The sequence below is a fragment of the Lichenostomus cassidix genome, chromosome 4 (genome assembly GCF_008360975.1).
Source record: "Lichenostomus cassidix isolate B80296 chromosome 4, HeHo_3.0, whole genome shotgun sequence".
In the NCBI taxonomy this organism is placed as follows: domain Eukaryota; kingdom Metazoa; phylum Chordata; class Aves; order Passeriformes; family Meliphagidae; genus Lichenostomus; species Lichenostomus cassidix.
The window spans coordinates 35,881,356-36,025,534 of record NC_139484.1 but is presented as its reverse complement, the minus strand read 5'-3'; the positions used below and the strand labels follow the sequence as shown (position 1 = coordinate 36,025,534).

At 36.3% G+C, this 144,179-nt stretch overlaps 1 protein-coding gene and 1 long non-coding RNA gene across 4 annotated transcripts; one reads left to right on the top strand and one right to left on the bottom strand.

Annotated features, from left to right (window-relative positions):
* The first annotated feature begins 46,088 nt into the window (after positions 1 to 46,088).
* GLRA3 (glycine receptor alpha 3) lies at positions 46,089 to 137,416 on the top strand. Of its 3 annotated transcripts, XM_085058696.1 has the most exons (10): positions 46,089 to 46,331; positions 68,216 to 68,343; positions 73,545 to 73,612; positions 96,281 to 96,504; positions 99,355 to 99,437; positions 110,173 to 110,310; positions 122,227 to 122,441; positions 124,007 to 124,153; positions 129,254 to 129,373; positions 132,878 to 137,416. In XM_085058696.1, the coding sequence occupies exons 1-10, from the start codon at positions 46,213 to 46,215 to the stop codon at positions 133,145 to 133,147; spliced, it is 1,512 nt and encodes a 503-aa protein (XP_084914822.1). In that variant the 5' UTR covers positions 46,089 to 46,212; the 3' UTR covers positions 133,148 to 137,416. The 3 variants fall into 3 exon arrangements, with proteins under 3 accessions (XP_084914822.1, XP_084914823.1, XP_084914824.1); XM_085058697.1 differs by lacking the exon at positions 129,254 to 129,373 and having other exon boundaries at positions 46,090 to 46,331; XM_085058698.1 differs by lacking the exons at positions 46,089 to 46,331; positions 68,216 to 68,343; positions 73,545 to 73,612 and adding an exon at positions 86,919 to 87,025.
* On the bottom strand, positions 108,110 to 119,150 carry LOC146438257 (uncharacterized). Its single transcript, XR_014851720.1, has 3 exons — positions 118,914 to 119,150; positions 112,743 to 112,801; positions 108,110 to 110,258 (listed from the first exon to the last, which is right to left on the bottom strand). It is a non-coding gene; the product is annotated as an uncharacterized LOC146438257 (long non-coding RNA).
* Positions 137,417 to 144,179: the final 6,763 nt, after the last annotated feature.

The following is a 144,179-nucleotide window of genomic DNA, read 5'->3' as shown; positions in this document are numbered from 1 at the left end:
ATCTTGTTACCCCCACCTGCTTTTTATGTCCTATATCAACACCAGCCTACCAAGCTTATGGTAAAATCAACAACTAACAATTGTATAAAAAAGTTTTTATATTGTGACCAGGAATGCCTGTAATCCTTTCCCATCTCCTGGACTGCTTTAACTATGCTTCTGTGCTGGAAGACACCTATTTCATTTGAATCCCCTCAACTGAGCAGAAAATCCTGTTAAGTGTCTGCTGTAACTGAACTTTATGTACTGCATCCATCTCATCCAAATTCAATTATTTATAAACGGAGTGCCCACTGTAAGTTAGGCAAATAGTGGAAAAACAATGAAATTCCTCAGTTCAATTTTTCACAGCCTAATGCTCTTTATGGGAAGTTAGCCTTATGAAGGTGCTTGTCCTTCCCACAATTATCATCTAAAACAAAAGCTTTGCTAAAATATTTAACTTTTTTTGATGGTTACTGTTAGTGAAAATTAATTCTTATGCCTACTACTTATAGCAACTCTTCGCACACATATTTTTTCAGAGTGAAGAAGGGAAATTTTCAAGATGACATAGACGTTTGGAGCAACAACAGACATGTGGAAGGAATTCTATGAAAACAAGTATAATTAATATAGCAATTCAATTTTCCTAGCAAATCCCCCAAAATGAGGATTTTTGTTCAGCAGAAAGAAATCTAGCCAAGCATGCAATGAGAAATCTCTTAAATTAATTAATTTACCTGTTTAGGCGTGTTGTTTGTACCTAGAAAACAATGGCTTATTAAGAATTGTCATTTTTTACTGAACTTATTTCCAGTGTGAAATACTGAACACAAATAATTTGCAGTAGTCTTATTTTAAATGGTGGTAATAGGAAACTGGCCCTGAGACAGGCAGTGCTGGACAGTCTATGCTTCTTGTCAAGGTCACACTGAACTCACTGCCTCAGAGCAGTATTTTTCCCTACAGTTTTGTGATGAGTTACCAATGTGTTACCACACAAGTCAGGGCATAAAACGGAAGAACTGAAGTGACTACAGTTCTGGTGACACCCCCTACTAATTTCAGGGATACCTCTCTATTTCTTTTCTAAAAATTATCTGTCCATTCTTCTTAGACTTGTCTCTTACACATAAAATGAAATGACATTTCTAAATAAGTAATGGCTGTTGAGACTGGAGATTGGAAATTTCTGGCGTGGGGACATATAAAATAGTTGTTAAAATAGAGGCAACCCTAGCAACATATTTAAAGTTTAGAGTCCAGCTTGCCTTAGTGCTCTGTTTCCCATTAAAAGATGTAGCCTGCCTTTGTACAGGATATACATAAGGCTTTGTCAGTAATACTGGGCTGGTCATTTCAATGCTAAGCAGAGACAGAATATATTTCAGGGGAGTTACTTGCTGGGTGAACAGGTGTCCTAGGTTGCAATATTGATGTAGTTAAGTATTCTATTACCACCAGCTGTGGGCCATTAGCTGCTATCACCCACTCCGGATGACAGGCAATGGGCCATCCGTTAGCTATTATCACTTGCTAATGACCCACCCCCGCATGACAGGCAATGGGCCATCAGGGACCCACCGTGTGACTCATGGACTTATCTCATCCCATTGTGAGATGCTCTGCCGAGGAGGGAGGAGCCAGGTGTTCCCAACTGGATATAACCTGGCCTTGGAACTGCCTGAGCTAGCCCTGTCTACTGGGTTCCCAGAGGACCAGAGCTACTACTGGATCTTCAGCTGGAGACTAGACCTTCACAGGATCACCGCTTCAACTGGACTACTTCAGTTGGACTGCTACTACCACCCTAACAGGGTGTTAGGTTGTATCTGACTTTGTCAGTGCTTTTCCTTGTATTATTTCCCTTATTTTTAATTTCAATCTTGACTTGTGATCTCCCACTGGTTTGTTTTCAAACCAAGACAACAGGCCTAACCCATGCCCATCACTGCTAATAAGACTGTGTGGGATGAGGTCATGGGCTCGGCATACCTGATGTGCCATGAAAACCTTTTGTTCCCTGGTGCAATCAGCAGACGCAGCATCCATTCTCAGGCTGCAATAGCCCAGCAACAGCAGGATGTGCCCTCATGACCAAAATGTGCAATTAACTACCACTTCACAAGGTTTACAGCTCAGAAGCTCCTCTACCTGTGGCTTCTTTCAAATATCACAACCTGTTTTCCAAGTGATTTGAGCAACTGATTTGCTATGCCAACCTACACACTTTTTTTTTCTTTTAATATAAAGCATTTCAGCAAGATTAATCAGCTCTCACTCTATGAGTAGTTGCCATAAATAGGTTCAATTTTTTTAATGAATAAGCTGAGTAATTTTTTATTTTAAGAGTCTTCATTATCTCGGATCATTACCTGTTTTTATGTTCTACTTGAAGTGCACAATCATACCTATCCTCAAAGGTAAAATTGCTGGCTATTCCGTACTGTTTGCAAGCTGGTGCATTTTTCATGACACGACAGGGAAAAGGGCAAATCAGCCACTGAGGGGCAGAACTTGAAGTGGCTAAATTTATCTCACAGAAGGTGTAAAAACCGACTTTTTACATCATAAGCCATCCACAGCTCCCCATAGGATGCTCCCCCTATTCTACCTGCCAAATGTAGTCCCACACGTCCCTAAGCAAGTCAGTCTTTGTGTCTGCAGTCCTGTGCTATTCCTGGCCAGATTACTCATGTGCCCTAACAGAGGGCAAAGACAACTCTCGAACTCCTTGTGACTCATGCTGAACCAGGAAAGGAGTTTAACCATGATAAATTAAGCGTTTCTCAATTTTGAGCCCAAGACAGAAGCTGAAGATTCAGGATAGGTTCAACTCTGATTTTTGAGGAGGGGAGGAAGGCTATACTAACAAAGCGATTGAGAACAATTAACAGCAAAGAGAGAAATAAAAAATGTTAAGTCTTTACTTATTCTAATGCAACAAGATAAATGAGTAAACATTTTTCTCTGCCTGAGATGATAATTACATTTTCCAACAGAGTTTTTGAAACAATAGCATTTGTGTGCCTGGTAAAGAAACCCAATAACTAATTGTGAAAAATTAGTCATGAGCAAGAGTGAGATAAACATGTTTACATTCAATTTAGCATTTATAAATAGCAAACCATTTTAACTGCCACAGCATATTACAGATGGATGACAAACAAGTGATTCCCATAGCAGATGAAGTGAAAACCATTTGTCCTGTGTCTGGAGCCCAAAAGTAATATACTGTAAAGATAATTCCAGCAGGGGGAGATTGCTGCCACCAGCTCACAGCCCACCGACCCAAGAAAGCCACTGACTCAAAGAGAAAGACTGAGCATGCAGACTAATTAGCATTTGAGAGCTGTGCAGACAATGAGCATTAATTCCTTTGTTTGATAAAATGTATAAATAGTGAAAAGTTTTGAACAACATTGGGCTCCTCACTACTGAGAAGCCCAGGGCAAAGAAGGAACAGCAGGATGCTACTGGATCCATGGATGTTAACTATCTTCTGCCTGATCTCTCTCTTTTCTATTTCTTTCTGTTTCTCAAATGAATTTTTTAATAAATTCTGTATTATTTACTTTGGCATGTGGTCTCATTTGCACTTTAATTTGGATGGAAACATCTCTCACTAACCAGATCTTAACATGGGCTCATAACCACCTGCTGCTGTTAATATTAACCAACTTCTTTTTCTCTAATAAAATTAATTAAAATAGGAGATTTAAAAAAAAAAAAGATCTTAAAATTATTACTTTTAGACTAAATCTAAGAGTTTTCAAGATTTTTTTTCAGAGTCTTTGGAAAATAAAAGAACATTTTCAAGACCCACCACCCGCAAAAAAAAAAAAAAAAAAAAAAAAGAAAGAAAGAAAAAGAATAAGTAATATTAGTTTTGTTTTGGATTTTTTGCAACACATGATCTCTACATCAAAAAATGCCACTAGACTGGTGGCTGTAGTACTAGCTTGGCACAAACAGACTTGTTTCCAGATTCTGGCCTAGCATAAGCAGGGTGGAACTTCTATGAGCATTGTCACATCTCTTAAAAGTGCTCTGGTTTTCAGACTACAGATTGCTCTTGATATAGTTATCTAGCCCATTTTTATAAATCAACTTCTCACCTGTCTTTTAGGACGTGGTTTCTGGCATACTTTGTTTTACATTCTTTGCCAGATGAAAATCAGTTCTAGAGTATTAAAAAAACGTTTGTAGGAAATTAAAAAAGTGCCAAGTTTTAAACTATAGAATAAATTGTTACCTTAACTTTGTGAAAATTAAATTACATTCTAATTGTGGTCTCTTTCATATTTATGGCATTCTAACCAATTATTCAGTATTGGCATTTCCCAACCACAACTGCCAAGTTTCAAAACTAGTGAACTATAGGCATATATCAGCAGTGTTTAACCTCTCTGTTGTATTTTTTTCCAAACGTAGCTCCTTTTAGTCTCAAGGGAACATAACTATTATTTTTTTTCTTTAGTCATTCTCACTTTTCTCTCTTCACACCCGTTGGACCATTATTATTTTTTTCCTCCCTATAAGAAAATTTGATCAAAAAGCCACCCAAGGCATTCCAAATGAGAGCCTAATCAAGAGGCCTGTTTATAGGCCAGAGAGTGAGAAGAAGACAAATAATGCAACCAAACCAGCCTACTTTGAAAGACAGAAGGATCAACTACACCCCCAGTGAAGAAATGTGAGGTTACAAGCAAGAAATAAATTTACTGTCTTGATTCAGAGATCCGTGTTTCTTTCAGAAACACAATTTCAAAAGGCAGCTAGTTGTCTTAAGATGCTATGGATTCCCCGCCTCTCCAATTTCTTTTTCTTCTGTCTTTAGAGTGAAAGGAAATTTTAATCTTATCATTTAAAATACAGTACTCCTCTTTGGTTTTCCTCCTCTAAATATGAAATTAGTATAGATTTGAAAGAAAATAGCAATTTGGCATTGCAGCATGGTTTCGACCCTATTTGGGCTCCAAATTACTTAATAAAATGCTGATTTGAAGGGCAAGATGGTTTAGATCCTACTGTTCATTTTCAACTTACTGAAATGCTTTTGAATTTATGAACTTTATGTGTAGAGTCAACTTACTTTTTTTTATTTTCACACATCAACAAAGTCTTTTTTAGAGTATGGCAGCTGCTGTGGTTTTAGCATTGAGCAAATCTGATAAACATATTCAGTGATATTCACGTAATTACTAGCTATAGTAACCGCAAAGGAACACTTTTAAGTATTTATACAGCCTACTCAACCCAATCTGGATCAAGTTATTCACATTGGTCAGTAACATTAGCACAGATGCATGTTTCTCCGAGATTATAGTCAATACATCTGAACATGAGAGATATAGAAATTTTACAATTTATGTGTAGCATCATAGAAATTTAATACTTGTTAAAGCAGTTTTAACATTTCTACTAGACTGAAGATTCCCTATTCAAAACCCAGTCACAAAATTTTAAATAGCAAAGTAAGTGTTCCCTTTTAGCTTCTTTTTAAACAATTCCATTTTTGAAATGGGATATTTATTTTATTGAATTAAGTCATTTGTGACAAATATCTGGGGAAAGAAAGTTAAATGTTTTCTCTACTACCTGAATTTCTATGAAACTCTAACCTATAAAACACGAGTTGTCATTTCTGTGCTGGGACTGGCTGGCAAAGGCAAAGCAACTGTTCCACTGTCACTGAGTGACACTGCACCTATAGCCCCCAACTTTTTAGTATATTAATTTAAAGAAAAAAAATGCATTTTTTTCACTAGGAAGGCTTTTTCACCCAGGTAAGAAATGAAAATTCATGCTAAGGGATCTTAATTTATATTGCTACCTTGAATCCTGTTACCTTCAGTACATTTTCTTCCTGAAGATCAATTTCTTCATGCCATGAAACAAGCCAATAGCATTAATTTTACTTTATACATTTCCTGATATCCACTGAAATCACCTGAAATGAACTAAAGTCCTCAGAAATAATAACGACCATTATGTTCACTTGTTAGCTTCAGAGAAAGCAGTAATTGAAAACAGGCCATGCAGAGTTCCTTATTTACTATCAGTTAATTATAAATCTCTCATAATATCTTCTTCCCTAAGAAAGGAAGACTCATTAAGCCCTCCGTATCATCTCAACCACTTGCAGTCTAGCACATAAAAAATAAATTGGAAAAGATAAAAACTGTCAAGCAAACTATAGAATTTTTTAAGACTGAGAACTCATAGGGAAATTGAGATACTAGAAATGAAATTATTTTTTTCGTATAAAAAGTTATTCTGATTACAGAATTGTGTTATCTCAAATGATGAAAAAAACCCCCAAAACCAGAAGAGCAGTCTCTCTGATACTACAAGAAATTATTATATTCCCTGTGTTCTTCATGGTACAATTTATATTCTGGACACTGGTTTTGTGTTAATTTAGAGAACATTGGGGGTTGGAGTTTTTTTTCCCTTCACCTTTCTTGAGATTTTCGTGGTCCTTTAGCTGGTCTAATACATGAATTTTTTATGATAATAACTAAGAATGAACAAGGATTGAGACAGCTTATTAATACAGTAATTTTTGCAAAGAATATCATAGAATCACAGAAACACAGAATTAACTAGATTGAAAAATACCTTTGAGATCTTCAAGTCCAACCTATGACCTAACACCACCTTATCAACTAGACCATGACACAGAGTGCCACATCCAGTCTTTTTTAAATACCTCCAGGAACTGTGACTCCACCACCTCCCTGGGCAGCCCATTCCAATGTCCAATCACTCTTTCTGTCAGGAATTTTTTTCTAATATCCAGCCTAAACTTGCCCTGGCGCAGCTTAAGACTGTACTCTCATCCTGTCACTGGTTTCCTGGGAGAAGAGACTGACCCCCACCGGACTACAACCTCCTTTTGGGAGGACTTTGTAAATTCTTATGATTATTTTAAATTATCTGCCATTTCTTACCGTTGTTATTAGTAAAAACATGGGTTCTGTCCTTGTGTAAGTCAGCCTAAAATCAACAGAAGGGGTTTTTGTTAAAGTCTGTAGTATGCAACTAGCCTACACATTATCACAACTCACATTTGGCATCACATAATTTTAAAAAATTTATCAACTCATCTAATTTATACATGTTTTTTCATTTAAAAACTTGAAATGTTGCTCCTTAACTCCCATATGGAGTTGGATGTTTTACATCAATACTCTTAAAATTCTATTAACATATTTCTTTAGAAGCTTTTAACATCTCAGTTACAGAACAAAACAACCCAATTTAACCGAAAAATGTTTTTTCTCTAACAAAAATTCTTTGAATACAGTAGAAGATTCAATTGATATAAATACAGCCAGAATAAATGTTTGTGTATTTCCCCAAACTGGACTCAAAAAACATAATAAGAATTTTATATTTCCATTTTACTTTTTAATATAAAATTTATCCTCCAATTTCTGTAACAAATATTTTCACGTAATAGAAGATAAGTATTTGTTTTTCTTGCAAAACAAATCTGATAATTTATTATAAAGATTTCATTTTTTAACAAGTTCAAATAAGTAGTTAAATCATAATTAAAATGTTTTGTCACCTTAGTGAAATAATAGATAGAACAGATGGCACAAATTAACTTTCATTTTCCAAGCAAGGTGAAGAAATACAGACTATTTGTTTTGGAACCTGGATCTGTAAAAATAATTTTCCATAAGAGACAGCCTTCATGTAGGGTGTGGGAAATGCAGTGAAGAACTCACTTCTTTCCATCACGTGCTTTCCATCACACAACATTTGCAGTTCCTCATTACAACTCTTCTGCGATACCAGACGAGCAAAGTCAAATTCTAGAAAATCCCTGAAGTCATTTTATCTACAGCTGAACTATGGGGTATTTAACCAAATAAGTTCAGTTGTCATTGTTGACTTGACTTGTCAAATAAAGGGAGGCTTATTTGGTGAAGTAAGCTGACTTTGCCAAAAGCAAGATCAGAGAAGGGACATCAGAGAGGGGTTCAGTGTTTCTTTTTAAATAGCACTGATGCTCATAAAAATAGATTCTCAATGGCATTGCTATTTTATAAACTGTTTAATCAAAAGCAAAATATTATCCTATCTTCTAACATAGAATTTGGTCCAAATCACAGAATAGATAAGGTTGGAAGGGACCACAGTGGATCATTTGATCCAAATTCCCTGCCCAATAGTGAGGTCATCCTAGGGCAAATGGCACAGGATTTCATTCAGATGTTCTTGAATATCTCCTGTGAGGGAGAGTCCACAGCATCTCTGGACAATCTGTTCAAGCAAGGTCATCTGCACAATAAAGTTCTTCTTCATGTTCAGGTGGAACTTCCTGTGCATCAGGTTCTGCCCTTTGCCTCTTGTCCTATTTCTTGGCACCACTGAGCAGAGCCTGGATCCATCCTCTTGGCACCCTCCCTTCAGATACTGACAGACATTGATGATCACCTCTCAAGTGAGGCGTTGTCCCCTAGAACAGCCAAAGCCCCCAACGCTGCAAAGGCGACCAGCTGCATGTGACGCGCTGAGTGGGTGGCCCAGCACTGGCGCCGGGGAGTGCACGGAGGGGTATGTAACTCAGGCAACAGAAATTCGGCAGGAACCACGGTGAGGTGAAAAAACATACTGGACACAGTCTCTGGTCTCCCAGAGAGGTTTATTAGGGTCTTCAGGTACAGTTCCAGGGGAGGAGAAGGGGTAAGGAAAGCGGGGAAGAGGCAGGGGGGCTGGAAGCCCAGACACTGTGACCCCGGGCTCACTCTGGCAGGGGTTTATAAGGAAAGGGAAAAGGGGAGGGAGTTAGCTCTGAAGAGCCAACCTAGGAGAGTCTGAGGGAAGAAAGGCAGGGGTACACACCAATAGACCTGATAAGGCAGGGTGCATAATTCAAAACAGCCAATAACATACAGAGCAGGAGAACAAAGGCAAAACCTCATTGACGCTGCAGAAACACATTGCTACACTCAGTCATGACTTCTCGAGGCTGAACAGGCCCAGCTCCCTCAGCCTTTCCTTGGAAGAGAGATGCTCCAGTTCCTTAATCATCTTTGTTGCCCTCTCAACAGGAGTTCCAGGTCTCTCTTGTCCTGAGGAGCCCAGAACTGGACACAGCACTCCAGGTGTGCCTCATGAGAGGTGAGTAGAGGGTCAGGATCACCTCCCTTGACCTGCTGGAATGCTCTTCCTAATGCACCCCAGGCCACCATTGGTCTTCTTGGTCACAAGGACACTGCTGGCTCATGGACAGCTTGGTGTCCAGCAGGACCCCTTGCTCCTTGTTCACAATCTGCTTTCTGGCAGCTCAGCCCCCAGCCTCTGGGGAAGCATAGGATTATTCCCCCCAGTTGCAGGACCCTTCATTTGCCTTCGCTGAGCTTCTGTTATTGGTTTAATTGAACAAGCCCTTCTGGTTGTCTTTGACATTCTTGGACAGTTTTATTTCCAGGTGGGCCTTTGTCTTTTCCTTGTCTCATTTCTACTTACACTGAAAACATCCCTATATTTATTTCAACTGGTCTGAGTCTGCTTCCAGCTCCTGTGTATTTCCTATTTACAGGTATATTACATGTGCTTCCAAATAGAGATTAAGAAAAAAAATACAGCTTTGGGCTCTGATCAGTTTTTTTTATTTACACAGTAAACACAGGAAGGAGGTGTATTAGATATCACAAAATACATAATATGTATTATTAGTACTCAATAAAGTAACTTCCACCATACTAAGCTGCAATCATATATTCTTATCTAACCCTTTGAAACTTGAACAAAATTAGCATGGAAACAATGTTTTACAAATTTAGAGGATACTGCAGCATGCAGCAATATACATTTTAAATATTCTTCTAACAGGTATTAAAATTAGATGAGTTATTGTCTACAAGGACAATGTACAGAAAATATTCTACAGATTAGCAGATGGGAAATATATTAATATTTCTTGTAATTAGTGATATTTTAAATTATATAATAATAATAAAGGTATATTATTAATTTATTAGAAGAAATTTTTATAAGACTTCAATTTACTGATTTAATAACTTTTTCCCTTGTATTGGGAAGAAGTATAACTGAGGATAAAAATTATTCTACTTGAAATAGCATTTCAGGAATCTGGAATTGATTCTACTTTTCTGTAGAGGCTATTTGGTTACTACAAATGCTTAGAAGCTTTAAGAAGATGAAAATAGAGGACTCACACTATTCCAAATAACTACTCTTTTAAAGAGAGCACTAATTGATTTGTTTCTGTCCAAATTTAATTCTTTGTCAGTTATTAATCTTAACAGCATTTGTTTGTTTATCATGTCTAGCTGTGAAGAAAGAAATGAAAAGACAATAACTCCATGCCATTCAGAATTTTTCTGAACAGTAGACAGGATGTCTGACCTTGCTTCTAATCTCTTTGATATTTAGACAGACAGTAAATGGGTATTTTTACAGAAAAGTAATGAAGAACCCACTAGTAAAAAAATATCCAATAGGCACAACCACAATAATAGGTTTCTGGAATCAGAAATTCAAATTTTTTCCTCAAAAACATTACAGTTTGCTTTCTGAAAAAACATTTATTTAAAAAAAAAAAAGAATATTTAAAATTTATATATACACACCCACATCCACACCCACATATTGTTTTATTAAAAAATTAGTTTTGACAAACAAGATGACTTTCTTCTTCAAATTATACCTCCTGAGGTCTTTTATGAGATTCAGATTTTTCATGGTAGTCAGACTTTCAAACACTAGACTGTGAAGTTGACACTTCTTTTAAGCCTGGAACAAAACATCCCCAAGCCTCATTTATCATTGTTGGAGTCACTAGGTCTAGAAGGAACTATCAGGTTGTTTCCCAGAGTTTTTTTCAGAGACTTCAGCACTAGGAGTGATGGCAGAACACAAGAGTGAACTAAGTGAAATGAAGAAGAGAGTGCTTGTGAACTTGGAGAAACATTCTTTAAATTAAAAACTGGCTTGAAGGATCATTGATGTGTACAATTTCACAATGGAACTTTTGAAAAAAGAAAACTGCTAGGTTAAATTAATTTTAATGCTGCAGTGAGAATTTGACTTTGTGATGTGTTACCAAGTTTATATGAATGCTATTTAACTAATAAACCTGAGATTTATTCTTGCAATCAATCAAAAAAAAAAAAGTCCAATAAACTACAAAACTACAGTATTTTAAAATTATTAAGTACAGAGAGATCAAGGTCCTTGAGAGTAAGTAGTGAGATATTTTCATCTGACAGCAATATAGAAGGCATTAAGTTGTCCTAAGTACTATTATGAATATTGTTAACTTGTAGATCTATATTTTCATCCCTTTAACCCCTTTTATCTCTTGGGGCCATTATAATTTGAAGCTAAAATCTACATAATTAGCTGCTGCAAACATCTTCACAGCTGGAGTAATCTGTTTTCTGTCCTTTAAGCAGTATGCGATCTAATGGAATTTGTTGCAGCTGGAAAAACAGATGCCAGATGTGCTTAGGCAGTCCTATAAATATCAGTGGGTTTTCTTTTACTCAGTACATTAACCTATGGTCTGCAGGCAAGGGATATATACGTTACAAGCAAAATATTGTTTCATCAGCCTCATCTAAAGGAGAGCAAATAGAAGACTGCATTCCTTCACTGAAGCCTTTAAGCTCCGGAAAACATCAGTCGTTCAACTTTATCAGCAGGAGGTGCTACAGGAACAGAGCATGATCTCGAAATCCACTTGTTTTTCAGTGATGAGTTGAAAAGCATCTTCCATATTTGAAGTAGCTCTTTTGGTTTTTCCATGCAACATGAAAAAGCTACTTAAGCTGCATCGCCATGTATGATTCCTACAGTTTCTTTCTATAGATTTTGAAACATCAGTGGACTGAAAATATATTTTATCACAGACTCTATCTATGTTTTTGGCTCTTCAAACTTGTTTTTTAAAAATTAATTCCACTGGCACAATGCATTAGGCAGACATCAGAATGTCCACACTGTACACTACTCCTGCTGAGGTCAGAAATATTCTGTGTTGTTTTTAAAAGACAGGGAGCTGCCAAGATGCTTTATTGAATGGAGGCAGTCAATGGAGTCTCAAGAGAGCAGCAACAAGCTGTTGTAAACTAACAAAAATGGCAATCTTTTTAAACTGAAAGTCTGCATTGGGTTAAATGCAAATAGAGAAAGAACTTCTGATGTCTTAGTTCCAGGAAGAAGTTAGTGCAATCAGGGACTAAATGCAGATATTTTATAAAAGGAAAATTGCCTTCACTGTCTCCTTAGTAACAATAAAAATACTTTAACTCAAAGTTTCACGTCACCCTACTTACTGAGTTGAAAATTTTACTGCTTTATTAATTATAAAAAAAAATCATAGAGAATTAGGTAAAGTAATTCTTTGCATGAAAAAACAACAAAAAAAACCCCCCAAAAAATCAATATTTGGCCACAGCTGTAGTTCAGTCAGCCAGTGTATATTTTGAAATAATCACTGAACTGTGAAATTAACAATTGAAGCAGTAAATTGGACTTTTTATCTTCTTAGTTTCAAGAATATTTCTTGTAAAGCTTTATCAGTAGGACAATCCAAAGTGGCTAAGTGTAAAAGGAAACAAAAGTTCCTGTGGCAACATTCAAAAGCAATAATTACCAAGGAAAATAAATGATGTTAGATTTTATTTAATCTAGCAGCAATTGGCTTCTGTAAAATTGCTGAATGCAACTTTTTTTTTTTTTTTTAAAAAAAGCCTTCCTCATGATAGTAGTGCTTCTCCTAACAACCCTTTAAAAGAAATACTGTGAATTTATGGGCTGTATAAAGGAGAGATACAAGAGTGAAAAAAAAAACCAAACATGCAATCATTAACAGCATTCTTTTGCAGGTTTTTAAGAAGGAGTAAACTGATTAGTGTTGTTAGATACACTATACACCTGTTTTGATTAGGGGGTCAGTCTTTTTAGTATGATGGCAAGCATGTTCACAGCTGGCAAGCTTTCATTAAAAAAACAAAACAAAACAAAACAGCCACCCACAACTTCCTACCCACCAAAATCAACACCACAACTGTTACCTGTCTATAAGGAGGAGCTGTCACTAGAGCAGCTATTCTCCTCCTGTAGAGACGAATTAAAAACCTTTGTACTACCATAACTCTCTTCAACATTAGACTCCAATATAAGTAAAGCTATGATTTTAATCTTTGCCCAAATATAGAGACTGCTTTTTTACCTAGTCAGAAAAAAAAAAAGTCAAAATCTAATCCACCCAGATAGGACGTGTCAACTATCTGAAAACTGACCAGCAAGGCACAAGCAACACCAGAAAAAAATCTTACTTTCTTTGTAACCTGCAGCCTTACCAATTTTGCACCATACAAAAGCCCACTGCATCATTCTATTCCCACCATTCTGGGAATGGAGACCTATGCACCATGAATTACAGGGGGAAAAGTGATTCTCTCCTTCAGTGTAATATTTATTGGACTCTTGTCCCTGTAAGGTATTACTCATCCAGCTACACTAGAAATTACAAACACATGGTTCAAAACACATCAGAGCTTGCCTTGACTATTTGTTAGACTGTGATTGTCCTGTTTATATCTACAATCCATCGTTGGCCTTTTCATTTAACTCTGCCAGTGATCCTAACCATGATGTAAGAAAACTCTTCTTTTTCATTTCATTTATTTCATTTCATTTCATTTCATTATTTCATTTCATTTCATTTCATTTCATTTCATTTCATTTCATTATTTCATTTCATTTCATTTCATTTCAAATTTTATTTCATTTCATTTCATTCCAGATTATTAAAACAGAAGCCAAATTTAATTCCTTCTAACTGTTACTGTAATAGAGCTCTCTTTGTTAATGCTTAAAATCTTAAACTTTTTATTGTAGCGGGCAGTAAAAATTGGCAGTTCTTACATTGTAAAAGGCAACCTAGATGAGACAGACCTTTCATCTGACCTCTTCTGAATACAAGTGAGATATCTCATTATCAGACATCAAGTTAGGACTATCAATGTCACAGTCATCTTACCTTGACCAAGATTTTTGTGGGATTGTCAGAGCAATATCTTCTTGGTGCTTGGCTGGCCTATTTCAGTGGCATATGTGTTAGGTAACAGTGTGTTCTTTTAATAGCTGCTGTCATAGGATAGGAAATGCTCCTTTTATCACATCCACCTATTTTAAGACATTATTTCCACTTGAAATGCTATTGAGAAAGACTATACTAGCCTAAGGTAATACAAATGCATAATCTCACAGAAATATGAAGATAAATGTATGACACTTCAGAGCAATACTTCTTTGCAACCAGACCACATAAACAAGAACGGTGAGCTAATTTTCAAAAGCCCAGGAGCTGCTGTGGTATAAAAGAATTAGTGTGTGGAAAGTTCAAGTAAAGAGCTAAATATGTTGGGTTCGATGGGGAAGGAAACAGGAAGGCAGAGGGAAGAAAGGTGTGCAAATAGTAAGGTTTTTAGGGAGGATAAAGCTCAGTAAGATCTGAGTAAAAAGAAAAGTGTCCATGAATTGAAACTTTATAGAAAATCTGTTGTTTAGAGTGCTACCAAATGGAAGAGCACAAGCAGAGATTATTTCTTTCGGGTGCCATAAAATAGAAGACCCTCTCAATTTCTCACACATATGGTGACTTTAGGAAGACACAGCTACTTGCTTTGGAAAAGCAAAAGTAAGTTTTCAATCAGCCCTGAATGTTATAAACACAGGAGGAACGAAAATGTGGCCTGTGTACACAGCCATTTATAGTGAATTACTTGAGTTCAGAAACAGCCTAGAGAGCCCAGACTTCTCAAATCTTTGCAATGTTCATTACTTTCCTGGTCAGCAGGCCAAGAGTCCTTTCACTGCTCCACGGAGGCTCTGAGTGCTCTTGCAAACACGAGAGGTCTTTGGCTTCTCTGCAGGTCATGTTACCTCACCAGCTTGTTGGGATGACACTGCTCTGCATTTCTATCAGCTCTGACCAGCTGCAGGCCTACATAATTTTCCCACAATTGTTCTTCTGAAGCTCCCCATATCACTCAAGCCAGCAACATTTTCCTTCTTTTTCTCATGGATAAAAGCAGGAAAATATTTCTTTCACAGAGGTTTCTGTGATATTAAGGGATAAAATGCCAATTTTTCTCATCCTTGATAGGAAAAAAGACATTTGTTCTGGATCGTGGATGAAAGAACTCTTCTCTACACTTTCAATGCAGCTGGAAGAATATTTTATTTAAATATTCTTTTGTTTTCTTTAAAGATAACACAATTATAAATTTATTTTCCCCTTTTTTAACAATATAAGAAAAGAGAAGACTGTCTTCTGAGGTACTGAAGAAGGGGCAGAGGCCACAATTCAAAACTGGAAAGATCAAGATCTAAGGGTACTCTTTCCTGCAAGTGACTCCAAATGTCAGCCTAGAACTTCATTGCCTTTTTACAGTCTTTCAATTTTAAAGAGTTTAAAGGCTAGAATGTGCTGAAAGCTAGAGCAGAATCCTAGAAGCAAATAAACAAACAAACAAAAAAGAGTGGAAGAAATGCATCTTGGAAAGCCTGACAGCCTGATAATTGTAACACTTCCTCATAGAACTGGACAAAGTTGACTTGTTCAGTACAAAGATTTAAACCTCTAGGCCATTTCAACTTATATCCAAGAGTCAAGTGTTTGAAGACATCTTGAAAGTGTAACAGCTGAAACTGAGTTAAAAAAAAAACAAACCTGGCCATCATTTAAGTGTCTTATTTTTGATTTCCATATGATACAGTTCTGGGGGAGAGAAATAATTGTTTTGCTTCCTAAAAAATTCTGGTACAGAGCTAGAGTTTTTATTTGGTTTAGATTCAGCATCTAAAAAATCAATTATAGAATCACAGAATGCTTTATCTTGGGAAGGATCTTAAAGATCATCTTGTTCTAACAGTCCTGCCATGGGCAGAGACACATTCCAGGCTCAAGGCCTCACCCAAACTGGCCTTCACCACTTCCAGAGATGGGGAACACTCTTTTAGTCACACTCAATTTCCTGAATTAGTTGACTGTGATTTTAGTTAAAAGAGGTGTGTCATGGAAAAGGACTATCCAATATACAACTCTTATTGTTTTCCAAAACTTAAAACATTCAGCGAAAGATGCTAAACGACAGGCACTTATATAAAAAATAAAATAAAATTTAAAAAATGAAGACATAGAAAACAGAAGAATATTTATATCAGTGTCTCATTTACCCTCCAGCCCCTAAGAAATACATTCCTGGTGAAAATAATACAAGTAGTCATCTTGACTCTAACATGTTCTTGAGTCATTTTGAACTGCTGTAAGAGATCCTCCTATCTAGACTTTTCAATCCATGTTCAGCTCTGAAATATGACTTTCAAAGTACCTTAAATAAAATTAATCAGAAAATACAGAATTATATAATTCCCAATAAAAATATCAGCAATTTTCACTGCAAGGCAACAATGTTAGTAATAACACCAAATCATTGATGGGCATAGAGAATTTCTTTTTTTAAGGTTATATATATTTTTTTCTACTTTTAATTTGGTTTGCAGATCAGATCAATTTCTAGAATTCCTGTTCTGCAGGAGAACCAATTTCAGTCATATGTATTTGGTTGCAGTCTCTTCATTTGTGACTGAATCAAATCACATGTCTTTAATAAATCATGTCTTTAATAAAAGGAAAAAAAATCTTATATTGTGTCCACTAGCCTTTTGTCTTGTTTATATAAATTGATATTTTGTTTTGGCAATGTCCATTAATTTAAATATTAGAAGTCAATTGGAATGTTCTTGCCCAAGAATTCATTAAAATATCAGCTAACTGAAAAAAGAAAATTGATTTTAACAAACTTTTGATTAAACAGACAGGTTTCCATTATGAACAGCCTAATGGATTCCTGTCCAGGACCCAGGTAGGCACCAGAAAATCAAAGCAACAGAAGTTCACCGCTGCCCACTGGTGGAAAGAAGGAATCTCTTCCAGTTCATGTATGTAATTTTAAAACAAGCAAGTTATAGAGATGAGGACCAGCAAGCCTAGAACTTCCACAGAGAATATATGCTATTATTTGCAAAAACCTTCAATTAGCCAAAGCAGAACCAAAACATACATTAACCAAAACATTACATTACACTGTAAACAGTGTAAACAACACTGTTTACACCTACAATCCAAATATGTTAATTTAGCACTTCAAATGGTTGTCTAAGTGCTGTTGGAAGGAAGACAATTCTTTCTTGGGCACAAATATCAAGACATTGGAAGTGGAGGCTGAGGTAACAGGTATCATCCTGCTCAAGTCATATTTATTTGCATATACCCTGGATCCAGTTTAAGACTGTGTTTGAATGAAGGTCAGCCAAAACCTATAAGAATTCTGAGGCACAAATAAGTAGAATCAAGACAGTGTTTTGATTTCTGAAATATGTTCATAATTTCTTGATTTTCTTTAGTTTAAAAAATATTTTAAAATTAAAAATTCATGTGACAGCTATTCAGGTTTGAATTTTGAGATCTAGATGACTGTGGCTATACAGCCTGGGATGTAAAGCAGCTCTATTTCTCTTGAGAATATCATTTTTCAACACTAATGACTAAGGCAAAATTGTGAACTAGCAATGAAGTGTGATGTTTCTGCTAAAATAATGTGCAAAAAGAGGACAAAACCAATCTCATATTTCACTATAACAATATTTGCACTTGAAAACTCCAATTTGGTGGCATTAAAATTCATGTCTGAATACCCCAGGAACTAAGAATAATTACACATTTACTTTGCTGAATGTAAGATTATACTGGGCAATGAAGTTTATGAAGTATTTATCCTGTTACTGACAATGAGAGAGAAACACCTTAGGCAAAGTCTCATTTTATGCAAGTGTGGTATCAAAAGGAATATCTAAATTCAAACATTCTCTTCCAGATTTTTTTTAACTAAAGATGACGCAGAAAAGAATAGTTATAAAATAACTTAGGAGAAAAGGAGGAAGAGATCTGTCTGCATGTGTCATGGATGTTGCAACTAAATGAAGACAGCATTTAACTTTGGCAAAGTGTGCATATTTGAGTGAGCTTGGATTAAAACTCATCTTTAGAGTACAAGAGCGAGCAGTTTGGCTTTATGAGGTGGATGTATGATGAGGGTAGAAGCCCTTTTCTACTCAGTAATTCTGAGCACACTTTACATTTATGTTGATATGTCAGTGTTTTATTATCAAAGCGTTGTAGAAAACAGACAGTCATTGTTTAGTTTGACATCTTTGTAAACAGTCATATCAGCATGTTATTTTTTTCCATTAGTAAATAATATGAGAGAATTCCTGTCTATTTTCTAGAATACATATTTTATATTCAAAATTTCTGAAAGTATACTGAAGAAAATCTATTTACAAATGCATAATAGGATTTGAGGACCTGTTACTAAAACAATGTAGTATAATACAGTATGTCAATAATACCTGTGTCAACAAAATTTGGCAGAATTTACATTCTCAAATACAAGGAAAAAATGGCTTTGCTTTTAGCTTTGCACTGTGAAACACAGTCTCACAGCTGGACTAGCTAACAGCAAGGCAAGGAGTGCTGGTCTGTCTTTGCTCTAGGCATGCTCCAGATAGGGTAAGACAGTGCTGTTTGCACAAAGTCTACTGCTCCTTTGCCTTCAAAGCCTCAAAAATAAGTTAGACTAGGAAGGGAGAGACAAATCCTTACCTAGAAATAATGCTTTAATTTTAATTTAAGATTTGTGTAGACCGGATTTATGACACAAAAGGTCAGTTTAGAAGCAAAATATCCAAAAGTCAAAGGGTACTGATTATGTATTTTGTAATACAGACCACTGATTTTCACTTTATCACATGTATGACTGAAGTCTTTAAAACTTTTACTTTGCTTTTACTTATACTTCAGACTATTTTCTGTCATGTTTTACTGAGAGAGACTATGCCAACTGAAAGCTTCAAACCAGTGGGAAGGAAAAACAAAAACAAGTGTGACCATCCAGAGAATACCATAGCTGAAGTGAACCAGCTGAAAGAACAGAGTGAGCAAGCTAAAAGCCCAAGATGGGGTAGGAAGCAAACTCTTCTCTCCCTGAACAGTCAAATGATATGTGCAGTTGAAAAGTTTGTGATCTCTTTCTGAGGTCTATTCAGTTATTTCTTCAGTTCTGGTATCACACCCAGTACAGGTATGTAAATTTAAAGATGGAAGGTTAAAAAAAAAACAACTGAAGACATTCTTCCATTTACAGATTTGTAGACCTGAAGGTCATTATCCAAAAATGTCTGGAGAAAAAAAAGAAAATCAAATCTCCACAGAAACAGGAGAGTGGAAAGATTAATCTTAATAGGTCAGACCATTCAAAGCCTTCTAGAACAACCTTACCTAGTGTACATTGATACCAACCTTGTGATCTCACCCTCAGTTCAGAAGATTCTGACCTCTAGTAACCAGAAATCAGATCAAATTTCCAAGTACACACAGAGAGCTATTTGGGGGGCGGGGGGGAACCAAACAAAAAAGAAAAAGAAATAATAATAATAATAATAATAATAATAATAATAATTAATAATAAAACCCCCATATCATCCAGAGAATTCAGTTAAGCTAGAGTCAAATTTAGGGGTTTATTATTACCCTGGAGCAAAGGTCCAAGTTTTAACTCTGTAGCACTGTCTGCAAGCATTGGAGAACCCAGCCACTGCTATTGCATCAGTCTACACATGCTGCCAGGATGCAGAGCCTCCCATTAGTGTTATTTCAGGTTACTAATACTGTTGTCACTTGCAGTCATTCCATTCCTAAAATAATCCCTCTCACAGCACATAAGCAAACATGGGTACACTCCACAGCAGAAACAGAAATGGTGAATTGAGAGAAGACATGGTTAAAAGAAACACCATAAACCCAAGACGATGCACAACAGACTGCCATGCAAGTTCCAAATTATCAGTGAGAAGAAATTTCATAAAACTTACAAGGAATTCTTTCCAGGTAAAAGGACTGGCAAGAGCAAAAATACACCTCCTATTTACCCATATGGGTTTCTTTCCCTCTCCTATTTCACATATATGTTGATTTTTAGATAGGATATACATGTGCATACTTTCCATCAGATATTAAATGCACATTTTTTTTCTGCATTCTGAGTGTAAGAGTTCTCTTGGAGATAACCTTTTCATGTATTTTACACTGGTAAATTAGACATATTTTCTTTCAAACACCACCCCCATAAACAAGAATAAAAGGAAATAATTTTGAAATCTCAAAGTGTTCATGCTGAAACCTGCTCTACAAGCCAGAACACAAACAATATATTTTAATTTTGTTACATTGTAGTATTAATTAACTAAGAACCAAGTTCCATGGAATTATCTACTTTTAGCTCTTGCAAAATAGGAATGTAAAAATCACAGCAGACTTTGTAGCATAAAAGAATTGTATAGGTTCTTGACACAAATTTTAACCTTTTTAGTTACTATATTAGACTATGCATTTTCCAAATAATTACATTTTCATCATAAAAAACTATATAAAGTCAATAAAATTTTTGTCTGCTTCTCTTTCCCCTTACTACCTTATGAAATAACAGAATAAAACTCAGGTAGTATGTGTAAGCTTTACGTTTCCTTCCAGTTGGACCATTTCAACACTATTACTCAATTCACAGTTAGTTACACTTAACAGAACTCCCACTAGTTTTGAATTCTCCTTTTTTTGACACAAGATATCAAACTGCTACATTATTCCATAACAAAAAACACATTTCATCGTTGAATTTCAGTTTTTCCTTGACAGACCCTTACAGCTAGCAGAATAACTCATAATGCAAGTTTCTACTAGATGCAAATGCTTTGGGTAAATTTATGCTACAAATATGAAGTTTACTTAATGTTTGTATCTTTACTTTTGAAAAATATTCTTTTAAAAGACTGTGTTGGTAGCTTTTGAATCTAAAATATTTTTCTGGCCTGGATCATAATACAGAATTTTTTTTAAAGACCTATAAACACATCCATTTATGTCATATGCAAATTCTTGTGTTCTGGTGTTTTTTTATTCTCTATTGCCAATGCAAGTCTATCAAAAATTCCCATTTGTATTCTCCCTTCATTGCCCAACATCCAAAATGTCTATCATTTTCAGAGTAACTATTTCTTGCGATAAATAGTAATTCAGGAGGTTGGGAAAGATAAGAGTCAGAAGACTCCTTGACATCCCACAGTACTAATATTCCAGTTTCTAGCTGTCACCTGTGTCTGCAACCAGAGTGTCATTATGCAGAAATAATTGAGTAATCCTGGCTTCCTCATGTACATCTGAAAACCTGTTTCCCTTATTGCTGTCATACTTGCTTCTGGTAGTCTTACACAAAATTAGGTGACTCACATCAAATAAAAGTTGATACAAACAGGCAGAACTAAAACTAAAACAAATTTTCTATACCCCAGGTGATTGTAATCACTGGACAAAGGTGGAGGAAACTACTATCACTGAAAACTCCTATCACTGAAAACCAAAGAAACCTCAAAAAACCAACAGAAATTCCAAAAAGCCCACAACACTCTGCTCATCTCCGCAGAGATTAAGCATTTCTGGGTATTTTTAGAAAACCATAGGATAGTTTTATTGATAGATGCCAACATCACCAGGGGAATTTTTCAAGTCAAAACTTGGCCTGAAGAGGAACTTCAGACTCTAAATACTTTCTGTGTCTCATCTCATACTCCCATCATACTGAAAGTAGACATCCTCCCAAGCCCAGAGTATTGGAGTGTTTAACGTTAAACTCTCTAATGAAGCTTATTGTGTTTGATGAAAAACAGCAAAAGGCTTATAAAGAGTTTCAAATTGTCATTTAGAAGCACAGTGATGGATTCACAAACAATACATAGTATCATATTAATTTCAATTAAATCTAATATCACTCAGGAGAACAGTGAATAAACCTGAATCATTCTGAATTATTGTACCACAAGTAGCAATAAAACATGACAGATTCTGCAACTGCATTGTAAAAGGCTGTTATATTTTATGTAATACTGCAAGTCAAAGCTCTGAAATAATTGCAATAAAATCTTTCAAGCACAGATAAATTCAAGATTTTTATATCTCAATAGAAACTATACACAATTTGCATGTATCTGTAAGTGTAAATTTCAGTTTGTGAATTTTAGTAACCAAAAAGAGTGGCTAATGATTTATCAGTGTTTACAATGCTAGGTGAGATTGACTGGGAAACAGTGAAAGATTTTCTTATCAAGTATGTATTAAGAACAAAGGCAGAGTATAAAGAATTAAGTGAAACTTTATACACCTGAACTTATGAATTTTTATAACAGGTTGCCTGGATCCTGAAAATAACCTGGAAAAATATTTCCAGAAATGCTATATTCTCCTTTTCTCATCAATTCCTTAATGTTTAGGGTTGGAATCTTGCAGAGGGACAAAAAAAGTCTCGCTTAAGGGAGGGGAGAGAGAACATCTGTGAACAAGGTGAGTAAGTCAATGTATCTGACTGATTGCTGTCATATACATTCCAGTCTTCAATACCCTGTGGTGCCTAGAAAGCCAAATATTTATCTATCCATGTTATCACAAATTCTTACCATTTTACCCAGCCTTCAGTAGCAAAGTAAGTCATTTTTCTTTGACTACTTGAGGAAAAGGAGGCTTTCCTTGTTTGTTTCCAGGTTTAATTTAAGCCATTTTTAATGAGCCATAATTGCTAGATAATAACTTTAGTAGAAATATTACCCTGGAAACTATTTTCCCCCTGTTCATGAAGCCTATACACAGAAACTGATTGTCCTGTTTAATATTAAGCCACTCGTGAGTCATCTGCCTTAAAAGGCTCACTTCCAACTGATAGCTTCTCAAATGCTTCACTAGTCACTGAACATTGAGAAGACTGAGAAAGGGTTGATTGTGTAAGCATAAAAGTGCATTAAATCTTCATTTTACTATAGATGTTGTATTATTTTTCATAATAAAGTTTTGAAATTTGAGAGAACTAAATGTCAACAGATTTAACATCAGCTATTAAGATGGGATTAAGCCATGACTGATTATACCAATAAATGTGTCTGATCCATGCACATATTTATTGTTGAGTCTAGCTTTTGGAATAATGGACTCTACTGAAGGCAGAAAAATGAAAAGCAATAAATTGTTTTCAGCATCCTGTATATTTCTGCACTGCAACATCCAGGATACAGGACCAAAACTGGCCAAATAAAAATTCACCTAATCCAGGATTTATTCCAAAATGTGTTACATGATCTATGAAATTCAGTAAAAGCAAGTATAGGCCAGACTTCTGGTCAGAATGTTTAATTCTTCCTTAAAACACTTGAAAAAATTCTGCACAAAAATGCATTTTGAAAACAGAACTTTAAAAACCTAATTACTTGCAGAACACTGCTGCTCAGCACAGAGGTTTACAGTGCTTAAAGACTGCCTACATAATGTCAATATTCAGGCCTCAAACCCAGAAATACCTTGGCGCAATATATCTTTCTTAAAATTGAATCATACTAAATCTTTGTCAGGGGAAAGATCAAGGTGAAGAACTCCTCTTCAGAAAGTGTAGTTCAGAGGCCACATGTAGTTTCCCAAAGTATAACAGAGTAGGAAAAAAGATCTGTTTTTTGTGTAAAACATGAATGCTTTAGTAGAGATTTATCTCTTAGTAAGAGATTTGGCCTGGCCTTGTAACAAATGGAATCAGAGACAAGCAGAGAGAACATGACTAGGTCAGACTGACATGCAAGCTACATTTAATAGATTAAATAAATTTAATACCACAGAAGTTCACTGGACTGTTATTAGCCACTTGACATTATTTTGACAAATATGGATAAAAGTAAATAAAAATAAATTAATTGTTTTCCCCTTTACTGTAAGATATAACTTTCTTATTTTATAAATAGCTTCAGGGCCAATAACTAACAGTGGGTGATGAGGTTTCTAGCCAGAAATTTGTTCCCACAAGGAGTTATTGGTACCCTGAAACCATGCAAAAGTGAGGAAAAAAATCTGCCTGCTGTTTTTATAGTATTTGCAGTTTTTAAAGAGTATACCTAAAGATTCTGTTAAGATAAACACTCACTAATAAATATTTTGAATGCGCTATTAATATTTAATAGGAAAAAAAATACGTGATTAACTGTATTTCTGTTTTTTATTTTCCTGATGAATTTCATTGCAATGAGTACCATTTACTTGGGAGAAAAAAAAAAAACAACCAAAACACCCAGAACAAACAAACAAAACCAAAAAGCGCTCATCAAAAGGTCAGGTTGTAGTTGGCAAGACAAAGTTCTCTCAACCTTACTAACATTGAATATGGTAGCCACAAGACTTACTCTTGCATGATCACTGCTGCAAGCAATGACAGCCTGAAGGCTTTCAGCATGAATGAAGTTGTCTGTACATATACACTGGCAGAGCAAACTTTGATTTCAGGAACAAATATCCCTGAAGTTCCTTATTAATTTGTTTAGAAATATATTCTGTTTAAATCAAAGTAACAAATTTTATATCCAGATTATAATATAGATATTATTCTCTTTTCAACTCTTTTCAGTTCCATTAATTATGTTAAAACACCATGAAATTTTAAGTGTTCTATAAACATTTCTATCTTTGGGATCATTTATTATTCAATTCTTGGCTATTTCCAGAATACATTATGCTTTGTGTCTCTTTGGCACATCTCCTTGACTCAGCTGTAAGGCCGCTCTTGTCTAGATCTCAATCCCATAGGCACAGCACACATTGCCACCTCACAAACCCATGAAAATTCAAGAAAAATCTCTATTCAAATGTAACATGATTCAAAAAAGCAAGAAATATTTAAATAATCTTTTATTAAAAAAAAAAAAAATTGAACATAAAAGGCTTTTTATTCTAAGTGGAAGTTAATTACTGATATCTTGGCAGCAAGCATTTCATTGTAGGGCTGACGGAACTCCATATCAAGTTAGTGGTATAAACAAACAACTCATCTACACTAAGATATTGGTCTCATATACTCAGTTATGGGGTTTTTGTCTAAAAAAAAAAAAATGTGTGATTGCATACACTCATGCATGCTCCCTTCTGCATAAGCACCAAACCCACCAGTATCCAAACTACTACTACTACTACTACTACTACTACTACTACTACCACCTACTACTAGGTTTTGATTGAAAAATTAACACTGTCTAATTTTTTGTGTGTGAGCTCCTGCAGCCAAGTTAGATATTAAAATCCTTAGTCGGAATATCTTTTTCATTATCCAATTGTTGATTTTGTAGCCTTACTTACCAAAAGCAAATATTGATACCTACTAGCAGTAGAAATACCCGCAACATTGACAAATAAGGTTATCAAAAACCACTTATGTGTGTGCAAATTAACATGCAATTGAAATATTACTCCAAAGTAAAATACTCAGAATAAGGTGAATATTTGCCAAGGAACATTAACTGGGTACCACGTTCGATATAAAAGGACTTTCCAGAGACCCTTTACAGAGTAATGAAAACATAATCCAAACAGACAGCTGCATAAAAAGTTAACAACTCAGTAAGTTCTTAATATATTTGAATTGGGTAAGTTATTTGTCATTGTGCACTTAACAATTCTCAAGAGCCTGGAATAGTTTACAGAAGAAATACAAAAGATTTCAGCTACCTAGAAATAAGTGTTGCAATGCCAAGCCGCTATTGACATGAGATATTTCACTGCTGCCACCACAGAGGGGGTTCAGTTTTCAAACAAGGAGCAGAACTTGCATGATATTTGAGCTCCACCAGACTGAGCACAGTACTGACCTCATGGAATTCTGAAAACTCTGGGTGTTCTGAAACCACATTACTTTTACAGGTATATTTTTGATCACTCTGAATTGGTTTTTAAAGTGCATTCGCAGCTCTCTTACCTCCCTTCCTCCCCAGTCATTCCTTGTACAAAGGAGGCTTTTGGCACTTGAGCCATAATCCTGTAACTGGTACTAGGATTCACTCACAAATATATTACGTCAGAGCTTTATGCCTGAATTAAACCAGGAAAAAATTAATAGTCCCTGACAAAGTGAGTTTATTGGACTATTTCCTCAGGCTAAACCAACACAAATTCCACTGACATGGGAAGCCTGGAATATTAGTTCACTTAATACCAGCCTTCTATGTTTAATGTCCCTGCAAGAAAAAAAGTGGGTTTTTTCTCTTTCTCTTTGTATGCACAGATAACCATAGTCATAATAATCTTATTTTTATTTTTTGACAAATGAGTAAACTCAGATTCCCAAAAGAACAGAGAGGGAGAATCAACTTCCTTGAACATGACTCTTTGCCATGTCTCTTTTATACACCCAGGATGTGGCTGGCCTTCTGGGCTGCAAGTGCATATGGTCTAGTCATATTGAGTTTTTCATCAAAAATGCACCCCTCAAGTCTTTTTCCCTAGGGCTAGTCTTGATCCAATCTCTGCCCAGCCTGTACTTGAGCTCGGGATTGGCCTGACCCAGATGCAGGATCTTTCATTTGGCCTTATTGAACTCCATGAGGTTCACAGAGACCCATCTCTCAAGCCTGTAAAGGTCCCTCTGGATACCATCCCTCCCTCCAACCTGCTGATGGCACCACACAGCTCAGTGTTGTCAGTAAATGTTCTGACAGTGCACTCAGTCCCACTATCCATATCACCAGCAAAGATGTTAAAAAGCACCCATCTGTTGTGAGGAAAGGGTTAAAACTGGAAGAGTGGAGAGTAGGATGGTAGACTAACTCAAATGACCTTGCAGCTGGGAATATTGAGGCCGGGAGAATAAGAGTGTGGGAAACCACATATATTATGCCTACTGCTTATTATCCTCTGTGTGTTTTAAGAAATGGAATCTCTGTCTAGAGATAGCAGGTGATTACAGAGGCTTGGAGGCACTCTCATGGACATGCTTGAGCTCCCTGTCTTGAGAGACAGAGGATCAAAGCTCAGACATCATCAAGAGCACAGGAAAATCACAGCATGGTGGCAAACCGCGTGTGTGTGTGTGCTCTCAATAAAATGGTGCAAACAGCAGCCCCGCTGTGTGCTGGGATGGACTGAGCCTGACAGTGCCTCTGTTCCCACTTGTGTGTCTCCGTCTGGGTGCTGCTTTGGGATCCTCTGGTTAATGAGGTAATGAAATAAATTTACTCTTGGCATTTCAGCTGTGGCTTTGGGGTTATTCTGGCTGCCTGCCTGTGTTGACTCACACAATATCTCTGAGGAATGCCACTTGTCACTGCTTTTCACTTGGACCTTGAGCCACTGACCTCAAGTCTGAGTACAACCCTCTAGCCAATTCCTTATCCACCGAGTGTCTGTCCATCAAATCCATGTCTCCCCAATTAAGAGACAAGGATGGCATTTGGGACAGTGTCAAATGCTTTGTACAAGTCCAGATGGATGATATCTGTTGCACTTCCCTTGTCCATCACTGCTGTCATTCCATGGTAGAAGGCCACCAAATGTATTAGGCATGATTTGCCCTTAGAGAAACCATGTTGACTCTCACCAATCACCTTATTTCTCACATGCCTTAGCATAGTTTCTAGGAGGATTCACTTCATGATCTTGCCAGACAATGACCTGTATGTCCCTGGGTCTTCCCTATTTCCCTTTCTAAAAATGAGAGTTATGTTTTCCATTTTCCAGTCAGTGAGAACTTTGCCAGACTTTACTGCACTGACTCCCACTGAGAAAAAAGGATCCACCCTATAGTCAAAACTTGCATATATTTGACTACGCTTCTTAATACAGGTCAGACCATCCTGAGGCATATTTTTCCACAATCCTGATCCACCTCTCTAATATCACCTATTTTTAAGCCTCTCTAAAAATATAATTGCAGATCCTTAGTGCCCTGCCTTTCCCTCACAAGGTTCAAATAGCTGGAAAAAGGTGAGAAAAGAAGTCTGATATGAAGACAGTTTAGTATCAGTTTACTATCAGTTCAGTAGGTTTGCTGTTATAAACTTGTCCCTTTTCATGGCTTGTAAAAGAGAGCAATTTAAACACCTCACAAAGTACTTCTGAGAAATTACTATTAATGCATGTTTTCTAATTAATATTTTAAAAGTCAGGTCCAGCAAGCAAAATATCATAGTTCTGATCCAGCACCATTTAAAATATTCACATATTAAGCAAGTGTATAAGGAGCAGAAAAAGAATTAGTATTTATATCCGTTTAAAAAAGAATAATAATCTGTTTTCCATTGTGCTGTTCACATAATTTTGTGTGTAGAGGGAATGCTGGTCATTATGGTTCAAGTTTAAAGTCAGTGATAGATTGCATACTAGCAGTCAGTATCATCTCTGAAACAGCCTGTGGCTGAGTCTCCTCACTTCAGCAAGAAACAACCTTAGTTTAAGGCCACTTGCAAAGCTTGGTAGAGAGCTTGATAAACAAAGACTGTCTGTGGCTTAAAAAACCCCAAGCAAACAAATAAATCCCTAAATTATATATAGTATCATAAGTTCTACCAGGCAGATGTACTAAAAATAAGTACTTTCCCTTTATCAACTCCCACAGCCCTTGTTTTGAGTTAGGACTGGTTGCATTTATTACTTCCAAAAATGCCACCAGTTAGTTGCAAGGTAGCTCATATTAGGCTGCACATGCAGCAAGTTCTGTTGTCAAAGAAAATGGGGGACATCTAACATCAACACCCTCTTCCATACACACTTCTTCCCTTGTTTACAATGGACTCAAACTCCTTTCTTCTGAGCCTTCACCTTGCTAAATATCTGTGATTGTGAACCAATCTTCAGATGACTCAAATGTGTGTGTGGAGGGAGACTGTCTTTTTAAATTAAATAAGCCTTGCAGTTACCAAGCAGCAAAGCAAACTTCTACAGAAAAAGAAAAGAATTTGCACAACCTTTTTCAGTCCTACTACCAAAAATTTTTTAAAAATTAAAAAATTTTAAAAAATTTAAAGTAATTCACACATCTTACATTAGGATTTTTAAATGGTCTTCCATTAATCTTATTACTATCCTTGCAAGTAAAACACTCTGCTTATTTGTCAGACTAAGATTTCTCAGGGGAAAAAAAGCTTTAAAGAAAGATGAAAACAAAAGGAAAACAAAAACATAGTCACAAGATGCATTTTCACTGGCTGTGAAAGACACTCCAAAATGATTTGTCTGGTCATGAAATGAAATTTCCTCTTTGAAATTCATTAAGTCAGACACTATCAGCCCAATCCTGCAATTCTGATTCAGGCAAAACTGTCATTGACATCAGTGAAAGCTTTGCCTTTATGAAAAAGCGAGAACGGAGTTCAGGACTGGAACCTAGTTGTGTTTCATTTCATTACCATCTTATTTTACAAACAAAAACCCCATTAAAATCACAATGATATTCTAATCTAAAGGAAAAACTGTGCATCCCCAGAACACAAACCAAGCATGGTATGAATTGCAGTGGAATTTTATTGTGGCCTTTATTTTAACTTTCCGTTAGATGTCAGGACTGTGCAAAAATCAACATATATTTTCTTTATGAGTGTTGGCTTCTCTCAAAGTGATTTATGAAAACAGATCTGCTGCTAGAAGTGCTGTAGGGTAGACAGAAGGTTGTAGGGAAAATGCCAGCAACTAAAGAGACTAGAAAAATAGGCAAGAACAAAGCATAAAATAAAGCAATATAGGAATACTCAAGTATTTAATATTTTCTTAAGATATTACAAACACTAAAGAAGCTATCTGTTTATGCTATGGGAAAGGAAAAAAGCAAATATCTTTGCATCAGACAGACTTTCTTTCAGAACTCTGCTAAATTTGAGAGTAGAAGCCTTATTTTTCTCATTTTTCAAGAGTTCCTGTCTTGCATGTGAGTTGAACTAGCAGTTAAACCTAATAATCTTAAAATTAGCAACTCTGTGGAGATGAAAAAGCATACTCTTTAAAACCCTGGAAGAACTTTTTGTTAAAAGGATTTTGCAAAACTAACTGGTCAAAGACAAATATCAAGAGCTCAAGTTTCTGAAAGATATTTATTGCCAAGAAACTGTTGGATGTTTCAATTTCTATCTTTAAACTATTGAATCCTCTCTCAATCTTAATTCACCAAACACCTCTTTTGTTAAGAACAAATATGAAAATTTTAACATTACTTTTCAGCAGTAGACCACATACAAGACTAGAATTATAAACCCCCCCAGATTTGAAACATCTCATTGCCTAATCAGGAACAGTTATATTTCAGTTCATAAATTTATAGAATGTCTCAAGTCGGAAGTGACCCATAAAGATCATCAAGTCCAACTCCCTCATCCTCACATTTGGTGATATTTAGATAGGAATATAATAAATCATAGTCCAAAATCCAAAGAAAAAATGGCACAACTGACACTGGTGTAAGGACTCGTTAACTCTTGCAATCAAATGGATCAAGCACATTTATGTTTTCTACAACTCAGAGGGCATATTAAAGTTACTATGCTTAGATCTTGAAGATCTGGCCAAACACTGGGGAAACTATACTGGCATTGGAATGACACTTGGAAAAACCCTGTATTATTCACTCTGTTAAAAGATATCGTTACACAAGGAGACAGAGAATGTTGCTTGCAACTACAGGAGTCATCAGAGCTTATTATTACAGAATATCCTAGTATTACATATTTAAGATTCATGCCACAGTATACAAATCTGTTACTGAATGTGCAAGACAGTTTAAAATTTGAATACAACAAAATATGCAGTGCATATTAAAAAAATATAAGAAAGAAAATTTGAAAGAATTTTAGAATATAAAGACAAATTCTAAAGAAAATATCTGCATGTGTATCTTAGTTGTTTTGTATACAAAACCAGTTTTTCAGCAGGATTCTTTAAAAGAAAAAAGAAATTTAAATGAAAAAATGTCTGAGGGAATTAAGTTTAAAGCTTAGCAACTTTAGCAACCTGTCCAAACAGACAACCTGTTCAAAAAGTTAGCAACATTTTGCTAAATATGTCTGTTTGGAAATCGGCTAATTACAACAGAAAAGTTCATGAATTTAAAGAAAGCCTTCACTTGTTAATTTCAGAAAAAAAAAGAAAAAATTATCTCTTGGAGACAGTTCTCCTCTTTGGATAGTCTTCTAAGTAAATATTTCAGTCCTTCATAATGTTTGATGTTCAATATTTTTTTTTATTTTATTTTTTAGATGTATCTGTTTTCACCATGTATTTTTCAGCATTTGCTGGAGGAGGGGAAGGAATAGGGCTTAGAGCAGTCTGATATTTTCAGCAGTTGTTTCATCATGTCTAAGTGGATTAAATTAAGATTCACTACATGAAGACACCAAATAATGCTTTTTTAAAATTCTTAAATAATATCTTCTACATCAAACTCATTTTTTTGTGTATTGAAAGGTAAATGGAGGCAACTGACATCCTGGAGACATAGTTTCCCCTCATTTGTTTCATTGCTCAGATATGCAATGAAGGGAGTGCTCTCCCAGGCAATTCTTCTAAGGAAATTCTTCTTGCTAAGGAAACAGCATTGGAATAAACAACAAATCCTGACTTCTGTCAGTTCTAAACAAAGTTGTTACTGGCCAAGTAGAACCTTTAACAAAATGTTTTTCTGTGCAGCTCACAGAAGCCATCTCCACCTGGAACTGTGTGCCTTTCAGCACCTGTCCTGACAAGGAGTACCTAAAAAGCATCTGTTTGCTGCATTGTTTGACCTGAGAAATGGTGCAGCCACTTCTGATCCTTGGAGATACCCGAAGCCAGCTGGATATGGTCCTTCGTAGCCTACTCTACATGACACTGCTTGAGCAGGTGATGTGGACCTGACAACTTGCAGAGGACCTTCTGGGATTCTAAGATTCAATGATAAGTTTTTAATGTTATCAAAAAATTCCTGAGATTCCTGGATTTCTGATTTTTTCCCTATTGAAATAAACCACTGGGAATCAGGTTTTTACTGTTTCTAGCTTGATGCATACTGTTTTCCCATAATTTTTCAATATATATATATATATTTATCTCTACAAAATTATCCTGATGTTAAAGCACATGCCTCAAAACATGACCAAAGAAATCCTAATCATATGAAATCAGTTATACCAATTTTAGAAAAAAAGAAACCAGAACAAAACAATTCAAGCTACTCTTAGCTTATAAGGAATCCTTCACTCTAGGGTGGTGAAGCGCTGGAACAGGTTTGCCTAAGAATCTGTGGATGCCCCACTTCTGGAAGAGCTCAAGGCCAGGTGGGATGGGAATTGGAGCAACCTGGTCTATTGGAAAGTGTCCTGCCATGGCAAGTCAGTTGGGACTCTAGGATCTTTAAGGTCCCTTCCAATCCAAACAGTTCTATGACTCTGTGAACTGACCAGCACAACAGTATTAGTTCTTGAAGTAGTGGTCAGCCAGTTTCTATTTGGCCTGTTCAGAAAAATTAAAACCTTCCTTTGTGTATTATTTTAAAAATTGCAAAAAATTTCTTCTTATGGGGAAGCATAAATGCAGGAAAACAGACATTCTTACTAACCAACCCAATACATTACAATTGTTAAACTGTTACAATTAGATCCAATAATGCTGAATCCCACTAACTTGTTTTCAGTATGTTTCACATCCCTAGGAATTGAGTTTTTGCAAGGCTGCAGTGCATCTCTCCTATTCTGGAAGCAGGAAGGCAGAGATTTCACCCCACCCAGATGAGAATTTGCTTTATCACCATTACAGCCTCGGAACTAGGAACTGCAGTACCACCTGCAGCAGGTGAAGATCTGGTCTTGGTCATTTTGCAAGTCTGACACCATTTGTTTGTCAGTGATAAGCTACGACTTCATCGTTATGTATTGATACAAAGCTTATTTCTATTCAGACAGCTTAGACACTACTCAACCAACAGCTTTGACCAAGCCTCCCACTAAACACTTCAGAGAAGTCACTTGAAACCCTATTCTTTTAAAAGGATTTTGCAAATTCATAGCACATTAACAGCTTTCCCTGTTACATACTACTTGGAAATTGGCAGTTAGGCAACACAGTGACAGTAATCTCAAGTGCAACACCATATGTCAGATCTGTTAGAATTAGCAATAACAACAGATAAACACTTACAATCTCCAACATGCACAAGCTTCTGCTCACACAGGGAGTCAGTACATATGAATTTTTACAGGCTGTGAAGAAGACTCTACAAGACCTTAGTGAAATAGTACATTAAAACTCATTTATAGTATCCATGGGGGAAAAAAGTGAGATCATTTAGGGTTGCTTGCATTTCCCTCCCTGTATCCCTCCACTGAAAGCCCAATGTATCTCGGAACTCTCTTCATAAGATCTTATAAGCCATGAAAAATTGCAGCATTTTTTCCTCCTTAGGTAAGAAAGTTTTGTGAATCTGGTAGATTTTTTGTTACATTGACAAATTTCAGTATTGAGAGGGTATCAACAAAGAAAAGAAGAACTAAGTTTGCTAAAAAGCAGTCTTCCTAGATTAAATAGAGCACATTCAGCAGCTTTCAGTTGCTCTTCAGCTTTTCCATTAGACTTTTTTCTCTTGTTTGCTGCATGCTAGGTAGAGCTAAGAAGTGACCTGGCCTACATTTATGCAAAATACATTCATATCTCTTTTTTCTGAACATTCAATTAGAAACATATGCAAATTGTTAAGTTTCTTGAACAGACTAGGTGGTACTATCTTTGTGCTTATCATAAATGTGTATGTATGTGTATTTGTATATGTATGTGTATATGTATATGTATTTGTATACACACCCATCCCCTAAAATAGGAAGCTTAAAAGAAGTCATTACTTATTCAACTTCTTTTTTTCCAGTGAAGAAATACATCTTAGATGAGAAAAACTACAGAAAAAGCAAAATATTTTCCTGGTCAGCTCACCTTGGCAAATGCAGGGACAATTTTTTCATGGCTATTCAGTGTCCTTCAGAGTTTGGTGAAAGAACAACACAGCATAAATTAATTTTCATGAAGTAAAAGATACAAAAATAATCTGGTACTGAAGGCTAAACTGAGTCTACGCTTGTGCATATTTTTTAATTTCACAGGCTGTTTTTGTATGCTACTTTTGGGATTTATCTGTATGCATTTCAACTCAAGAATATTTTTTTGAAATCTCAATTATTTTTATGACCTGGCAAGGTCTAGACAGCATTATCCTGTCAGAATGGCCCTGTCTTAGAGCTGATCAGTTAAGGATAATAGTACAAGCTTTTCCATAAACAAGTAGATCCAACTTACAATGGGCAGTTTGTTGTTTGTTTCACTATCTGGAAAACAAATGGTCTCAGATAAGGTATATCAGTCTCTACTGGTCATAAATTACTGTTGACTTTGATAAGTTGTCAGTGAAAAAACAAAAAGCCGTATTTCAAAATTGTTATCTTAAGACAAGGATAAATTGCTTTAGCCCCTGCAGTAAATACAAACAATTCAAAAGTCTCAGACAAGCATCTACACCTGAAAATGATCAGCATGAGACCCAACCCAACCCAAACCTTGTAAAAGCTACCTATTCCATAGGAATAAGAGTAGCCCAGGTTGGAAGGCACTTTGATAGATCATCTAGTCCAGACTTCCACGGGAAAGGGAGTCTAGATGAGATTATTTAACAATATTGAATTACACCTTGAAAACCTTCAGTTGTGAGGAAAGATCATGATCACATCCCTGGGGAACATCCTAGTATTTTGTAAGATATTTACACCATTCTGAAATTCCTCCCGTTTGCCTTCATTCAATAAATAATAGATTTTAAAAAGACATTCACAGTTTGTAACCCATCTACAGAAAATAGTTGTATCTTAAAAACTTTTCTGAATGCTATGCTGAAAAAGGAAAACTGGGGTACACTAAGCCATGTTCCTTTGCATTCTAATGTCTCTTGAGATAAGCTCCTCACACATATCTCATTTTCAGAGAAAAAGTTTCAAATAACTGAATTTTGCCTTTCTTGTATCTGGAAAGAAATTCTGGTTCACTGTAATGCCAGGCTCCAAATGCCTCATTGCCCAGGGAAATTTATTTCCTGCCCACTGGCTTTGCAAGATGCCTGCACTGTATTTAACTTCAGAAATTCATTTATATGTGCAACCTTATAATAAAGGATATTAGGTCTCAGTACTGCCAATAGACATGAAGTAGCTTTGTTATTAACTCTGGTAACTCAACAATTTTTCCATTTTACATTTGTTTCACCTAATGGCCTTCAGTTATTCAAAGCAGATTCCCACAGGTATCTAGGCATGCATAATAATGAGAAAACATTTTTCTGAAGTAATAGTCCATAATATACTACCTTTAAGAAAGAGCACTGTGAAAGAGGGGTCATGCTGGTTATATTGAATTGAAGTTTCTTTCAAAGCACACTCCTTGATCTCAGTTTTAAATGCAATCATTTAAATGAAACATAACAGCAAAACATAACCACCAAGATAAGCTTAAATACATTTAGATTCTAAAGCCTTCCTCCTCACACTGCATGGGCTACATCCTTATAACAAAAATGCTCTGTTTCATTTTAACATTGAAAGAAAAATTACCACCCTAGTTAAAGTCTGGCTTCTTGATAAACACTGTTCAGATATTTGAAATAAAATGTTTCATCTTTCTCACTGACGTCAGAGTTTACTCCAGTCACTGCTAATCTTTGTAAAATACTGAAACGTTGCAAAACAAGGAAACAATTTACTATTGCCTGAGGAAGCAGAGAATTGAGATTCATTCAAGAATCCATATGAATTAGCTTGGATTTGCTTTATACAGATTTTGTATTACCACTTTTTTAAGAATGCAGGATATAGCTCTATTTTTTTAGTGCAAAGAGAGCTTCTGAACTATGTCAAAATTTGTCTGTTACTGTTGCTGCTGAATCTCATTCAAACTTAGTGGAGGTAGCAGTCATCTTTTTCCTAAATGTGTTCTGTTTTTTGTTGCCTTATCTGCTGACAAGGATGTCTTAAAAGCTTAAACATTTCTGCCTTTATTTAAAGCTTCTGATGAATGAGAGATTTTTGTGAAGATGCTTTTATGCAGCAAAAATATTTTGGACCTTCCTGTAGCAGAAGTATCTTGATGTTCATGAAAAAAATGGTAATATTTCCAGCAGGTCAGGTCTGCTTGAAAATCCTATATATTAGTAAGGTTTCACACATGAGAGCTCTTTACATTCGTTGTTGGGTGGTACTCAATCAGCTGGGTGGACCTCAAATCTGCATTCTGCTATACCAAAAGGCAGATAAGAAAGAATTTTTACCTACCCCCATTTTAGAGTCTGGAAAGAAAAAAGAAATAGCACTACTGTAGAACAGATTTCAAAAATAACTATACACGTTCTCAAGACTGGACAACATTACAATCTCCAAAGCATTTGGGGGATTCTTCAGTTTGTCAGAGAAATAGCAAAAATAATTCTATTTCCCTAAAAGGGGTATGAAGCAGTGCCACAGAGACAAGAACAGAATTGTTGACAACATCAGTTTTCTCTGTACTCCTGAAGACTGTATCCTAACCCTACTGAGGCCAAGAAAATGCACAGCAGCTTAATTTGCTTTTTGCCATTACTGCATTCCTGCTCCCTTGGTAATAGGCCTCATATTGTTAGATATCCTAATTACTGAACTGACACTCTACATTTGTAATGCTAGGCTATTTACATTTGTATTGCAGTTTTTCATCCAATTTCTTTCATTCCAAGGAAGAGGTCACAAATATCCACCATAGAATTACTCATCAGCCAGAGACTATTTGAGTTCTGCACATTTATGTCTCCAGATTGAAAGTATGAATCATTCTTGAACATCATTTCTGCATGTAGACCATGGCTCCCTAGCAGGAAATATGAATGAATTTGAATTTGATCCACCAGGGCCTCATCTGTTGCAAAATCTCACACCCAAAAGAACTGACATATTTCTCATCTGTGTCTCTGATCTCCTCAGCTGACATACAGGACCATTTGTTTAAAAAACCCCAAAACATAGTTTGATGACAATTTCAGGAAGAAGCGTCCTTATTGAAAATTAAGAATGAAAAATACCATTTATGTAAAATAGAAACAGTGAAGATAAATTGACCTTGTTAATTCTCCCAATATCTCTGGAGTTGTTCAGGGCTCTAACTGAAACTTCAGTATGCCACTTTCACCACAGTCTTATGATATCAGTTGAATCTGAATTTTCTTGTCTACATCTGTGACTGAAACAGATTTGCTTCAAGTTCTGTCTCTCAGGAAAAAAATTAAGGTGTGAAAACATAGAAGGAACATAAAAGTTTCGTCATTCAGAATGAAGAAAACTGATGCTCCAGGTGAGATTGCAGTTAGTATATCAGCAGAACCAAGATATTTTCCAATGAAAGAAGCTTCTTTATTTAGCAAAACCCCTTCTTCATTAATGACTTCAATGCAGGACTCGAAGGAACACTAAGCAAGTTTGTTGATGATACTAAATTGGGAGGAGTTCTCAACTCCCTTGAAGGCAGAGAGGCCCTGCAGAGAGACCTCAGCAAACTAGAGGGCTCAGCAATCACCAACCTTATGAAGTTTAACAAAGGAATGTGCTGGATTCTGCACCTGGGAGGGGGTAACCCTGGATGTACAGTACAGACTGGGGAATGAGAGGCTGGAAAGCAGTGCCCCAGAAAGGGACCCAGGGGTCCTGGTCAGTGTCAAGTTTAACCTGAGTCATTGTGTCCTGCAACCCAGGAGGGCCAACCACATCCTGGGAAGAATCAGGCACAGCATCACCAGACAGACAAGTGAGGGGATTGTCTCACTCTGCTCTGCTCTGGGGCAGCCTCACCTTGAATACCGTGAGCAATTTTGGGCATCACAATTATAAGAAAGATATTAAGCTAGTATAGATTGTCCAAAGGAAGGCAATAAAAATGGTGAAGGGCCTTGAGGGGAAGCTGTTTGAGGAGCATCTGTCACTTGGTCTGTTTAGCCTGGAGAAGAGGAGACTGAGGAGACTGAAGGAAGTTCTCACTGTAGTCTTTAACAGGGAAATGAGAAGCTCAGACACTGGTCTCTTTACTCTAGTAACCACCAACAAGATGCAAGGAAATGGCTTGAAGTTTTGTCAGGGGAGGTTTAGGTTGGTGTAGCAACGTGATTTCTAGATCTCCAAGTGGCTTCCCTTTTTTCCCCTGCCCTGTATGTTATTGGTTCTTTTTGAAATATGCATCCTGCTGTACCTGGAATCTATTGGTGTGTTTCCCTTGCCCGTCTTCCCTTCAGACCTTCCAGGACTGGCTCCGGGAGAGCCAGCCCTGCCCCCTTCTCTTCCCTTATAAGCCGATGCCGGCAGGACTTTGAGCCTGCCAGCACCTCTGACCTTCCCCTGCTTTCCTCCCCCTCTTCCCGTCCCTACAACCCCTACCTAAGAACCCCGAATAAACCTCCCTAGCAGAATGGAGATGGGTCCAGTTCGTTCTTTTGTCCCACTACGTTTCCTGCAGAATTTACATGACCGGAGACTCACGCCATGCTGAGCGCACCCCGGGGGCTGCCTGCCCCAAACTCGGTGGAGATACGCACCTCAGGGACCTCGTTTTGGGGGGCTGCCGGCTCCTGCCTTCCTCCCGCAGCCTGTTACATCAAGTCGGATATGAGGAAAAGGCTCCTCACCCAGAGGGTGGTTGGGCACTGAACAGGCTCTCCAGGGAAGTGGTCACAGCACCAGCCTGGCAGAGTTCAAGGAGTGTTTGGTCAATGCTCTCAGGCATAAGGTGTGACTCTTGGCATGTCCTGTGCAGGGCCAGGAGCTGCACTGAATGATCCTGATGGGTCCCTTCCAACACAAAACATTCTATGATCCTATGATTGACAAGCTTCAATAAGGCCAAAACTATTAGATAGCTGGGAACTTGCCATCCCACCAACACGCACAGAACTCCCCTTCACTTGTTCTGTTTTGAATGTGCACAAAGACTTTTCCCTCTGAAGTAACTAGACTTTTTGATGCTACAATTGCTGCAACATGGGCATGTAAAGCTACAGATTTCCATTTGCATTGATCTCCTCCATCTTGGTGTCTTAAAGCATCCTCAAGGGTATTGCCATCCACAAATTTACAAAAATTGAAAACTTTTAGAAACTGCTAGCTTCCAACTCATTAACTAAAGTATTAAAGCTACAGTAAAATGCAGCCTATGGAGTCTCACTCTTGTAACTGTGCCATGTGAAAACAGCCTCTGAAATACCACTCTGAAAAAATAAACACCTGTTTGCTTATAGAGCAGGACACATTCTCATCTCTGTGGGGCAGCACCACAGGGCCCTTCATGCGCCTTTGCTTTGCAAGCACCTATTTAAGGACAAAGCAGATATTTTATGAGCACAGTGAGTGGGAGTCTCTGAGTATCACATGTCTCCCATTTCCCAGCAGCTATGCTCTTGAAGTGGTTACATTAAGTCCCCAAAATAGTTTTATCCACTAATGTAAAACCCGTATGAGGGCACTGTCTTTCTTCACATTAAGAAAATACTTGTTTAAGTAAAGCTTTGAAAAAAAATCTCAATTCTGCTGTGTTTTTATATTATTCAGAGTTTACAGTAGGTGAAGAAAGGAGTGCACTTCTACAGCTTTTGCATGAAGTGCCTGCTCTTGCCTGAAATTCTTTATTTTAGTTCATATGTTTTCTTTATTATTAAATGAAATAAAGCCTTAGGTTCCATATCAGGTTTATATCTAAACCTGAAGTAAAATCCATGTTATATTGAACTAAAAATACAGCCAAGGATGCTCCAGTTAATATGAGAAACATATATGTCACTAAAATATAACATTTTTATGATTCATTAGCACTTATACCTCTGAAGAGTATAGAATATAGACTTCATGTTGTAGTTATGTCAAAAAATAGACTTAAAAATTTCAACATTTTCTCCACCCGATGATAACGTAACAGAGATAATAGAAAATAAATACTTGAAATTAAGGCATAAATGTTTTCAATCATTAATTCAAGGTGAAGTTTTAGTATGTCTTTTGAACCATATTTCAGACAAACCTTGAGGTTGTGTTGTATTTAAGTGAAATAATACATTTTACAGCAAATTAATTAGCTGAAATAGGTCAAGAAATGTAAAAATGTGTTTAAGAAAAGCTACTGAGGAAAAAATGGGCAAAAATAATTTGGTTTTCATTCACAACTCTGAGAGTCAGTTTTGAGTAACAATGTTTGTAAAGAAACCCCTTCTTTAAGAACAAAAAATGATACAGACTAAAATACAAAGCATCGAGGTGTTCTCATAATAATTCTGCTCATCAGAAGACCCACAGATTTTCAACTATATTAAAAAATGGTCTCAACCCATACTACATTTTACAAATGCAAGCAATCATATTTCTAGCATCAAAATCCATGGGAGTTAATTTGCACAGGTACAATTTGCTTCTCTGTTATTTTTTTGCGTGCAAAACTATCCCAGGGGCAAATTAAAAAGTAAACACTCAAGCAAATAGAAAAAACTGAAAGTTTCACACTGGGAAAATGGCAGGCTACTCTGGATATTTAAGAATTGTTCAGGTATGATTACATGGAGTAATTAAATTTAAAAAAAAGAGGAGCACTCACTAACTAGCAGAATGGTCTCCCTTGATGCTTGATCCAGTGAAACATTCACAGGGCCGCTGACTCCAGCAGAACAGCTCGCTTGCTTTGAGCTAAGCAGAGTTAAATGGATTGAACCCATGATTAATAACAAAGCTAATAACAAAGTAAGAAATTAACTTGCAGATCTTTCTGCTTTTGATTGAACTGTGCACAAAATGGTTCATAGACATTTCTGCCTGCTTTATAGACCGCTATTGTTTCTGATCGCTTTTGTAAAACAGAGAGAAAATATTAAGTTCCAATTGACTTTTATTTTCCAACAGAAATTATAGGCACATAAAGAAAAGATCAGATCTTACTCCAAGGCAGTCAAGACAACACAGTGAATTGATCAGGTACACTTCAGAACTTCTTTTCAGTGATGACTGAAAAATTTGTGCTTTTGTAGCAAAAATTTATACTGTATTTACATACTTGTTCAGTTGTATTCTTATAGAGTGAATATGTACGGACACTTTTCTGTAATCATAATGACTAATATTTAACAATAATTTTATATTTAGATATCGGACAACTTGGTGGTATTTTTATGTATATACCTGTTATTTACAGCACAGGGGGTGGGGGTTTCATGTGATATATTATTACTCTGAAATAACATTTACATATTACACTGAAATAATTCTTCCTAACATTGAATGAGATCTTATACTGAGAGTAAAATGTAGACCGTTTATCTGCATTTTAATTTCTGTTACTACTATTAGTCACCTCCCCAGAGACTGATGCCTCGTATAGATTAGCACAGATCTAAACATCATGATGGATAAAACAGTTGCCACTGGAACTTGGGAACTCCATCTGATTTATGAGAATAAAGGCTTAAGATAGAATGTATTTGAGAAGAAAAAATACCTGAAAAAAATTACATGCAATCTGCTGTTTCACAGTTAGTTAAAAGACTGAAAAATTAATTAACCATGAATTAGAAACAATTTCTTTGTATGCATCTGAAAATTAAATGCAATGACCAATAGTTCAGCAAACCAAACTACATTTTTCTTTTTAGTGAAGTTACTCTCATATTTTAAAATTGGCCTTTCTATTTCAGGACTGTGTTTATCGAAACACATTTATTCTATTTGTAGTGTTGTGTTTAGTAATAGGTCAAAGCCTCTGGGCTTTCACACTTGAATGAATTACATCCTGGGGAATCCTGTGTACTGAGAACGCCAGACTAATTAACATAATGAAACATGTCTCAGAAAAAACAGTATTTAAAACTACAGTGATGTCATATCCCATCACAACACCCTCTTAAAATGCTGGAATGTTCGAACTGGCAATAAAAGTGTGGTAAGGACTACAGACATGAGCTTTTTATTCCTTACCATTATGACATATGTGGTTTTCAACTGTCACTTTGGAAGCCAATCTAGCGCTTGTAAGAAAGTAAATAACTTTAACTTTGTAGCTGAATATATAACTACAAAACATTTTGGGTTTATAGATTCACATGTTTTATCACTGGAGCCATTGCTAACTTTAACTGAATCTCAAGGATCATCAGATTTTACCCAGTGGCTTCTAGACCAAACCCAGAACATACAGCTGACCTAGATTTAAAGACTTTAAAGATGATAGTTCTGCTCCCTCTTTAGAAATTTCAATCATTTAATTGCTTCAAAGCAGTGTCTAAAGACCTTTCAGTCTTTTACAAGATGGACATAAGCTTATATTAAAAAAGTATTCCAAACAGTAACATTCTTTTAGTTCTTTTCAGAAACCTTATAAATTATCAGCTGACTTCTTACAGAATCATTAAACATATTGAACCATAATGTGTTTATGATTGGGCATACTAAAATGATAATAATAACTTCTCATGACTACAAGTATGATTAGTTTGTCTTAATATTCCAGAATAATTCTATCACATCAAAAAGCACATTAATTAATCCTTCTGTCTCTACATGCATTTTGGTTCCTCTGTATGAATAATTTTGAGTAGCTGCATTATCTTGCATTCAATTGTATAAATTGTGTGTTAATAAACTGAGGTAGTCTATAACATTGACCCATCTTGTCTCTTGCTGTCCAAATATACAAAGTTTTTTGAGTATCCCCCTTTTTGGAACCAAAGAAAAAAAATATACTGCTATGATCCACCTTAGGACCATCTCCTTCCAGTAACCTTAAAGCATTTTTGCCTCCCAGGCTACTCCTGGTGAACATCTCTCAAGATCATAAATACAAGTGATTTACTTTCATACATACCTAAATCATGGCTGGACCAGAGAAACAGTAGCTATCCAGCCTGCTGGTTATAAGGAGAATTGGAGATTGACATTAGAATATTTTGGTGGAATATATTATTTCAACATACTAATGTTTTCCATTTGTAAAGAATCTATTTCAATTAGCCTCCAATACTACCAAAAGTAAACAATGCAGCTCAGTTTTGTGTGCATATGGCACACACGTACCACCTGTCATGTTTTGAATGATGAGCAATATTATTTGACTTTTTTATCCAGGTATATGAGGCATATATCAATAACCAACATTAATATTTGAGACAGAAGCTCTGTGGATTCTGGTTTTAAAATGAATGTTCAAAGAAATCTCACCTTTTGATCTACTGTAACTGTCAGAAGTATCAAGAGATACCATAAAGATCTTCTAAAGATGGGATATTGCCACTTGTTTAGACCTGTATAATAAGCAGTTAAGTCCACCAGTAATGCTATGGAAAGACTAAAAGAATAGTAATTAAAACAACAATGAATTGAAACATTCTTAACAATTAGGGAATATTTTACAAATGTTTGAAGTCAACAGTATACGCTTGAGTGCTTTGTTGAACTGGAACTTTTTATAAATTAAGGTGAGTTGTTCAAATTCTCTCAGAAGAAATATTTTAATATTCAACACTATCCACAGAAAATTTTCAAAAGCTTGAAAACAACAGTCTTATTTAGCAGAATAAAATAATGCAATGGCAAAATGGCTATTTAACGCACAAGCAAGAATATATTTTTCCCACAAGGATTTTGAGAAGCTTGAACTCTGCATATCTAAAGTATAGCCTGCATTCATAATTAATAGAACTGTTCCTATTGGAGACATGGAGAGTTCATGACGGTAGTTTTAACTAATAGCACCTTAAGAAAAATGCATTTGCCTCAGTGCAAATAAATTAAATGTTAGACCAATTCATTGTTGAAGTACATAATGCACAAAGATAAATAGCTCCTGGAGAAACAACCTCACTGCATACTTATTTTAAGGGGAAATATAAGAATCCACTTCTCTGAATATTCAAAGTACTCCACTGATTCTGTAGAGCACCTGCATTGACAAACTGTCCCTGAGCAAATTGGGGGATTCTTTACTTTGTTATTATATTTTCAGTTGAGGGTTTTAGCAAGTTCTGTTCGTGATCATTGTTGCCATTCAGGGCTACAGGGACAACAAAACCAAAAGGATCAACTTTTTGTAAAGTGGACATAGAAACTTAGAGCATCCCTGCCTTTATGTTACTACTACTAATTTAAAAAGTTCAGGGAACAAAGAAAAATTTGTTAATGATATTCTAGTGCATTGTTTGCTGTACACTTGATAGGTATTAACAAAGAAATCTCAGCTGGCTCTAAAATGTGTGGTAAGCATTATTATTTAGTGATACCTGCTGGGAACAACCTTGAAGAGCTAAAAAAAAAGGATATTGTGAAAATGGACAATGAAAGTTAAGAACTGTGGTGAAAGTTACATGTGGGATATCTTTGAAATTAAAAAAAAAAAAAAAAAAAGGAAGACAACAGACCTGGAGGTGGAAAATGTGGTTGCTTTCAAGGCTTCTAAGGAAATACCCTATTTCTAACTCACACCTGTCTTTGGATATAAGGAATATATAAAACCCCTTTTTCTTATTTCTTTCATGCATCTTGGCTACTTGATGACCTTTTAATCTTTTTTTTTTCTATTCTGTGTTTAAAGTTGTTCTATATTTCACTCTCTCTCTTTTCATCTTCCTTTTTTGTGATGAGTTTATTATACTTCCCTCAAATTTCAGGTTTTTATTTTGCTTCATGTGCCTTATCTTGCTGAACCTTTGTGTTTCTCCACATCTGCTTCTGTCTTTGGCACTTAAGTTTTCTGTGGCTTGTTAATAGTTTTGATGAGTCTGGCATGAGCTAATCATGTGGGCTGTGTGACTATTGGAGCTACACAAGTAGCAGGGCTGCCATATAAAACAAGTTAGTGGCTACAGGAAAAAAAAGCAGGCAGATTATACTGAGGCAGTCAGGGAGAGTGGGATAGCCCAGTTGGATGCAGTTTACAAATGCAGTGATTTGTCCTGAAGCAGTACCCCCAGATTGCTCTTTCCAGACTTGATGTGGGTGTTCAAAGGCCATAGTCCTTTAGCTTCACAGAACACCCCTACCTTACAATCTCATACATATTTTCCCCTTCTGTTCTTTTCTAGGTACAGCCCTTCCTGACAAATCCTTCATTTTATCTTGTGCACAAACCATAAAGGTTCCTACAAGAACTTCTCAAACAATATTTCTCAACATGAACTCGTAAAGCCTCATCCTTTGCTAAGGAAAGCTCCTGGTTTGCATGAAATGTTTGGTTTCTCCGACAATAAATGTAACAATGTCACTTTCCTATCGCCCCCTGTACTTATAATTTATTCTCTGTCCCTCCCTGTTCTCATGAAAAACTTTCTGGTTTCCCTCTTAAAGTGTTCTTTCTCTTGTTCCTTGCCATAATCCCTTCCACTCTCCTTCCCAGTCAAACTTTCTAACTCTTTGGGTTTCCCTATTAGTCCACTTTATGGCACTAGATCATCTTTCTTTTCTGAAAATGTCAAACAGAACAGGATATACTTTTCCTGTGCCAATCAGCACTGTACTTGCAAAGAAGAGACTGAAATACAGCAGCGGGTTTCTCATCCCCCCTCACCCATTTCCTAAGGAAAAGCGTTCCACCAGCCCTACAGGCAAAGCAGAAGCGCCCTTTTCCCCAATCCTTTCCGAGAGCCGCGGTTCAGTGGGCTCAGCGGAGCTCTTTGGCGGTGGCTACCCCGTGTGGGCACGGACTCTGCCGCTGTTAGCGGGGGGCAGGCGCTCGGGCAGGCTGCAGTGAGCGCAGGCATCGCCCCGCAGCCGCAGCCCAGCGCTCCCCGCGCCCCGCGGGCACCCCGGGGCAGTCCCTCCAGCGCGCCCCCTGCCCGCCGCCGCGCCCCGTCCCGCCCCGCCGCGCTCCGCCGAGGCCGCTCTCTCCGGGGGCGGCCGCAGCAGCCCCCGCCCAGCCTCCGCCCGCCCCGCCGCCGGGCCGCGCCGCTGCCCGTGCCCGGGATGCGTCCGGCGGCGGCGTGCCGGCTGCTGGCAGGAGCCGGGGGCGGGCGGGCGGGCAGGGGGGCTCCCGCCGCCGCCGCGGCTCGGTGCCGCCGCCGCGGCTGGGATTAGGCTCCCGCTCGGCTGCGATGCGGAGCGGCGGGGCGGGCGCGGCGGGGCCCAGCGGGAGGGCGCGGGGGGCCGCCGGGCACTGAGACGGGCGGCGGGCGCGGAGCCGCCGGAGCTCTCCAGGGTGCTGCTGCGCCTCCCGAGCCCGCCGAGCCGCGCCGCGGAGCCGCTCCGATGCCTCCCACACCGCCGCTGCCGGGCTCCGCCGCCTCTCCGAGCAGCATGGGCCGGATTAGGTACCTCCGCGCCGCTGTCTCGGGATTTTATCTGTGGGAAGCTGCGCTACTGCTCAGGTGAGTTGCTTTCTTTGGGAAAGTAGAGGTGCCTCCTTCCCGGCTTTCGGGCAGCCGAATGCCCGGGACGGGTGCGGGCAGCCTCCGCGGTCATCGCCTTTCCTCACCACGAACGCCCGGCTCCCTTCGGCAGCCTGGCTGGGGCACAGAAACTAAATGCGTGAGCTCCACGCTGCCTGAACATTCGTAACATTGCGCTGTCCCGAATTTGATTTTGCATTTTGCAAGCAGGAGGTTGAGTATTTCCTTCACCTGCTTGCAGACAGAGTTTCCCTGTATGATCTATGAATTTTGTCACTGTTTTTAACAGGAATTGTAACATTAATGACATTGAAAATTCTTAGGGTGCAAAGAGTCTATATGTAAAAGTTACGGAAGATGATCTGTGTTGGGAATATATAGATTTCTTTATTACTGCCAGTTCTTTTCAGCAAAAGGAAAACCACAGATTGTGTTTGGTCAGCAGTCTTATACAGAAAAAGAAAAACACTAGCTGGGTGAAGAGAGGATATGGTCTGCAGGAGTTCCCCTAGGAGGGGAAGCATTTGCTGTACAGCCAACAGTCTAGGATTTTTGTTATGAAAGATGACAACATATCCACAAATTATGACCTGAGTAGAAGACTGAGGTTCATACACCTTTTTCTACTTTCTGCCCAGCACACTCTCTCTAGGTAAAGGAATGTTCTTATATCAGTGCAAGCCTTGTTTTAACACATAGCTCTGGAAGTGTGGTGATAGCAGGTTAAAATGAACTTGAGTCCTACGTGATGGAAGACTTTAAAAGAAAAATCACACATGTAAAGGGACAGACTTTAGTGTCATCATGTATTCACTGCTAAAGCAGTTAGTGATGCTTGCTATCAACATTCTAGCTCCGCATCACAATAAACAAAGTATGGCACATAACATGACAGTGCCAGACTATTTTAAGAATCACATTGTTACTTAACAAAGACAAAACCAAAAACTTATATTTGAAAACAGAGTTTGGGGATTATACATGTCAGAGATTTATAACCAGAAAGTTAAATCAGCAGTGTGTAGTGCCCCACAATGATGGCACACTTCACAAGTGCTCAGAGGCTTATAGCAAATCTTTCCTGTTTGAAGTTAATGACATGCTTTGTATCAGCATAAGTAACATAAATAATTTATAATGCAATTATATTATAATTGTGCCAAAAGAAAGAGATTTTAAGAAACTTGGTCACATGGTATGAGATTGAGACTGGGAGGAAAGAGTCAATACATGTATATTACACTTTAAATTTTGCATTGAGTATTTCATGTTCAGAGTAGGTGGCCAAACCCTTGTGTAGTGTAGGCAATACAAGCAGTACAATGCTATTATTATTAAATTTCAATGTACTTATAGAACTTAGTTTTCCTCTGCATACTATTCCATGCAAATGCCATCCTACTGTTAAATTGTTCATCCTTTATTTTAATGATATAAAAGCATTTATTCCAAGAAGAAACAAAAGCTATAAAGTCAATTTTGAAAAACATACAGGTATTTTGCATCGCATAAATCTGGACTAATATTGAATTGTTTCCAAATGTGTACAGATATCTTATTTAGCATAAATTCAAACTACTCTCTTCAACATCCAGATAACAGTGTTACTGCCATAGCCTTCTCATAAATTGTCATTTTATGATCATGAACATGGTTACTGTGCACAAGGACAATATGGTTGGAGAAAGAGCTCAGAAAGCTGCTCAGGGTCTATGTATATCATCCATATCAATCTCAAGATAGAGGCTGATGGTGACTTTAGGTCTAGCAATAATACATTTATTGAGTCAATTCAAAACACATGGGAGTCTTCCCCATGCTTTAAAATAGAGGAGGGGGAAAAACAGAAAGAAACATTTTAAAATAGTAAAACCTGTGCAATTCTCAACTTTCCTGGAGCCATTAATTCTATTTCTTTTCCAGCTTAAGCCTTGGGAAATTATTTATATTGGTGCAAAGGGAACAGGGAATAGCAGAATGCTGCTTCCACTCTGTTAGACACAGACCCCAGCCTTACCACCTATATAACACTTGGTGAGAAGATGGATGTGCTGTGAATTTCTAGGAACAGTCAAACCTTACGTGGTTTACTTGCTCACACATTTTGGAAGAAATAATGTCATTGTCTCTTACTTGGTGCAGCTTTGAAACTTTTCTGCTCTTCATTAAGAAACTGAAGGCTGTGTGAGAAAACTGAAGGAAACTAACAAGAAAAACCTTCATTACTTGTCCAATAGCCCTGAGGCTATATAAAATTAGTGTTTAAATGATATGCCCATGAAGGTAGAAAAAGGATGTTTTTCAGTATAAATTTAGACTTGTTACTTTAATGAGCAAAGTCTCGAGATTCATGCTTCATAAGAGGAAACTTCACCTGATTTATTTTTTAAAAATAATTAATTTTTCATTCCACATCAAAAGACCCTTCAAATTGCAATTATTGAAACAAGATGTATATTGGTCATTGTAGGATCTAATTATTAATTTTATCTCTGAAAGACGCTGCAGAAAGAACAAATAACATTAGAAGAGCAACAAAGATGGAAAAGGGTCTAGAGAGTAAGTCTTGTGAGGAGCAGCTGAGGGAGCTGGGGGTGCTAAGCCTGGAGAAAAAAAGGCTCAGGGGAGACCTTATTGCTCCCTAGCACTGCCTGAAAGAGGGGTGTGTCCAGATGGGGATGTTCTGGCCTGTTCTCCCAAACAACAGGCAACAGGACAAGAGGAAAAGGCCTCAAGCTGAGCCAGGGAAGATTCAGGTTGGATATCAGGAAGAATTTCTTCATGTAAAGGGTGGTCAAGCATTGGAATGTGCTGCCCAGGGGGGTGGTGGAGTCACCATCCGTGGAGATGTTCAAGAAATGACTGGACATGTCACTTAGGGTTGTGGTCAAGTTGAGAAGGTGGTGCTCAGTGAAAGGTTGGACTTGGTGATCTTGAGGTCTTTTCCAGTCTTAATGATTCTGTGATCATCTGTAGTCTTTCATAATTTTGTGCATGTTTGTACGACTATGTCATAGATTAACACACATATTGATAATATCTTAATAGATTTTTAACATGAAAAACAGTTGCTTAAGTATGTAACACTGGTTTATGCAATATATTTGAGCATGGAGAGAAAAGCTATCAGACCCAATATAAAAAAATATTACTTATTAAGTACTGCCAGTCAGAGCCTGAGCGTGATACTAAGAGATATAAAAAACAGGACAAAATCTAGGAAAAAGAATTTAATGTAGTCTAAAAATTACTGTAATTTACTACCAAAGAAGGAAAAAAATTCTAAGATATGGTTTGAAGTTATAATAATATCTGAGTATTCTTCTGAGTTTTCATTAAAGTAATAGTGTTAACACTAAATCCTCTGGATTTGCCTGAATTCCAAGAGGTCATGGTGAAAGCAAGATGGTATATGTAGAGTCAACAAGAAGATCAGATCTGTGAGTCAAATAGTTTTATAACAGCTTAGGAACTTTCATGGACACCAGCACTGATCTATTAGAACCACAGTCAGGGACTTGCCAGGGACTTGCTTTTTCCTTAAAGGGTGTAGTGTGTCTATTTTGTATGTAGACCTGTGATATGGGAAAAGAAAAGGGTGTAAAGTTAGGTGGCACTGTGGAAATGCAAAATAGATTCTCTCTATGTGGTATTCCTTTATTTATCCATGCTAGCATAGACCAAGAATCAGGCTACAATTAGGTTATTGCCTCTTTCCTTGTTCTTTTCACTACTCCATCGGACTTATGTTGAAGGAAACAGTATTACAGACACAGATAATTGCTCTTAGAAACCAAATTCTTGTGGAAATAAACTCCATGCAACCTTACTTAGGGGCATATCTGAGTTCACAGTTAGCTGACTTTGAAATTGTTTCTGCATTTCATTGCAAGTTGATTTCAGGTGAATAGCTGTAAGAAGCAAAAGTCATTATCCTTTAAGCCAGTATTAGTTCCTTCAAATAATAAACGAGAAAAATACAACAGCTAAAAACTATTAAATTTGACATACCAAAACAAACATCTTTGAAAATAAAGATTTTCAGGTGTTCTAATGAGACTTCAGTAGTTTATTAACATGTTAAGAATTACACTTATGATATAAAAAGAAATAAAAGTGTCTGTTAAAATCAAGATGTGAATAAAAGTGTGTAAAAGAAAATCTGTTAATTTAAAATATGACCACTGAGCCACAGTACCTTTCCTCAGCAGTCCAGACTCAATTTTAAAGACAGTTTCTGTGGAATAAATTGGCTGACAGACTCCAGGTCTGATGAAAAACACTTAGCAACTCTCAGGGAGTAGCAAAGGAAGGGTAGGAGAGCTGGGAGTTCAGATGCACAGCAAGGGAGGAAGAAACAGCATTCTGCCATAAGTTTGCAGTCCCACAGCATTTGCACAGGAGAAGAGCAGTTCAAACAGTTCAGACTGATGGGCAAGTCTGGTCATGAAGAGGTATGTCCGAGGTCAAAGCCAAAGGGTTAGGTCAGCAGATCAGGCTCACGATCAAAATTGTGAAGGTACAGGACTGGGTGAAAATATGCTTGCACACTAGCTACTGCAGAGACCAAGAGAATCCCTCCAACACTTCTGAGGGTGAAAAAAAAGGGAAAACAGACACAAATAAAAGAAACAAAAGGTCCTGAGAGAAGAGAGGTGAACCCCTGCTGAGGGTTCTACAAAACAAACACAAACAGCTCTGTTTCAAAGCTGCATTACCAGAGCTCACACTGAGCCCAGGTAGTCAAACTCCTGTGATGAAGGGTCCTTATAAAAGGCTGGGAGGAGAGCATCAGGGCTCCCTTGCATGTACCCTTAGGGAAGCATTGTACTTTCCAAAACTCAGACAAAAGTGACATGGGGATTTTGTGACCAGGAATAGGTAATTCAGATCCTCTTGTATTTCAGCTATAACAATCTCTCTTGTATTTGAACTATACCACTGAAGACACTGAAATCTCTTTGTCACAAAGAGGAGTTTCTTCATGAGTATAAATTTGATTAGGGCTTTAGATATCCATTCTTTATTTTTATAAAAACTTGGTTATTTTTCTAAGTGATTACCATCTTTATAATTTTGGTAAAGGGTTATGCTTATATTTTTGTGTTTATAGTACTATAAACTGTAAGGAAATTAAATAACAAAGAAATTTCAATTAAAACCATGAATCTTTCAATTCTTACAGTGATAGTGACGTTTTTTTACTTTTCAACTTCTCCTAATTCATTCCTAGGCAATTGATGGAAACAACAACTGAAAGCAAGTAATATTGTGAGATAAGTGCTGTGCCTCTGTATGATGATAAATCTAATAGCTCCTCTATCATATTAGTCTTGTCCAGGCATACTAGGAATCATGACAATCAGAGAAAATGAAAATTTTTACAAGATTAGAGCTTCTTATTTTAACAGATTCAGAATACAGGCTTCAAATGACCTTACTGAGTATTATGTAATAATACCTATAGGGAATTATTCCTGCAAATCAGCTTTTCTTGAGTAATGAATGATGAAGAGCCCTTGTGTGTGGTGTTGCTTCTTGTCCTCTTTACTGCTTTTCCTACTGATCTTCATGATGTTTAGTGAAAGAATCAGTAAAAGGACATAGGAAACAGAAGATATCACTTTCAGTGATACATTCGCATTATGAATAGGTCAAGTAAAAGGTACCTTTTTGAGGATATCAACTACCAGCAAAAAGAGAACACCTCATAGAACAGGAAAATACACAATAAAAAACTATGTTTAACAGGAATGCAGGACCAAAACAGAAGAATGAGAAGAACATCGGGAAGCACAATAGTTTCCACAGTAAAGTCAAGAGAAAAGGGTGAGAAACTTTAATTTTTCTAGCCAAATCCATTTTTTTTGAGGCTTCTGAAGCAATATTATCCTTTCTGGCTGATGCCTTTAGATGTGTCAATGGAAGTATTAAGTAGTGAGAATAAAAAGAAAGAATGAGAAAATAAACTAAAAAAAAAAAATAGACAGTATGTATTTATAGAAGTATAAAAGAATGCATTTCATTATTACTTTTCCAGTCAGATGTCTAATGAATTACTCCAACACATGTTATTGAATACAAGAGCAAACAGGGTAATAACACTTGATCTACACTTAATTGGACTTTCTAAATAATGAACAGAATCACAGAATCAACTAGGTTGGAAAAGACCTCTAAGATCATCAAGTCCAACCTACGAGTGAACATCCCCATGTCAACTAGACCATGGCAGTAAGGTCCACGTCCAGTCTTTTATTAAACATCTTCAAGAACAGTGACTCCACACTCCAATATTTTATATACAACTTTTCTACATCACATACCGCCCGCCCTGTTAATTCTCTGGGCTTACCACTGATGTACAAAATGAGTGGGGACAGCAGGGAGAGTAAGGGCTATTTCTAGGTAGGAACTTCCCTAAGGAAGATCAGTCCTCTTCAATATTGTTATTACTGAAGTTTCTTTCTGGTGACATGAAACATTAGCAAAATGCAGTTTCCAAGGGAAACAGTTTGAGATCACAGAAAAGGTAGAAAATTTCGAGAGCATTCTGGTCTAGTGTAGTCATGGTCACTGATGGGGCTGTTGAAATAGTGAAGCTGCACAGGTAGCAGGGCTACTGACTAATGCAAATCAGTGTCTACAGGAAGAAGCAAGGCAGCAGACTATCCTGAGACTCTTTTAGTGAAACAATAGAGTAGAACACAGGAGAACTAAGTTTTCTCACACTATTAGTTAGGTTGAGTTAATTGCTATTAACATGCATGGGATTCTTACACTTAAAACTAATTTAGAGAGTATTGTAAGAAAAATCAGAACAGCTGTGAAATTTGAAAAAGCAAACTCATTTTTTTCCCTTTATAATTAAAATTTAAGCTGTAGTTATAACTGCACAACCTACTGTCTTAATATTTTGCTCTTTGTTGCATTCTCTCTTTACAATAAGATAGATATATAAATATATTTAATCTAAAAAAAGTATTGGATTATGATACCCATCACACCATTTCTCAAGGCTTTGTATACTATATACAGTTTACATTAAGACTCCACTATGTCTAGATTTTTCCTCCAGTTCCTTATAAAAATTCTGAATACGTTCTCCCTTTCTGAATTTTGAAAGGTAAAATATTAACTTAATGTAATCCTAAACAGCATTTCTGAGGATCCACAAGTACCAAAAAATGCAGTTTCACTGATGACTTTCTACAAAATTGGCTGTTCACAATTTTGTATGACTTTTACTAACAACTTTAATCAATTTCAGAAACAAAAATTTCATTCATCAGAAATACCTAGCTAATATAGTTATACCAGCATGGTTTTCAAAGGTTGATTTTCTTTTTCTTTTCTTTTTTTCTTTTCTTTTCTTTTCTTTTCTTTTCTTTTCTTTTCTTTTCTTTTCTTTTCTTTTCTTTTCTTTTCTTTTCTTTTCTTTTCTTTTCTTTTCCTTTCCTTTCCTTTCCTTTCCTTTCCTTTCCTTTCCTTTCCTTTCCCTTCCCTTCCCTTCCCTTCCCTTCCCTTCCTTTCCTTTCCTTTCCTTTCCTTTCCTTTCCTTTCCTTTCCTTTCCTTTCCTTTCCTTCCCTTTCCTTTCTTTTCTTTTTTCTTCTCTTCTCTTCTCTTCTCTTCTCTTCTCTTCTCTTCTCTTCTTTTCACTAATATGACTTTACATCTTAGTGGGGAACTGCAGAGGTTAGGGACTATTTTGTGAAAAGTTGGTTTATAATGTTCTGGGATAGAGTGGGACTCAATTGCTAAAAAGATGCTGAGCTTTTGACCTGCTAAGCCTTTTAATTTTGTAAAGTGTACAAAACTGCACTGTCCCTTATTAGATTCAGTAATGCACAGGAGAGTCCATTCCCTTGGCATATGCAGCTAAGGCATCTCCATCTGCAGGGACCAACTAAACTTCCAGGTTTGTGAGCAATATATGTGCTGACTAAGAGTGCCCTGCTAGATAAAATAAATATCAGAAAGTGGTAAACTGCTGGCAAAAATAAACACCTTGAAATCAATCATGACTAAAGCACTGATTTCACACAGCTAAGTTGTGGCTAACTCCTGTGTTCTAGGGTAAATGTTAATTCTGTGCCTAAACACCTATGTAGAACTTCTGTGAAGAAATGTGCATCTGTGGGATGTTTTCTCTGATGCTATTGGGTCAGATCCATTACCTCTGACTCAGCAGTATTAGTACTAAACTCAAAGTGGGCACATTTCAGCATCATATCTGGAATACATCCCTTAAAAGACTTTTTTAAAAAATCCATAGTTTGTTTTTTTTTCATTGTTTCATTCTGCTAGAAAGAGTTATTTCTAGAAAGACTTATTTCTAGAAAGTTGCTTGGGTTTTTTGCTTTTTTTTTAAAGGAGCAGATTTACCAGAGTCTGCTTAAATTCTTAATTTGCAAGAGTTAAAGTGGAATAAAATATGTCATATTTTCCCTCAGTTCTTTTGCACTGAAGATTGATAGTCAATTGTTTTGAACATAATATTACAAGCTTATACCATAAGTATATAGGAAAAAGCAAGGCAATTCATAAATAGAATATGAAATGTCTCCCCTTGAGACAGTAATCTATGATTACAAAAAGTACGATACAGTGGAGAACTGGAATAAAAAATGCTATTCACAAGTTTCTCCATATACATGTTAAAATTTACCCAATTTTATCTCTAAAACTTATCCCAAAATTCTAACACTCTGTAAATGAGCTCTCAGAATATCTCTGTCTCTTTACCTATTTCTATTGTTTCTCCACACATATCTTTGGACCCAAGAGTGCTCAAATTCTCATCTGTAATCAAAATGCAAGCACAAAGACACTTGTTCAGATTCCCTAAATAATGGTTAGCAGAATGCTCTTTTTCGTCCTTTTCAACAGGGATGACCTCTTCAGGAGAACATGTGTTTTTCACACAATAAAGCCTGTAACACTGTTTGGGAAGGGAGCAGTGTCCTCAATGCCTTCATGATGATCCAGGGAAGGGAGAAGGTGCTCTGCCTGGACCCCATGCAGTCCCTCACTCAGTTGGTGGAAGATTTGTGAGGGCAGTGGGGGATCAGCTCAGGTCATGACCCTTTCTTCCCTCAGCTTATTTCCAGTTCTTCACACAGAGCTCAGAAGACTGGGATGATAATTAAGAGGATGCTGGCATAATGAAGGCTAGAACAGCAAAGATTAAATATGTATCTGAGGGGAAGTTTAAATACCACTTTCTGTGTGTGAAGAGAACGCGTGTACTGGACCAGGATAATTTTGGTGGAAGCACGAAAGGCTAGCAGCACTGTTTTTTTAACCTTCATATTATTTTCTCTGACTTATTCCGTAAGGAATATGCTTCAGTGCATGCATTTGGAATACTGGGTTCTGTCATTATGTGGCATGAATTCTGTCACTCTCATCATCACCCTGAAGCTCAACTCTGTTGTTAAAGAAAGTCTTATACTGAATTATTACAGCGTCAATCCTGGAGAGAATTAATAAAAAGGAAAAAAATTAATTAATCCAGGTAGCTCATGTAAATTAACACAGCTGGTTGAACATCCCCATTCCTGTCTCACATAAGATTCCAAAGCTCTGAAAACATTTTCTCACCTCTTCAGTGCATAAAAAGAATTTTAAGTTGCAAAAAGCAGGAAATATCTCTGTTAATTCTGTGGGGAAGATGTTCAGTGTCTTTGCACCTGAGACTCCAACTTCAGTTCCCATTGACATTGGGAAACTGATTATGACTGACAAAATAGAAAGGACACTGGACAATATTCCACCCAAGCTTGCCAGCATTTCATAAAATAACATTGAAATGTATATATTTCTGTAAAACTCCATTTCATGAAAACAGCATTTTTTCAACTAGAAATATTTTGTCTTAATTGAAAATTCTAAATTAATAGGAATAACACAGATCTACACTATAGTTGGCTAGCTAATCAAAACAAACAATTTCATGAGAAGTGTTTTGGGAAAAAACTTTATATGGTGACTTTTCAGGCTATATTCAGCTTTTCTCAAATGGAACTTATATCTTATCAAACTTATTTTAGAGAAAAAGTCAAATCTTCTAAGCAGCCATCAGACATGCTCACTCAAGATACAGGACTGATACAAGCAGAGCTCTCTAAGGTAAACAGAATAGTGTTTAACTGAATTGGGGTCAGTCTTCACAAATCTGGGTTTTTACTTCAAAATCAATTTTTTATCTAGTTTTGATAAATCTTGATAATTTTATTCCAATGTAAGATTTTCTGAGATTTTTGTGCACAGTAAAAATTGTTTTAGTGGTTTTTTACACAAAAAACCCATTTTCAGTTTTGGTTATGGTTTACAGCTCATGAAAGTGGATTTTTAAAGCAAAACAAGACAAAGAAAGAACAGAATACATATGGCATTCTAACTGGTCATTATTTATGATTACAAGAAAGATATCTTTTCTACTGATGTACACTTTAGTTGACAATGTTTCTGTTTACACTGTTGAGAGTACAGCAGCCTTGTAAATGCAAAGCTGATGGGGCACTGCCACAATAGTAAAAAATCCATTTAAACTAGGAAACTCATTGATATGCATCTCTACAATTTAAAGGATATTTTGAGATGTATTCAAAATACAGAATCAACAAAGCAGCTATAATCTGTAGAAATCTGTTTGCAGAATTCACAGGTTCTTCCTAGATCTAGGAAGAATTGCCTTCACAAACAACAGTTTGCGGACAAAAGTCTCATTTGCATTAATTTGCCCTTCAATCTTGTGTTGCCTCATTGTCATCAGCTGCATTACCATTCATTATGGAGGTGAAAGACACCAGTCAGCTCCCGTGCAAGTTCAGTTGGTTAGGGGAATAATGCATTAACCATGACAAGAAATATAATTATTCAACTCTGACAGCTTTTATAGAAGAATAACTGGTGTATTAAAATTGAATATTAAAGAAATTATTTTAGTTGGTTATTTTGCAATCTATCCATTATGCCGATAAATTTTCTCCATTATTCAGCAAATACACAAATTACTCTTCATAGTGAAAGAGTAATGCAAGTTCAGATTACTATAAATAAGAGGTTTACAGATGCTATTTTCAAAAATATTCCATTCATTTTAACCAAGTACTACCTGTCAGAAAAAAAAAAAAAAGTTAATGGAATTTGGAGAAGAACTAACTGTTTTTAATTAAAAATTAAAATTGTCAAAACCTAAACCCATTCAGTAGATCCTTGGGAGAGTGAGAGATTTGTTAGAATTTGAATATTTGAAATATTCTCTGCTCTTCTTTGGGTCAGCTTTTTCCTCCCCCAAAAGTAGGCTGATTAAATTAAGAAATGGCAAGAAACTAAGATCTGAGTTTAGAACACTTATAAAAATACACTATGCAACAGGTTGAAAAGGCTGTTTAAACAGGTGCTTCTGGAAAAACAATGAAAAATATTCAGAATAGAGTCATAAGTCATAAAATATATTAATTCACATGCTGCACGGCTGAAACTGGCAACAATAAACTTGTCTTATAAAATGAAGCAAAATTACAGAGGCAATCTGTAGTTTATTGAATTCCTATCTTAATTAAGATAGAAAGCCTTGCCCATAGGATTATGAAGAATGCTGACAAATTACTTTTCTTCCTTTACCCTAACAATTTTTTTTCTTATGGAAGAGGTAAAGCATTGTGCTTATATATATATGTACCAAGTCACAAAATAAAGAAAAAAGATTCTACAAATTCAACTTTATCTAAACTATAATATACTAGAATGATGATCATGTCAGTGACTTAGTCAGAAGACTTAAAATCACATTATTCTCTGGTTTTTTCTCTCTGTTAAGAAAAGCTGAAACATTCCACAGCAATCCAAAATTTTTTGAAACTAGCCCATAATTTATGTACTTTATGCAAACATGTGTTAAGCATGTGTTTACTTTAACAAGCTGTTTTGCTTCCATGTCAAACATGACTAGAGGAAGACTGTAGGGCTGGAGAATTTCTCAACTGTATTAATATAAGTGAAAGAAAAAAATATGACACCATAAAGGTATCAGGAACATCATAAGAAATGCTTGTAACCTTTGCCTAAGCTACAGGAGCACTAAAATTTATTGTTAATTCTGTAGTTGAAAGAGAAATTTTTTTTTTTCCAAATCTGAAAGAAAAGATTTTTCTAATAGTTACATTGAAATGCAACCCCCTATACATTTCATGTGGCTTTCATTTATAACGAATAAAATAATAAAGAATGTATAATCAGTGAACTTAAGATGGAAAGGGGTTTTTGTTGCACATAAAAATTTTTACATTCACTGAAAATGTGTCCTGATGCAACTCTACTTATTTCTGTAGCCTTATATAAAAAAATTCATCTGATCACTTGCACTTAGTCAAACTAAGAGGATAAGAAGTCAACTAAAAAAAAATCTAAAATTATAAAAAATCAATAGAAAATGTTGTTACACAAAATATTTAAAATTTTCTTGAGGATTTTTCTTAGAAAATACCTGTTTAAAATCATGGTGGTACAGTGCTTCTGCTCCACTTAGTTGATATGACAGTCTTTTCTCTGGCCAACATGAGTTAAGAATTCTTTGTTTTCTCTGTTCTGATAAAATTATTATTATCTAAAACATTGCAGAAAATGAAAATTTGCATTTTCATTGCAGTAGGAACTGTCAACTTTATGACCTAAAACAAGTGAAAGATTTCATCTTTAATTAGCAAGAAACACTTTATTGTCACTTTTAGCAGATATAAAATTAAAAGCATTTGGAATCTCAGTCTTTGTTAACACATTGCAAACTTAATTCTTTCTCCTTCGTTTGCTGTCTTTGCTTCATTATGTGCCACCCTCTTTCCCTATTCTTTCACCATTGGAATCTTTTTTTTGGTCCCTCAAAATGAAATTAATTAATTCACCAATAAATAATTATTCAAATAGAGTTATTTTCATGCTGGAATACAAAGGAGTTGGAAGGAAATTACCTCCTTGCATTAACCTTGAACAGTAGAAGGCAACATGATCTAATTTAGGCATTTACACAACGAGTTCAGTTACCCTGGGTGCACAATGCAGATAATGTAAAGAGCTTGTCTTCAAGGATAATTCAGAGAAGGAGATGAATTTTGTGTTTTGTTTTGTTTCTCAGAAGAAACGATCTCTGTGTGAGCTAGAATGGAGCAGTGACAGCTGATTCTGTATGTCACTTTCAGTACTGGATTCATGCAGCTGTGTACCCTGACATGACTCCTGGCTTTCCAGAATGGCCCTGGATTTTTGTGAATAATTATTGCTGATGAATGGCCTCCAATCAGAATAGTCTATTTGTCTTTTATTTTCTATAAAGCATTTTAATTTTCAGTAGAGTGAAGAGATTGGTTTAAAATTTTACTAACATTTTAAAATATATTTGCTTAAAAAATATTTATCCCATCTTCTGAACTCCCATTCCACAATATTTATTAATCTTCAAGGTTGCCAAATTTAAAATTCTTTATTGCAATAAAACACAGATACTTGTATTTCTCTTCTGACACAGCTATCTCAGTTAGCCAGTTTAAACATATCTCACCTCAAAAGAATATCTTTGTCATGCTACTTAACTGAACAAATGCACTTCAATGATGAACTGTGCAAAAATTTGGAAAAACATTAGAATTATCCACAAAAAACAAACAAATCAGTTTTGTTTATGCTTTATCTTGCTGTATGGTTTTTTTGGTGTAAAATTGAAGGCAGTTATTGTTTTTCTAAAAAGAGCAGGATTTATTTCTGTAAAAACAAGGAAAACACTTTAATTTGGATGGGCTTGAGGCCTTCGGCAATCATTTTTGTAATATTTCTTGTGTTTTATTTAAAGCTGTCACATGCTGGAACATTCTAGTGTCAAAAAGGTATTTTTGTCGGGTTTAGGTAGGTGTCTTGAATAATGAATGCAAATTCTGCTTACTATAAACTCTGATCTTGTTAGTCCTTTACCCACTTAATTAGTAGATCAGATTGTTAGAGACACTCCCATTACAAAAAAAGCCATCCTATGCTTCTGACCTCCTTAAACTAAAAGCTTGTTTTCCCCATTAGTTCTACTAAATGTATTTTATGAAGGGTCTATAGTGCTCAGATGAGGGTTTGAAGCCTTTCTTTGTAACGATGTGATTTTCAGATCTCCATGTGGCTTTCCTTTGTTCCCCTGCTCTGTATGTTATTGGTTCTGTTTGAAATATGCATCCTGCTGTACCTGGAATCTATTGGTGTGTTCCCCTGCCTGTCTTGCCTTCAGACCTCCTGGGATAGGCTCCGGGGGAGACAGTCCCGCCCCCTTCTCTTCCCTTATAAGCCAATGCCTGCATCAGTGTGTGGTCTCCATCTTCGAGCTGCCAGCTCTTACTCCCATCTCCCACTCTCCTCCCCCTTTCCCGTCCCTGCACCCCACCTAAGGACCCCAAAATGAACTCCCCTGGCAGAACGGAGATGGAGTCCAGTTCATTCTTTTGTCCCACTGCGTTTCCTGCTGAATTTCTGTGGCCAGAGACCCACGTCACACTAAACACACCCCAGGGGCCGCCTGACCCGGACTTGGTGGAGATACGCGCCCCAGGGACCTCATTTTGAGGGGCTGCCATGTCCTGCCATCCTCCCACAGGGAGTAACATCATTTCTTCATATCACAAAACCTTATTGCTAAAATTTTCAAAAGCAAGACACCATCAGATGATCCAACACCACCAGTTAGAAAATAATTTCCTTCCTAGCAGGCCTCTTTAATTACATGGTTACACTGAATAATTTTTATTTTAAAAATTGATGATTTCTATTGCCATTACTTATAGCTATGGAATCAAGGAGATTAGTCATGAGATTAGTTCACCCAACCATTACTAGTAAACCAGTGAATAAGTACCACTAGACTAATTTACTGAAATGCTTTTGTGTAGTAATGTTTGTGAGATACAATTAAATGCATATTGGCCGCAGTTTTTGCTTTCCTTCTAAGGGTATAATTAATTTCTTTGAGCTTCTCTGGGAAGCATTTTAATATAAAGTGCATTAAAAATATTCAAACATCAGCTGGAGAGAATGGACCACAAACACAACATCCAGTTGCTTCAGGGGTTTGGCCACACTTGCTGTCTGAGAGAACAAGCTAAACAATGAAATGAAAGACCTACTGGACCATCACAATGCGTGCAGCAGCACTGTAGTATGCACTGTAAGATGAAATGCAAACCTTCTACCTCTCTGAATGACTAAAATAGATTGTGTTTGAGATGAAACAAGTAATTTATGATCAGATGAGAAAAATCACCAAGACAAATATGACAGTAACTTAGTGTTAATGTAAGATTTTCAAGAAAAATAGTTTACCTATGGAAGGGAGAAAATGAATTTACCGTATAATTCAAATATAATTTGTATAAATTTTATTGAAAAGTAAGTCTGTGAGACTCTGGAGACTACTCTCAGACTAACTTGAATAAATTAGCAGACTGCCTTAAATTGGACTTGGAAACATCTCTCTGGAGAAGTTTCCGGTGGAAGGCATAGTTACAGCACACTATATCCTTTCTTTATCTCTGTCACCTACCTGTAGCAGTAACAAAACAAGAAGACTCAGCAAATGGTGTAAGATGTAATTGCTTGCTTCACTTTTGTCTATACTGTTCTTATTAAGCCCTTCTGTAGCGATACAGTCTTTCTTATAGAAATGCTGACGGTAGTCCATTACTTCTTTTCTTCAATATTTTCAAACAAATATATATTTTTCAAGGCTGAACCCACACACTGAAAGCAATTTTTTAATAATGCACTCTGAAGATGAATGTTTAAATGAGGGAAATCAGTGAAAAACAGCACTTTCTGCAGTACGAAGATGATAAGTCTCAAAGGCAGTAGGATGGAAATTACCTTTGAAAATAAACCTTTTAAAATAAAGCTTATATAAAGCACTTTCACATGTAAAGTTTCTTTCCTTTGTTTGTGCTTTGGTAAAAACCTGCAGAAGTTTGGGATAGATAGAGACAACTTACAGGTAGAACACAGTAGTTCTTCAAAAAAAAAAAACGGGGGAAAGCAATCTGATTTTTGCAGCCTGAAACGTTTTAGAGAGGGAAATATTTGTGGAGACTGTAAATTCCCTTTGAAGAGTTTTCCTCAATAATTTTCTTTTGGAGGAAGGCAAGAGAAAGATGTTCTCTCACAACCATGCCTACTTTAAATAGACATTTCAGGAGTGCAGATTCGTGATCCGTGCTTTGTCTTGGTGACTAAATTGCCAGTTGCTAGATGAGATCTCCCATTTAAATTCTGTAGATATTGATACTCTGGCTGTATAGTTGTGTTAACTATATATTTTTTCAGACTTCTGTAGTAGCAATTATTTTAAAAACATAAAAGAATTAACAAAAATGTAAATATATTCTCAGCGGAGGATTAAAAAAGAACTGAGTCCCATCACCTGCAATCACAGTCATACATGTCACAGCATCCTGATGCCTAGCTCTGTCTTGAAACACTCAGGACTTTTCTATCTCAGCTCAAAGTGTTAAACTGAACTGAACTGAAGTGTTTCAGTGGCTAAAAGTCTTTTAATTTTGGTCTAGATTTTATCCCTGTCTACTTCACATTCATTTGCTTTCACGACAATGTTTTAGCTTAGCTTTCAATTCTTTATTCTTTGCTGGTGCAGGTTGTAGAATATTTAAGTCACTTTTTCCTGGTAGTTGTCAACCTCTGAGTTTTTAAGCTGCTTCTAGTTTATGGGCAGCTCAAGTGCAGTTTCCATTCTGGAGTTTAAGTCCCTACTGTGCAAGGAGCTGATGCTCACACAACAGCTTAGTAAGTCAAATACCCAGCTGTGAAAGGAATTGAGCAAGATGAGCCCACATTATGGCTGTAACTTGCAAACCTGATTACAGTAACTGCAGAGCCCCTGTGTAGAAGGACCCTGAGAAGACATCATTTCACACTTGGAACTATGCCCATTACTTCCTCAAATCAATCAAGTGCCTTTTGACAGTCTCAAGATTTCTGCATGAGATTTGTAATGTTTAATCTGAATTTAGTCTGCTTTTCTGTATAACAGAGCTCATTCCTTTTCACCAAGCTAACCATATATGAAAACCAATACCTTGTGTTTTACTAGTTTCTTCCAGAAATCTTCATTGTCTTGGTGGGTACAGTTTGATCGTCTGTTAAGTTATTACTAAACTGTGTGTCCAAATTCCCATTTGAATTTGTCTGTCTCTCATTGGTTTTTCTTCTGCCTTTCTTCTTTAGATAAATGTCCAGCATTTTCTGCCCCCTTGAGATATTTATACACTTCAATCATGCTTTTTTTTTTTTCACTCTTCTTTTTTGATAAACTAAGCAGATTAAGCTCTTAAAGTCTCTTACTTGAAGCAAATTTCCCTAACTCTCAGGTCATGGCTTAGTGGCTTTGTTCAGTACCTTTCCAAATACTTTAATGTCCTTTTAAAACTTGGACATGGAATTTGATGCAACATCCCAGAACTGGTCTCATTAATATCGTATAAAATAATAAGTGACCTTCATGCTTCTACTCTTTCAATCCTTCCGCACCACTGGATAACACAGTAGCTCAGTGGAGAACTTTATCACAACAGTGCTGAGTTTTTTTGATGATTCTGAATCCTTCTTAACTGTTTTCTCCAACTCTGCCCACATTCCCACTTCATACATCTCTTAATATCCTTCCTCTAATTGTTTTAAACTCTTCTACTTAAATGGGTTTAATGTAAGAAATAGGTTATTATCTCAACATCAGTGTTTATGTCTTTGTCAATTATTTTTGCAATTCTTAGTTTTAAACCATCAATTGTTTTGCATTTCCTTTCCTGATTATAGATGGCATTGCTGAACACCATTCTTATAAGTAGTTTTTTGTCTGAAATTTAGAATGTGGGTGCAGATCTAAGGAAACTGCATCTTGTCTGCTCAGTCTGCTTTTTACTCTCTAACATTTATATTCCACTTGAAATGTCTTCTGCTTGACCTAAGAGTTTCTGATTCAAATATGACTTTTGGTAGGTAATGCACTGTCACAGACCTGTGATTTAGGATGTTTCATTCACTAGCTCAGTGAATGAAATTGCAACTTGACAGGCTTCCAGGCATTGGTGCAAAGCTCCTTTGTCCTTAGATTTAGGTGAAAAAATAATTTAATAGACAGAATAGGCCAAAGATAGGAGTAATTATAGTCCTTGTGATTCTAATTTTCTGTTCATGTCTAGTTTTGTGTAACAGCTTATTTGAAACAAAGATTCCTACCCTAACTTTTGATAGTGTAAATTTATCTGGTCACAAATAATTTTTGAATGCATCTTTTGACATTTTCGATTTTCTTCTTGATTCTTGTCCACAACTACAGCTAAAAAAATGCTTTTTAATTATTTTCGAAGGCTTAATTGATATTTTAAAGACATTTAGGAAATTAAAGTCAAGTACTGTTCTAAATCTGAAATTAGAAAATGTTTTAAATCCTTAGAATTCTTACAGTATTGGCCAAAAACTCACAGGAGCAACTCAGAATCACTACCAGGGAGAGCATTGCGGATGGTAACTTTTCCTCGGAAAATATGAACAGACCAGAAGTTTGTGAGGTTATAATCTCTCTCCAGTAAAAGACTTCAGCAATGGGAAGCTTCTACCTGTGAAAAAAGTGTACAGCTTTCTTTCTCAGTAATTTAAAGTCACATCATGATTTATGCTAATCACAAATCCGTTGTACCTTACTTTTGAATGCACTTGCTGATATTAAAATTCTTGCTGATATTAAATTCCTGTAATTCCTCCTGTTATAAAATGCATGTACAAATTCTTTAAAGAACTGTGACAGGTCAGAATGAATTACCTCTGGAGGCACGCAAAGCCATTCCTGGACTTATGCAATAGTTGTGTATCAAGGACGAGGCTATGTGCATTATTAACACTTAAAGAAGCTCAATTCTTAGCTCATGAAAGGAATACACCTTTCTCTAAACCCTTAGCCAAAGGCCTAGCTTTCAGAAACAGTATGCAATAAACCTGAAGAGCCCTTATCATGTAGAGTAAATTTTTATATTAATCTGTAAACAGAAAATCCCTTCCTCAAATCCACTGCTTTACCCAGGTTTTACTATATTACTAAGACTTGCTCCTTTTTAACTGGAGGAGTATTCCACATGTCAGCTCTGATTGATGAAAATTTTATTTGTCCAACAGTATTCTTGAAATATGTATTTTTGATTACAGTTAAATCAAAAGGGCAGAATTCTGAAGAACTCAACTACCTTTTAATCATAACACCCCAAGCTTAGTAAACGGGAAAACATTCCTTGAGGAAATATTTAGTTAGAAATTACAGCTGACTGGAGATCAAACTTGTTTATACAAAGTGTATTAATTATGCTGAATATATTCTTTTCGTAAGCAGGTATTAAATTATTCAAGATATTCTGAGTCTCATAATTGACTAATGAAAGCAAATATTAATGAGGCTATCTTATGAAAAGGTAAATGTCACTTTGAGAAAATCCACAGTCACAGCAACTACTATTTTTCCCAGTCAGCATTAGTTAACTTAATTTCAAAGTACTCTATTCAATGACAAAGCAAGAACTACAAATACAACAAGGAAAGATTTAGAAAAAGTTCAGTGAAGTGCAAAAAGGTCAAACAAATTCTTTCTTACCAGAAAGTGATAGTGAAGCTAACAATGGGCCTTTCTAGATCTGTGTTCTGGATAATTTATGTATACTAAGAATAAAAATATAGGATTGTATACCCTGTAGTATAGAAATTTTATGTACCTACAGAATAGAAACATGTATTTCTTTCAGTAGACTATTAGAAAGAAACCTAAATGTTTAAGTGTGTATACTAAGTGTGTACACACAGGAACTTGGTTCTCCTGCCTTACAAGTAGATAATATCCAGCAAAGGATAATTGGACTCTCATTATTTGTTTGCTTTGTAAACATGTGTAATGTTTTACAGAAACATAACTCACTACAAGTTGTGATAATATGATGAATCAGATCCATTCAGAATGATTGATAATGAAAATTATGGCAATAGGATAATTTCAAACTGAACTATAAAAAGAATATGTTGAATACTTACTTTCTCAGAAAGGGAAATACATTCTAAAGCTATGGGAAGAAATTAAGAACTACGTTAACTATTGAAGGAGAGTAAAGAAACATTTTTATTGAAAGAGATACCAAAATATTCAAAACAATTTAGAGATATCCAACAATTTAACCATTATGAACACTTTAGGAATATACAAATGATCTTAAAGATAGAATAGAATAAACACTAGATAAGCAAGTAAACTCAAAGATCAAATTTAACTTTCTGATTTAATGTTACAATTAAAAGGCTTAATTTCCATTTTTAATTAAAATGTGAACAATTGCATTCTAGAGAATTCTGTGCTCATATTCTGTGTGCCCAAATTTGTAACTCTCAAAGAATAGTATGATTTTTTTTTATTTGAGATAATAAATCCATATTTCAAACTTGAAGACAAAAATTTTAGTAGGCCTTCTAAATGGAAGTTTCCGTGAAAGTTTAACTTTTAATGCCCTGAGTAAGAGAGTCTTGAAAAGAAAGAAATTACATTCCCAGCCTGCACTCCACATGGCCTCTGCATACATACATATTTGTATGGAATTTTTCCATTTTGATATGCCATACATCGTTAAGAAAAACACTTTAGCATAGGTTTTTTCCAAGTCAGAAAATTCCTAAAGGCTTTGCATTATTCCCTGTGTTTACTTCTGAACAAAAGCATATTTAAGCAGTTCTAAAAGAGTGAATTGACATGGAGACAATGAATTGGGTAAGTAGAAGAAATATAAGTGCTTCTGTAACAGATTTTTGACTTGAATTCATCACAAACATGCAAAGCTCTTTATCTTTTTTGAAGCTCCAAAAGCCACAAATGGTTTCAGTTGCACTGTGTATCACTCAAAATTTATACATTTTCTGACTATATTGTTTTTCCAGTGTGTTGAACCACACTCAAGAGTTGTTCCACAACAACAAAGATTTTTTCTTTGGGTCCCATGGATGATCACAGTGCCACCACTCTGCTCTCTTCACATGTGCAGAACACACTTTAGAATGTCCGTGGGAGTTTTGCATGCATATGAAGAGGAAGCTGTAGGAGATAGCACTTGTCATGTGGCCCTGAGAAGAAAAGTTTGTCCTAAAATAGTTTCTTCAGTAAGTTGTTAGGGCTTTTTTGTTTCCCCCACTGTAGCAGTCTCTTTTGTTTTAACAGAAAATGAAACTCTAAGACAATGTTAAAGGATGCCACCTGCCAAGAGACTCATCTCTTTTATCATGGTTACATATCAACATAAAAAAAATTTCGTGCTATGAGCACTATTCTAATCAAGATCCTTAGTACTACTTTTTTTTTTTTTTTTCTGATCTAGGCTTCTATCACAGCACACTCAGTTAAAATAGCTCATTCTTAGAATAGACTCCAAAATATGGCATTCTACATACTCAGATATTTCTGTAGATGACATTATTTAACTCTGTGATTATGATATTGATTACTGTGGACTGGAAGTGATATTAATCTTCAGAAGTTCTAAGCAAGAAGTAACCTATAACTGTGTAGCATAGCAGGATAAAATTTACATATTAAATTATATAGAAAGAACTTACTGCTTCAATTTATTTGCTACTATTTTTGAAGCATTAACTAGCTTGAAAGGCTATCTTAGCTCTCCTGTTTTCCTGTTCCTAAATAAATGAACTGTGATTGACTAAATAAAATTAAAGTTTCCCTAACAAAACTTCTAACAAATGTTTTGTTTGTGTGTGTGTTTGTTTGTTTGTTTTTCCTTGCTGTTAGCTTGGTAGCCACAAAGGAAACAGACAGTGCAAGATCTCGTAGCATGCCAATGTCGCCATCCGATTTCCTGGATAAGCTAATGGGTAGGATGTCAGGCTATGATGCAAGGATCAGACCAAACTTCAAAGGTAATTCCAAAACTAACTAATGTCAGTTTTTCAGTATGTCAGTATTACTGCTCACACAAATGCAATTCCAGAAACTAATACAAAAACAAAGCAGTACATTCACTGAAAAACCAGTGCCTTCTTTTGCCTTTCCTTTGTATGTATAACAGTTCCTTTCAGTAGCACTACACTCTACTCCTGCCACTTTCACTGCTGCCCAACTGCAGGCCTTTCATTAATATAGCTTATCATTTGATTTGAGTTGTCTCACATGGTTTGTTGGTTTCTTCTCTTTCCTGAAATGCTTACTGATGGATTTAGATCCCCACCTCAGAGTGCCATAGCCTGAAACACTCCAGAAAGCAAGTTCTGTGAAAGATAGGCCAAATCTTCGCGTCTGTCTGGTTCTAAGAGTGTGTTAATTATATGACCACCAAACTCAAGGCACCTTTTCTATCTACCAATTCTAACACCAAATTATATTCCTCACTCCTGGGCCCCAGATGTTCCTTGAAATGCCAACAGGACCAACTTTCCTCTCATTCTTTTCCCTGCTCCCTGTTCTCCACTGAAATTGCAAGTTCTCAATACGTGGAGTTATCTCTTGGCATGTGCCTTTTACATACTTATCATGAAGGAGATTCAATCTAGACAAAGCAGATTCAAAGAGGACTGAAAGGGCAAAGTTTGCAAATGGAATGATTACATCTGAGTGTCTCAGCATGAACTTTGTTATCCACACTAAGGCATGTTAGAGTATATAGTGAAGGATTACACAAACTGTATTTTTATATGAATATGCAGAGTATTATACAGACAAATGCCATCCATTCTAACTTTTGCAGCCTGGGAAGTTTAGGTAAATTTGACTATTCTTTTTGTTTTTTTTTAAACAAGGAGTTTCAATTAGTGGAACCATATTTAACTCTCTTACTGAATCTTTAAACAAGGTATCAGTCTTTAAATTACACAGAATATAAATTATGTTTTGAAAAAATAAACCTATTGTGATTAAAATTATTCTTAATTTGTTTTAGTTACTTCCTCCTATGCCTATTCTTGAGTCCAAGACTTTCTCTTAGCTCTAAAATTTCACTATAAGGCTTTACTCCATGTTTACTACAAAATTTTTCCTTCAAGCTGGCAGTGCTTTCTCCTCTAAGTCATGTGTCACTGCCTTTCCATCCTAATTCTTATTCCTCAAGAAATGTTATCATTTCTTGACATCTCCAAGTTCCAGAAACTTAAGTGGTTTTGACTCTAAAGCTACTGCTATGTGCTGGTTTTACCAGAGTTTGCCCAGTCTGATTCATAAGGACCATGTAAGAGATTTGTCAGATTACTTCCTCGTCAGCAAACCATAAACAGTTGGTTGTGTGTACATAAACTTATTATCCAGGATTTTCTGCAGCTGGAAATGCTTTGCTCTTTTAAAGTTAGTGATGCTGATATTTCTCAGAAAATTATAAATGTGCACTGGAATTTCAAACACATCTCTAGGTGATTTGAGGATTGAATTTTATAGTTTTTTATGGACAGCGTCCAATCACAATCTTCTGATGAGGCTACAGTGAAGAATAGGCAGATGGTTTAGAGATTATGAAATTCAATGCAGTCCTTCTTGAAAGTACAATTCAAAGGATTTAGAACCTTGTTTTGCAACTATTGAAACTTAAAGAGACAAAACCTAATTTGACGTTGTTCCTTTTCAAAAAGTGCACATTCTAAATCTTCTGGACAGCTGTGCAGTCTGAACAGATCTGCCCAGAATGATTCAAATGTACCACTAAGAATATGTATCTCCTTAAGTGACTTTGTCACTTTTTGGTTAGTTTTTTTACTCCTAGAACAAGTGTTGGGGCTTAATGCGTTTTTGAGTTTTTGAACTGGTGATGGTTTTAATGAAAGAGGATGAATTCTAATAAGATAACTCAGACATTCATTTTAAATAATTTTTTCTTTCAGTAAAATTTCTATGTACACAATATTTTTACCCTCCAATTTTAGTCATAATTAATCCTGGTCAAGAAGACAAAATTATATATTTTGTCTATGTGCTCTGCTTTTGGATATGGAATTCTGCACATCAGTTCTTGTTCAACAAATATAATAGAGGAGACATAGTATTTATTCAGCTATGGAATACAACAAGAATTTTTGTAAAAACTTTGTTCAACTTGCAATATTTTTTTCTGTTACATCAAACTTACTGCAAGGTGCTTCTCTTACTCAGTGTTCACATTGCAGACTATATCCATTCCTGCAAATATGGAAAATACTTCACTGCCTTTCAAACTTGAGCACAATTATGTAACCTAGGTGTAAAAACTTGAAATATTAAGGTAAAAAAATCGGAGATTTACATAGGAAAATGCAAAGTGTTACTTGCCCTGCTATTGGCAAAGATTATTCAGCAAACATTAGTTAGAAACTTTGTAAGCCAAGACTTAACTGGACAAAAAACTTAATTTAGTTGCATATGTTCTCCTGATCCCTTCTGGAAACTGTTTATATTTTTGGCCTTTTCCTTACTTTCTGGCAATAAAACCTTTGTGTTTTGAAATATTAGAAAATATATTTTTTTAATTTTCTTTAAATTTGGTGATTATGTTACTGATTTTATTGACTTGTGACATACTGAGAAATGGAGAAGTATTACTTCCTTTTGTTCTTTAAAAATTTGTATACTTACATATTAGTCCCTACTGTATACCCTTTTTCCAGTGTGAAGGGTCCTGTTCTACTTAAGCCAGTTTTATGTGGCAGCTTGTCATAGAATTTTTGATCCTTTTTGACTTTTTGACATCTTTCTCCCTAATATATAAATCTATTACTCTGTAAAATGTATTTATGTACAATATGAATCTGTATCCGTTAATTGTAGTTCTCATTATTTCTACTAGTTTGGCTGGTACAGAGGTAAGGTTTGCAGGGAGAAAATTCATTGTCTACACTATCCACCATCATTCCTGAAGTTTGTTTTTTCATTCACGTTGTACTTGCTGAACATGGTACACATTTCCATTGATTACAAAACTGACAGAGGTGATAGCTGACTCACAGTGATTTGTATTTCCACAGTTTTTCAAAGATTTTTATAATGTCTGGATTTATATCACCTCAGGCTGTCAGTTTATTCCTGTTCACTTAGTATGAAATGTCTTCTACAGTTCTCGTACAAAATTCCAGCAGAATGGCTCTAGTATTTGACACAGCTGGCAATTGGAGACAAATGCTTCTACAAAGACTTCATTTAGTTTTTCTGCTCTGACCTTCTTCACTTTTATGGATACTTTTATACCTTAATCATCTTCTTTCACCTTCAGATCTTGGCAGGATTCTATTTTTAACTCCTTGTAGATAGCGATCACTGTTAGCTTTTCTGTCTCTAGTGAGTTTCAGCTCTATTTCTTTTCTGCCTCCCTTTAATCTATATTCAACTTGCCTGAATTCCTGTGTTCAAATATGACTTCCAGATTTTACAGCTTCTCATTCATGATTCTTTTTGACCATATTTTAGGAAGTTCATTTTTTCTCTCAGCACAGTATTTTTAAGTTAACTCTAAAATATTTGCAAGCTACTTTTATCTTCTATATTTGTGCTCCTTTTAACTAGCAATTAACTATTATATTGTAATTTGAAATTAAGCATCAGCACTGTAGTGATTTAGAGTTTTTCTTAATAAAAGCAAATACGTTGATATAGCAAACATACTTTAAAGCATAGTACTATTTTAGGCAAGATAGTATCACATCAAATTTGAAGTTATGACGAGTACTACGACATGGAATTGTTTGAAAGAAAAGCTACCTTGCCAACAAATTAACTAACATGGGGCAAGAAGTACAATTTTCTCCCTGACAGTTTTTAGTGACTCTGCTTTTGTTCCCCTTTTTCCCTTGATCCTTTTCAGGAGCTGAGCATATAAAGCTTTTACTGAATTCTCAGAAGTACTGGATATGCTCAACAACTCTAAATAATTAACTGAGTATCAAAGTGACTGCAAGTGCTACCTCCTTACCTGAGAATTCTGCTCCATAGTTGTAGTCTTGTGTATTGCAAAGACTGAAGTACATGTAGAAGTGTTTTGTGCCATTGCTATATGGCACTTCAAAACAATTATTGCCATCAGGAAAGAAAGCTGGATGTTCCAAGTTGTGTCATATTGGCATAATTTTTGATGGACCTTCTGATTCTTCAAGTATTTAATGTGAAATTTATTGGTTATGTTAGAGTTTGCTAGTTGCAGAACTAGCACCACCAGAAGTGGCAGAGCAGTTTCTTTCTTCAGTGATCCTAAAAAAGAGATTTTACATAAAGAGTTGTAAAACTCAGATTCCAGATACAGATCTCTCATTGTTAGTGACTTCTTACAACTGCAAAAAGAATCCAGGTTCTCCAGTGCTGAACTGGATTATTGATATAAGAATATTGAGTTGTGGGATGGCAAAAAAAACCTTGTGATGGAAAAACCTTGTTTCTATTGGACACAGACTGAAATTGATAAGGAATAACGGAAAACTAGCATGCTTTTCCAAAATGACATTTCAAAAGAGATTTCCAGAAAATAATTTAAACCCTTTTGAAGAGGCAATTCATTGTTCAGTTACCACAATGACTGCTCTGCCACTACTGATACTTCAAAATGCAAGATAAGACAAAACAATTGACTGAAGACCCATGGTAACAGAGAATTCAGTTATAAATGGACTATTAAACATCTTGTGAACTTAAGAGAAATGGGAATAGAATCTAAATTATTTTACTGTAAGCAGTAGAGATAAGAGCAGCAATAATACATTTATTTTCCCAGTGATGACAGATAACATTGAAGGTAGAAGCTGCCTGGAGTGAAGAAAGTCACTTTTCCCCCTAATTGTTGTAAGAACTGACATGTATTCTCACTGAAATACAGATAAAATATTTTTACTATGTATTTCAAATGGGATGTTATTTTTTTCTTTTTTGTATAAAAGCATGTGCTCAGGCTTACACTGAACTTTTTAATTGCTAAACCTGGCCAGATAAATAGTGTACCTTTGAGAAAAATCAAAAGGAACATTACTAGAAACCATTCAATTCAATTGTGCATTAAATAAGCTGTGAATGTAGCACTATTTCTTCTGAAATCAGCAAAGGTTTCATAATAGTTTATATTGTATAATCAATCAATAAGCAATAATTCTGGAACAGGGACTGGTGTTTTTTTTCTCTTTTGCAGGTCCTCCAGTTAATGTCACATGCAACATATTTATAAACAGCTTTGGATCCATTGCAGAGACAACCATGGTAAGATATTTTAACTTAGTCAATGTTTGAAGTTTAAGTTAAATATGTTCCATGACGCCTAAGCTAACTAGGGCTTCTTTTCACCTGCAACTAAACAAAGAAAGAAATCCACTTCTGAGAATAGAAACTGAGAATATCTAATTTGGCAATTGATTTTTTCTAACAAAAATTTCGTTATACCATCACACACAAGTAAAAGTAAAGCCAAGGGTTGAAGGGTTCTTTTATTTCTCCATAAGTTTTATTTGACAGTTGTAATGAAATAATTATCAGATAAATATTAGTTTCTATAACGTTCTACCTTTCTAACCTCAAAAATTCCAATTCATTAAGTTGCTTCACTAATAATATTTTATCATATCTCCATATACAGTGCATACAGAAATGTGTACTTTATTTTAAAAGTCCTTCTTCCACAGAGTTATTGCGCTGAAATAATAAAATTGCTATAACTTTGAACTGGTATACAAAATTTGGAGTAAACAGAAGTGAATTGCATGCTTTTGTACATACACTTAAATTTTGTCTGCTAAAGAAAGGTGGATGATACAGTACGAAAATATGAGATTTTAAAAAATAAGAAGATGTCAAAGTCTAAAGGTAGCAAGACTAGATATTGAACTGTGAACTGACAAAAACCCCCAGGATAATCTCATTGAAAGGTGAGACACATCCTAGTAACTTGGAGCACTGATATAATCATTAAAATTTAGTGAGCAGAGATATTGTCATTCTTTCTGTCTACAAGGGCTTCAAATTTTTTGTAGAAAGGAAAAAATACCTCTTTGAAAACACTTACAAAGTAATTTTGAGGCAGAGAGGGTTAAAATACAGAGAGATGGCAGAACAACTATGGGAGTTTGTAAGATCCAAATATAGTAAATGCTCTGAAATCCCAAAAATTTCAGGGGTCAGGATTTGTACTTGGAATGACAGAACACAGACTAAAGATAATTGATATAGTAAAAAAAAAAAAAAAAAACAAAAAACCAACAACCAAAAAAAAAAAAACCCAACAAAAACCAACCAAACAAAAAACCTACCAAAAAACCTAACAGAACCAAGGACCTGTAGTTAGGAAAATGACAAAATAAATTCATATAGTCAAATATTTATTTCCCCTGTCTCCAAGTGGTATTGACAACTGCCTGATCTTTGCCTACCTTGGAACATAGTAATAGATGTTACTGAGAGAGGTTGATGTGGGGTTTTTTTCAGATAGAAAATTACTTTAATTTGTATTTGGGGGGCTTTCCAGATTGCAAATCCCAAACAGATTGGCATGGCATCCAGAGAGGTTTATTCAGGTTCAATCAGAGGATTAAGCAATACCCACATGATTAGAATAGTGTTCTACAGCTACTTTCTAATGTCTGGATGAGTGAATCTGGTCCAAACAGGAGACAGACCACAAGGTCAGTAAAGTGCAAAGACCCAGCCACTCAATTGCTATATAAAGGATATATACAAAACTGGAGTTGTTAACACTTACAAAAATTGTCCTGAATTTGGGAAGAGGATGACTGAGTTCACATCTCAAGTGTATTTTCTCTCCAAAAACAGAGTATTATAAACATTTCCTTTCAGTGAAACTTACTAAGTTAGTACAGTATTTCTATTTTATAATGAAACTACATTCTGTTCTGTGTTACCTCGAAAGCAAATTGAAACAGTCAAGACAGACAAAGACCTGGTCTGTAACAAGTAGTTAGTTCCAGGTAGTATGTTATAGAAAATACCAAACCTTGTCAGAACCACAAGGTTTTTCACTCTCTTGTTTTTATTCATTCAAAAACTGGACACTTAAGCACAACCTTGACCTTCATGATGCTTGTGTTCTTTTAATAATGCATTCACTGGAAGAGTTCAAAACAGGCAAACTTATTGTCAGCAGCTGATGACCTCTCAGAGACTCAAACCTTTCTTTGTGGAAGAACAAATGCTTTTGTCTAGATAGGACTTTCAACTGCATGGTTTTATTAGCTTTACTTCTCCCCAGCACTTATGGTGAATTTCTAAAAAGCATGAAAATCATTCTACCTTTAAATGACAATGAAAACCATCTTGCTTTACTTCACAAACTGAATTTCTGCATGGTTTAACAAAAGTCAATTCACTGCAGTCCAGTGTTTCTCCAGTTGTCACTATTTTATCAATTGGATTTATTTTACTCCTTAAAATTCAGGTGCCTATGTCTTAATATATGTTATAAATCTTTATGCATAGAAGAATTCATTAAAACGATTTTTTAGACTCAAAAAGGACTTTTACATTCTTGATAAATGCCTCTTTTTCCAAACTGTAAGCAGAACAGGCTAAGTAAGCAACAAGTGCAAAATAAAGCCTGGCCACGGAACACTGGTATTTAAACCCGCCAGCTGATAAGGGGATATGCATATAATCTACCAGCTCTAGAGGAGTCCGAGTACATCTCGCCCTGCCCTTCGCTGTGGCTGTGATTGCCCTTGGCACTGCCCGGCTCTGTCCTGCCTCCCCGGGCCTCTCGCTGGTGACCAAAATCTGAGCTCCCTCTGCTGCCTCGGCTCTGCATAACAGAGCAAACGGGCAGAGTAACAAGGGGTTAAAACAACCCGCGTCTCTTGCAAAGGAGTCCCACGCCAGCTTCACTTGGCTGGACTGAATAGATCTCTGTAATGACGAGGAGTGTGTCGGTGTGCAATGGGAATAGCTGCGTGTGTCTCTCGGGCAAGCACATTCTCTGAAACACATCCACACTTGGTCTAATAGCTCAGGAGGGACAGACAAAAGAAAAAAGTAGCTTAATTTGGTTTACAGCTTGTTAACTCTGTAAACTAGTTCTTTTTTTTTTTTCCCATTTCTTTCATCTTTAGGGTATGACTTCCAGTTATTTCATATTCTCTTCCTCAAAAGTCAAATCAGATGGTTCATATCAGGGGAAGGAATGCCCCCTCTTGCTAAGAAGCTGTGATTTTAGTTGAACCTAGGTGACTTTAAGTGATCAAATGAGCAATTTAATTTATGTCATGTATACTCTGAGGAGGCAGGAACAAAAGTAAACTACATAGTCTAAAACTCAAACTTTTATCACTGGCGCCACTTAGGATCCAGCCTCATCAATTTTTTTTTCTATGCTATCAAACTGAATGGTAGCACCAGATCAGTGCATGTCTCAATGATATTCACAAAGTAAGGATTTCACACTCATCCTCTAGCCAAATAAAACTCTTATTGCTTCACATATATAAAGGAAAACCTAGGACAAGTCTTTCATATTTTACATGTTGCTACTGTTCTGGACTTTCACTCATAATAATTTAGAAATCTAAATCAATAAAAGATTAAAAAATTGTGGAAGCCCAGAATAAAATTAGTATTTCATTATATGAAATTAACATAATTAACACAAATTAATATGTGAAGTTTTTCATTTGAGATAAATAGTAATGTACCTGAGCACATATAACCTTAAAAATCTGACAAATCAGTTGGATTTCTTGGTCATGTAAGTTAAATATATTTTAGCAATATGGAAATCATATCCTACAGGAAAGCCAATACTTTTCTTACTGGTGCAGTGGAACTTAAATTTCAACTTTCATCACAATGCCCTGAAACGTTCCTTAGAGAGTTTTTTTTGTACCTCAAGCTGTGCTCATCTTTTATTCTCAGTGTATCTCCTAAGGCGAAAAGATTTTGTGATCATTAAGAGCAGTGTCATATATATTGTTGGCAATTACCAACAAAAAATAAGAGCAGATTATTCAGTCATACAGGATCAGAATAATATCAATGCCAACATTTTCAGCTGCAAATGTTCAGAGTCAGAATACTAAATACACAAAAGAGTTAGACTATTGAGTACATAGTAGGCCATACCAAAAGTCTGCTTTTATTCTAGGAAATGTGACTGATAAACTTGCTCAGGGTTTTCTGAGTATTAAAGGTCAGGTACAATACTTAATTTTAATGCAGATTTACAGCAATTTTTACTCAGTGTGTGTTAATATGCTTAGCATAATGCATGTGCTCAAAGTGCATTGGAGGATTTGGCCACGGAGAGACAGGATGGCAAATAACAGTGCAGACTACTAACACACTGAAATTCACGTCTCTTTTTTGGCCTTACCATATTTGTGCTCATGGGTATTTCTTGATTCAGTCTGAAAAGGACTGAATGTTGATAGGAAGCATGTTATTGATCCTTCTGTACCCCCCCACTAATGAGATTAACCTGCATTTACAAATAAAATGTGCCTTTAAACCACAATAACCTGTCTTTAAATTACCATAATTTCATGAGCCACAGCTGTTTAATTTCTTTAGCTTCATCTTTCTTCAAGTGAGCATTTCTAATTGTGTTCTATTGTAACTATTCTATGTTGTCTTTCCATAGAGTGATTGGAAGAAATGTTCACTTGTACACATTGCAAACCTTAATGCTGAAAAGTTTCACCAAATATTTTTCCTCAGATTAATCATTTAGAATATTGTCTCAAATACAAGGAAATATATGCCTTTCTTTGCTGAAAATATTCTGAAAACATCTGTGGAATATATACAGCAATGTATTAACACTGAACTGGCAAAAAGAAACATCTGTGGTTTTTATCTCAGATGAGTGAAAGTGAGGACTTGTAATAATGGCACTTTACAGTTTCAAAATTGGAAAAATAGGTCAATTTTTTCCCTATTTGGCAATCAAATTCCTTCTATCAAGAAAAAAAAAAATATTGTTTTTGTGCAAGTTTGGGTGTTACATTATATAACATCCTTTATTTTTTCATACACTTGTCTGTGCCATTCTGATCCTGGGTCACAGTCAGGAGTAGACAGAGGTTTTACAAATTCTAGAGGGTCTGCAGCTGTCTGGTTCTTTATCTGTCCAGACTAATCCATGCAAATCCCTCTGCTGAGCCTGCATTCTAAGCAGAGAAATCATATCACCCTCCCAAGATACAACATCTATTCCATATTATAAGGAAACTCTATAGGATGCAACCAAAGTATGCTTGGAAAAACACATTACTATATATACAAGACATGAATTACTAAACAAATATAATCTTTTTTTTTCAAATTAAAAATAATTATTCCTATACACAATGATTTACCAAACAGAAACAGTTAATATTTTTTTTTGTACACTTCTGCTCTGAAAGTTTTAGTCTAGGATAACTTTTTAGAAGGGAATCTTGGAATTCAGGTGCTATGTGGTGGAAAATACCAGGTAAAATGCTGTCTAGTTTTACAACAGCATAATGAAGTAGAAAGGGACAAGAAAATGCAAAACAAAGGCTGCACAGCCATGTCCCAGCTGTCTCAACAAGTTGCAAGCTGGGACATGGCACCAACTGCTTGCAACAGAGGATCAAGGGTGATGTTTCATATTGCATATCACTAACGGGTATTGAGGAAGGGTTTTCAGGTGCCTGCTGAGAATGAGATTGATTTGAAGCTGTGCATAGAAACATGAGTGAAGTATCTTATTTGCTGATAAGCTGTGATAGACAGTGCAGCAGATGGATAAGCTGAGTGATGCTATGCATAGAAGAGGCTGGGATAGATGAAAACACGCCATGGTTATCAAGTGCCAATAGATGAATTTTCAAATCTAAGGAAATATTTTTTCCTATTAACACTGAAAATAATCCTTACACAAGTTGGAAGTGAAGACAAATAATATCACTGTGTTTATCTACTGGCCTCTGTGAAGCATATGAGAATTATTGTACTATTCTATACCTTTTCCTAACCTCTTTCTGTGTTATAAAATGCAAATATTCCTGTATTCTTCCTGACATCTCTATTTGAGTTTCCTTCTCAGGAAATAACTCCAGGCTTTTAAGCTCCTTTTCTGACTCTGAAAAAGTAAAGGAAATATAATTTTTTTCCTTTTGGAGTCCTCTGATGTTTTATAAATGATTTTGGGAAAAAAAAATTGATAGTGTTTGGATTGTATGATTCCAGAACTAAATTTCCAGAATCTGGGCAGCAAATGAGCTCTGCACTGAAGAAAAAAGTTCAGACTTTTATGTTTGGTTTGGAGTAGCAAAAATGGCTGATTAAATTGATTTTTAAAACTCACCAGGAGCTTTGTCATTGCTGGAGTTGATGGCCTTTGCAGAAGCTGGTAGCAGCCTTCTTTTCCTGTCCCCTCAAGCCAGTGGGTTTTAAACTGTTTTCAGAAGCAACTCTCCAGTGAGTGATTATGGAGCAATAGTGTTCATTCCTTGGTTAATCAACTGTGTTTATGTTATTTTGATAAAAGGCTCAGTGACAAGGATGGCTTCCACATATTTCCTGCACTTGAAGACAGTTTATTCAACTTGAATATACCAAAAACCAGACATATAAACTATAAATAGATACATGCATAAGAAAAATGAAAAAATAATCTTGTCTTATTAAGCATTAGGTTAACCTTTCTGGTTTGTAGCTGTAAAACAACAACAAACCAAATCAAGACTAAGTCTCAAGTTTATTTTTTATAGCATCCTGAGCCCAAGTTCTTCTGAACTTCTGACCATAGAGATATAGTCAAATGTACCTAATAACAGAGTTCGTATGTCTGAGAAAAAAAAAAAGAAAACATAGCAACGTTTTGGGTTCTAGACCTTTCTAGATATTCTTTCAATGGTTTACGAAGAATTGAAACTTCCTTTATAAAATTAAATTAAAAATTATTTTATGCAGCCAGCATCTCAGAATTAATTGCAAACTTTAGAATAAGTGACACTGTAATAATGAAAAACTCCTTTAAAAAGTTTTGGACATTTTCAATAGCTTTAGATGAAAGAACTTTGGCAGAGGATCTGACTTAGTTGTTCTTGTGCATTTGCAGTATTAATGGAAATTTAAAAGTTAACCAAGAACTAAAAATGACTGTATTCTGTTCATGAACAAGTCATAGTTCTGAAAATATAATAAAAAATATCTACAGTAAAACAGAAGTTCAAACTGACTGTTTTTCACTGAGAGCAGCCATGTAACTGACACAAATAGAATAAGGTGTGGCCATTTTGCAAAACTGCCTCCAGTGCAGAATTTAGAAACATAATATAACTAAAGCTTTCCAGAATAAAGTACTAAAATTCCCATTTCATTTATTTTGATTTGTAATCTGGATTCATTTGTGTGGTTGTGACCCATAATTTACTTCCAGATTTTTTGGAAGCTGAATTGGAATATTTTGTGTATGCACCTCAGTAAGACTTGATGGGTGAGTCACAGCAAAATAATCTAATGTTTTCTAGAACCTGGAGCTGAAATTCAATGAGATTTTTATGGAATATGGAGAATAAAACAAAAATAATGACTGCAGGTTCCATTTAAATTTCTCTACTGATATAAACATGTCATATGGATCTAAATGCCTATCTGTACAGGTAACTTATGACTAATTCCAGACCTTTGTGGTGCCGTCAAGATTTCCAGGTATAACTTCTATTACTTATTGCGAGAAGACAAGGGGTAATCTTTCAAGTTCTCCAACAAGAACAGTGTTTCTAGACTATGGAACATGCAGAAGACAGGCACTCTGAACTACACTTTTTCATGTAGAAAAGCTGCAGGTGGAGATGACATATTTTCTCTTTGTAAGGCACAATGCACTATGGTGATCATACTGTTGTACTACCTGAAGGTGCAGTTTCATACCTACTGATCAAACTAGTTGAAGAGAACTGCAGATTTTAAAAAAGCCAACACTGGTAGCCTTCGCTTCCTGAATTTTAGCCATGGTTTTTGCCATTCAATTTCATAAAAAAGTCAGACATTAAGCTTAAAACACTTTTGTACTCTTTGCCAATATATAAATCCACAAACAAATGTTTTCCATTGATGAACAATAGCAACAGCAAAATGTTGAATGTTGAGTAAAATCTCCAAGATTCTTCCTGAAACACAACCAACAGTTTCTTGTCCCAGCTGTCACACAAAATACGGAGAATATTCCAGCACCTCAGGCCCAGTGAAAGCTGCATGACTGTAGCTACTCATTTGAGCTGGGCATCCAGAATATCTCTCTGTACTACTACCAAAGGCATGCAGTATCTTCTGCTTTGACTTCCTAGTCATTGAAGAAATGTCAGGTATACAAATCAGGTATACAACTATCTATACCGACTTCTGTTGCGGTTTAGAGGATGTTGCAGCAGACTTTACCCTAGAGCTTCTCTACCCAGCCCGGTTCAGCGCCTCAGTGCTCCAAACCCTCTGTCCCAGGGCAGACACTGCGCTCTCACCGGCCGGGGAGCCATAAGGCTAGCTCTGGTTCGTCTGCTTCCACAACCGGCGGTGATAAAGGAGGCGAGGAGGGTCTATGCGTTGTGTCCATGGAAGATGTTTATTCGCATGGTGCAGCAGAGGCCAACGACCTCCCCGAGGCAGAGATGCCTCGAGGGCGAAGGCCTCACATGCACAGCCACATGTGGAGCATAAACACACGTGGAGCATAGACAGCAAGATGGTGGAGGGTAAGGGGTTTTATAGGGAAACAGAGAGGGGCAGGGACAGCACACAGGCCCAGTGACCTCTGGGTACAGGGGAGGTATAGGGGCGGAGTTAGGAGTACAGGAACCAATAGGGAAAACTGGGGGCGTGGCTAGGACTATGTGGAGTAGGGAAGGCAGGACAATAGGTGACAAGTACAGTCGTTAAGAAAGGGGTGTGGGGAACTTGCAGCTATTATCACAATATTTCTCTATTTTTTACTAAATTAAAGAAGGAAAGGCTTTTCCTAAAAGCTTTTATAGGAAATTTTTAAACAACAGGAAAATGGTAAAACAACATAATGTAAAGCAATGACAAAATTAGTTTTGCTGTGAGTATGGGGAAAACGATGATGTAGCTGGCTGATTTTGATGTTGGAGTTCAGTATAGACTGAATTTTCAGACTGCAGTCATGTTTCTAGTTTGTTTTTCTTTTGCTGGGGCTGCTAAGATGAAGGCAGGGTTTGCAGCAGCAACGGGGTTGTCACCGAAGTTTTTCTCAGCTTAGGAGAGGGAGAAAACTTTGGACGCAGCACAGCTCCACTGGGTGACACACAGCTCTTCCCTGCTGTGGCTCTGCTGTGTCTGGAACAGTTCCACTAGGCCCCAGCATGGCCGGACGGCAGCACAGCTTCAGGGACTGCTCTGGCGCAGCTCTACTAGGCTCTGGGGGCAGTGTCTGCCGCGGGGAGCTAGAGGTGCAGCCCCACCGGCTCCTCCGAGCCTGCCGCGAGCAACTGGAGGTGCGGCTCTGCTCCCGGCCAGGCTATAGCTGCTTCTGGCTGAGAGGGAACACCTGAGAGGATGGGAGGAGGGGCCCGCACCGAAGGGAAACACTCAGATGGGGAGGGATCCGCGACCGAAGGGAGCGCTCACCGACGCGGGGGGAGGGGCTACAACGGAACACGAGGGACGCAGGGGGCGGAGCTTCGGCAAGCTCGGGAAAATTTTAAGGGCAAGAAGACAACATGGCGTACTTGACCATGCGGCTGGCGCTATATTGGAAAACACGTGGAGTCAGCTCAGCTGAGGTTTGGGGCACAGGAAAGGAGGTTAGCAGGGATCTCGAGTTAGAGTGATCAGTTCTAACCCGGGAAAGGGACAGGAGAGGCTGAAAAACATACGATCAGCTGTCTCCTGAGGGACAGAGGGGGAGCACGAGCTGGTGGAGGAGGGGGTGCTACTAACACATGGCTGGCACCATGTTGGGGGATACATGCAGCGAAGGTGCTTATTAGGGGGAGAACAAGGGTTTTTCACTGCCAGATAACTAAATAAAACAAAACACAGATTAGTTTACTTTATTTCTCGCGCGCAAAAACTTCCCACACAACAGCTGATTCCCCATTCCTTATAAAATATGTCTAATTTTATAAGAAAAACTTCTCCCAAAATGGGGGTACAAAACTTAGGTTTCCCCTTGTTAGAAGTGGGTTTTTTCTTGTCGAGATTTTGCATGGAGTGCGACTCTTTTCACCTCGACAAGACGCTACCTCTAACCCTCCACCCACCCCGAGGCAAAAAGGACAAACTAAAAAGAAAAAAGGGACCCCCGTACCAAGCCGACCAGGCTTTCACTGGCTCTCCTCCCAAGGGGCTTTCCAGAGGGCTTACCACGCACGGAGAATCAAAAAAAAGCACTCGGGATGGTCCACCGCCGTTCGGCCGACCTCTTTGAAAAGTGCGACTTTTTTCCAGAGGCTACCGGCTGCCCCTTCGGTTTTCTCGCTGAATGCAAGCTTCTCGTCGGGCAAATGGCTTCCCAAATGCGACTACTCCCCTGCCGCAGTTGCGGCTGCAGGGGGACGCTTTCCAGGGTGGCTTCTGCCGCACGTTGGGCGCCATTTGTTGCGGTTTAGAGGATGTTACAGCAGACTTTACCCTAGAGCTTCTCTACCCAGCCCGGTTCAGCGCCTCAGTGCTCCAAACCCTCTGTCCCAGGGCTGGACACTGCGCTCTCACCGGCCAGGGAGCCATAAGGCTAGCTCTGGTTCGTCTGCTTCCACAACCGGCGGTGATAAAGGAGGCGAGGAGGGTCTATGCGTTGTGTCCATGGAAGATGTTTATTCGCATGGTGCAGCAGAGGCCAACGACCTCCCCGAGGCAGAGATGCCTCGAGGGCGAAGGCCTCACATGCTCAGCACACGTGGAGCATAGACACACGTGGAGCATAGACAGCAAGATGGTGGAGGGTAAGGGGTTTTATAGGGAAACAGAGAGGGGCAGGGACAGCACACAGGCCCAGTGACTTCTGGGTACAGGGGAGGTATAGGGGCGGAGTTAGGAGTACAGGAACCAATAGGGAAAACTGGGGGTGTGGCTAGGACTATGTGGGGTGGGGAAGGTAGGACAATAGGTGACAAGTACAGTCGTTAAGAAAGGGGTGTGGGGAATTTGCAGCTATTATCACAATAGACTTCAGGTATAAACAAGTTCTGAAAACATTTTATAACTTATTAGTCAGAGATTTTTTCTTAGGTCTAGGGAATTGGTAGCAGTAGCAGCCTTAGTGCTCGTGTGCTGGGCGACATTTTAATAAATTCTTGTTTACATTAAGGGAAACCTACCTTCAAATATTTTTTACCTCATTGGAAGAAAAGACTGAAACCAGACCTACAGTTGTCTTAGTACTCTAAGCTAGAAGTAATTTTTCTGGTTTATCTAAAATAAGTAAATATTTACCAGGACGGGTGTTATAGTCAGCTACTCTAGACATAACAAATGTATTCTTCTTTCTGGTCCATTTTAGCAAGCATTCTTAAAGAATTTGCAAAACACTTTGTTCAATACAGAAAGCCAAATATCTCAGTTTATAGACACAAAGCTTTCTACTTCCCCATAGCCATTTACTGCAATTATTAGCTTACAGAAGACCCGAGGTGACCACCTATATCATCACTTCAAGCCCGTGCTATTGCACATAGTGTTGCTTCAAATACTACACATCACCTGTTCTAATGCTTCCTAAAACCCAAATAGTTTCCTTACAACCTCATCAAAGGCTCTTCCAGAACCTTCTCATTCCAAGGGAAACCTAGACTTCAGTTAAATTTTCACATCCATTTTTTACCTGCAGTCATCTAATCTTCTAGCAGAGCTGGGGAACAGTTCACACCTCTTATTTCCCCTTACCTGTGTTTGCTTACATTGATTACTCTTCCTCTGATTGCTCTTTTTCACTTAAAGGGAAAACCATTACCTGTACAACACTGCACTATGAAATCAAGTGGCATTACTCCCATCCCTTCCAGTATCTTCCTACTTACTTCTACACTATTATATTAGTCTTCTTAATCTATTTGAAGACAGTTATCAGGTAGGCTGTTCCTAAAGATCTATATCCTGGTATAGCAACTGCATTATTATCTGGAAGAAGCTGTGAAAGTAACTAATTTGCAAGCTGAGTTCTACTCAGTCACTATTGTAGGAAATCTGAGTATCTGTGAATATAAGATTGTGGCATCACTACATAGCTCTGTTCACTTCATATGTTTATGAAGTTTCTTATTTTGTTGCAATCATGCAAGACGAACTCCCTTGAGGTTATAGTTATGTAACACTCATGCTGTTTCCTAAAATTATAAGAGCAGGGATACCAGTGTAAAGATATTATAAAAAATAAAGTTAAATCAAAGGATTGGGCCGAAAGTAATAGCTTTATTGCAGTTGCCTCATGGTGTGTATTTATGCAATGGAAATTAATCTCATCATTGTCGCTGTTGAGCAGCTAGCAGAGTAATGAAGGCACCAGTTCTCAGTGGCAAGAAGGAATGACCTTTATTGTTTAGATTTCATCATATATATAGAGTATTCAAAAGTCACCCAGATTGGTCAGTCAGAAGCCTTCCCCCAGGCCTGATTGGCCAGGCCTGCACTGTCCAACTTCTGGGACACTGTTCCAATAACATCCAAACTTTATCTTTATTTATAAAACACAAGAAAAATTCTCATGGGAAAAACCTGTGCTAGCCACACATCATGATATATGCAGATTTTGTCCTTAACTCCCATTAACGCTAATAGGAGTTAAGTCCATAAATCCCCATCTATCACTGTAAGAATATGGCCTGTCTCCCTCAGTTTTGCATGAACCTGCAATTTACTAACACTTTGTTTACAGAAACAAAAGCTGCAGTGGACTTTAGAAGAGCTGTTGGATGAACCTGAATTAAGAAAATAAAGGATGTTCAGATTTTCACCTTTCCTAATTTCTGTTCTTGAGTCTGGTAAATATGTACTGCAAAAGCCAGAGAATTTGTGGGTTGAGATAAAAACAATTTAATAGGGAAATGAGAAACTGTGCACACAAGCACAGAACAAGGAATTAATTCATTGCTTCTCATGGGCAGGCAGGTGTTCAGCCATTCTCAGGAAAGCAGGGCTCCATCACACGTAACAGTGACTTGGGAAGACAAACACTCCAAACACACCCCTCCTCCTTCTTGCCCCCCTACCCCTTCCTCCCCCCCAATATGTACGGAGCATGATGCCATGTGGAATGGTATATCCCCTTGGTCAGCAGGTGTTATCCCAGCTCTGTCTCTTCCCAATTTCCCATGCACCCCTAGTCTCTTCACCAAAGCAAAAAATGCTTTGATTCTGTTAAAGCATTGCTCAGCAATAACAAAAAAACACCTCTATATTATCAGCCCTGTGTTCAGCACAAATAAAGACATAGCCCTGCACCAGCCACAGGGAAGTAAATTAACTTTACCTCAGCTCAAACAATCTGCAGAATTCTCCACAGTTCAGAAACGTCCCAGCTTGCAAGCCTCTAGGTTTAAAATTTAATTTTACCTAGGAGCAAATTTAATCCCATATCTTTCTTTCCCAGAAAAAAGAAACAGGCAGCCACCTCCTCAAGGCATTTCTCATTGGAAACCAAGGCAGTGTGAATGGATACTGACCTAAAACTTTAACACAACCATGAAGACATTGCAGGTGAATTAAAAAACAAATGTATTGAACACACATAACTGAGAAAAATCAAGTATTCACTATTTCTTCCTTACCTGTGTTTGATGATAAAACAATAATCTTCAAAAGCGCTCCTGGGGAATCTGAATTTATTCACTTGCTTTAAAAAATAAGCAGTCTTTACATTGCCTGATCTTTCAGTCAGTAGGTTTCTTTTTCAGTTAATGGATTTTCAAAATGTAAATGTATAAGAACATATGCAAGCTAATTTATTGGCATAACAGGATTAGTTAAAGAAGATTTCTAGTCTGCTTTCCATCTACAAACATTGTAAGCTACAATATGTGGGATCTCTCACAATCTTCTTTTTACTTCCTCTATCTTCTTTTAAAAGATTTAAATTGAATGAGGGTTTAGCTACTTAACTCCCGGTAGGATTGAAGGGATAGAATACTGAAAATTTCATGTTTCTAGTCAGCCATTATTAGTTCCCTTGTTTACAATATATTTTTCCTTACTTTTGCGAATGTTATGAAACTGGCTGCTCTAGAGTTTCAGAAAACTGAATATATTTAGTACATAATTTGAATTTCTTGTTAATGTATATTATATATATATGTAATAGATACTATATACAAATATAACAACAGTTTTCAATGTGTATGGTTGTATTTTACAGTGGCTAATTATGCCAATAATTTTGGGTAGTTTTACTTCAATTTTTAAATATCTATACTAGACCCTACAGGCTAACAAAACTGTTTCCCAGATTAATTCCCAGCAATATGTAGGGAAAATATTTTAGATTTGGGCCTGTGACAACTGTTCTGGTACTACTGTAGTATTACAAACTACAGTACCTTTTAAAATAAGGTTAGGATTGGCTTTCCAATGAATAACCTTTACTTCTACCCCTTTCATCATGCACCTAGTAGAAGCCCATTCTTTCTTCCTTGCCACTCACAAAGCACTGGTTCACAAAGTTAAGTTCTTAAAGAAATAGACAGGTTAGCAAATTGATACTGAATGGAGTTTGTGTCTGTTAAAGTCTTATTTAGTTGCCTGAGTGCATTTAGTGTGGCCTCAATAATCCTTAGGAGTCCCTGAGTTATCTAGGAAGGTCAGGACTGCAGGAGACATGCATCTTTTTGAACCAGCAGCCCAAAGGCAGAATATCTCAGGACTTTTGCAAATGCCATTGGATGATGTCTTTGGGTAGACAAACAAATTGCTCCCTTTCTCCTCAGTACTGGTACAGCTCAAACACACATAAAATTTTATGTGTTGCCATGGCATCACTGTAAAACCACTAAACCAACATGATTTTCCTGGTAGACCTCTTTGTGCATTTCATGCATACCAATGAATTTAAGGTCAACTCCTATCTTACCAAGTTTGTTTAAAGTTAGAAGTATGTCCTCATAGCCCACTTTAGCAGGTATTTAGACTATGGAAGTTAGCTGGCCCTGCTTCTGGACTTGACCTAGTTTAGCTTTACCTTTTATTTTACCTTATTTACCCAGTTCTAGACAATGCCATATTTGTCTACCAACACAAGGAAGGCAGCTGCAAAATTTAATATGGCATTCCCAAAACTATATTTGATCTAATTTGGTTATATGTCCCTGAGGAGATGAAACAGCGGATGATTTCAAATACATGTTTTCAGTAAAGATTTATAAAATTAGCACATTCAGCAACTCATTGAAACCAGTGATATTCTAAGTGCTAACATTAATAACAAAATGGAATAAATAGCACCAAAAGTATCATGTGAACAAATGAATAATCTCAGAAAAATTCAATTTTTCACTTAGCAAAAAGTACCTTCTACTGTTACAGCAAAAAGTTCTTCAGGGACACATAATTTCTTTGCAGAAAAAAAACCAGAATCTTTTGTCAACCAAGAACATGGCAAGGACCAAATGGTGACAGAGGCTTAGTGTATGTTGTTTGTTCATGTAATTGTCATGTCCTTTTTCATCTAATCCTTATACTACTGCTTGAAAGTGCAAACATTTTAAAAGCCCCTGAGCTAAAGCTTAAAAAAGCAATTACACTGAACAAGTTGCAAAATATGATTTTATTGTAATGCATTAGGAGTTGGGAACACACAGCTTCCATTAAATATGGAAGTAGTATATTCAATCTTTAATTAATTAATATTCCAGGACATGCAGTAGGAGATGTGACAAACATTATTATACAGTTTTTCAGTACTATAATTAATATTTTTAAGAATGGGCATCCTGGATATTAACTACTTTTGACTTCTGATGATTATTTGTGAGCACAGAAACTAAAATCCAATACTGCTACTGATAATAAACTCAACAAAATAACTCAATGCTAAATTAAACTAAGCCTGTCCATTTGCAGTGTTTTAGCCCTAAAACACATGGAAAATAAGTAGATAATGTAGCACATTGTTGAATTCAACTGACTTTGAATGTTTTGTAATAAAGGGAGTAAGTAAGGCCAAAATCAAGGATTTCTCTCAGAAAATATTGACTATATTCTTCTTTTAGCTATGGGTTGAATGAAAAAGACTGACAGCTCTGTACTCATAAGCATCCTGTAAGTGACCCAATACTTTCACTAAGGCAAAGACAGAACTGTTGCAAAACTGTTTTCATCCTCCATCATTTATAGTGATGGCAAGTGAGGTATTACTCATCCCAGAAGAAAATAAAACAAGAAGCATTCATCTGTGCCAGCCAGAATGCTAACAGAAATCATGCCATTTCAGAATCCAAGAGTGTGAGAGCAAGTGACACACCTAGGGAGAGCACTTAGTGCAGAAGCATTGTGCAAATTTTTTTGCTGAACTCTGAATTTTAATTTTGTAAGGAAGCCTGAGAGGTCTGACCTAATAGGTAGCAATGTTGAAGTACTAGTTTTAGCCAGGTCTTTGCCAAGTGAGTCTCATTCTACTGACTTCAATATGAGTATTGATGGATAGTTATTGGAGTCAAACTCTGAAAGGAATTAGGCAGAAGTGAAATAAAACTTTAACCAAACCATTCACAGGACACCCACCAGGATACATAGTAGCTCTGAAATGCATGAAAAACAAACAAACCTAACTAAACCCCCAAAAAGTAACTTAAAAAAACCACCAACCAACCAACCAAAAAAACTAAAAAATATTAAAAACATTAATGCACACCTTAATATCTGGTCCTCAGAGGAGATATTTCTCCAAATCCATCAACTGTCTTCTCTGAATACTTAAATAACTACTTAAATCTCCCTGAGATCAGAGGCAAGTTAGTCCTCACTTAAATTTCCCAACCATCTGGGCTTTCCTACTTAATGAAGGGAGTAGGAGCACCCACTTTCAAACTAGGCTAGGCTTAGAGCTTTTATCCAGGAAATGGAGGGGCCTTACTGCTTATCCTCAGCCTTCAAGGGCTGAAATCTAGAGATCCTAATCATCAATAAAGTGTTTAGCCAACTAACTTCAGGCAGGACCAGACAGGAAAATTTTCCATGTGTTTGTGTGTGGAACTGAATTCTTTTCTTCATGCAGCAAAATTGCAGGAGTCACAAGATTAGAAACAAAAATTGCAAGAAGGTTTTCTCTTAAGGCACATCCATGAAGACATTGCTGTCTGAGGAAGGGATCATGTGCTTCTAGAAAGCTCACAAAGCTGCATCTTACTGAGGGAGTGGTACAGTATGCAGTTGCTCTCACCCTCTCTATGGGTTCTGTAATTCCAGAGTCAGAACAATAAGGTCATTCTTAATTTTACCCACTGCCCAAATCAGTTCTGGAAGGAGAGATTCCACCTATGGAAATATCCAGCAGCACATCACCAAGAAGGGTTCTCTGTGCCAGACAAACACTTTATCATAATCAACAGCATATCTACATTGCTTCTTGTAATGAATGCCCTACAGCTCTTCAGCACAGAAAAGCATGTTCTCAGGGATGTTTGGCATTAGTCAAATCTGGGTACTCTGACACAGATTTAATGTGTCAATTAAAGTTAAGTACTAAGCAATTGATTTAAATCATAGTTAATTTCTCTTTAACTGCTATGGTAACTCTTTGACAGATTAATGAGTTACAGTTAATAGTGGAGCACGGAGCTTGTTGCAATTTGTTTTCACTCATTAATTGAACTGTCAAACAGCATAGATATAGGCACCATCCTTGCTGCAGTTCAGACCTGTAATCAATCATAGAATGTTGAGAGGTTGGAATGGACCTTAAAAAAAAAAAAATCATATAGTCCCAATGCTCCCTGCAGGGACACCTCCCACTAGACCAGGTTATACAGAGCCCCATCCAACCTGCCCTTGAACACTGCCTGGGCTGGGGCATCTACAGCCTCCCTGGGCAACCTGTTCCAGTGCCTCACCACCCTCACAGTAAAGGATTTCTTAACTCAACCTGCTCCAGGCTGAACAGCCCCAGCTTCCTCACCCTGCCTTTGTAGCCGAGGTCTTCTTTTCTTCTTATCAACTTTGTGGCCCTCTTCTGCACTTGCTCAAACAGTTCAATGTCCTTCTTATTCTGAGAGCACCAGAATTGTACACTACTCTGGTAATAGCACAAAAATGTAATAAAAAATAAAGAAGCACCTTATTTGCCACAATAAATAAGACCAATGAAAATATCACCAATGTTTGTTAACATGATAAGAAAAATATGAACCATTTCAGTTCAGTCGAAATTTATTAACAGTTAAGGAAAAATATTCTTGTCCTTAGATATAAATGTTTTCTCACTCCCCTCTGATATATTTACAGAAGGCAATGACACCATAAATGAAGTCATAATACAAGTCCTTTGCATTATCAATTTAAAGAAATCCGACTTTTCATGCCTACTCTCACAGAACTGACTACCCTGTCCAGTCCTGTTTCATCCTTCCCTGCACCATCTTTTATATATTCTTTTGCACAGGTGAGACTGCACCATAAATAATCTCAGTAATGATGGAATTCTGACTATTAAGCATGAGAAAATACAAGGGAATCCTTCAGACTACAGAAATTATATTTGCATTTCTCAAATGTGAGTGTGAATTCCAAGGTGCTTGTCCTACTTTGATTTTGCAATGGCATTGGTAACCTACAGGGAAAATTACTTTACAATTTGAGTGGCTAACTTAAATTTAAGTATTTGAGTTTCTATAATGGAGAAGTTTCATCAAAGGCACATTAAAATCATTAGCCTGATAGCTTTTGGTCCATTCTGAAATTTTCAGCCGTGTAAAGGAAAACTAGAAAATTCATCAGTTTATGCAAAGTAATTAATTACCTAAACTGCAGCCATGCTGCTTAAGAACAGTGAACAAATTTAAAATGGAAAGATGTTATTACCACAAAGTACTACTATGCCACGGGGCATCCTGTCTAATTATACCAGTCAAGGCAGCAATAAAAAGTATGTCAAGTTGCATGTTTTACATAGACTGAGACTGAGACAGTAACTTTAGAAAATCTCAGCAGTCAAAATTAAAACTATTAATGTTCTGCAACATAAAATCTTTTCTTGTACAGCAGTGAGAATGAGCTTTCATTACAAGTGTCATAGTTAACAGATGAAGAAAAAGTTTTCCGCAAGAGCAATATTTGCTATAGTGACTCATGTTTACTCCTTAACAGTGTTCTTTCCAGGTTAAAATCTTACAGTGAATTAAAATAAGTGAAGGAAGAATCATTTGAATACATTATACAAAAGACAAGTCTAGATTTCACTTAGAAGGATATATTAGGCAAAATTATCATAGTGTTTTGAATGGCAACAGAAAGTTTCTGTAATTTATGCATGAAATTCTGAAGACTTGGTTCAAATAACAGCATACAAAAATTATGAGAGCAGGTGATATTCAATGTTCAAATGAGGGGCATATTTTGGAATCTGTCTCTCAGATATAGAAGGATTCCTCATGCAGTGCATATTAAAAATGCATTAAAGAAATAGTGAGAATTAGGAAATTAGTACCTTGAGGATTTGAGCAAAAGTCTCCATAAAGTTACATTCTGTGTGTTATGGTAATACAGCTCTATCTGTAAAAGTATAATGAAGTAGAAATCAAATTATTCTGGAAGCATAATGAATTAGAAATCAAAATATTCTGGAAGAGTCTCAGATTTCACAGTGTGATAGAAATTGCTAATCAAAATGCTAGTACTGGAGCCCATAGTGGCCTCAGCCTTGGCATGGACAGCAAAGAGCAATTACCTGATCTCCAATTCTTATTTTATTGAGCCTTGTGAAGCAGATGAACAGTATCCTGACCCTCTGAGAAAGTTCACTGTGTGGCTAAGGTTTTGAAATATGATGAAACAAGTGAAACCCATGCAGCACTCTTGTTCTGTAGAATCAGGGTACAGCAGCTGTTCAGACAATGGCAGCCTTGAGGTTACAGATGAGGCTGTGGAAGTCACCACAAGTTAAATGATGATTTCTCCCTTCCCTCAAGGAACATTTCTGTCACAGTTATTTGAATTAGGAATCATCCTTTCAATCAAATAGCACATGAGAATAGGGAGACTCTTGTAGGATAACAAATGCATTCAGGCAGTTTGATTCTGGTGTCTGTGTTTGCATTAAACAAACCTACTTGTTTAAGCAGTTAAGCCTTGTGCTCATAATGTGTAATTATAAACTGAGATGATGAATACTTGTCCTTCATAAAATAGCAGTCAAACATATCTCTTGCCTTTGGTTAGATTAGGATTTTTTTAGTGAATAGTGAGAGCCAATTTAAGTCAGGCTTCAAGGGAGAGAACAATGAAAAATAGCTCCAGTTGCTTCAGTGAGAAGCTTAACCAGGACTTTTTTCATCTTAAAAGCTGGAAAAAATTTAAACCTACAAACTTTATTCATACTGACATACAGAATAACTTAATATAGTCTTGAAAAGATTCCATCCTTTGTCATCCTCTATTTTCCTTTTTCGTTTTGACTTCCTGCCATGCATTTTTCACCTGCTCTGTCTCACACGTATGAGGAGACCTTTACTCTGCAACTAATCCTGTCCATAGACTCTTCATATTCTACTGAGAAAAGTAAAGTAAATAGACAAATCTGAGGTTACATAATTTAAAATATAAAGCTTGGGTTGGGCTGAAGGGCAAAGTCCTGAGAGCTGCAGTGCTCTCATCCAGTGCCCCAGGTTTAGAGCTAATATTTCCTTCAATGCCAGGACTGCCCATGCTGGGAAAGGCAGTGGAGCCATCAGTGCTCCCACATCCTTCTTTTTCCTGTCCTTTTGATTTTGTTCAGCAGCCTCGAATGGAAACTGGTAGTACATGTTGTTTGGGATGTCATTCAAAGAAATAAGGATATTTCAGGGGTTAATATTCCCTTTTACTAGAAGGCAACAAAAATATAGTTCTGTGAGCACTGAGGCACAAGCTTGTCCAAGAATTTTGTCTTACTTTAGAAATACACAAAAAATACAGGCTTGTTTCTACATCTGTAAAGAACAAATCCCTGGCTCTGGTTTCATCACATCATGATGTTAATTAGGAAAAATACCAACAGATTCTCATAAGAACTTTTTATGGCTTTTGAGGCTGTCACTACCCATGATGAAAAAGAAAGAAAATGTCTTTCAGTCCTTTCCTGAAAGGGGTAAGGGTGTGTTTGTGTGTGTGTACAACAAATTAACTAACAGTTTATTTCTTTAAATAAAGCAGTTGATTAACAAGTCCTATGCATTTAATGCTGCATGCTATCATTTGGTCAAAGAGCCTTTTTCCTGTCTGCTGGAAACAGAATTAATCTGAATTAATTAATCTGAGTTAATTTCATTCTTCATGTGTAGTTTTCCACTTACTTTCTTTGTCGTAAAAATTGTTAATGTTATATGAACATAAAATTAATTTCTGGAGCTTTCTCTATACTATTTGCAATATTTTCAATTTGCAGTACTTGGTAAGCATGTTTTTAGCATATTTGGCTACCCTTATTCAAGATGAGTAATTAAATTGACAAAAACAGCAGGATGCTGAAGATATGAAAAACTGTTTCTCATGAGTAGATGCTGCATATTGAGGTTCCTGTTGTCCTTTATTATGTCTGTTAGCATAATTCTTCCTACTACATGTCTGCATGTTCCGAGTTTCCTAAGGGCAATATTGATAAAATGCTGGATTTTTAACAGTAGCCACAATTTCCACAGCAGTGGGGTTTTAGCTAGTTAGTTTAACCTATAATAACTGGTATGCATAGTTTTTGGCCAAATTGTATTGCTCAGCCCTGTACACTTCATTTTCCATCCTGACTCAAAAAGTTTTCTTGTTAAAACTAATTTCCATCATCTTTTATAGCCATAAACAAGTGATTTTTTTTTACTATTCTTATATTCAGAAGAGTCTTGTAACCATTTCCTCCCTGCAGCTACCCTATGTTTCTATTTTATTTTTTTCATTAATGCAGTTCAAATAATGAGGAAAATCATATTATGGCCAATAAAAGAATAGTTCCTATGCCCTTATGCTCAGTCTCAGTTCTATATGCAATTAAATGATATGCTAATATTCACCTTTATTTAAAAACAAATATTTTAAAAGTGGTAAAATGGTAAGAAAGTGTGGAGCCATAAATACATGTATGTATGACAGAATGTATGTTCAGCTCCAAAATGACGTCCAGAAGTTTGAAGCACTCCACTCATCTTTTCCATAAAAACACTCTTGATTAAGAAAGGACTGTCTGTAGAAATTAAGATGACTCCACTTGTAACTAATTTATCATAAAGACTTATACGATCTTCACTATATTTGAAGAGTGGAGAAACATGTGCCCTCAGACTGCTATACGGCACGTTACTGCTCACACAATGCTTAATAGGGAGCTGAGGCACAGAAAGCCTATGTGGGGGGTCTAAAACATGTAAGGATTAGAGAGAGAAAAAAAAAATTAAATTCCCTCACAGTGGGACAGATTCTCACTGACAAAGAGGAGGAAGTGGGAATGCCCGTGCTGGGAGTTAGACAGAAAATGATAACCCCATAAAACTGGTTTCACGCTTCTCATTTCAATTTTACGACAAATTTGTGATGGGGGTAGAGTTATATGAACTGTACATGGAGGTTGGATTTCCTTATTTTAGGATTTTTTTGATTGCCCTGAAATTCATATTTATTCTTATCCATTGTGTCCCCAATAATGCAAATAGGTATCATTCTGGCATTCAGCTAAGTAATTCTTTTGTCATCCACAGATGGACAGGGGATTACATGGCTAAGAAATGAAATAAAAGCTAAATCCCTATGCTTGATAAAGCTTTGCTTGTTTTCTCTTTTATTCAGGATTACCGAGTGAACATCTTTCTCCGTCAGAATTGGAATGATCCACGCCTTGCATACAGTGAATATCCAGATGACTCTTTAGATTTAGATCCATCCATGCTGGATTCAATTTGGAAACCTGATTTGTTCTTTGCTAATGAAAAAGGTGCCAACTTTCATGAAGTTACAACAGATAATAAGTTGTTGCGGATTTTCAAAAATGGAAATGTACTTTATTCCATCAGGTGAGTCTCTAATCTAATGATTTTTTCTGATAGAAGCTCAAAAGTATAACTAGGAGTTGCTAAAACATATATTTGGTTGCTAGTCCTGCAGAACTTTGATCTGTGTGTTTCGAATACAGGATTTGGTCAATGTTACAGCTCATTGTCAATACTAAAATAGAAGATGATCCCTCATTAGGCATACACATAGTAAAAATAATAAGAAAAGTGTCTTTCCCATTTTAAAGTACAGCTACTGAGCCTAGAGGAACTAGGACACTGCACAGAGCAAACAATTCCTGTAGTATTATAATCTGAGTTGGCCTATGTATGAGTTTCACAGTCTGTAGCCTCCAATGCCATGACAATCAAATGTTATTTCTTTTTCCTCTCTTTGAATATTGCAGCTGCACTTCAACATGAAAACATGGCCTGTTTGAAAAAGTATAACATTTAGAGATTAGTCATTTGCTGCTGGAGATGGAAAGAAAACAGGAAAGTAAATTTTTGAAAAGGTTTTAAGCTGAAAGCAGTAATCATAAGTATTGACAAAATCTAATTATCACACTTCTCTTCCCACCACTTTCTTTTTAATACAGACATCCATAGGCACTTTGCCACTGCCTTCAAAAACCCAATCTAATGACAAACACATTGGCTATAAGAATGCTAATGCCTCACTAGACATGGTATAGAGTTGGTATCGAAGCAGTGACTCACTTGTGCAAAATGTCACTCTTTTCAAAATAAATATGCTATTGCCCACTTAGTGTTTTGCTCTGCATGCTTTTGTGACACTGAATTAATGGGTAATTAGACTCTTTGAAGAGATATCAGGATACTGTAAACAGTTTGTATACTGCAGAAAGAGAAAATGCTTATGACTTGCATCTATGTGTCAGTGGCAAGAGAGTCTCCTTCCTCCTTCCCTCCTTCCAGTGCGAGTAGGCAGCACTTTTTCAAGCTTGCACAAGGAGAAAGGGTTGGGTTAAAATTCTTATGAGCATTTCATATCCAAAAAGAGGTTAGTCTGCCACTCTGGGAACATAATCAATCTTCAGTGTCACAACATTTATTCTGTCACTAGAAGCAGAAGGAAAGCAGGTTAAAAGGATTCCTTCTCTGGATTCAAGTAGAAAGTAGATCTAAATCAATTATCTGCAAACTGAGTCACCCCAAGAGACACTGGCAGTTGTTCCACTCTAATCAAGTAATTCCCTGCCTTGCCCTACTGCTTCCTAATACACACAGCACAGAGTATAGAATCCACCACTTAACTAAAAGAAGTTTGGATTGCAGCTCCAATACAATTCAGACCAAGTTTGTGGCCACATGAAATGGGGTGAAAAACCCCAAACATGAGAAATATTATAATATTAAATTATAGAGGTGATGACTGTGATGAAAGAAAATATGGGATAGCTCCTGTATTTCTTATGAAGCCAGAAAGTTTATATTGCCGTGATTTAATTAAGAACTAGTACAGTATCTGAAACAGATTTTAAATCATATCATTGGCATATAATTTAGTTCTTCTGTTCATTTGAGTGAGGTAACCTTTTAATAAGGAGAGATATCATAATTGCTAGCTTGTTGATATTAAAAGAAAAAAATAATAGAAGTTTCTCAGTTCGCTTCTTTCTTTCATCACCTAATGTCTGCTCATCCCCTAATTGCATTGGAACAATTCAGACAAGAAAATTATGGAAAATTACTGTTCCTGACTCATTGAATACTTAATATAAAATATGAAAATATTACTGAAGCACAAAGTAAAGCCCAGGTGCCTCTGAAATTACTTGCCATATTACCAACCTACCAGCCAGAATTTGCATTTGGGACTATTTTTAATAGCATGGGAAAAGGGCCTGGGCCTGACTGCCCTCCATACACTCTCCCTGTGCAGCTCTGTCGCTGGCTGGCTAAACAGAAATTATGGCAACAATGAATCAAGGAGGTTTGGTAAGCAAAAAAAATAGGTAGAAAAAATATACAGCAGTACTTGCCACCTACTGCCCAGTTCCCTTTAGCCCCAGTGCCAAAAACAGGGGAATGGGTTCAAGAGAGGGGAATTAGAGCACTGCCCTGCTAAACAAAGCCTTCTGTGTAGGGAATTGAACTGAAGCTTCTCAGGTTTTTGTAGGACATTCTGTCAACTGAACTGATTAATGAAGATAAAGTCATGGCCCTGAAAGACAAATGGATACCCAGACATGGCCAGGGAGGGAAAAAAATGTGTCTTTATCTCTTATATATTCTTCTTTCTGATTCCTCTGAGAAGTATGACTCTAAAGATAAATTAGTGTATATATTTAAAATACAAAAATACCTTTTTTGCCTATAATTTGCAAAGAATTCCATAGGAAGTATTAGGACTAATGCTCATGCACAGCTACATTTCAAAATGACAGTCATATTTCAGTCCACTATCAATATCAAAAAATGTTTCTTTAAACTTTTTGTTGACATTTTAGGACAACACTTAAAACTACTTTGCCACCATGATTTGCAGCTGACATATGTTATGAAATTCTTGCAAATTTGGGTAAGTTTTATGTCAAGGATGTGAAATACTGGAGCAGTACAATTCTGCTGTAGCACAAAAATGCACACTTGCTGAATTCCTTTAGATTTCTCATAAAGTTAGGCAACCCTACAGAAAAAATTTGTTTTCTGAAAGCCTGTAAAGTTTTTTCCGTGCTGTCATACTCAGCTGAGTTAGGTTCAGCTGATATAGACCCTTTTTAAGAGTTTCCTATTGAAACACGTATTCTGTTTCTAATTACTTCCACTGTATTCATGCATTCTTCCTGCACAGTTCTATGGTGCTTTTTTGGGTATAATTTTAATGGGGTTTTTTTGTTCTTTCAGATTGACTTTAATTCTTTCCTGTCCGATGGATCTCAAAAATTTTCCCATGGATGTGCAAACATGTATAATGCAGCTGGAAAGCTGTAAGTTTGCGTAATGTATTATCCTATACATACTTTTGCAGGGATTACAACAGCTATTCAGGAGGTAGGAAAACCATTTGAAGTGGTAGAAGAACAAGTTTTCCAAATGAATCTATTTTATCAAAAGAATCTGTGAAATATACATGGTTTTAAGAAGAAGAGGTTAATTCATCCCTATTTGCACTGAAAATCAAGAGTTTTGTGTAAATCTAAAGCTACCACTAAACTTAAGTACGCGGTGCCAGTTTAGCTTTAAACAAAATTTCTGCATTTAGTGTTTCACCATAGGTCTTCCCTGTGTTCACACATACAGGAGGTGAGAGCAAAAAGGAAACATAACAATAACTTAAGGAAGCGGTTCATAGGATTTTAGGTGAAATATAATTAGCATTTTCTAACCTATCAAATATCATACTTAGCCCTTATATATCCCCTATATTGTACATCTCCCTTGATATCTTGCTTCTTAAAAGAGGATGGAAAGTGTCAATCAGCCATGCCATTTCAAGGCACAAACACACACTCACAAATGGACAAACCAACTGTTCTGTCTGATGCATTATATTATTTTCCTTTTGATATGAAGTATTTGGAAATTGCTGTTTCCCTTAAAATGAGAGGTCTTTGAAAGAGAGTCCTAGCAGAAAAATCCTCCTAATGATGCCAAGAACAAAAATAAAATAAAGCATTCTTTGAAGCTTTGAGAAATCTGAAGTTTGTGAAAATTAATGACAGGGGCAAGATATTTTAAGAAATATCCATCCAAATATCTAGATTTACAGTTTTAGGGCCAATGAGTGAAATATTTCAAAAATAAAAGAATTGTGCATATAGAAAGAACATAATTGATTATTTTAAATGTATCACAGATCAAAACCACAACACACATAATTTGATTAAAGTACCTCTTGGGTTTTTCCCTCTTTTATCGGAGGAGGGAGGTAATTATCTATCAGTCAGTATGTCAGAACTGTTTGTTGCATGGTATGCTTTTATAAAAAATTGCAGGGTGAGTATAAAAGCCAGATCTATCTTTTATTACAATGGACAGATGGTAATATTACAAAGCAGCCTTTCAATATGAGGGCAACAGCTGAATCTGACAGCAGAAATTTTCTTGACTAAAATGGAGAAATCGTTATTTGCTGCAAATGTCAAGGAATTTAGGACAATATTCTATATCCATGATTTAAGCAAAACTGCACAGTCAACCTGAACAGATGATCCTACTGATAACCTATGTCACCTTGTATAATTAATGTGACTAAACAAAAGGTTAACATGAAGCAGTTGCATCAGAGTACATGCAGATGGCAGCTATACTCATTAAATACAATTATGTTTCAAAGAGAAAATATCATGGTGTTTGACCAAACAAGCAAAAGGTATAATTAATAAAATGTTTTAAAAAGTTATGAAATTTTTGCTTTAACAGCTTCATAAAACTCAGCTGCATTTTTCCTCTCTTTCAGCTGTTTTGAGGACAGGTCAGACAACCACTGAGCATTCTTGAACCAACACACATATGGTTTGCTTTATAGCAACCTTGCAGGAGCCCACAGTTCCCACAAACTGCACCACAGGGAACCAACATTTATTAGTTGAATAGCACTGTAGATGTTCTACTGTATTTTCCAGCAGAACATTTTTCACTGAAATCTTGGTTTTAGTCATTGAGCTTAGTGGGAGTAAATTCCCAGCTGCACATTCACATGGTAAAAAGAAGCAGTGCTCACAAAAGAAGGGCTGAACAAAATACAAATGAGTGCTTCAAATTCTTTATTCACACAGAAAGATCAAATTTGATTTCATAAGGAACTTACAAGTAATAAAGCTTTCCCCATATTGCCTTGTCTAATTCTATTTTACCCGTAACTTCAGACACCAGAAAACAGATTACGGGAAAAGAAGATGGCTTGAGGCATGAAGTTTGTAGCATGTGGGACCTCTGGCTATGTCTGATAGCAGAATAACCAGTTACGTTTGCAAGAATAAGGCAGAAGTTCCCTGAAATTATTTTGGGACAGAGCCAAAGCAGATATGTACAGTGACCAAAGTTCCAAGATCCTAGACCTTTGAGAGCAGGAATTCACCTGTCCATAAACAGTTTCTCTCTACAGAAAGGACAGGAAAGGAAATAGACATCTTGGAAGTGTTACAAAAAAAAAATCTACATGCTGGGCAGAATAGTAATTAGGCAAAATAATAACAATTTTTAAAAAATTAAAATTAAAAAAAAAAAGGTTATATGAATGCGAACTCTGACCAATGTCCAAAACTTAGAAAAGCGTGAGCAGAAACATTCAAATTCCTGACTCTCTGGCTAAGAAAAGGCATCCAATTCTATTAAAAATTATAGGAAAAAAAAGGGTGATGGCTGCATTTGGCATTTTCCCAGGCTTCACATCAAATCTCCTGAGGTAATATAACCCTGAGAGCCTGAGTCCATCCAAGCAGCTCTAATTTCTAGGCCTCAGTGTCATACCCTGCTCTGGCTGTCTGCCTTGCATTTTTTGGTGCACAGTGAGACAATGTAAACAGAGGGATCAAAGCACTACCCCTGGTGGTTAATGCCTTGTCTGGGGAAGTGGAAGACATTTGGGTTCAAAACAGAGAACAGAGTCCTCTCATGTCCTGCGTAAATGATCTGACCACCAGGCTATGTTATAAAAACCAAAGTGTTTGCAGGAGCAAAACAGCAGTATCCATGCTTCCAGATGTTTCTTTTTGAAGTGGTGATCATTGCTGTTTTTTCCACTGAGTGCCAAGTTGTGTAGGAGATTGTACATTACGAATTTACAAGGCCCATTTATCTCACGGTTTCTGTAAACTGTATCTGATCTTGCAAGCCTTGCTCCCACATGTGTCACTAAGCAAATTAGACTGAATCACTCATCTTTTTTTTACTCATCTTACCACTGGGTTGCAAAGACTGACAGTTACTTATAAGAAACAGATCATAGGTTTTGTCTCTGCTTTAAATTATAATTTCTTTTAGTACTAGATACTTTCCTTCAATAGTGATAGTGTTGCTCCATCATAGAAAAGTCTAAGACAAAAATTCATGTATATTTTCTTCCCTAATGGTGTCTTTATTTTTAGCTGGCTCATGTAATGTTTTTTTCCCAAGGTCAGTCTAACCAGCTGGATTTGCCCCTGGTAAAAGTACTTCATTTATATCATGAAGTGTCTGAAAAATATTTAAGTGGAAATCTCTTCTATTTTTAAAGGATTTGTTTTACCCAGTGATTTCTCAGCAACTAGAATGAGCTGCTTTTTTATCTTAGAAAGGGAGGAAATAAAAATGCACATATGAAATAATCCCCTCTACATCTCAATGCCTTACACCAGGGCAGCCTATAGGCATGTGGGATAATTTTAGTTTTATTCTGCTTCAATGGGATACAAAGAAATGTCAGCTAGATACATATTTATTTCTGTGGCCTGTCTTCCAGGAAAGAAACGTTTTTCTTTCAAGTGCTAGATCTTGTTGTCTTTCTTTTTCAAGTTTCACTTTTACCTCACAGCATTCCTTTATTCATAAATTACAGTTATAACTTTATGTGACATTTAATATTACTGAATTTTCAATGAATATTGAAAATACTTACTCAGTTACAAAAGACAAAATGTGCTATGGAAAGCAACATAAGTAAGGTATAAAACACTTTCTTACCTTATAATTTTAATTTGATGCTTCTTATTAAACAATGATCCTTTTCCCCCCCTTTTGATTTACGGAGGCTTTTTAGTCTTTCTAAGGAATCATGCTGTTGTCTCCTGTATTGTTGAAGAAAATTCACTCTGTACTACATGATGCTAAGTTGCACAATTTCTTTCCCCCCAGTCTCTAATTTGGAGATTGTACAAGTAGAAGGACAGGTATGCAGGCTGCAGCAGTACAAGCTAATGCATTACAGAAAATTATGTGCACATTTTTCCTTTCCCAGAACAGAACAAAGACACCATAAGAAAGATAAAATAATTGGAGTGTATTTTTTATCTGCCGGGAAACCTCAGGTCTCTACCCGAATGACAGAAATTTTGGACACACTAGGTCTGTGTGTCTGTGCCAGAAGGTGTAGAAGCCATACTGCTTCTCTCCTTTCCTTTTCAGTACCACAAAAATTATCAACTGCTCATGCTGTGGTTTGTATTCTGCAGATGCGTGACTGAACCTATTGTGTCTATCTGAAGTGAGACATGACAAACAGCCACAAAGATCAAGATACTTGCAGTCTTCATCTCCTGACCAATGCAGGACAAAAGGGCAGTAGTAACTGTACAACTGCTGCTGACATACAGAACCTGGTATAAAAGTGATAGCTGAAAATCTATAGGCTTCAGTAAGGAATAGTAGGTTTGAGAGATGTGCTGGAGCACTGAGCTCAAATGTTATTCTTTTCTGAAATTCAGGCTAAGAAGAATAAGCCTATAACTCCCCAGGGAGAGATTCCATCAGAACAACTTAGAGGGCAGTGCAAGGGGCAGACACTTTACAAGCAGCTCAGAAGTACATTGAATAAAATCCTGATTTCTTGGAGCTCCAGCATAAATTTAGCCTTGAAATGAATCGCAGCTCATTTTTGAAGCTAATATTTTTAGTGAGTAATGCAGAAGAATTTATTTTAACCTCAAGCCAAAACCAGATTCGTTAGCTTTGTCATATCTTCCCCCTGCTATGTTGCTGGGAATTTAGGGCACAATTCAAATGTCTGTCCTGCTCTTAGCAACAGTAATGTGCAGGCAGCCCATCCTGGAGGCAAACTGATGGGATGCCCAACAGAAGAGTAATGGAATAACTCTAGTCAGCATGACTGTAGTCCTTGCCTCAACTGCATACCTAAAGAACTGATGGGTTTGCTGACTAAATCCAATGTTACATTTGGACCTGTACCTTACTAAAAGTTAAAGAAATGAGAATGGAATTTAGATCAATCACTGGTATCAAAACGTGAAAAATAAATTCTGTAGCTGAACTAAACTCTCTTTTACAAAAAAGCCTGATATTCTGCTCAGTTGTTTCATGCTATACATGTGTCCATTTATTGAACCTGAGGAAAAGAGCTGGGTTTTAATATACCTGTAGGCATTTTTAAATGACACTAGGGAAGCACAACCTTCCTGTATTAAAACAGAATGAGTAAAAAATTTACAGGATATATGGATATTCAGCTGGATCACAGGTTTGCTCACAGCTTGGAAAGGTTTGTAAAAGGTAGACAAATTTAGTAAATAAACACTTTTTCAGCACATGTGAAAAAGGAGTTATGTTAGAATCGCCAAGACAATGTGGGTTCAAAGGTGTAGAGTCTCTAAAGGCATAGCTGAGCTGCTTGCCTTAAATAACAACCTGTTTTTCTGTAATGGAGTAGTCCTTAGAGAAGCAGAAGAAGAGATGTTAGAAACTTCAATAATTCTTCAAGATATACTTGGTGGATGTTCGCTGTCTTGTCTGTGAGATAATAGGTTTTTGATGCCTACCACTGGTACTGAATTATCTACAATAAAATCTTCCTACTCGTAGCATGCAACTGATATAAATAGCTTCCAATAAGCTCTATAGAGTAATGTGGACTTACGTGGTTTGAATGGAACTCTTTATTTAAGGCAGGCTTTATTCCTATACTTTCAAAATTTGATGAATGAAAAGGTGTTTTTTATTATTAATGGTAGTGTTTAAACAAACCCTAAACAAACAAAGATACAATCTAATTCTTTCTTTCAAGGACCTCATATAAGTGTTGATAGCAACTTGTCAACACCATTTTTCAAAAGATAAGTTTTTCTGTGAAAGATGAGTCAGACCAAGGGAAAAGTTTGTTTTTTCTTTTCCAGACATGGTAGATGCCCTTGCTACTTAGAACTATTTCAGCAGGATCACATTATTTTTTTCTGCAATTTTTCCTGGAACCTGGTATTGAAAATGCTGAAAATTTTCACTCTAGCTAAATATTTTTCATTGCCATCTAAAGGCTAAAGTTACTATGTCTGTCTTGTCCACCATCCGCCAGAGTTTTGTATAGATTAGATCAACTGAATAAAATATCAGTTCAATCTCATTTTATTTTATGTCCAGATATTCAAAACCCTCTATCAACTATTCCAGGCACAAGCCCTGAGAACCACTTTTCATCAATGCCTTATCTCTTCCACCTTCTCCCTCTGTATGCGTGACAGACTTTCACTGTAACACAATACCAACTCTGTCACACATCATTTCCTAGAGCAAAATTTCTGCAGGCCAAATCCAGGTTTGCCAATTGTTTCAGGCCCTCCTCCCTTCCAGTTAATTCTAAATTCTACTTAGTTTGTCATATTCATCTCAGGCAGAGCTCTCAGTCTACCAGGATATGCTTCATTAGCTAATCACCTGGAATGACTTCAGGCTCCTAATAATGACTTGTCTCTTTAAGAGGACTGTTTGCAAAGAGGCTACAGTGCCATGCATTCACACAGTTCTTGAGTTTTCCTGAGAAATATTCCCTCTGGCAATCTTCTCCTCCTGGGATGATATTTTTATCATATAATTACCAACCATTTACTGCCTGCTTTTGCATTTTAGATATGCAAGATCTCAGACTTTGGGCTAATAGAGTATTAGTGAAACCTAACCAGTCCTGTAACTTCTGAACACCACTGTTCAAATACAACAAGGTTTTTGCTGTCCTTTGTTTATAATCCTATGATGATGCCACTTAGATTTTGTATAATTAGTAGTGTCTTAATAGAATTAAGTAAGAGCAAGTACTGCATAGTAGCCAGACAAAAAGAAATACATTGCTAACCGCCCTCTTCTTCAGCCACAGCAGCTGGTTTGTGTCTCATAAAACACAATTTGACAACTCTACTTCCTTCCTCAACCTTCATTCATTCGTGGCTTGCAAACCCAAACCCCAGCACACTACATTTCAGTGACAGAAGTCTTTATTAACCCACCTGATTTAATTTAGGTTGGCCTGGTCTTGAAAACCATGCAAGATTATTGCCTCCATTGCTTTCAGCTATTTTATTCATGTAGAATAAAAGATTCACTTTTTGCACCAGTGAGCTGCACCCTAGGTGCATTTAATAAACTGCCTAGGCTAGTGACTGACTGTCCTTTTTTCAACAATAAAATTTAGCCACTAGGAATTTCCTACATAAAATTGTATTTCCCAGACACTGGTTTTAAAAATATCTGGTAGCAATTTATAATGATCACCCACACCACCTCATAGTCAAAAACATAAAAACTTCCGTTTTAATGAGAGGCTGAATATCGTGTTGGGTTGCATCAAATCCAAATAAGTAACAGATATATATGTTCTGCTCATGAAGCAGCAGCAAGAGAGCTGCTTTATGTGAGCTGCTCACAGTAAAACTGAACAGCGAGACTGAGCAGCCAGAATTTTAAAGAATAGGGATAACCATCATGTAGCAAAAGTTTACCCTGAAAGGCAAGTGTTAGCTAAATGTTAGCTGCATAGGAAATATGATTAAATGTTACCTTTAATATTTTTTGCTAATCTAAAAATATATAAATAAACTGCAAAACTCATCACTCCATTAATATTTGTCACATTAATATGGACTTCTGTGACATAACAAATGGAAGGAGGAGGATCTAGAAACATCAAGAACGTAGGGCTTCTGTAGGTGTGAATCCAAACTTGCAAAACTACAAAGCATAGGATTCCTCATTCTATGTCATTACTGCAGACTGGTTTCTCTAATTCCTCAAATTCAGGGTCCTAGATTGTGCCAATTCTCCTGCCTATTAGTTTCTGTGTGTTCAGAATTTATGGACCTAACAGCACAATTAAGACACCATTATCTTCCTAATCCCTTAGAGACCTTAAGGAGAAATCTTGCTCTTTACAACTATTACATATTTCAGACCAGTTCTTACAAGCTGCATAGTATGTCTAAAAATATAACTACCACATATAGCACAAGCTTGTAATGTAACCAGACATCTCTTCAGAATAAAGTCTTCACATTTCAAGGCCACAGTTTACTGCTCCATTTGCACAATGCAAACCGTGAAGTGGACCGTACAACTGCTCAGATATTTTATCTCATAAATCATTTGGAAAATACACTCAGTGTATTTCTAATCTTCACAAGCATACCAATATCAGTAGCAGGCATTTAGATTTTTAGTTAAATTTACGAAATTAATTACTGTTAAATTAATTAGAATTTAAATTACTGAATTACATTTTTAATTGCTTTAAAGATAATGCACATTTGTAAATCAGGTAGCAAGCAGCAAAGAACCAAAAGCTCAGGTGGACTTCAGGTTTAGTATTTCTAGAACAGGACACGGACAATTATTACAATTAATCAGCAGAGGTCCCAAAATTAGGGTGCTGGAGGACTGTATTTTAGGCTCATTTCATATATAACATCACACACCTAAACTGTAACGGTATATATAACAGTATGGTATCCACTAATTTTTTCAAATAGTTATTTCTGTAGAAATGCCTTTTTCCTCTTATGCACAATGGTACCATAAGCATTCTGAGTGTTAAGCACTTTGTTATTCAGCAGGTGCTCTTCATAAAATTAATTGGAAAAAATTTTTCTTTTGATTTAATTCAGGTTAATTTAATTTAACATACCTAGTGGAAACATTATGCTATTTTAAATTTATTTAGTATAACATAAACTCACATCTCCATTAAGTTCTCTATACCTTACAACACACTTACTTTATGACTATGACCTTGAATTACAAAACAGAAGTTACAGTACTGAATGCTAAAGCTATATTTGAGCATTTAAAATGTAAACATGACCAAAATTAATTATTACACCAGCATTTTGAATATACTGCTATTATTTTTACTATATGACACTCTAGAAGAATTAGTGGGCAGGGTAGATAATAAAAATTAAAAACTTGCATTAGAGATGAATGAATCTGGTTTAGTGAAATACATTTTGATGCAGCAGTTGTTTCTTGCCAGTTCAGTGAGTTTTACTCAGGGAATATCACTTCTGGCCATAATCTATATGCTTCAAATGGTAATCTGCTTTGCACACAGCTGCTTTTTGTCTGAATTCATGCAAAGTTTGGTAAGATATATACTTCTGATTTTTCCCATTTTATAGCATTTAATAGTGAATTTTAAAACTGTGATGATAGACTGTCATACAATCAACAAGAAAAACAAGTGTGTCCTTGCACATTTGATATATGCTTGTAGTGACTTGAGTAATGTCTGATCTTAATTAAATACTTATTTAATTATATATGATCTCATTTTTACCATATTCATCCAGCCTCAAAAAAACGCCAATTAAATCAACAGTCAGCCTGAGTTCCTGTGAACACCTTGTATAAAAGTTCTCCACAAAAGAAATATCTAGACTTTAGAGGGAAGAAGTGTTGAAAACATTTTTACATTTATAAACACTAATTCTTATCTCCTAGGTTCATTCAACATAGACCAGAAAAGATGAAGTGTATCTCAGTTTTCAGGTCAGCAGATCAGGTCACTGAACGGCATTTATAGGTGTATTAAAATAGTAATGAAGTCACTGAATGTAACAGGGGTAAGATTTATGCCCACACACCAAAGAGAATACTTTCTTTCACTGGAACTCAAAATTTCAGTAATTTTGGGCAGACAGTTACACTTCGAAAGTTTTGAACAGTATACTTTAAACAGTAATTTGTTACTCAATTTCTGGTTCTCAGTAGGTTTTCTTCAACAACCCACTAGCATTGGACTAAAGCAGAAAGGAAATATTGCAAAGCTGAAAGTTATATAAATTAGATGAAAAAATTCTCCTTTTTCATTCTAGTGCCTTCTGGTATATGTGGCTCAAACTTGAATGAGAATATGAAGTTTTTTTGGCTTTTTTTTCCAGTTATAATAACCAGATAGAATTCATTCAGAAAGAAAATTAGAAAAAAATGCCCAGGAAAGTTAATAGATCACATATTCAGAAGAAATAGGGATGTTTCCCCGAGTGATATCCCATGCAAATATTCATCTGAGAGAGGGAAATAGAAACAAAAACTACTTGTCTTCTAAAAATGTGGCCCTTGATTAGTCTGGCTTTTGGTGTTCTATCTAATCTTATACACAAATGCATGAGGTATGGATAAGTGCAGGAGTCTGAATATTAAAGCTGAGTGCCTTTTAATATCATTATATGTCACAGTCAGTTATATGAGAAGATTATAATCAATTGCTTTCCCATGTGTCACTCCAGTTTCCGAGAAAAGCAGATTTTCAATTCAACTCATACTTCTGCAGAACTTTCAATTCATTGCTGTCTTTGAACAATTTTCACCTAACCATTCAAACTGACATGAACCCATAAACGCAGCTTTGACAATCCACATTTCACCTCAAGTAAAAGCAGGAAGAGATCTGAGTGTGAAGAACCTATTTTATCCTTCATGGTTTGGGGAGGGCAACATATTCCCAAGCACCCAAGAGATTTGGATGTTTAGGTAATTTAGATGCTTGTGTTGAATCTAAAGCATTATGTTGAATCCAGACCATAAAATTATGAAGATTTAAAAAGAGTTCCATAAGACAGCTTTTTTGCATCTTCTAATTCAGTATGGTATACAAGGGCAGATAAAAAATTGTAATTAACAGGTACAAGCAGACCTTCTGTATTACCTCCTTTTTATAACATTTACTTAAAATATTATAATTTGATATGTTACTGCTTTTCAAAGTTTGCAACTGATGTAGAAATTATTTGGGTTTTTTCTTTGTTTTAGTTGGATACACAATGAACGATCTCATTTTTGAATGGCAAGAAAAGGGAGCAGTTCAAGTAGCAGAAGGTCTCACTCTACCACAGTTTCTGTTGAAAGAAGAAAAGGATTTATGTTACTGCACCAAGCATTACAATACAGGTAGGACAGTGATTACAACTGAAAAGACACTTAACATTTATTGTTATAATAAATGTTACAGTTGGGGTATTTTGGAACTGTTCTCACTGAATTCAGAAGGTGGTTAAAATTTACAGGTACATTGTGCAAGATAATAAGGTCTTAAATAATTGGCAAAAAAACCCAAAACTGCCTGAAGGCTGACCAAACTTCAATTTTAGTTATCTTAAGAAAATATAAAGTTGAAATAATTCAGATGTTCAGTCAGGAGTTTTACTGTGACCACATTTACAGTATGGGGTCTGAAGCATTACTGAAATCCAAAGGCCTGCATGCTGTGCACTAATCATAGCCTGGCTCAGTCAGGAAAAAGGGACACAAGGTTGCCAAGGCAGCTGTTAGTTATTCCTGCCCTAGTTCATACAGCAAGGGGGCAATGTGAGTGAGCTGAAAGCATTCTCAGTGTGCAAAGGCCAGGTGTACAAACTAGACATGAGCATGTAGTGACAGGACAAGGGGGAATGGATTCAAACTGAAAGAGAGTAGGTGTAGAGACCAGGAGGAAATTCTTTACTGCGGGGGTGATGAGGCAGTGGAACAGGTTTCCCAGAAAAGCTGCAGATGTCCCATTCCTGGGAGTGTTGAAGGCCAGGTTGGATGGGGCTCTGAACAACCTGGTCTAGTGAAAGGTGTCCTTGCCCATGGCAGGAGGGCTGGAACTAGGTGGTCTTTAGGATCTCTTCCAACTCAAGCCCTTCTATAAGTCTGTGATTCTATGATACTGAATTTAAGCCTTTCTAGAACTAAGATATTTAGCTCATCTCTGGGATTATTTACAAAAAAGGAGGGGATTAACATTATTAATACAGTTATTATATTTTCATTTTTAATTGTGAAAAACTATATCCATAACTGAGCAATCACAAGCACAATAATCCTGAAATGCAAAGCCTAAGAATGCATAGTTTATATATACTCTTGAGGAAAAAAAAGCTAAAACTCTTCCATTCTAATCTGTATATCTTTTGATTTTTGTTCTCCAGTGTGAATAAATACATCTTAAAATTTAAGATTAGAATGATTCATTTAGATTCTGCTGAAATGTCAGGGACAGAAAATTAGATAGGTGGTGTTCATAAGGAATGTCCTGTTACAATCAAAATTAAGGAGAGTGCTTTTCAACACTGTTTTATCACAACTGCAGTGGTGTACTAAGAGAAAAGAAGGTTCTCTGATAATTTCCATTTAGAGTAGGAAGATATTGATAGAGATATTTTGAAGTGTTCCCTAAAATAAAGTGGAAATACTTAATATGCACTTTATTGTACAAATACTAGTATCTGGATAATCCTTAAAAACCTTCTAAAATTTGTGATACATATCCTATAGCAGAGTAATTTTTTTTCACTAAGACATTCTTTTGTTAATAATAATGTAGAAATTCCTATTATTCCTCTTTTCCTTTCTACCATAATCCTTATGAAAACTAAGAAAATTTTATTTGCATTATTTTCCACTGTCTCCTTTGAGATATACAAGGAACTTACCCGTCCTTTTTGGGATTCTCCTGCTTTTGTGCCATTTTAATGTGTGTCTGTAATTGTATTCTATACCCTGTATGTGATATTAACTAATGAGAAATCATGTTATAGAGTATTCTTATCATTTTTCTAAAGTTCATTTGCATAATATGATGCATCAAAAATCTCTAACTGAGAAATTAAGACATTACTGGAATTCTTAACTTGATACTGAATGGAAACCTGGTTTAAAATTTCAGAATTTCCAGTGATTTCCAAACACTTAATCCAAAGCAGAGTTGTACTCTTACTTATTTGTTTGAGAACTTACATTATAATTGTCAGAGTTTAAACCTTGTGGTTTTGACTAAAACATCACTTTTTTCAGTATTTTGAAGGCACTACATTTTTCTTCACAACCTCTTTCAAGCCTATTTAACTAACTATTACTTTTCATCCAAGGAAAAATAGTCTAGCGGACAGCAAGGCAAATCAGAAGCCTGTTGTATTCTGTATGTCTGTGTCCAAACATGTTCTAAGATGTGAGTGCAACCCACAATCCTGGAAATATGAAGTTCATGCCTCTACTGAAAAAAATAATTGGACCATTTAATTTGTCCACAAAAAAAAAAAAAAAAAAAAAAAGCAAGGTATTTGATAACACCGAAACGTTGAAAGCCAGGATGCCGTTAGAGGATGGAGAAGTTAGAAAAGGCCAGCAAAAGATAAGGCAATTGCACAACTGTGGGACCTGCCTGTGATGGCAGGGGGGGGAAATGCAATGCTGGTGCTGAGCAGCAGTGTCTGCAGGTGGAAGGGTATGTCCTCACCAGAGGAAGCAGCTGAGTGCCCTGCTCTGAGGTTCAGCACCAAAATTACAGGTACAGATCTAGAACTCTGGCAGGGCAAATCAGAAAGCAAAGGTGGTCTTACCCATGAAGGACTACATTTATTGTGATACTCTCTTCAAGATAACAGGATTTTCTCCAAAGCTGTTTAAAAAAAAAATTTAAAAAATCAAATCTTCTGTATGAAGCAAATTTAATCCAATTAGAGGGGTTTGGTTTCTAGGAGGGTAAGAATTTCTTTTATTTCTCTGTTACAACCAGTATTATCAATACCATTTGTAGGCTAAAACACCATAAACATTACATTAAAAGACAACAGCAAGTATTTTCACTATGTCACTTGGATATATGATTATGATATATGAACTGATGCGCTTTCTTAGGGCCTCTGCAATGAGATATTGCAAGCAGACATGCCTTTAGGATACTCCACAAGAACCAAAATTTTTAAAAATCAATTTTCAAAACTCGATGCGAAGTCTATTTCTCTGGCCAATGACAGATTAGATAAAATGAGTTCTTAAAATAATGCGAAGCAACTGCAGCTGGTATACAATAAGTGACCAAGGAAGAGTTTTCAAATTAAATTTAGTCACAACACAAGATGGAAAACTCTTCTGAGATATCCTGTAAAACAGAAAACAAACCCCAAAAATTCTCCCTGTGAAGCAAATTAACATGAAGCTTCAGGACAGTATGTGGAAACTCATCAGTGCACGTCTCATCAGTGTTTCATGCCCAATTGAAAACGGTTCACTGTAACTAGAGCTCAAAATATGAACAGTGTCTAAATATAGACACATAACAGTTTCAGCAACAGTACAGCAAAATGGCTCATCAAATCTTGTGTTCTGAAGTGACACAACAACATTTCTGATAAGTTCCATATTTTGCATCCACAGGCATATCTGCAGTGACCAATTTGGGAAGTGAAGTAGAATCATAACAACCAGAAAAATCACATATGAGCCATTTATGTTACAAGGATGGTCTTGCTTTGCCTCATTCCCACGTGACATTAATTGCTTCCCTGGGCTGTTATGCAACACCTACATTTTATTTCAATCACAGATAATTTCAATCACAGCTGCAAAAAGCCCAATATACAGTAGCATGAATTTATACATAACAGCATTGGCTAACAGGAACAAATGAGTCTTGGCTTTATTCCTGCATCATGGATAATGCATAACACCTGCATTTAAGTGATGATTTTTCAGAACTGTCTTAGGTCTAATAATGCTTTGGATTCTTTGGATCAAAGAATTGGATGTAGGGGAACTATGCTACACTCACCACCAGAAGTGATAGATTCTGTATGAGACCATTGCTGACAATTGCAATCTTGATGAACAGCATGTTTAACTCCACACTCCCCATTTGACCTTCTAACATGTGCATCCCAAACACAATTTTTTCGCATAATGCTTTTTGTTCCCCCATAAACTCAAAAAAGTTGCTTAACAGCCTTTAGATTGTGGCCCTTCTAGGTCTCATCCTCAACTGACCTAGTGCCTTATATTCAGCCATTTTGCTGCCAGCTTGGTAATGACAGTGATTAAAGGAGACAGAAGTTTGATCCTTATCCTGCCAACAACTCAAACCCCTTCTTGTGTTGACAAACACCTAAACTACTCTTTTTGAGACTATAGGAGTGATTTTTAAGACATGTCTTTTTAACTCCCTTGATTTTTTCATAGACCATTTCGCCAAAAAGGAAGTTTGTACTTTTTTTCCAGGAGGTAGTCTATGGGTGTGAAATCTCTGAAGCTGCTCATTCCTTCACTGAAAAAGGAGAAATTATAAACCCTTTGGAAAACAAACAGAGTTTATGGCAGGCTGAGGATGTGACCATCCCTAGATGCAGAAAATGCAACTGTCTGACTCCAACAAGGCATTTAACTCAAGGGGAAAGAGGCCACAACTGTTACCCCTGCACTGATCAAAATTTGAGCATTCAACCTTAAAGATTCATTGAATAAAAATTCATCATCTGTCCTGGAAGTAGAAGAATTACATTCAGATGTCTCTCTTGTTTTCCCCTCTCTGCCCCTGCTAACAGAGTGCAGCAAGTGACTAGTCGCACATCACAAAACTTCTGTTCAACTTGATATCTCCCAGGCCTGGCAGAACTGACACCTACCCTGTCCATCCCCAGCCTGTATCAGTGCAGGGGGTTACTCCATCCTCATTGCAGATCAGTGCACTTGTCTTTGCCATGATGTTGTGCTGGGTTCTCCAGCCTACAAAGGTCCTACTCAGTGAGGCTCAGGTCTCCATTCTGAGGAACATGGGAACTGCAAGTGCAAATTTATCAAGCTGAAAAGAAAAAGTTTCTCTTTTCCATATTTATTTTCAACTGTTTTTTACTGCAGTGATTATCAGTCTTCCACCAATGTTAAGTTTACCACTTGCCTCAGTATTTTTTCAATAAAAGCTATGTAAAGACACTTCCTTCCTGTCCAGGAATTTATGTAGTAAAAGACAGGTGACAGAATCAGCACTGATTTCCCTCAATATACTGCTGATATCCACAGACTGTGGCTTCAAAGAAAAACTGGAGGGTAGTACATTCCTAGAGTTTTTTAGTGAGTCTTGGCTTCAGATACATAGAGAAGTGCCATGTACATGAGAGTTTGTCTAGTTCTATATGCTAGATGATGGAAAATCATAATTTCTGTTCAGGCTGTATGAAGATAGATACAGTGTTTTATCTATTTTATGATGAGGAAGAAATGAGTACTTTTATAAGCAACTTTTATCAGCAAAATGCACTCAAATTGCAATTTATATTAAAGTGCAAATTGGAAAGTTTCTGAAGACTGCACTTACCAAGTGTTTTTTATTATCCTGACTCCTTCGTAGAAACGTATGAAAATTATTTCAGCTAAATTTACTTATATGTTATCAGTTTTATAGGTACAATCTATTTAAATAATGTGCTTTGCACATGTGCAATCTATGAATTTTATTTTTTGTTTAAGAAATTTTATCACTGGAACGTAAAGGAACAGAAAGCATTTAGCTGTATTTCAGTAATAAGTAAATCAGAGTTCTCTCAAACAATGGTGGCACATTCTTGGAAGAATAAAAAGGAAACTTCTTTACTGAACAAGGTAAAATCAAGAAGATTGCATTTCTTTGATAATGACTCAAACAGGAGACAAAGTTAAAGGGACAGCATTGCTTCATGGAAAAGTCAGTTTATATATTTCATTCTCCTTCATGGGCTCTGTGAAAATCATCTGTTATTCTGATTGCAGTGTTATGTGTAACACAGTGTTGCCAGGAGATGTTAATTGCAATCTTATTTTAGCAGATGCAGAGAAAAAAAGACAGCATGCAACAAAAGTCAGAAGAAAAGTGCTGGTGCTCCTGAGACTGTCTATTTTTGGCTAAGCAGTTTTTTCAGTTAGAAGATAAAGTTCTCAGAAAATTTGCTTTCAACATTAATATCTTTAAAAATAGAAAGTCTTATTTGGTGTTTAGGGTCTTTTTCTTTTTTCACTAATCTCTTTTTTTCTGAAGACACTTGGAGTCAATAGCCATACTCTCACTAAAGGCCAGGGTGATTGCATCCTGTGTTCTAGATAAAAAATTAGGGTTTCTGTATGCAGGACACTTTGTAAAAGACTTAATTACACGGTGAATTATTTTGTCTCGGGACAATACTGATCAAAACTTCATCTGTCTGGGGCTTTAACACACATGTATTTAAAAGACTAGCTGTCTACTGCCTAGCATACTGAAATTTCCCAACTCAGAATGAGACAAGTGCCAGAACCAGCATTAGGGAAGGGATGGGAAACACAGCAAAGGGGAAGTCTATGATGGTCTGCAGTAAGATCGTATTTGCTATACATATTATATATCTTGAACTATTCTCAGTGTGGATTTTCCTGCAACAGACATTTGAGTAAATATTTGACCTTTACAGAGAGTAGATAGGACTACTCAAAGCGTTGTAATGACAATCATTTAGTAAGAGCACGTGAATCCAAAGTATTAAGCATTAGAAAATAGTCAGAGGTATAAGATGCAATAGCCATGTTACATCAATCCATACAAAATCTGTTTCTTGAGTCCACCTGTTTTTCCATTTTGGAAGAAGGGTCTTTAACTTTTCTCTTTAGAACTGTTCTTACTTTTATCTTTATAGAGAAAAGCATGTCAGCTGGCTTTTAAAATATGTTACCTCTTCCACATAAAATGAGAAACTGTGGTTTTCACAAGTCCGAAAACAATAAACACAGCAGAGGTTTGGAATAACATCTAGAAGTAAATACTCTGTCGAATGCAATTTTCAAGCTCATTTTGAATTTAGGATCTCTGTGGGAATATGGGCAGTAGAGGAATTGAGCTGCTTAAGAAATGGATTTCCAGAAGACAGACAAATAGGAGCAGCTGTCTATTGTATTAAGAGATCTAAATCTAAGGCAGCCATTTAGGCTGGGCATATCCTAGCCCCTGAAATAGCCTCACTCTCCCTTTCTCCTTTCCCACTGTCTCTCACTACCTAATTTCATGCTAAGCCTTTGTCTCTAGCTGCTTTTCAAGGGGGAAAATAAAGTGTTGTAGCACAGAAGCATCATCACAATGCAATTGCCCCAGGATTCTGTTAGCAAATTTCTATAGCTAGCAATATTTTGGCTGCTAGACTGGCCGATTTTTGGCTATCAGTCACTGGCAAAAACAGAACTGTGTAGTCTACATTCATATTGACAGATGGGTAAAACCAGAATATGAAATATCTGCTTCCCAGATCCAAGACACATATTCTGCAGAGCTCCATAAAGATTTATTCAGATTTGCTTAACATAGTTCAATTTTGATAAGCTTTAAATCATCTCTATTCAGCAAGCATAAGATTCTTATTTTAAATAAATAAATTAATTAAATTTTATTAAGCTGTGCAGTCCTTAAGCCACAGTCCTCTCTATATCTATAAAATATTTCACGGTAAATAATTTATTAGAATTGTCAATTAATTACTTACAAGGTCAGGCTAGCATTTACTACTATCTAAAGTAGTATAAAGAATTTTCAGCAAATAACTCACCATTCTGCATGGATTAACAGTTGAACTCTGCATGCTTAGTTCTTTTCTTTTTTGTTTCTAATTATTCATTTTATATTTTATTACGCTATTATTTTTTATTTCATAGTGATTGAATAATTATTACTCCTTTCTTAATTATTTCTCAGGCACACTATTTCCTTGACTCAGAATCCTGAAGTGATTCTCCCTTATTAAAACTTTCTATATAGCTTCAGAAACAGCTACTCAGCCTTCCAGGAATCATAAACATGTTTATGACATTGTAGGGATACAGTAAGAAAAGCTTTCCCCAAAAGACATTTTAAGGGCTGCTAAAAGGAGACAAATATTTTTAAGTCCTACCAACTCTTACCTCTGGGACAGTTTGAGACACATGAAACTGTAAAAGAGGACTCTTTATGGCCTGAGCTTACTGCTTATGCTTGATTTCCCTTGCACATCCCACACTACTGGCAGTACCTTTTAATGACACAAAGCACACTGCTGCCTGCATAGCCCATTTTTAAACAGCGCTGGCTGCAGTCAGCAGAGGCTGTGTAGTGTGAAGATGACCTCAAGGTGAAAACTGCCCTTCCTGGGTTGTTCACAGTTGGCCACGAAAACAACAACAATTAAGTATGTGATCAAGACTGACTCCAAAGAAACTGTCTTTTCTGGGGAAAAGAAAAATAATATAGACCGACTACAATATATCGTTTTTCACTACACAAATAGCTCAGCATGGACATTGCATAGAAATCATGCCAGTCCAGCAGCTCTACAATCAGGGTTACCAAAGAATATGGGTAAGAGACAAAAATACACCATCACATGCATATACACCAAAACATTCACTTCATGTGCATAGGTACAGCATTCATCAAGTCAGTACTTTTGGCTCCTTTAACACACCTAAATCCCTGGTTAACCTAGACTTACAAACACAAAAAATGTATCCTCAATCGAGGAAAAAGAATGTTTATCTTTTAGGAAGCCTGCTGCTTCGCGCTTGATAGCTTTTTTTCTTTTGGATTACAAAAATCCATCCATTTTATGAGTTGTGTGCACGTTTATATTTAGCTTTAGTCTGAAACTACTACCAGGTCTTAATGTGTTGCTCAGCCTCAGCAAAACCACCATACCACAAGGGATTCCTATCCTCCCACTAGGCACTCTCTGTGACATTCACAGTGCATATCAAAATGAACTAGAACTTACCTTTCATGTACTTCAAATGAATTATTAGAGCAATGCTCTTATCTGCTTGTCTATCTCATTCCCCAGCTTCATGGGTATGTCTCTTCTGATCCACGCAAGCATCCAGTCAAATAGATTAAAGCACAGCTAACCTCACTTTGAATGTGAAACAGAATACAGGAAGAGAAAGGAGGCCCACAGCTGGATGCTGTTTCAGGTGGGGAAAAAGCAGCACAGCCCCTGCTGGCTGCTTCCTAGCTAAAGCACTCATCTGCTAGAGCAACTGTTTGCTTTTCCACTCTGCTTAATTAGCCAAGTTTATGCAGGTGGCTCTTGTTTCAGTCAGGAAGGGCAAAAGCTAACATCAGCTTTTTCACGCTTGGACCAGCAACTGCTGCAACTGCAGTGCTGAGACTGACTTCCCTCTGCTGCCTTTCTCCAATACTCCGCAGTGGAGCAACAGAGTAGACACCAGCTGGGTAGCCACCAGTCTTCCTGGAGAGTTGCTATATATTAATTTTTTCAGTGCTGTACTGGAAGAGAGAAACACAACAGTCTTTTCTAGGAAGCACTGGACATATGCCTGGAAAGCCCATAAATTTTCTGGGTCTAAGACAAAGGCAGGACTCTAAGTCACACACGTTGTAGAGCTAAGCAAAGGTATTCTTCTACTCTGAGGCACATTTTACTCTTTTTTTTTTTTTCAATTTTTTGTTTGATCTTGGTGTTATAGGTTTTGAAGATTTTTTTCCCCTTGGCCAATCATATTTACAAAAACACAAAACCATGCAAAAAATTGTTCTGTATAATTTCTCTGACACATCATTCAGTCCTAGTTTTGGCCTCTTCATAATACCCTCTTTTTTCTCTCCTTCCCTGTGATTACAATATAGTCCATTTGCACTTCTTTCATTTAGAATCTCTTTAATTTTGTTAGGATTCTGTTGCTTACAACTGTTCTTCTCTTTCTCCTTATTTCAGTTAGATCTGTCAAATTTGCAACCACATAAAATAACCCATATCAGAGTTACTCTATAATTTACTGTTCACTGTTTAGGACTACAGCATTTTTGTGCTGAGGGTCTGTAATAGTTCAGGTCCACTGGAGTCCTCAGGAAAGAAACTCAGATCTCCTATCTCACATTTCTCTGGATGGAAAAAAAACAACAGACAAGCAATAGCCAATATTTATTGACACTCCATATATGCATATGCATATACTATGCACTCTGATGCTCCTTCGTTTTCCATCCTAATTTGTTTTGAAAGGAGAATATAGGACCAGATAAGAAGAAAATATTCTGTGCTGAATAATTCTCACTGATATGATGACAAATAAAATGGCTTTGCTTATACCTAGATTAGGCTGATGCATTTGTCACTCCTTACGACCACGATTTACTGTGATGTATGAGAGAGACTGCTGCTGTCCAAGGCTGCTGAATTAACAGAATGATTGTCACAAAAAAAAAAAGAAATCTTCAGGGTAAGAACCAGTTTGAAGTAAGAATATGGTTCCAACAAAGGCCAGTCAGTGCAGAACTTCTGGTTACGTGAGGTGTTCTGAACTGCTAAATGAAATACTATATTGCATGGGTATCCTTTTGAAGACCATGGAAGAGAAATGTAAGGGAATATCCTGGCCTTTTCTGAAGTAAACACCAAAATTCCCATTCACTTTGTTAAACCAGGAATTCATCCCATGACAGAGGCAGAACTCTGTCTTGAAGCTGGGGCAGCAGATGGTTGAGCCAGGATCTGGGACACAGATTTCAGGACTGTAGATAGGATTCAGAAAACACTGGCAATTAGGAATGGAACTAATAATTGAGCTTGCAGATATAAAACTCCTGAGATACAGACTGTATTTTTAAAATTGAACATCATAACAAATGTCTTTCTAAATTTTTTTAATGCCTCAACAGAATAAAAATGTCATGAAACTGCATTCATTATGGCATCATATAAAAAACTGGTGGCCTGTTAAAAGAACTGTTATGAAAATAATGAAGTGCAGAAGGCTTTTCCAAGCACTTAATATTCTAGAATACAAACATTTCAGTCTGACTTCATCTGAAGTTCATTTCTGTATGCTTCAGCATAAACCACAATGTATTATATTAGTATAGGATAAGATCATAAATCCATTACAAATTTCTTTAATCTGATAAATATTAAATCACTATTAATATTGAGTACTTTTGTATAAAATGGCATTTTGGCAAATAAAAACTGATTAGGAAAATATCTATTAAAAAATACTGAAAAACGTAAACAACGTGCGTCATATCACCTGAGAAATATATAGCTATATAGCCTTCCTTGTTAAATTCAGAATTAGGAAACATTTTTTCTCAAAATAAGGAAGAAAACTGAATTATGTGTATTTGTTGCTGTGAGAAACTGTTTTATGTATACACCACTTTCAGTAACAGCATTGCCTTCAGCAACATTCTTATGTGACTAATGTGAGAATTGAACAAATTAGAAAATCTAATGAGGCCAGGTCAAGATCTGTGAAATTATCTACAGTTTGTAGGGTGAAAAAAAATTAAAAAAATAAAACAAACAACCCACAACAATCTGGATAATATAAAAACATGGGTTTATGGAACTTTTAAGAGGTAACAATAGATTTTTTTTGTTCTGGTTTGGTTAAATCAGTAGAAGTTGCTTTATGTTCAGTACCTGGATAAAACTAGGTCATTTAATTACCTTTCTAAAATTTCCTAATCTTTGGTCTTTCCAGTCATCAATATGTGTTTGAAACTTGGTCATTTCACTTATGAGCTGGAACAGTCTGAATGAAGATCAAGGGAGAGATTTAGCAGATTCCCTTATTGATAATCTAATGCCCATACTGATCTCACTATATTTTCCCCAAATTTTAGTTTAAAAAAATTTTTATTTTTAAAAAAAAATAAAATTAAACTCAAAATTGAACCAAGATATAAAGGAGATTTTATACAATAGGGAAGCAAGCATTTTCTTTATACAGAGAAGTATTTCCAAGCCGTAAGTGGCAAAAAAGTGTGATCTCACAGAGGAAATTGTAATAATGACTTGTATAACTGAATTTGTTTTTTATGAGAAAACAAAAATTTCAGAGCTTATCAAACTCTTAATATTTCAGGTTTCTGCCCCTTTTCAGTAGATACTGCTGGTACAAAGAGGACTGTGCTTATTAAAAATCACTATAGAGAATTCAAAATATTAACCTTTTCATAGTGAACAAATATATTTGACAGAGCATACATTCTCTAAGACTGTGCACTAGATGTTGACAATAAAAGTGTTCTATTTCTATTGAACATTTCTTCTTTGTTGCAAAAAGGAAAGTTTACATGTATCGAAGTCCGGTTCCACCTCGAGAGGCAGATGGGTTACTATCTCATCCAGATGTACATTCCAAGCCTCTTGATAGTGATTCTCTCCTGGGTGTCATTTTGGATCAATATGGATGCAGCTCCAGCCAGAGTGGCTTTAGGCATAACAACTGTACTGACCATGACAACACAAAGTTCAGGTTCACGAGCATCTCTTCCAAAGGTAGGCAAAATGTCCTTTGCTTGTACTATATTAATCATTATGCTATGTGACAAAAGCTTTCAGTCAACTTTATGTGTTTTAATTATTAGGACCCAATCATTTTCTAAACCAGATAAATAATTTTGAAATATTTAGGGGTTTTTTTTTGTTTCTCCAGTCAAATATGTTCTATTTCTCCCCAGTCTCAACTATTTAGCCAATCACATATCTAGTAAATTCCATAAACCTTAACAAGCAGTTAAAACAATGTTATTCAGTACCGCATAAATCCTGCTTAACAATTGACTGGCTCATCCTTTTTCACATCCCAGTATCTGATGAAATGCTAGCAGATATGACTGAAATTCTAAAGGCCATAAATTCTAACCTGTCCTCAATTATTTTGCTCTCTCAAAATCTGCCTAAATTATGAATTAACTCAGTAGTTACAAGCACATTTACATTAAAATGTAGAAAAATGTGAACCTTAACAGCTCCAAACATAAAAATGGTTCTCAACACAATGTAAATCACTTAAAGTTCATTTCTGTGACTATTTCAGTTTTCTCAATTGTAAATGCTTTAAATATTTTCTGTTTCATTTTAAGGCTTATTCCTTGATCATCTTCATGTGCTATTGAAGCTAAAAGAAATAAAATGTATACAATAAAAATACACAAAGCCTACTTCTGTATTAGTTTTATCATTATATTTTTAAGTTGTCTTATTAACATTTGTTAAGTAAAATAAATAACCCTAACAGAGTTTAGCATGCTTTTTGTCTCAAATATATGGATCTGAGTGCATCCAAAGTTAGCATCAACAGACAAAATTGAATGCTCTAAAAACTCAGAAAAACAACCATGTGAGAGGCTAACAGAGACCTGCAGATGATTTTGTTACCTTTTGAGGCCTGAAGTTAGCTATGTTTGCTTATATAAAAAAACCTTGTAAATCTGCAAAGATGGACTAGGCCCTACTTTCTAGGTTCAGATAATGTCTTGCATCTGATCTTGACAATATAGGATTGCCATGAGCTCTATTCTGTATCTGATTTTTAGTCCTTTCACTGTGTCAAAACTACAGGACTAATTTAAAACTATATATTTGATTTTCTGTGCCTATATTAGCAGAGAATGAACACATCAGACCTCTCCACCTATCTCCTTTCTTCTACCTAATTTTTATTGCAGGAACCTTCAGCCACATCATTTTAATACAGAAATTCTCACTGATCCCACTACAAGCTATTTTTTGCTTCCTTAGTGCCGTTCACAGATCTCAGTGGGACAAATGAGGGAAGAGCATGTGTTTCTTGTGGATTATTTGGTCTGTGATGTAATATACAGTACAATATAAGGGACTGTTAATGATTTAAACACATTTTGTAAATTTCTTTAACAAAAATTTATCATTTATAGATTGAATTGTTGTTCTTATGATTATCTACCTTTCGTGCTCATTTTTATTTGATAAAGGTATTGTTGGGATGTGGAGATATGAATGCACTTCCTCCTGACATGAAATACTAAACTTCGTATCTGTGGTTTTTACATACTCAGACTTCTCCTGTCTTCTCTCCATAGGTGTCATATGTCAAAGCGATTGACATCTGGATGGCAGTGTGTCTGCTCTTTGTATTTTCTGCACTTTTGGAATATGCAGCTGTAAACTTTGTGTCAAGGCAGCATAAAGAAATTCTGCGATTCCGACGCAAGAGGAAGAAGAGCAAGGTAAAAGTAACGGTGTTCACAGCTGTGAAAGAGCTTGACTGAATTATGCAGGGACATGGTTAATTTGGTAAACGTACTGCAGCTTAAAGTGGCAATATAAATAAAATGGCAGCACAGCATAAAATTCACTATAGGCAGAGGGTCACTAGAAGGACTATGAATTGTATAAATCCAACTTGAATTCTCGAAAGAGGGATTAAGAGGGATTTAAATGAGGCATGGGCCATGTGGGAGCCATCTGCACAAGCATGAGTTTCACTCTGTTAGAACAGTTAGATTGTACTTCAGTGAATGAATGTTACTGGTATTTGCAGCAGTTTGTGCTACATTGAGATTTGACAAATGTTTCCTAATTTCATTCTAATACTCAATTCAAAGCCTTAACAGCTGTGTTTCACGCAAATATTTTTTAATACCCAAAGTACTTATTCAAATACCTTTATTGGTAGAATAACATTTTACTTTAAAAGGCTGGTAAGTTTGGGTTTTTTCTTCTTTCCTGTTAATTTTGTGTTTGTTGCTCATATTACTAGTTGGAAACTTAATTACAGTAATGATTACTAGTATTTATATTATAGCTGGACAACCAGTAAACTATCAGTAAAACTGGTAGACTACCAGTAAAACAACCAGTAGACTACCAATAAAACAACTCACTACCAGTGTGCAAAGCCCAACTGCTAAGGTTACAGGTTTGAACTATGAAATCTGTAGTTAAATCAAGCAACAAGGAAAATTTCTTACAACACTGTGTAACTCCTACCCCAGATTTTACAAAGTGTAAATAGTTCTCCAGCCTACTCATTAAATGAATACGCCCCACCAATGTCATGCTTTGCCTGTCACTATCAGTCACTATCTAGAACATTACTAGTGAACGAAAGCCTGACCGTAGCAACATGATTCAGTTCAACCACCTTTCATTCCTGAAGACTTATCTCAGTCTACTGCTTACATCACCAGGAGAAGATATTTTAAAAATTTCCCTCTTATTTAGAAGACACTGAAAACCTTCACTGCTGTAAAGCCTACCTGAGCAGCCTCTGTTAGTAAGACTCCATGTTAAAAGGCAGACCAGTCAAGTGAAAATGAGTTTCATGCATCTGCCTGTCCCTGAGTGTTGAGTCCCAGACTTCTTCAGCTGCACAGAGAAACTCATGTACTCTAGACTAGAGGATGATTCAGACTGCAATTACCTGTGTTCAACATTTGACCCTGTCAAAAATGTGCTTCTTCCTGCTGACAGTAGCAGAAAAAACAGCAGTTTTGTGACAAGGTGTTTGTTCTTGGAAAATGGCTGCTCTCTGAAAGCTGCTTAAATGGATGGAGTGGGAAGAATGGGGTGGGGCAGACATGGATTACTGGACAGGGGGTAGGTAAGTCACAACAAATGAATTGTGTATCAAATAGAAACAGCTGTGGAAAGCAATACGTTATGTCACTATACATTTCATCCATTCATCTTTCTCACCATGTAATATTGTTTCTTATGGATTTCAAGCAAATTCACCATATTCAGCTTAAGTGATATCTTTCTCAAATACAGGTCAATTGTTTTGATCACAGGATTAGGAGCTGGTAGTTTGCATCTTCGCTCCTCAGAATCAAACCAAATCTCTTTTCAGTTCCCTCTTAGTAAGACTTCAAACTCACCAAAGACATTTGTTCAGCAATCACAGTCAATTAAATTTCAGCTTAGAGGTATGTGAGAAAGGAACTAAAATATAGAAAAAACTTCTAAGTGAAGACCTTTTGAAGAAAAAGGTTTGTGCATGAATAACCACATTGACTTAAGTGTTTCTCTGGATCATGGTATTTTTGAATTCACACTTAAAAGCCCTTATTCTAATTTTACACTTCATTAAAGAGTCTTTAGCTTTATGTAGGTTGCCTGCTAAATTCTCCTAAAATTACAGGATTAGAATTAGAGACTTTAGAGTGTACAGTAAAGTACCAAGTGCTCCACTTTGATTCTGGATGATAGAAACATGCATTTCAATGCTTTTCTTCATAACGTACTTCAGGTGAGGGTATTAAATATATTTGGTGGTATATGGCTTTACCTTCCTCCCTGTACCTATATGTTTCATCATGAGACAAGCTTCTGAGTCTAAATTTACCAAAAACTCCTTTGTTCCTATGAAAGGTTATGATTTTAGAAAAATATTAATTTTTCAGAAAATATTAATTTTATGAAGTGTTTCTTAACTCACTCTAATTCCATGCAGAACTAGAGCTCCTGGCCAGAGTTAACCTCTGAGAATACACCTTCTCAAGCTCTAGAGACAGCCTAGCTAATTGCTTCTCTCTTTCTCAATGTTTTATTAAACCTTTCCTTGCCAACAAGTACACGGGACTTGAAACATTACAGCATAGAGATTTTATCTCTCAAAAAGAAATTTGGATCACATCCTAAACCCTCTGGTATAAGAATAATAAATGTTGTCTTACACATTAAAAAATGCAGTTGATAACTAGCCTTCCTTACCACAAATGTTATTATTTATTCACCACAATTTATAACATGAAACGCAGGCCCTAGTATCATAACTCAGAATAACTTGGTTTTCCTTCTTCTTTTGTCTTTTTCAAAGTCAGTTACTATAGCTTATGGTTATAAAGTTTTGTATGTTTGTTATTCCTTTGAACTAGGTCAAACAGCCACTGGCTGTCAGGGACTAGATTATATTGACTTTTAAAACTACCATGTATTAAGAAATATTCATTTGACCATAAAGTCAAGAGATGAAAAGAAATTATGTAAAAAGGCTGCATTTAAAATAAACTTCAGGGACTTCCTTGAACATTAATGCTCCCTCTTGGAAAAGTGAAAAACAATATTCTATTCAGTATTTATTACTAAAACTATTAGAGAAATAAAGCAGATAGGATAACTTACTAGACTTTTTCATTCTGCACACTTACCATCCTGGAACATTTTACTAAGATCAGATTTTTCAACTAGGTCAATTCTAATTGTTGAAAACAGATTTTTTTTTGCCACTGGTGTTTTATTGACAAGGGTACAGCAAAACTTCTAGTGATTTGACTGTGTTGCAAAAGTGCAAAAATAGATCCGTTCGAAAATGTTTCATTTTAGGTATGCGTTGAAAGGAAAGATCATTTATGAATAATAGGTAATTGCAATAGGGCAGCTGAAGAATTTCCAAAGTCTATTTACTTTGAATTAAAAAGATATGCTTGTTGCAAGAAATACTTACTTTTACCAAGTAACGAAAGCAATAGTCCTATGACTGAATTTCAGTGTCTTTAGGATGTAAGTGGATCCTTTTTCCTGACTTAAGATCATTCATACCTAATTCACCCCAGCCACAAAAATTCCACAGGGTCCCCTGAAATCTATTCCAACAGTTTAAAAAGTCTTTTTAAACTAATGCATTTCTTCGCCTGTCATGGCTTGTCTAGAAAGGACACAGAAACCAGACTACTTCATTCCTTTATGTCACCATTTGCACATTTCCATTCAGTGTATTCTTTAAATATTCCCAGTGGATACAGCTGTTGGTTTTGATTTGTTTTGAATTTTGGTTTGTTTGTTTTGGTTTGTTTGTTTTTTTTGTCATTCACCTTCCCTGGCAATTCTCCTAGTAAGTCCATATGATTCCTGAAAACTGTGTTTGCAACATGAACATGAAACAGACATAGTAACTACTGAAAGCAGCCAAAGGACAAAATTACAAAAATAATACACTTGTTTATCCAAACCAGCTTAGCATTTGCCTTTAAACAGCATCATGTTATTGACCCATATCAAGATTGTGATCTTCCATATCTTCTAAGTCTTTTTCCAGAACTACTGGAGAGCCATTGGCTTTCCATCTAATGCAAAGTTGATTATTTCTGGCTAAATGTCATATTTACTGACTCTCCTGTATTTTTCAGATGCTTTGTTCGAATCATTGAATCCAATTTCAATTCTAAACATATCCTCAAACAAATTTTCAGGTTTTTAGGTTGGAATATTTTGTAAATTAATTTAATCTATGGGTTATTCCTTCTCAATGTTCACTGAAAACACAGAGAAACTGGAATCTCTCTCTTAAGAAGCATATGTTGGAACTTGGGTAAGACCCCTACAGTAAATTCTACAATTATACAAATTACAACTATGTACAGAGCTGTAATAAGACATTTTGGCATCCAAAGCTTATCTATCCTTGCCATTTTCCTTACGCTTTTTCCACCTATAGCAGCTGCCTCTTTTTTACACTGCCTAGTTCATTTGCTACCTCCCTTCCCAGACAACATTAACAGCAGCACCAAAGGCAATTCTTTAAGTATAACTGCACCCTGTGGCTAGCATTTTATGATTGTAAGTATGGACCTCACTCAGTGATTCCAAATTACTGAAAGGTAAATTTCTATTCTGAGGCCCAATCCAGTTTGCACAGAACTAGCAAAAATTTTGAAGTGTCTGGGATTGTGTTATAGATTCATTTATAAATAAAAGCTGTTGTTGCAACATAATATGCAACCTACTCAACGCTGTTTTCCAATAAGAATCACACTAGGTAGAGGAGATTTTTTCAAAAGAGTCCAGGGTTTTATGATTACACAAATGGCATAATGAATCCTGAAAACAGGGGAATTTTGGTTCCTAGTTTGTGACTTCATTTGATACTTAGTATATGAGGCACAGTTCTTTGTCTCTGACAAAAAAAGAAACCTGGCCAGTGAAAAGAACTATTCAGAAATATTATGTTACTGTTCCTCCAGAATGAATGACCGTTAATTATTAATTTCCTTCTTAAAAGACAAAAGGAAAAAATGGCAGAATTAGAAGTCATACAGGGATACTGAAACACACCTGTGATCAGTGCTTTTTCTAAGTTACATTTACACTCTATGGGAAAAATATTAACTGTGTACGTATACTGAATAATAACATTTTTATTTTAGGTGAGATGTTAATATATTTAGGTTTTGGGAATATTCAGTCATTTAGTTCTATTTTCAAAAATCTAAAGATCACCGTATCTTTAGAGAAGAAAATAGACATGCAAATTAGATTGTCTTTAATGATAATCACATCTTTTTTCTTTTGTTTTCTTTTTGGTCAACCATCCGTTTTGATGAAAGTATTTTGAGGGAGTTCTTGATGGAAATGAAATCAGTGAATCATTACAGCATAGCAATGGCTTGAGATGTACAGGACGTATAGACGGGACTTTGCCTCAAATCTACAGTACAAATTTAAGGGTAAACTATGAAGAAGATGTCCCATTTGTCATAATGTGATATCCAACCATTAACAGAGGCCCTGTCCTTTTGTCTGAAATAACATCTTCCCATGTGAACTTCATATACCTTCATTGCTACCTGTATGTGATGACGTGAAATGTCAGTAAAGGAACTGTCTTGTTATTTTCATAATCCATTTTGATCTGTTTAAATCTGGATTAAAACTTATAAGCACATGGACAGAAAACACCATAGTCACAGGACCAAAAAACTCACAGTTTTCTATTAAGTATAGCTAAATATCTTGTAGAACAACACTGATACAGAAATAATTGAATCAAAATTATTTCCTTCAGACCACTTAAGAATTCTAACCTTCCAAATAAAAATTTTTATCTGAATTTTCTTCCACTCCTTACAGCAATTTTAATAGACATGATAAAATATTTATATGTAACTGCATGCAGAACAACTCTGAAGTTGTTCATTCTAAAGCTGAATGTATGAAAAGTGCATTCAAATTAAATTCATTCATAAAATTCATTCATAGTAAGATTTTCAAATTTTTATCAGAAATCTATAAGAAATAGTTTTCTTCAGTGATGTTACACTAAAATCATGCAAAAGAAACAAAAACTTCCTCATCGCTTAAAAAAGTTATTAATTCAACCAATCTGCATGACTTTTTCAGAAAGTTTCACTGTAAAGACTCTCAAGTGGGTCATACAGGGTATTGTCCTTTAGATAATTTTTACATCTGTAGAGTCAGACAAATGCATGATGAGAAATATTTTTAGTCAAAAAGAGGGACTCTAGCCAAGTCAATCAAATGAAAAGAAAACAGAGTGTCACTGACATAAATGCCTCTGAAAAAGCCCTCAAAGTTAGTATTGATAATAACAGTAACTGCATCTGTCCTGCTGTGCACAAGCACCCTCAGATATGAACCTGAGGCCAAGCTAGTGATTCTTCTGCGTTATGAATCTGCTGGAAAACTTGCAGAGCCACATTTTGAATATTCAAGCTGCTGCCCCTGAAAAGAATTATGGTGGCACTTCTTATGCTTGAGAAGGTGCCCTTTCCTGCACATATCCACTAGCCCCAGCACTTTGGCGTGACTTGGCTGGCTCCAGCCATGCTGCCTGCCCTCATGGAGACACCATCCAACAGACACTGCGCAGCAATGCTCGACTCCTACAGGGAGCTTCACATCAGTTCAGCAACAGGGAGCAAGCAGTCTGCTCACAGATGAAATACAGGAGGTCTGCAAGCACAAAAATGAGAGACCTGGCCTTTAAAAGATTCTAGGGGATCGTTCCATTCAGGTAAACCTAAAATAGGGATGGTAAAGTCTTAGTATATTGTGCCTCATCCTGAAAATATGCATAGCTGAAAGCTGCTACTCAGAAGAATAATTTTCCTATCTTTCTCAGCCTGTGCAATCATAAGCATTATTTTCTGGAGAGGCATGAAAAGACAAAACCCTGGAATGTACATATGAAAATGTTTAAAAGGCAAGTTTATGGTCAATTCTCACAGTCCATGTATCTATAACTTCATACTTCTCTTAACTGGAACACAAGACTGCAACTATTCTAGAATACAGCTACATTAAAGGTGTTGTTTCCCATTCTTATCTGCCAGGAGAGGAACACTATTGCAGTAATTAAATCTCTGTTTTATCACGTCATCAAATAATGATCCTATCATTTTGTTTTTCTGTTTTTCATTGCCATGGTAAAGTCAGTCAGTGATTTTTCCTCCTCCTTTTCTTCCATGTTAATTTTTCTTTATTTTTATTTTTTAAAGGCAAATTCTAATACAATTTGAAATACAGTAGTTTCAGTGAACTATATCAGTATCTATATTTATTCAATTTACATATATGAAGAAGTATTGCAGTTGGGTGATAACTACAGCTCTGCTGGATGGTCATGATGATGGCCAAGTAGTTCACTTCAAACTTAGTAATTTATCTGCATTCTTTTGTAGCTAACATATTCAACTAATATTGATATTAAACCTAGTTGGATTTTTTAAACAAAGAAATTAAAAATTATTTGATGGAAGCTTTAAATATGTTTAAAATTATTCTTTATTGAAAAATGTTTTTCAAAATGTCATGGACATTTTCAAAATGAAAAATTTGGGACTTTGAATTTAAGTTGTGCTCCTTGAGAAATTGCATTTGTATAAAGTAAAAAGATAGAGTAAAACAAAAATGCTTCAAACTATTGAATTAAAACAGTAATTATTTGACTCGTTTTCACAAAAAATATTTTTAGCCTTTTATTTTAATTTAATTTAGTAAGAGCTTTAAAATATCAAAAATTCTCCTACAAAATAAAAATTCACTGCTGCTCAATTCTTTTTATAGTACTTATGGAAATTATTTTTCAAAATACTTCTTTAAGAACTAATGTATACATAATAATTTCTATATTTCATAAAAGTGTAAAATCCTAAAGCAACCAGGCTAAATTAGACATGAAAAACAGACATTCCTGCAATTGAAATTAGTATTGAAAAAATGGTGAATGCCATCAAAATCACATGACTATTCTTGAGTAGCCTACAGGATGAAGGAGTACACTGGAGTGCATTTCAGAACCAAATTTGGCCCTGGCTTCACAGATTATGTATCATTTATTTGCATATGTGCCTTTTTTATTACTTGAAAATACTTATAACCAGTTAAAGGGAAGTAAAAAATATCTCTCCAGACACAAGCTAAATTGTTTAATTTTATGCTATAAAATATGGATATCTTCAGAACATCTATTTCTATGCCATGTGATTAAGAACTACTTTCTTTTATAGTTCCTTAATCCTGAATGACTTTGCCAGTTTTGCTTGAATTGACAGAATAATGAGTCAGAGGAAAAATCTGGCCTTTAACTTTCATTTACTTTATTTTAAGCTAAGACACTTTTTGTACTATTCTCTTTATCTGATGGATTCACAGGGAACAGCAGAAATAAGGCATACAAATAAGATTAACTAAACATAGAGTGGCCAAATAGGCAGAATTCTCACTAATATAATTAATAAGCATGTCTTTAGTGGTTTTATGATGAGTATCTCTAGAGGCCAGGATCCCAGGTTGTAAGGAAATGTACAGACTTAATAGCTGTTTTCTAAAAGACCAGTGTGAATCTTGTCCAGTTGAAGACTGCACATATTTAATGTAAATGGGGAAACTTAAACTGAATCAGAAGTTATTTGCCCAATTACCAATAGTTTACTAAGATTTTTCATTTGTCTAAAGAGATTACAGAATCTATAAACAAATAGAAAATTTTGTGCATGGTAGGGATCCAGCAATATTTTTGACAGACTCTGAAAGGGATGAAATTTCAAGAAGTTAAGATAAGCTGTGGATTCAAGAAGTCAATGAGGTAATGGTGCAACTGCTATTTAGCAGCAGGTAAGGTTTCTGTAAATAAAAATGGTAAGTTAAAAAAAAAAGCAACAAAAACTTCTTGCTCTTTTTCTTTCTTTTCTTTTTTTTTTCCCCAACAGGAAGATGATACACGTGATAGTCAGTTTAGCATTACAGCGTATGGAGTGGGCCCATGTGTGCCAGCAAAAGACGGAATGGCACAAAAGGGGCCAAACAATCCTGTTCAAGCTGCACCAAAAACCCCTGATGAGATGAGAAAGGTATTCATTGACCGGGCCAAGAAGATAGACACAATATCCAGAGCTTGTTTCCCATTGGCCTTTCTGATTTTCAACATTTTTTATTGGGTAATCTACAAAATCATCAGGCATGAGGACATTCACCAATAACAATATTAAGGCTTGCAGTATGTAAAGATCTGGCTCACACTCAACAGGAGGATTTTTGTTAGAAATGCACTTCAGATGAGTGATTGGAAGAGTTAAAAGCAATGAGGGAGAGAAAAAGAATCCTACATGACCTGCAATGACCAGCTACAGTGGGATGGAAGAATGACACGCAGAGAAGATACATCTGCATTTGCAAACTTCCTTGTCAAACTAAATATTAACAACTTTTTCATTGAAAATCACTCTCTACTGAAGCTTTACTGCCAAGTATTTATACATACTGTTACATAGTGGTATAATTGTACAGTACTCTTTAATGGTCCTTAATTTTTTTAAATTCTGGTGTATTTTTAATTTTAAAAATGTTTCCAGAATACCCTAGGTAAACACCACAGTATTACAGAATAGATTAGAGTCTGTAAGTTATATTTTAATTTTACAATATGACAGATTACTGATTGGAGACAGCAGTTTAAAGGACTTGATCTAGTCTTAAGGACAGTACTGGCAGTTTTGAAATGAACATACTTAACATATTTAATTCATATAATTTATTCAGTGCACATCATATTACCTGTTCCCCTGGAACATGTATGTTAAAATAATCTCAGAGGACACAAGGTATACAGCCTAACATACATATCTTATGAGAAATATTTTAAAATTTGCAAAGCATTGATTCCTGCAAAGGATTTGTTTTTCTTTTAATTGCTTATATTTTGATAATTTAAACATATTTTTTATATTTTTAACAGTTTTCTTTCTCAATTCAAAACCCTCATATAGCTTGTGAAATGCACATATTGCATCAAAATTTTGCAAAGTTTCATTTTGATTCAATGCAAAGAGATCTTGGACCAAAACTGAAAGAAAAGAGTCAGCTGCTTCACTGAAGCATTTGGAGGATGAATACAGTTATGTTTATGCTCATTCATCTCCTATATATTATATAATTACACAAAGTTTAATTTATGAATGTGCCAAGTTTTCTGACTCATTCTTTGAAGTTTATTAATATTATTTAGATACTGGTTAAAAAGCACTTCACAACTTTGGGAAAACACACAGCTCTTCTAAAACATAAAGAAAGACCTGGATGGTCTTTTACATTTACTGAATTTCACATTAATAAATAGGAGAACAACTGTTAAAACTCTTAGAAAGATCTTCCCTGTCTAGGTTTAAGTAAGTCATATTAGTTGCTTCTTTGAATTGTAACACCATAGATCACATTTATGTTATGGTGTCTAGGCAGGAGTATGTAGTTCTGTCCATCTATTGGCCAAACAAAACCATGCCAAGATGCAGAAATATAGCATTTAGAATTGCTAGATACTCCAAGTCCAGTAGGTGAGGCTGATTCATATTGCAAAATATTTTTATTTTGAACATGCTTAAAATTTGTGCTTTGTTGATTATTGGAATGTGTACACAAAAGCAAAATCAGCTGGAGGCAAACATCTGGAGCACTGCCAAAGGCATGGTGTGTATGAACTAACAGAAGCAATGTAACTCTGCACTGAGGGCTGTAACTTAGCAACCTTGGGTTTGGTTTGGTTTGTTATTGTTTTTCTCCAAGGATTAGAGAGATTCTATAATAATAGCTCTCACATTTTGTTAAATTGTGTCAGAAAAAACATGTATAATCTGCCTTTATTTTAAAACTATTATTCTTTTCTAGTTTTGCTTCATTTATAATCTATAATTAATTCAATTCACTTTTTTACTTTCTCTTTTTCTGATATTGTGTCTGCTTTTTTATTCATTTCTTTATGTGGATGTTCCAAAAAATCTCATTCGCTTATGAAGGTGCTCACCTGTGTGAGATGTATCACAAATTTATGGTTTATCACCTCTCTCAAAGTTATGGTTAGCTATATTGTATGAAAAGGGGCCTGAACTTGTTTCTGTTATCAGCAAAATCAACTGTATTTTGTTTAAGGGTTGTTTTCAAATGCACGTAACATTTGGCATTTCATTATATTATGATATAATGGAACCAAGATTGCTCCAGAGCTGATGGCTTTGTGGACTTTTTTAATGGAACCATAACATTCGCCAAGGTAACAGAAGCCTCTGTAGTCCACTAATAATGTGTTATTTAAAAGAAGTCATAACTTTAAAGTTAAGTTTCATTTAGATTATTCCTAAATGACTTAGTATAAAGTGACACGGTAGAGAAAGAGAGAAATGTCATTTAAGATGATAAGAAACTTCAAGGCACAAATGCCTACTATTCACCACTGGCAACAGGAATAGTCCAAAACTGGCAGCAGGCATGCCAGCCCTCTGTGCAAAGTTGGAATCAGCAGCTACCAACATCAGCTAAGATTGGTGTGAGAGATTACTTTTTTGCATACTGAAGCAGCAGGAAATAATGTAAGAAGATGCAAGAATTGAAAGGTAGTCTGTAGTATTTCTCAGACTGCACTAGTTATGCTACAGTCCCATGAAAGAGGCAGTGGAAATGCAGAAAAATAATCATCTAGTAAATAATGCTTGAGGCAAATGCTATCTAGCAGGGTTTCTCCCACATATAAAAAAGACCCCATTCATTAGGCAGTAGATAGCTACCTCTCTTCACTATCACTGGACCTGGGCTCTGCAGAAGACAAGTCCTTAGCAAAGCCACACCAGAAGGTTTCTTGTAAGCACAACCCCTGTGTGACAGGGTAATGCAGCTTTGTCCCAAGTCATCATTCTCCATAGGTGTAGACCCTGTACTTCTCAAGTCATGCTGTCATGATTTCTGTGGACCAGCCTTATACTTCAAAAATGAAATATTAGCACTAGAAGGACATTGTAACACAATGAGAACAGAGGGAGATACTGTAGGATCTGGAGGAATACCCCAGTAACACAGCTACTGAGGAGCTGACACAGTCACCATAAAGGAGACAAAAAAGGATGAGTCATCCTTAGTATTTTTCCCAATCCCCCAGTGTCTCCATAGGTACACTTGTTCAGGTGGAAGCAATTGCTACAGGGGGAAACCATTTCTATCATCTGCTGCAAAGTATATATTGTTTTGTGACTGTAGTTTTTACCTGTGCAGATTGACTTCCACACAATCCTCTTTCTTGATGGAAAGAGAAGTAGAACAGGAAGGTACAAGATGAAAAGTTTGGGCTGTGCATAGCAGAACAGGGGCCACAGGGAGAGAGAAAGCCCAAAGCAGTGCCTGGAACCTCTCCTATGACTGTCTTTCTGTTCTGCGCTAAAGAGAGATGAGGCCAAATCCATGTCATCCCTCATAAGGCAAAAAACCTCAGTATCCTTGAGAGAGGTTAAGAAATGCCCCTCAGAGATGCAGTAGAAATACTCAACTACCACTGTACCAAACTCCTGCTTAAATTCAAGCAGCAAATGCATTTTATTTTTAAAATTATATTCAAATATCAACACAACAGGATGGCATGGTTAGAGGGATGGCTTTTTTCTCTCTAGTGCTGATAAATTATGGGAGACTTGAAGAAAAGGAACAAGGGATACTAGTGTCTTGCTACTTAGAATTCAGCTATTTTAACACCAAAATAAAGCACATTTTACTTTCTAGGAGCTATTATTTAAACAGCAAGCAGTATTATTTAAACAGATTAGTATAATTGAGGAAGAACCAAGCATTTACTTAAGATTTAATTGTTTTTTCAGTTCAATCATACACTAGTTTTCTTTGCATTCCTTTTCTTATATTTCATTCCAAAATCTGCTTTATAAAGAATCATTTGTGATGTGTGAGAGGTGGTTCTGTTTACTCACTAGAGGGACATATTTAGGTGATTAAATGTGCACTTTAAATTTAAGGAGTAAGGTATTGCTTCCACTCTGTGTATAATCCCTTACAGAACTGTAGACTGATAATGTAGATAAAGATAGAATATAATAAACTGTACAAAACCTTATATTTTTTAACAGTAGGGAAAGATAAAAAGTCTTCCTTATCCTTAGAAAAAAAAAAGTATTATTTTCAGCAATAATTTTATAGTAGATGGAAATGAATTTATTTATACTGTTCCCAGCCCAAGCTGACATGATTGGTTGCAAAAGATACACTTTTCTTGCAACTTCTGCTCTCATTTGAGCTATCATAGGAATTAACCTAATTCAACAGAATAGACTTTGGCCTTACAATATGAATCAGCTAGTAATGCATACAGTGCCCCTGTGAGGTAGTAAAATAGCTTTATACACATCTTACTGCATAATCATACAGTTATTTAGATGAGTACAAAAATCAGCTTTCACAGCTTTTTTTCCTTTTTGAGACAATGAAGAAGAAAAACATAAATCTCAAACCAGACTACTTGTTAGTAATAAAATGGGTTTTCTGTTTTGGAGTGGTTACAGAAAAGATGTCTTCAGGCAACAATCACCTACAGTAATTACTGAAGTACTATCAGTTTGGAAGGCTTGTGGAAGCAGGTTAGATTGCTAGACACAGTGGATTAATGCCAGAAAACGTGTTGGCTCATCCTGTTATCTTGACATTCTCGAATATTACTGCACTTCTTCACTTTCATCTTTGTGAAATATGCAAGAACTGTTTCTTATGTTTGTATTTTCATGTATGACAGAGTGATGTTAACAGTTGAAATGGACTAAAGTAGCTACTGATGTTCCATGAATGTGGAATTGTGAGCTGTATAAAAAGAAATTGTGCCATACGCTTTTGACATAAAGGTTCAGTATAATATACAGTATTTTTTGTGTTAGTGATCCTGGCTTTTTAAAGGCTACAGCAAGAAAAAAAGAAAAATTGATATGATAGTGTATTAATAACTTGTCTGTGGGTTTTCAAAATATTCTCCTGTGAGTTCTCTCTGACAGCAATTTCATCTCAAAGTACTTCCTTTTTTGGTAAGAATCTGTAAATGTGTTGTGCATGGATTTGATTAGATTCCTTTTTATTGTATTACAGTACCATATTGCACTTAAACTGACATTCTCTGCAGTCAGAAGTGTTAAAAATGTGAAATTTATGGTGTCACCCATGTCATTGTAGATATTTTGTTCAAAAAAATAAACTTATCTTTTTTCAGAAACTGTGAAATTATTTTTACGGTCTTTTAGATAATGAATATAAAGACAAAAGAGAGACTATCAACACCACTGGAAAAAAGATGAAACCCTCAGCAGTATTTAAGGTGCACTGCCATTAAGTACTTCAGGAATGAAAGCAAGAGAGAGAAGGAATAGCATGCCTTCAATTGTTATATGGGCTCTAGTTCTGAAAAAAAACCCATTCTGAAAACTCAGGGAAAGTTGTCTTGATAAATGCCTATTGAAATTAGTGTACAGCCACTCCAAAATAGTCCTGCTGATCTTATTAGCACAAAGAGTTTCACTTGCAGCAAAATAGCCTTCTGAAAATTTTATAGATTTCTAAGCCCTCCTATGTACTCCTTGATAGAAAACACTTGAAATTAGCACATAATAAGTCCTTTGAGAACAGTCTGAGTTCTTCTAATCTGATTACAGCAGTGTTAATGCTCTTATAAAGAGCAGAGAGAATGGGCATCTCAGTAACAGCCACGTGTATTTAGCAGACAGTGCAGATGTTTGTCACTCCCTGCCCACATGTGACAAAAGTTCACTCCTCTCAATTTGCTTTTCATGTAGATGGGACACAAACCAGCAACTTTGCCATGCTCACAAATGAAGTATTTCCATTATCTGTTGCAAGTAATTCAGTTCAGCAAACCTGTAGCTTGGAGCTTTATAAATGGAAATTTCTCAATGGAACAGTCAAATGTAAAAAGAGCACCAGAGAAGCCTTAGCAGAGATCTTGAGCGAGCCTTCATAGAGCCTGCAGAACTCTCAGATCTTTGCTATTTGTGACAGCTGTTGCTCCAGCAGATCTATACCATCTTGCCTTCCCTAAAGCAAAGCATAGCTGCTGGTGCTTCTGACATTGCTCAGATATGTTCACAAGCAACAATATCATGAAACTACTGCAGTAGCAAATGCTTTCATGATGAGGTTCAGTTCCTAGGGCATGAAAATTCAAATTCAATACCAGGTGTGCAACAAAAATTAAGAAGCAAGTAACAGCCAGGTTATGTGACCTGAGTGTCATAGGAAAAAGAAGTAACAGATTGTAAAGAGATCAATATGTGATTTTATGGCATAAACTACATGGCCCTTTCAACACAAAATTATGGAAAAACAGATATCAAATATCCTCTCTTTTTATGACAGCATATATAGCTACCTAATAATTTTAAAAATACCTAGTTATTTTTTAAAAAATTAAAAATACTTATTTAACATGGTCCATACAGTGGATTTTATTTTGTACTATGTATACATTATCAGGATCTGAGAACACATGGGTTTTTTTCTGAATAAGACACAAGCCTGTGAATTTAAAACCCAGGACAACAACCCTCAAAAGTCACAGGCCTAGAATTACGGGGCAATTTTTATTTTGGAAATAAATCATGCTGTCTCCAAATTTTAAAAACTGTTCCAAACATTTAATAAACAAGTATATATTTTATATATACTATTTTCTCTTTAACAAAAAAGAGATATTTCAAAATTTAGATCACAGACTTACAAAGTCACAGAGTGGCTGAGGTTGGAAGGGACCTCTGGAAGTCCTCTTGTGCAGACCCCCTGCTCAAGAAGGGCCACTTACAGCCAGTTGCCAGGGCCATGATCAGATGGTTTTTGAATATCTCCAGGGATGAAAACTCCACAGCCTCTGCAGGCAACCTGTGCCAGTGTTCAGTCACCCTCAGAGTAAAAAGTGTTTCCTGATATTCAAAGGGAGCATCCTGTGTTTTGGTTTGTGCCCATTGCCTCCAATCTTGAAAAGAGCTTGACTCCATCTTCTTTACATACTTCATACAATTTTTTACAGAAGTTGATGAAATCCCCCAAATCTGGACATAGTAGTCCAGGTGTGTCTCTGCCAGTGCTGAGAGGAAGGGAGCAATCACCTCCCTCAACCTGCTGGAAGCACAGTGAATGCAGCCAAGGTCACCCTGGTCACAAGGGCACATTCCTGGCTCATGTTCAGCCTGAGGTGCACAGGACCCAGGTGCAGTTCTGAGCACCCCCTTTCCAGCTGCTCACCCCGCAGTGTACACTGGTGCATGGGCGTTGTTTCTCCCCAGGTACAGGGCTTTGCACTTTTCCTCACAAGGCTGAAAATACTTTTCTTGTAAGATTAGTCCTTATTTAAGTAATCTGCGTTTAAAACCTCTACTGAGGTATTGCGTTCAGCCTCAAACCCACTTATGTCATGTTTTATTTCCTCTCTCAACAAGACAAATAGCACACTGACCTGCCTTGAAAACTTCTCAGTGTTGCTTTGGATGTGTTTAGTTATTCTTGTTAGGCATGTTCAGTAGGTACAGAAGACATTAAACATTTGTTTTTAAAAGCACATGATACTGCAGCTGGTTTTCCACCTGAATATGGGGAATAATTTGACTGAGTGGGTGAGTGTGCACTGTAACAAATTTTTCAGAGAGGTTGTGGAGTTTCCCTCATGGAGATATTCAAGAACTGGCTGGATGCAACCCTGTGCCATGTGCTCTAGGATAACCCTGTTTGAGCAGGGAGATTGAACCAGATGAGCCACTGCGATCCCTTCCAACCTGAACCGTTCGGTGATTCGGTATGAAGTAGGAGTAAACCTCATGTAGAGATTGGAATAAATCAACACGTTATTCGAATTAGGATTAACATGTTTAAAGTAGGAGGTTATTGGACATTTTTAAGGATTTCAATTATACTTGATTGCATTATATGCCAACAAGGTTTCACTCCCCATCCATTCATTGCAGCAAAAGCATCGTCCCGTCTCAGGACAGTATAAATTACACCACAAGATGGAGCTCTCTCATATGCATTGAGGGATGTTTTGGGAACACGCGTTCTGTTCAACAAAACAAAAACAAAAGGGAAACAAAAGGACAAAAATCTTGGCAAAATGCATTCTTTCTAAAGACATTCCGCTCACTGACAGTCATTATTAAGAAGTACATTTATTAATAAAATTACTATTCTTACTACGAATCATAATTCATTTTGAAAGTTAAGCAAACCTTTTGAGGTGATGCTGTTTTGGAAACACAATTAAACATAGAAGGCCTTTGGAGTAGATTCGTCATGGTAAGGATGCCTTCTGAGTATAGGTACAGCTAGGTACAAATGCATCACTTATCAAATATGCACAACAGCCATTCCACTTATTAACATCATCTGTGTTGTCACGCTGTAATAAACACAAAGAAAGAAGCAAATGAAGGTTTCAGGGTGACTTAATTGCAGCCTTCCAGTACCTGAAGGGAACCTTCAAGAATGATAGAGAGACACTTTTTACAAGGGCATGTAAGGACATGGATAAGGACATCAGACAAGGGGGAGTGGATACAAACTGAAAGAGAGTAGGTCTACATGAGCTATCAGGAAGAAATTCTTTCCTGTGAGGAGGATGAGGCACTGGAACAGTCTTCTGCAGAAGCTTTGGATGTCCCACCCATGGAAGTTTTCAAGACCAGGTTGGATGGAGCTCTGGGCAATCTGGTCTAGTGGAAATTGTCCCTGCCCATGGCAGGTGGGTTGGAACAAGATGATCTTTAAGGTGCCTTCCAACCCAAACCATTCTATGGTTCTGTGATATATAGGTTTCACTGAGGAAGAGATAACTTCATATTTTGTCATATCTAAGAGGAGGTGAGCCCATGCTCTTCAGCAATATAGCCATTGCAAATCTGTCACTCCCTTTGCCATGTGATAGCTTGTTGTATCACCAGCGTCTTGCTTTCCCAGCAGACTTCACTCCTTTACAAACTCACTGAACAAATATAGAAACAGCAATAACACCCTGAATTGATGATCTGAAATGATACTGAGAATATTATTAAATATAAATACTACAGAATAGTTGGAGACTAGAATAGATACCACATTGTACCACTAATACCCTTTTTTTTTTCTGTCATTTCTCAAGAGAATACAACATACAATGTCTTTCAGGATTCAGATGCTAATTAAATAGGACTACTATGAACATTATTCATTTTGAATTTAGTACTAGTTAATAAATTATATTCCAAAATTTAAAGAATTATATGTTTAAGGTTTTCAGAAGTATTTACAAATTAAAAACCAATGAGTGTCATGGTTGTAAAACTCTTTTCCCCGCAGGCTTTGCTCCTAGATGACAGTGCAACTAAATTACTTTAGACTTTGCATTTAACTGCATTGACAATAAAAGAAGGTCAATAAAAGTAAGTCAAGAAGAGCACATCTCACTTCAACAGGAAATTTTTGAATTGTATAGAGCTGTGATCAGACATAATAGAGGAATAATTTTATTCCAACACAGAGTTTTGCGAAAATAAATTTAAAAGCAATTTCAAAAGTATCCTACCCCCTTTCCAGGATCCTGAGATTTAATTAAGGTTTATAAGTACCAAACAAAACTTTGAATTTTGTTATTGCAAATAAAAGAGACCAAGTAAATTTCTGAAGTGTTCTGAAGCAATATCAAGGCAGCTTCTAGATGAGGTTACAGGGAAACTTACTGCTGGTTGGGGCTGCTGGTCAGTGTTCAGGCAGTGTCTTGATGATATAAGAAGGCCCATTTCTGAGAGTTCCTTACATATTGATTTCACCCCTGAGTTAATTCCTTTATTTCTCAATGACCCCTCCAGAATCCTGCTTTCATTTGAAAGGCAGTACATTCCAACACCACCCTATGACACAGGGCAAGTGTATTAAACTGGTTTGTTATCCCTGCTCATCTTCTAACTATTTCTCCACTGTGACTAGCATCACCATTTCACACAGCTGCTCCACTTGTAGAACAGTTACATTTTCTTTCAGATTATTAAACCTCTAACACTTTATTCTTACCTACAGTACTCATGCTTGTGTTCGTACTCCAGCACCACCACACCCCCCCCCCAAGGAAAAAAGATTAAAACCACAAGCATTCTCTTGGCGTAAGAGTTACCAGAAAATTCAGGTACTTAGTTCCCTTTCTCACCTCTTTTCTTCCTTTACTGCCTAATACTGGAAAAAATTCAAATCAGTTTTCAGTATTAGTAGGTCCAAGCTGTCTTAAGCCTTCTGTATCTTTTTCACTACACATATTCAAATAATCAAACCTATGTCTAAATCATATCATAATTTATAATTTTTTTAATTCCTTCTTTGTTTTCACCTGAAGGGTACAATTCTTTTTGGATGTCCAAAGGGCCCACAGGACAATTTCTGTAAATACACAGAAAATCCTATACATTCTCTTTTCCTGTCTACCCTTGTAGTCTTTCCTCAGCCTGTACTAGCTATCATCCAACCATATCCTGCTATCAAATACTTATGAGATGTCTACAGGGTAATTTCAGGGCACAGGCAGCATTAGCCCATGTGTGAATTTTGTAAGGTTACTTAACCTTTTTTAAATTAAAGCAGAATATTTGACTTGGAATCACCAGAGCAACATAACCTGTGTGCCTCTTGGGGCATGTGCAAAACTATCCAAAACAAATTAATTATTTTCACAGTATCTAACCAGGCTACCAGACCACTCTGAGCTGTCCACCTGGGAGAAAAACCTTCTAATACCACCTCATTGGGAATGTTACAAACTATGCATCCCCATCTGTCTTGCCTGATGTAAGTTTCCCTTAAAAGATATAATTCAAATTGCACAGACAGTAGTTTAAATCAGTGAGTTGCATCATTCTGTGCAATTTTCTGAACTTTATATCCTTGACAGAGTTTTAGTGGTTGGAATTTCTGTGAATCTGTTTTGAGCTAGAATTTGCTGTCAAGCCTGTTTGGGTAGTTCCCAACAGCCCTATTCTGTGGCTCTGAATTCAATGGAAAAATGTCTGAGAAATTGGATCAGGATGGTTTATCTGCTTACAAAAGGCAGTGGATATATATCTCATTGTAGCTGGAATTTTAATTATTGTTTTTTCAAAGGAAATTGAATCATCATCTTTGACATAATCTTTCTGGAAAACTTCAGTTGGCTTCAAACCTTAAACAGATGTTCTGAACTCA

Bases quoted from the DNA above. Each gene is read 5' to 3' on its own strand.
- GLRA3 (XM_085058696.1), top strand. From the start codon at position 46,213: ATGCCTCCCACACCGCCGCTGCCGGGCTCCGCCGCCTCTCCGAGCAGC. The intron at 68,344-73,544 runs GTAATTCCAAAA...TCTCTTTTGCAG, and splicing joins GATCAGACCAAACTTCAAAG to GTCCTCCAGTTAATGTCACA. The intron at 110,311-122,226 runs GTAGGACAGTGA...TGTTGCAAAAAG, and splicing joins CACCAAGCATTACAATACAG to GAAAGTTTACATGTATCGAA.